This window comes from Suncus etruscus, chromosome 15 (genome assembly GCF_024139225.1).
Source record: "Suncus etruscus isolate mSunEtr1 chromosome 15, mSunEtr1.pri.cur, whole genome shotgun sequence".
NCBI lineage: Eukaryota > Metazoa > Chordata > Mammalia > Eulipotyphla > Soricidae > Suncus > Suncus etruscus.
This window is the reverse complement of record NC_064862.1, coordinates 62,399,590-62,543,768: the sequence shown is the minus strand read 5'-3', so window position 1 is coordinate 62,543,768 and position 144,179 is coordinate 62,399,590. Positions and strand designations below refer to the sequence as shown.

Here is a 144,179-nt window from a genome sequence, read left to right as displayed (position 1 = left end):
CTCTGGGGTGTGAGGTGGTATCTCATCGTTGTTTTGATTTGCATCTCCCTGATGATTAGTGATGTGGAACATTTTTTCATGTGTCTTTTGGCCATGTGTATTTCTTCTTTGTCAAAGTGTCTGTTCATTTCTTCTCCCCATTTTTTGATGGGGTTAGATGATTTTTTCTTGTAAAGTTCTGTCAGTGCCTGGTATATTTTGGAGATTAGCCCCTTATTTGATGGGTGTTGGGTGAATAGTTTCTCCCACTCAGTGGGTGGCTCTTGTATCCTGGGCACTATTTCCTTTGAGGTGCAGAAGCTTCTCAGCTTAATATTCCCATCTGTTAATCTCTGTTTTCACTTGCTTGGAGAGTGCAGTTTCCTCCTTGAAGATGCCTGTAATGTCCTGGAGTGTTTTGCCTATGTGCTGTTCTATATATCTTATGGTTTGGGGGCTGATATCGAGGTCTTTAATCCATTTGGATTTTACCTTCGTACATGATGTTAGCTGGGGGTCTAAGTTCAATTTTTTGCAAGTGGCTATCCAATTGTGCCAACACCACTTGTTGAAGAGGCTTTCCCTGCTCCATTTAGGATTTCCTGCTCCTTTATCAAAAATTAGGTGATTATATGTCTGGGGAACATTTTCTGAGTATTCAAGCCTATTCCACTGATCTGAGGACCTGTCCTTATTCCAATACCATGCTGTTTTGATAACTATTGCTTTGTAGTACAGTTTAAAGTTGGGGAAAGTAATTCCTCCCATATTTTTTTCCCAATGATTGCTTTAGCTATTCGAGGGTGTTTATTGTTACAAATGAATTTCAAAAGTGTCTGATCCACTTCTTTGAAGAATGTCATGGGTATCTTTAGAGGGATGGCATTAAATCTGTATAATGCCTTGGGGAGTATTGCCATTTTGATGATGTTAATCCTGCCAATCCATGAGCAGGGTATGTGCTTCCATTTCCGTGTGTCCTCTCTTATTTCTTGGAGCAGAGTTTTATAGTTTTCCTTGTATAGATCCTTCACATATTTAGTCAAGTTGATTCCAAGATATTTAAGTTTGTGTGGCACTATTGTGAATGGGGTTGTTTTCTTAATGTCCATTTCATCCTTATTACTATTGGTGTAGAGAAAGGCCATTGATTTTTGTGTGTTAATTTTGTAGCTTGCCACCTTGCTATATGAGTCTATTGTTTCTAGAAGCTTTTTGATAGAGTCTTTAGGGTTTTCTAAGTAGAGTATCATGTCATCTGCAAACAGTGAGAGCTTGACTTCTTCCTTTCCTATCTGGATTCCCTTGATATCCTTTTCTTGCCTAATCGCTATAGCAAGTATTTCCAGTGCTATGTTGAATAGGAGTGGTGAGAGAGGACAGCCTTGTCTTGTGCCAGAATTTAGAGCGAAGGCTTTTAGTTTTTCTCCATTGAGGATAATATTTGCCACTGGCTTGTGGTAGATGGCCTTCACTATATTGAGAAAGGTTCCCTCCATTCCCATCTTGCTGAGAGTTTTGATCAAGAATGGGTGTTGGACCTTATCAAATGCTTTCTCTGCATCTATTGGTATGATCATGTGGTTTTTATTTTTCTTGTTATTGATGTTGAGTATTATGTTGATAGATTTACGGATGTTAAACCAGCCCTGCATTCCTGGGATGAAACCTACTTGATCGTAGTGGATGATCTTCTTAACGAGGCATTGAATCCTATTTGCCAGGATTTTGTTGAGGATCTTTGCATCTGCATTCATCAGCGATATTGGTCTGTAATTTTCTTTTTTCGTAGCATCTCTGTCTGGTTTAGGTATCAAGGTGATGTTGGCTTCATAAAAGCTATTTGGAAGTGTTTCTGTTTGTTCAATTTCATGAAAGAGTCTTGCCAAGATTGGCAGTAGTTCCTCTTGGAAAGTTTGATAGAATTCATTAGTGAATCCATCTGGACCTGGGCTTTTGTTTTTCGGCAGACATTTGATTACTGTTTTAATTTCATCAATGGTGATGGGGGTGTTTAGATATGCTACATCCTCTTTCTTCAACCGTGGAAGATTATAAGAGTCCAAGAATTTATCCCTTTCTTCCAGGTTCTCATTTTTAGTGGCGTAGAGTTTTTCAAAGTAGTTTCTGATTACCCTTTGAATCTCTGTCATATCAGTAGTGATCTCTCCTTTTTCATTCCTGATACGAGTTATTAAGTTTCTCTCTCTCTTTCTTTGTTAGGTTTGCCAGTGGTCTATCAATCTTGTTTATTTTTTCAAAGAACCAACTTCTGCTTTCGTTGATCTTTCGGATTGTTTTTTGGGTTTCCACTTCATTGATTTCTGCTCTCAGCTTTGTTATTTCCTTCTGTCTTCCTATTTTTGGGTCCTTTTGTTGAGTATTTTCTAGTTCTATTAGCTGTGTCATTAAGCTACTCAGGTAAGCTCCTTCTTCCTTCCTGATGTGGGCTTGCAAAGCTATAAATTTTCCTCTTAGTACTGCTTTTGCTGTGTCCCATAAGTTCTGATAGTTTGTGTCTTTATTGTCGTTTGTTTCCAGGAACCTTTTGATTTCCTCCTTGATTTCATCTCGGACCCACTGGTTATTGAGCATGAGGCTGTTTAACTTCCAGGTGTTAAAGTGTTTCTTCTGAGTCCCTTTGGAGTTCACAAATAATTTCAGAGCCTTGTGGTCAGCGAAGGTAGTCTGCAAAATTTCTATCCTCTTGATCTTATGGAGGTATGTTTTATGTGCCAGCATGTAGTCTATCCTGGAGAATGTCCCATGTACATTGGAGAAGAATGTGTATCCAGGTTTCTGGGGATGGAGTGTCCTATATATATCCACTAGGCCTCTTTCTTCCATTTCTCTCCTCAGGTCTAGTATATTCTTGTTGGGTTTCAGTCTGGTTGACCTATCCAGTGTTGACAAAGCCGTGTTAAGGTCCCCCACAATTATTGTGTTGTTGTTGATATTATTTTTCAGATTTGTCAACAGTTGTATTAAATATTTTGCTGGCCCCTCATTCGGTGCATATATGTTTAGGAGAGTGAATTCTTCCTGCTCTATGTACCCCTTGATTAATATAAAATGTCCATCTTTGTCCCTTACAACCTTCCTGAGTATAAAGTTTGCATTATCTGATATTAGTATGGCCACTCCAGCTTTTTTATGGGTGTTGTTTGCTTGGATAATTTTTCTCCAGCCTTTTATTTTGAGTCTATGTTTGTTCTGACTATTCAGGTGCGTTTCTTGTAGGCAGCAGAAGGTTGGATTGAGTTTTTTGATCCATTTAGCCACTCTGTGTCTCTTAACTGGTGCATTTAGTCCATTGACGTTGAGAGAAAGAATTGTCCTGGGATTTAACGCCATCTTTATTTCAAAATTTGGTGTGTCTTTTGGGTAGTCTTGTCTTAGATTAGGTCTTTCAGTTTTTCTCTTAAGACTGGTTTTGTGTCTGTGAAGTTTCTGAGCTGTTTTTTGTCTGTGAAACCATGTATTCTTCCGTCAAACCGGAAAGTGAGTTTTGCTGGGTATAGTATTCTGGGTGAAGCATTCATTTCATTCAGTCTTGTCACAATATCCCACCAGTGCTTTCTGGCATTGAGTGTTTCTGGTGACAGGTCTGCTGTAAATCTCAGGGAAGCTTGCTTGAACGTGATTTCCCCTTTTGATCTTGCTGTTTTCAGACTTCTGTCTCTATCTGTGGGATTTGTCATTGTGACTAGGATGTGTCTTGGGGTGGTTTTTCTGGGGTCTCTTTTGGTTGGTACTCTTCGGGCATGCAGGATTTGATCACATATATTCTTTAGCTCTGGAAGTTTCTCTTTAATGATGTTCTTGACCGTTGATTCTTCATGGAATTTTTCTTCCTGGGTCTCTGGGACTCCAATGATTCTTAAGTTGTTTCTGTTGATCTTATCATAGACTTCTATTTTCATCTGTTCCCATTCTTTGACTAATTTTTCCATTGTCTGCTCATTTGCTTTAAGTTTTTTTTCCAATCTCTCCTGCTGTATGGAATTGTTATGTATCTCATCTTCCACAGCACCAAGTCTATTCTCAGCTTCTGATACCCTGTCCCAGAGCTTATCCATTTTGTCATTCACTTCGTTTACTGACTTTTTCAGTCCTGTTAGTTGACATGTTATTTCAGTTTGGAGTTTTGTGATTTCTGTCTTCATATTTTCTTGGTTCTTATTAGTGTTCTGTTCAACTCGATCCATGGTTTCTTGTAGTCTGTTGAGCATCTTCCATATTGCTAGTCGAAAGTCCTTATCTGAGAGGTTGATTAGTTGGTTGGTCATTATCTGGTCCTCAGAATTGTCATCTTCATTCTCTATGTCTGATGCTGGCCTGCGTTGTTTCCCCATTGTCACACTTGTATTGTGGGTTTTTCTACGTGTTGTGGTGGTATTCATTGTCTATATGATGCAGGCAGCACACGCCTCTGGCTCCTCCCTTTCTGGATGGGCTGACTTGCCTCTAAGGGAGGGGAGTCCTCCGTGGATGAAGCCTCACACTCGGTCAAATCTTAGGCCCGAGCATGCAACAGAGAAGACAGTCCGGAGAGAAATGTTTGCTTCTGTGATATAGCACTGTTCTTAGTGTAATTTTTCCTTCTTGTTGCAATGGTGTTCTTTCCTTAGAAAGAGTGCACAGCCGTGTAGCGAAGCGGAGCGGCCGTGCTCCCCTGGAGCCTCTCTTTGCCCCACTCGCAAGAGTTTCATGCAAGAGGACAGTAGACAGACATATACAAGTCAAACTCACAGTTTTTCACAGTTGGGCCCCACTGGGCCGGTGTACTTTTGTGGGTTTTCCCCGCCTGGTGTCACACACAGGGAGCCAGCTTTTGCAAAGTCTTGCCGGTTTTCATGCTCTGTAGTCCCTCCCTGAAAATGGCGTCTGGGCGAGCGAGGTTTCTGGAGCCTCTTTTTGCCCCACTCGCAAGAGTTTCACGCAAGAGGACAGTAGACAGACATATACAGGTCAAACTCACAGCTTTTCACAGTTGGGCCCCACTGGGCCGGTGTACTTTCGTGGGTTTTCCCCGCCTGGTGTCACACACAGGGAGCCAGCTTTTGCAAAGTCTTGCCGGTTTTCATGCTCTGTAGTCCCTCCCTAATCTATATATTTCTAAGTCTTATCTTCTCACCTAAATTATAGAAACAACATTTCACATTGCTTCACATCTTAATTTTGACTTTATTCTCAGCCTGTCATGTGCCATCTACTTTCCATCTGACAGAATGACTTGCAAGTTTCTTGTTACTTTATCATCTAAAATCCTTAATATAAAAACACATAATCACACACAAAACAAACAAAACAATGCTCAACAGTATCTACTGAGCTCTTAATAGTTCTGCTTAGTTGGAGACTTCCTTTTTCACCATGTGACCACGAAGCTCTAGGCACACAATTTATGTATGTTGGAAAAATCCAGATATTTTTGAGCTTAGAAATCTTTTTATATTTGATTTTTTGGTTTTTGGGTCACACTTGGTGATGCTCAGGGGTTGCTCTTGCCTATGCACTCAGAAATTGCTTCAGGCCTGGGGGACCATATGGGATGCTGGGGGATCGAACCACAGTCCGTCCTAGGCTAGAGCGAGCAAAACAGATAGATGCCTTACCACTTGTGCCACCACTCTGCCACAGAAACCTTTAAAAATATAAACTCATTTTATTTTTACTGCTGTTACCCCATAACCTTGAACACCTTTGGGTCATTATTTATATATATGTGTGACAGAGTGAACAAATGACAATGTGGATAAATCCCTATTTCTTTAGATCACCAGTATGGCTCATAGCTATATCTAATGCTGAATTTCTGAAGCAGATTATAATTTCATATTTCATATATTTTTCACTAGAATTGAAGCATCTTTCAGAGATGGGATACAGTCTGATTAATTTTCACTTTCTCAAAACTGAGAAAAAAAACCAGGCAAATAGTATAATGCTTCTTACTATAGCTCTAGAAGAGATGAAAAAATAAATAAAAGTTAAAAAAAACCTCTAGTTATGTGACCAATGACATTAAAGTATCATCTACAAAACAAGCTGTGTCATTGTTAAAGATGTTAACAAGCATCAAGGCAACTTGTGGAAATAACATGGAAATAAACTTTTAATTCTGAATGTATTTAATGCTAATATTGAGTTCACTTCATCTAACATGAATTCATTTGTTTCTTCTCCAGGATGACTTTCCGGCTTTCTGGCTTACTTGAAAGTATCAGATGTGTCTTCTTCAGTATGCTTGAAACTTTCCATATTTTCTCTCTGAAGTCATGGGACAGACAAAGAAATGACATTTTTGTTGCCAAGATCAATTTGTAGTGCTCAGCAGGAGCTCACATTAATCACTTTCTTAGGGAATCTCTCCCACCCCGCTCTGAAAGGCTATTGTCAAAGGCAAAGGGGCCATGAACTTCATTGATTCCCTGCCCACAAAATATGAATCTGTCCTCTTTATCTAACTAAAGAGGTATATTGTCAAATATCCCATATTCAACCCCTTCTACTTTAAACTGCATGTGACTTCTTGACCCAGGACAACAAAAGCATGCAAATCTAGTCTCCAAGCTCTTGGAGATACAACTAAGGTCAGTACTCAGACCCCCAGATGGGCCAATTAGTTTCTTTCTATTCAATGAACCAAAAAAGCCCCTGGGACTACTGAGTCTCTATGATGGGAAAAGCCTTGTGATAATAATAGAGAATGAAGAGATGAATGGCATGGGATTTTTTTCATGGAAAATGTAACAATATATTGGGTGGTAGAGAGAGGAATAAATTGCCATATTAAAAAGTGTAAAGGGTTTCCATGGAAAGAAGATACACAAATCGATTTGGAAGGAAAAAAAGAGCAAGATGAGTGGTGCCACATGGAGAAAGATGCCTCTGTGGGGAATGAGCCTTTGTGTTAGGTAGGTAGTTTTTAGAACTATAGAACTAGAATAAAAAAATTCTGCTGGGGAAGGGAACACTTTTGGTACTAAATGTAAGACTCGATAAGCCATAACTCATCACTGTTATAACAGAATCAATTGTCAATATCAATATTGTTCCACACTCCCAAGAGCAGTAGCTTAAGCTTGTTAGGGAGAAAAGAATCTTGAGGATAACCTTGTCTATCTATCTAGTGGCTGAGGATTTGATTCAGAGCCCTTACTAATAGGAGATAGTAGGACTGAACTCTCATTTGCATCCTCTAGCTAATTACAGATTTCTTAAAATTGGACTAATAGAACAGAGGTTGAGAGAGTGGCCAAATTTAGGGTTTGTTAGATTTGGCCTAAAATTTCCCATCCTCTCCAAGGTGCTCTTCAAACTTATCCTGATCTTAGGCCATCACTCAATGCAGACTCCAGAAACAGAAATAAATGAAAGTAAAGAAAGTTTACTTGAGCTCAGTGCTGAGGCTTTGTGAGTCTAAGAGACTCTGAGAGCCCCAAGCTTATTTCTCACACATATGTTTTCCTTACACAAGCCGGGGGAAAAAAAAGGCTAGGTCTTATTCTTGCAGGACTGTATGTCCACCCTGACTCAAGAATAGAAGACTGAAGTTTTAGAAATGATTTTCAATACTGAAGAATCTCTTTGAGAAAAGGAGAAGTTGACCTTTGGTTTTATATGTGATGTCAGATATATATATCTTTATATATAATAGCCTAGGGCTATAGGTTGTGTGTGTATATATATATATATATATATATATATATATATATATATATACACTTACATATACATATATATAGCTTACAGGCTATAGGTTGATCATAACCAAACAAGAATATTCTATCAATCTGAATGAACATATATGCTGTAAATATAAAATGAACATGAGCTTTAGAAGTTTCCTCAAGAAATATCAATGATTAGGGGCCCGAGAGATAGCATGGAGGTAAGACGTTTGCCTTTAATGCAAAAGGATGGTGGTTCGAATCCCAGCATCTCATATGGTCCCCTGTGCCTGCCAGGGTGATTTCTGAGCATAGAGCCAGGAGAAATCCCTGAGTGCTGCCGGGTGTGACCCAAAAACCAATAAATAAATAAATAAATAAATAAATAAATCTCAAAGATTGATATTTGGGGTACTAAAAATAACCAACTCAATGATTAATATATTGATTTCCTGTGGAAGTGACCAAGTTTGTTATAATTCAGTTGAATAAACAAAACATTAAAATTATTTTACCTATTTCTTCTTACTTTCATAAATCTGACTTTGAGAAAAATTTAAACTACCTATGTGGCTTGCATTATTTTTCAGTTTGGACAGCACAGGGTAGCAGATGAAATATGAGTTGCTTTAAGTCACTAAATTTGTGGTAATCTGTTATAGCAGCAAGAGAAATTAACACACAATTTCATGCATAATTGTTACAATATGACATTGACAAGTCACAATATGGGGTCTATGAGCAGACTTCTGGGAATGCCCTGACCAAGAGAATAATGCCAGAAGACTTGTGTGAGAAAAAGTTTGCTGTGTGGGGTACAAAGAAGATGAATTTTCAGCTATGTATATAAAGGATTATTACTTTTGGCTGTGAATAGTATTGTAGTTCCCTGTTCTCCATTTTAGTCCCTGGTAGGAAAGACCATAGCAATTATCAAGTCCAGGTTGAAACATACTTTTAAGGTTCGTGGTGTGTGTGTGTGTGTGTGTGTGTGTGTGTGTGTGTGTGTAGGGAGGGTTGAGGTTGGATCATATCCACAGCTGCTCATTTCTGGTTCTGTGCTAGTGCCAGGATCAAACTAAAGTTGACTTCGTGCTATATAATCAAGTTCCTAACCTCTTCGTATAATCTATCCAGTCCACAAATTCTTTACTTTCTTGTACTCCCCTCTACATAGAATGGTTGTTATCTTGAAGATTTCAATAACTTGAGTTCAAAATGTACAATTTTGGGCTGGAGAGATAGCACCGCGACGTTTGCCCTGCAAGCAGCCAACCCAGGACTTAAGGTGGTTGGTTCAAATCCTGACATCCCATATGGTCACCGTGCCTGCCAGGAGCTATTTCTGAGCAGATAGCTAGGAATACCCCCTGAGCACTGCCGGGTGTAGCCCAAAAACAAAACAAAACAAAACAACCCAAAACAACAACAAAACAAAATATATATTTCCTAGTTCAGGCAAGAAGTTAGGAATTACCATGTTCCTGTTGAAAACAAATGTCTTGTTATTTTAAGTGATTGCCTTATTGTCATATTTTCCCCCTTTTGAGAATGGTCTACATATGGGAATACAGATAATTTATGTCTTCACTGGGAACTGGGAGGGAAAGTAGCTAATCTGATCTCTTTCTCTGTTGGATTTTTCCTCTGGGCAGTCTTTAGCATGAATTCTGGAAAGTAACTTTTCCTTTTTCCATACAATGGTGATTATTTTATTTTGCAGTGTTGATTATTTTACTTGCTACCTCCCTCTCAAAAAGCCTGGGACCCATGTTGTGAGCAAGTCCTGGAGTGTAGAATCAACCTCCTGAAATGTAAGCAAATGACTAAATGGATGATTCTAGGTCCTGGCCATAAAGTTTTCTAGGTACAATGCTAGATCACATCACCCAAAGTTCAGCCATTCTCAGTGTAACCATCTTGAATCCCTCCATTTTGTTATCTTTCATATTGATTTATGAAGTGTTGTTTAATATCTGAGACCACTGGTACCTAAATACTTTAGTGGTAGAAAAAAATAATATAGGGCTGGAAGACAGATTGAATGGTAGAGCTCATGCTAAAAGTATTCATGTGATCCTGGGTTTGATACAGGTCATCATAACCTGCCTGCCATAGTCAAGATTCTAGTACAAGGTGAGCTGAGAATTAATAGCTTGTGGCTGTAGAGATATTACAATGAGTGTGGTACTAACCTAATATATGGCCAACTCCAGCACTGAATATGGTCTCTCTAGAAAGACTGGTAGTAGTCTCTGAAGATAGTTAGGAGAAAGTCCAAAGCCATCAAAAAAAAAAGGAAAATAGAAGCCAGAGGGATAGCATGGAGGTAAGGCATTTGCCTTGCATGTAGAAGGATGGTGGTTCGAGTCCTGGCATCCCATCTGGTCCCCCGAGCCTGCCAGGAGTGATTTCTGAGTGTAGAGCCAGGAGTAACCCCTGAGCACTTTCAGGTGTGACCCAAAAACCAAAAAAAAAGTAAAATTATAAAAAATAAATATAATCTCATCTTAAAATTTCTTTTATATAAATAAGGTTTCTCCTTTTCACATGTAAGTAAAAACTTATTTTTCTATCATATAGATTATTCTTGCATTTTTGTAAGTTGTATTTAAATAAGATTATACAGCAGTCTGTTGCAGAACAACCCTTAATGGGGTTGACTGCTGGAGGAATGGAGGATGAGGTTTTTCTCCTCCAACTCGGACCGTCTGTCAGTCTGTTCAGCCAGCAATTCTGAGGTGAATGCGGTGGGAATAAAGCTAACAGGCAGTCAGGCTTCAGAAGATATCAGCTTTATTCCATCGATAAGGCTGAAGCCAAAAATCCCAGAATCAGCCCCAGAGAAAAAGCTCTAGCCTTCCACAGACCCTTGCTTTTATACATCATAATCAGGTACCAACCTATGGTATGGTGGGAGCAGAATGCCAGGTCACACCCTAGGGTAGGGCACAATCGCCGATCAGGGTAGGATCAGTAACATAATAATCCCATGGAAATGTTCGCATACACAATCTATGGTTTGATATGTATAGAGGGAATGGAGAAGTAAGAGGGAGTTGGACTTCTCACTGGATGTGGTTTTCCTTTAAGAAACTCTGCTCAAGGGCCGGAGCAATAGTACAGCTGATAGTGTTTGCCTTGCAGGAGTCTGTCCAGGGTATATTTCAATGCCCAGCATCTGATATGGCACTCTGAGCAACACTAGGAATAAAGCCTGAGTGTAGAGCCAGGAGTAACCCTGAATATTTCTCAGTATAGCCCCAATCCTTCCTGCTTCTTGAAGAAAGAAAAAGAAACTGTTCCTCCCAGTGAGAATACCAGTAGACTCCGTTGTTTCTAAGAAGTTACCATGAGACCTATAATATCAAAACTAATAAGAATTATTCACTGGTATCTTTTTGAAGCGATGGGTAAAATGGGACTTTTTTCAATAATTCTTCAAGTAAGATAATATAAGATTGGGACTGATCAAAAACTATCAGATACCAATATACTAAGATATGTAATGCACTGGTAGAGCTTAACAATAGCAACAACAACAACAACAATCTAACCCCATTCAAAATGGAAAGAATGAATGGAAACTTCCTCAAAGAAGAAATAAAAATGGCCAAAATAAATATGAAAAATACTCCATATTTTGCATTTTCACAGCAAGATGCAAAGCAAAACAATGAGATATCATATCACACCACAGAGACTGGCACACAATACAAAGAATAAGAACCACCAGTGCTGGCATGGATATGGGGAGAAAGGTACTCTCATTCAATGCTGGTGGGAATGTAGACTGATGCAGCCTTTTTGGAAAACAATATGAATATTCCTAAAAAGGACTGGCTCACAATTTGAAGCTCACCACAAAGAGTGGTGAATGCTGTTAGGGAAATAACTATACTAACAACTAGCATGACAATGTAAAGAATGAGAGAAGTAGAATGCCTGTCTTGAATACAGGCAGGAGTGGAGGGCGGGGGCATTGGCGATGGGAATGTTGCACTAGTGAAGGAGGGTATTTTGTTTATAACTGAAACCCAACTACAAACATGCTTGTAATCATGGTGCTTAAAGATTTTATTTAAAAAAAATGAAAATACAAACTTGAAATTGAGCTTCCATATGACCTAGCAATACTATTCCTAAGAATATATCCTAAGGACCCAAACACACAATACAGAAAAGCCTTCTGCATCCCTACATTCATCATAGCACTATTTACAATAACCAGAATCTGAAAACAGCTCAAATGTTTAAGAACAGTTTAGTAGCTAAAGAAACTGGTAGATCTACACAATGGATTTCTATTAAGCTGTTAGGAAAAAATGAGGTCATAAAATTTGCTTATAAATGGATGGATATGAAGATTAATATGTTGAGCAAAATTAGTTGGAGAGAGGGGGACAAGCATAGAATAATTGCTTCATTTCTGGGATATAAAAAAGATACTAAGATATTAATATCTAGAGATAATAGAAATGAGGGCCAGGAGAACTAGTCTTTGGTAGGAAGTTTGTCACAAATAATGGGGGAGTGACGTTAGGGCAGAGAAAGGACCACCATGACAGTGATAGTTGGAAATGATCAGTCTGGACAAGATCTGGGTGCTGAAAGAAGGTAAAGTGATAAGCATGATACCTCTTCAGTAATGGTAATACAAAGCATAGTATCTAAAAGGAAAAAGGAAGAGAGAGAGGAAAAGAAAGAGAGAGAACAGAAAAAGTATCTGTTATAGAGGCAGACAAAGGAGAGAGAAGGGAGAAGGGCAGGAGGGAAAACAGGGACATTGGTGGCAGAAAATGTGCATTGGTGAAAGGTGTTATATATTGTATGACTGAAATTCAATCATGAACAACTTTGTAACTGTGTATCTGTGTATAAATAAATCAAGAAATTTATTTATATAAATAAAATAAAATTAAAAAAAAACAATTGGGGCTATAAAAACAATTGGGACTACTGAGATCTACCTTTCGCTTCTGGGAGAGAGCCTTCTGGAAGGGAAATTTAAAAATCAGAGCCTCTCTCTCTCATCTGCCATTGTGAAAATATATTCAATCAAGGAAAATACTCAAATATTCCTGACTAATTTTCCTTAGCATATTTGCTTTCATCTTAGAAAATAATATATGAACACAAAACACTTTTAGAGTAAGATTATTAAATTAAATTAAATTAAATGAATATAAGAAATAAGCCCTCCACACTTAAAATTTATTTTACCAAGAGAAACTCATGTAGCTAGATTTATAGAGAAATGGGATTATATAGCTTGTACTCCAACTCCTACTCATATCATAAACTCAAGTTTCCCTCCTTTCTTTGAATTATATTTCATTTCTATGAAAATAAGATAAAAAGTACTATTAAAAATCACATCAGGAATCAGTGACATAAGCCTCTGATTTTAGAGTGCAGAGATATTTTTGGTATTTATTTTAGGGTTTACAAATCATGGTAGTCAATATCTGATGATCGTTGGAGTAGCCATTAAAATATTAATAAAATCCCCCTAATGACAAGAATAGTACTATTTCTTGTTATAACTAAAATCCTGATTGAATCAGCTATTGATTGGCATCTAAGTCAGAACAGTTGATCCAATTGTAGACAATTTCTAGAAGGCTCAATAATTCTCTCACGTCAGACAACTCCCAAATCCTGCACTCTTGAAAACCCAGACGCAGAAGGCTGTCTGCAAAGCCTTTAGCTGAAAGACTAACATGGTATTTAAAAAGTAAAAGACTTTGGTCTCCTTTGTCCAACAAAGTTCAAATTTCCCCTACAGCAATAAACACCTTATCTGAGAAGTATGCAGTATAGGCTAAAGTCTTCAACCATGAAATTATATGACTCTATGTTGACCTCTGGTTTTCTCTCGTGAATCTTGCTCATAGAATACAAACAGCAGCTTTGGGCTGTTTCTCTGATCCAACCACTGAATTGTATAAATCTTGAGGAATTCAGACTTTCTATATGAAGTTATCCAGGTAACTGGATATAATCATCTGTAATCACACATTCTGAGCAGCACCAGGAAGAGACGTTCATAATACATGTATCTGACCAACTCTCTGACCATAAATATGACTCCAGCAAGCAGGTCAGAGATGGGTTTCTTAGGATGTGAGAGCCATGGCCTTATTGACAGTTACAAGTACTGAAGGGAGGAGATGCTTGGTTGAGGCATTCCCACCCCCACCCACATTTTCACTCACTTGGTCTGACTCTATAGTAATTAAAAGTGGTTCCCAGTCTCTACCTGCAAGATATGATATAATGATTCTGTACCCAAAGTGTATGAATGGCAACATCAGAATTATATGGAAGTTTATTATAGATGTAGAATTTCAAGCTCCATCACAGACCTAACGAATTCGAGTGTTCATTTGAACCCACAAGCAATTCTTGTGCACATTAATGTTTGAGAAGTATCAGTGCGATGGATCTTTGTTATTTCTTTCCAAATCTTCTCGCTCCCATTCTAAGAACAATGCCTTGAGTTTACTCGTTTTGAGGAGATGACAGACTGCAAAATCATGCCCCTGGTGAAAGAAGTTATGTGTCACTTCTGACCTTGGTGATAAATTCAAGAATGAGCAGGTGGTTAGGGGCAAAGATATCCATCCCTGTTACATTGGCTTGAACTGCTGGAGGTTATCTTTGCTTTTGTTCATGATCTTGGAAGAATGGGAACCTGAAGCAATGGCTGGCCTCCTCACAGAGGAGATTTATCCACAGTCATAAATAAGTTCTTGGAATGAAAACCAACCCCTTCACTATTATATGGAGTCTCTCTATTGTGGCATGGGCTGAAACATTTCTTTATATTGTTGCTTATAAAAACACCAGACAGTGAATTCCTCTAAGGAACTAGTTCACACAGTTGTAGGGCTGGCAGGTGTTAAATACTTTGGGTGAGTTTGTAGCCCATACTTGTAAATAAAAGTTTATCTCACAGTCTTGAATCTAGATTAAAAACAGGTTTTCAATTTGTGGGCACAATTTCCTTTGGGGGACCTCAGATTGAGCTCCTAAGATTTTTGGTGATTAGATGATGCTCATCTACACCAAGGAGACTGAGAGCTGCTTCACTCACAGTGAATAGAATATGAACATAAATCACATAAAAATAACTTTATAGTGATGTCTAGACTGGTGTATGCTTAACCAAACTTCCAGCGACTATCATCTAGAGATGCTGATGCACATAATTGGCTCAGAAGTTGGATTTTCTAAACAGAATGAAATGGTAGAAAAGGGTCTAAGAAATCCATAAAAGGATTCATGCACCAGAATGCATCTTCCTACCTACATCCTAGCTGTCTACTTTCTTGTAAAAAGTTTGCTTTGTTCAAAAAAAGTCAGCAGAGCAATTTAAACTCAATTTCCTTCTGTGGACTCTGAAGAGCTGAGAATGGGAAAGGACTTAAAGGTCTAACCAGAATTTTCTAAATGTCAATTATTTGCCTAGTACTATAATGATTATCCCTATAGGTATGGTTCACAACATACAACTTCCATGGCGTGATGGTTTTATTTAAGCTAATGTGTTTCTGTAATAACGTAATTTATTTACAGAAAGTGATTTCCATATTCTTGCGATAAATATAAATTCCACACCAGTTATCTTAAATATATAAACATAAACATTATAACTACAATGAAGGCAAAATATGTTCAAGGTCTTCCAAGATACTATTAAGCATAAAAGTTTTCCTCCTGGAATTTATTTCTCTTTCCAAAAAAGAGGATTCAAAGCAAATATTAGGTACTAAAGACAAATGAGATGTTCTCCTTGACAAAATTTGGATAATTGAAAGGAAATTGAAAAGGAATAACCTTTTTACAGCTTGATTTGATGTTATTTAATGGCATGGCTATGGGCCATCTACCATTACTAACTGTGGTATGTTGCCTGACCATTGGGAAATATTACTTTCACTGTAAAGCCCATTGTATGGTTTCTATATAATGTAACCTCAAAGCAATACTCTGTCTTTAGTTGGGATTTTCCTGGCCAGTTTCTGGCACTGCATGTAGAGAAAAATGAGAGAACTGTGTTTGCTGAGTCAGACAACTTCCTGTAGTTTCCAGCAATTGTGCTAACTTTCAGTAACACAAGGTTCTGACCCTGACTACATGCCACAGTGACCATTTCAATGTGAGAAAAGAACCATTCTTGGAATCTGGTCTATTCTCTGGGCTCTGCTTTAATTTCTTTTTCTTTTTATCTTCTATGTACTTGCTAAATCTGGAGGTATCAAGCCCTAAACCTGCCTTCAAGACTCATCAGAATGATGCCAGAAGGACTTCGTGGACAATGAATCCACATGCTCAGGATGGACATGGCCCTAATTTCTCTTCATTCACTTCATTCTACTCCTCTCAATTGTGCTTCAGTCACACTGAATGTTTCTCTATTTTTTTTAAAATATGCCAACTTGTTCCTGCTATCAATGTTTCTAATTTATGCTTCTACTAACTAAAAAAAAACAAACAAAACAAAACAAAAACCCCAAAAAAACCAACAACAACCAAAATAAAAATACCAAAAACACTTCCCAAGTATTTTGCATAGATTTCCTCTTATTAGTAAAGTCTCACTTCAAATGTCATTCATTTGGCGAGGAATAACCTTTGAATAACCTTCTGTTCCATAGAGTCTTTCCACACAATCAACTCTATTTATTTGCCTCATAACACGAACTCATCCCAATTATCTTTTTTGGTTTACTTCATTTTGTGTGAAATATAAGCTACAAGATGGCAGGAACTCATTGTTCTCTTTCTAATTATTAGAAAAATGTAGGGAAGCCAATGTCTATGAAGTATTTTCTCAATGTATGAATGAAGTCAAGACATATGTAGTATGGATGTGTTAAAAATAGTCTCTTAGTTCTTTACATGACTGTAATCATACAACTATAATCATGTTTGTAATCATGGTGTTTAAATAAAGATAATTATAAAAAAATTAAAAAAATAGTCTCTTAGGGGCCAGAGTGGTGGCACAAGTGGTAAGGTGTCTGCCTTGCCAGCACTAGCCTAAGATGGACTGTGGTTCAACCCCCCTACATCCCTATGGTCCTTCAAGCCAGGAGCGATTTCTGAGCGCATAGCTAGGAGTAATCCCTGAGCGTCACTGGGTGTCACTCAAAAACAAAAGCAAAAAACTAGACAAACAATAAAAAAACAGTCTTTTAGTCATATGTCTGCTCATTAATTCAAAGACATTTTTTAAATTAAATGCAGTGTGTCTTCTTGTGACACAGAACCTTCAACATGTTCTGCATTGACTCCAATTTATGTATTTTACTTTTCAGGTGGTTTAAGAAGCATTGAATATTCCCTATGTATTCTGACTCCATTAGACTCAGCTTATAGCCTTCTTCATTCTGGATGCTTTATTTCTATTAATAGTCTGCACTCACATCATATTTTGGCAGTCCCATCACTCTCACAATACTTGTAAGCTAAATGCAAGAAAGAAAGAGGCTATTTTAATATATATATTTCTTCTAAGTCATATGTCCTTGGGCAGCTGGCTTTTTAATAAAAAATCAGAACTTTGCATTTATCCTTGCTAAACTTCATCATATCTCTTGACAGGAATTGGTGTCATCTTTGTGTCTCCAAATCTGTTACTTTATTTGGGCTCCAGCAGACTATGTAAGAGGTGATTTGCAGAGTGGCTACACTGCAAGCAATGGTAGAGAGACAATTGAATACCCTAAGCTCATATCCATTTCTCCATTGAATCCAGTGGGAAAGAACATAGCAAGGAAAGGAAAAAAATCATGTATATTATATATGTATATGAATCTTGTATTTTCATCTGTGTTAAAGCACAGTCAAAATAAACACCTTTGGTTATATGTTTCTGTAGAATCTATTATAAAACAGAATTACATGAAACAAATTAAGTTTCCCTCAATTCCATAATGATGGATGGAAGGCTCCTCATAGCTGCTTGGCTTCCTCCAGGAAGGAGATTGGGCTCTATAGTCAGAGTTCCATAAGGTAAAGTTGGAAACTTCAACCCTCTTTAGTTCAACCTTGACAATAGTTATAAATGGTCAAAGGCCCCATTCATATATTGCAAATGAGAAAACTGAGTCAAATTAACATGAATTGGCACACCTGTTTCTTCAGAACTTTTGTCACAAAACTCTAAATTTTGAGAATCCAGAAAGCTTGACAAGTTCTATGTACATATAATACTAGGCAAGCACAAGAGTATATCAAAACACATAAAAATATATGATCAATTTGGGTTTATACAATGCCTCAATTCAGGAGCATGGGCCGGAGTAATAGAGCAGCAGGGCGTTTGATTGCACGCAAGCTGATCCAGGACAGACCTTGGTTCGATCCCTGGCGTCCCATATGGCCCCTTGAGCCAGGAGCAATTTCTGAGCACTTAGCCAGAAGTAACCCCTGAGCATCACAGGGGGTGGCCCAAAAAGCAAATAAATAAATAAATAAATAAATAAATAAATCAGGCGCAGGCCAGAATACAGTGAGTGGGAAGCTTGCCTTGCATGTCTCCAACCTGGGTTTGATCTGAGTGTTGGTTCCCTGGTATCTCATAGTCTCTTAAGCACCTATAGGAGTAATCACTGAGCACAGAATCATTAGTCATCCCTAAGCACTGCTAGATTAATCCTCCCAAAAAACAACATTTTATGAGCATCTGGCTAGAGAGTGATAGTACAGTGGGTAAGGTGCTTGCCTGAATATAGCCAAACCCTGTTTGATTCTCCCAGCATCACATATGGTCTCCTTACCCCTCCTAGAATAATTCCTAAGTCCAGAGCTCAGAGTAAGCACTTCTGAGTGTGACCCAAAAACAAAAACAAAACTAAGAGCATGATTTGCACTATTCTGTTAAATGTTCAACCTAGCATTAAATGTTCATCAGGATCATACTGGGAAAGGACAAGTTACATAGGGTCATTATCTTGGTCATTTGCTAGATACAAAACTCAGCTCAGGCAGTCAACTCTGTATTAGGTTGTATTAGAATTTAGGTTCTGCTGCTACTCAATCAATATATCTTTTCTCTCAAGGCTGCTAATATTTCCATCTCATTATGCATCAGGCTCAACCTTAAGGTACAGGATCCTGGCATCTAAATTTAAATCAAGATCTTTGGTGCTGTCTCTCAGACAGAGGGGCCCATGAGTCAAGGTAACTCCTCTGCTTCCATACTTTGAGTATAAAATAGAGCCAATAAAAAGAGGATTGGAGTGTGGGGCAGGGAAATAGTGATGGTTCAAGGTACTAGGGGGTAGTTTCCGGTCCACAGCAATTCTAAAATCCAGCCCATTAATTACTAAGTCTTATGAGAAGAATAAAAATACCAGTGAATGTCACGACGTAATGTCCCAACATATACCAATGCTGCATTGGCCTGCCATCCACCCCATGTGTCCCCACCTTAGTGTCTGGAGAGAAAGGGGGAAAGCCTGAGGACCACGATAGAGTCCACCTGGGCCGGCAACCAGGGAAGGCCTGGAATAGAGGGGGAAATAGGGGAACGGCTGGAGGCCTGCCAAGCCTCCCAGCACCCCCCTCCTCCCCAAACTAGGGAGAATGCCATCCGGCATGGGGTGTCCCCTAACCCCATACCTGGGAAGAGCTGGCCTCCAGGATCAAGGCACCGGAAGCCAGCTATCTGCCCGGCCCCTCCCTCTGCTCCTCCTCTCTAGAGTAGGGAAGGGCAGGAGCTCCAAATACTTTCTATTGAAGGGGATATTCACAGTGTATTGCTCAGGGATCAATTCCTTAGGAATTGATCTTAGGAAACCAAGAGATGCTGAGGATTAAACTTTGACCTTCTGCATGCAAAGGATATACACTAGCTAATTGAGATATCTCCCTGGTCCAAGATAGATAGTTTTTATTTTATATTGGCGAGCTAGCAAGAAATTCCTAAAGATCCAATATGTTTTAATTTTATACTTTGTCTACTTTGTCCTGAGGGAGATACCTGCTCACATTCATAATTCCCTGAAGGAAATGATGGGTTTTCCCTGGACATAGATTAAGGGTGTGAATCCTTGATTGCATTGTATATTACATGCCCTCCTCTTTACCCTTATATCATATCTGGTCTCTCCTTAGCAGAGAAGGAAAAGTAGAAGAATAGATTTAAGTAGTGGTTGGACACAGTGTAATGGTCCCAAAGAGGTGCTTGGTCTATTTAGAAATGAGCAGCCCAAGTAACACTCATTTACTTGAAATCAGGTAATTCTGGTTTAAATTCTTGTTGGTTACTTATTAGATATGTGAACTATCTGTGTTGTTTCATCTTAGAAGATAGTCCCTGAATGTGTCTGTTTCATCATCTTAATATTAAAGATTAAATTTAATGAGATGCCATGAATAAAAGCAATAGCACTATGCCCAGACCACAGCAGGCCTCAGGATTCTAGAATAACTTAAGAAAACACTATATTCACTTATGGTTTATTTTAGTGAAATAGCACACATTTAAGTGGGCAAATGTGTGGAGGAGCTTTCTTCTAGCTGTGTTTTTTCAATGGGGTTACAGAGAGGCCTTCATCTTCGACTAGGAATCTCACTCAATGTTGATGTGTGGCAGTTGGACTTGGACATGCCCCTTGGGTAATCCCACTGTAATGATCATTGAATCTGGACATGGCCTCTTGTCATGTCAGGTATAAAAGGAGAAACATGGACCTTTGTGGAGGGAAGGTTGGGTAGGATAGTGACCAGACCAGTGCCTGGTGGCTTGTGGAAGGGGATGGGAGGAGGCAGAGAAGCTGCCTACTTTGTTTCTATCCCTTTTTCTTTCTTTTTTGAACCCAGGCCTTCCCCAGCCATCTCTGGCTGGTGAATTTCCATCTATCTCCCTCTTTTTCAGAAACCCCTTGGCAATGGGAGCAGGCTGCAGACTTGAGGAGGAATAAAAAAAAGTATATTTGCTTTCCCTTTCTCTCTTTTCTCACTCTCAGTCCTGGGTAGGCAGTCACTACATGTTGGCATTCCTGGATGGGCATGAGGCCCCACCCAGCAGCCGAGCCACATGGACCCGTGCAAGCCTTATAGCATTAGGTCCTGGCAGGCTTGGGCCTCTGCAGCTGGCAGCCCTGCAGCCCTAGCAGCTTTGGGCTGTTTCAACCCACACCTACAGTCTATGGTCAGCTACAAAAGCACAGAACATGCTTCACCACAGTGCCAAATAGTGACAACATGTCACAATGCCCTAACAACTTAAAAACGGTCACTTGCCATTAATCATACTGCTAGCAGAAGTAAACTGTGTCAAATATGCAGACTTTCTTATCAGGCAGTATATCCCATTAATATCCATAGATCTTATCCTAGAAGTTAGTCAAGAGTCAGACTTGGGGGCTGGCGAGGTGGCGCTAGAGGTAAGGTGTCTGCCTTGCAAGCGCTAGCCAAGGAAAGATTGCGACTGCGGTTCAATCCTCCAGCGTCCCATATGCTCCCCACAAGCCAGGGGCAATTTCTGAGTGCTTATCCAGGAAGAACCCCTGAGCATCAAATGGGTGTGGCCTGAAAACCAAAAAAAAAAAAAAGAGTCAGACTTGAAGACCTTTGGAATGAGCAGGGTCAACCAGATTTGCTATGTTAACACTTTAGGTGCAATGTTTGTCAATTTTTACTTGTGCTTTCTTCACCCCAAATCTTCCCCTTCTCCTAATGTAAACAAGATCACTCACAATCTACAAAAACTACTTTCCATTGAACTTCGCCTTTGTGATATGCAATGTGTTCATGACATCCAATTTCATCTTTCCAGTGATTCTCAATTTTCAGAGGTGGCACACGTGTATTGCCTGGGTACTTGGTGCCTGAGTACATGTCACCTGCATCTCCCCTCTTAAAATGTGGACTTTTCTACTTTCATGCTGGGTTGTGTACTAGGGCTCTTTCTGCTTTTGGAAAAGCCCAAACTTTCTCTTGAGAGCATTACTTGTTACTCTCTCTTGTCTTTGTCTCTGTCTCTCTCTTTCTTACTTATCCTCTCCCTCCTCTTCCTCAGTACCTCCAATAAAATCTGTATTTTTAAGATTTAAAATGTATTTAAACACAATGGTTTACAAAGCTGTTCATAATATAGTTGTTTATTGCTTTCTCCACAGTTACAATATTGTTCAATCATACTATATATAATAAATACCCTTGACAAGTGCACTTTTCTATTACCAATGCCCACAGTTTCCCTCCCAGCCTCCCCTTTTCTTCTGCCCTGCCTGCCTCTGTGGCAGGCATTTTCTTCTCTCTCAATCTCTCTTTTAAGACAATATGGTTTGCAATATTTCTGAAGGAATATCATGCATATTACCTTATCTCCTTTCAGCACCCAGTTCTTGTCCAGAGTGATCATTCCACCTTTCATAATCATAGTGGTCCCTTCTTTGCCCTCTACTTGTGGCAAGCTTCCTACCATGAACTCATCTTCCCAGTCCTTGTCTCTATTGTCTCTGGATAGTATTACTATACTATCTTTTTTTTATATCCCACTTACTTAAAAAATAGTCAGACATTTCCTAATTTACAGAACATGAACTCAAGCCCAGAGTGCCTAGGGCAAAAATTAAAGTCATGTCTCCCTCACTATCATGACCTCTTTCTCTCATATTTACTAAAATGAGTATCAAAGAAAACTGGCATGATCCTTTTTGCATACATTTGCAGAAAATGGAATAAGTTTCTCATATTTTCCTTAAAAGTCACCTCCCTAAGGAAGACTTTTGTGGATCTTAAAACTGAATTCCATCTTCCTGTTAGTAGCGTCACAAATATTTATACAGAGAACAAGAAGAAATAAATGAAGATTTAAGTCATGAGAAGAAGTAGGTAAAGAGAGGGTGTCTTGAATGCTCTGAGGGGTCACTGCAGACCAATTTTTTTTTGGTCAAGAATATAGGCACTACAACCATCCATCTGTTGAGGAAACAGTGACTCCATATGCACTTTGTTGGTCTATGACTGGGGAATATAGTAGTTAAACATTTTCTGAGAGAGAAAGGGCAATAAATTGGTACCATCTTTTAAGTCATTATTTTAACTGTTAAATATTTAAATTCCTTGAACCCTGGGTCATATCTCAAATCACCCTATTTATTCAAAGTTCTCATAATACTGCATGCTTTATTGCTTTTTTAAAGTAAATAGGAAACTATAAAAGCAATTGTTTAACCAACTTTCATAATAATTATTTTCCCAATATATATTATAAGTAGCTTAAAAATAAAAATAACTTATGATGTATTTTCATATTTATTTAGCTAAGGTCTAAAGTAGTTTGGCTCTTAGTAGGCTTTCAACTAATACTTGATGAATAGGTAAATGAATAAATGAAAATAATGCTAGAAAAACGTTTGTTCTTTAGAGTCTTAAGATATTTTCTTACTGATCACCAGCATGGCATATTGTCCCCTGAGTACTGCCAGAAGTGTTCATGAGCCCAGAGCCAGAAGTCCCAGAAGTCCAGCCTGTGCACCACTGGGTATGGCCCCCAAATAGAAGTCAAACAAAGATCTTTTCTTATGCTTCCTGTGATGATTGACCTCTTAAGATTGGAAAGTCATTCTATCAGCACAGACAGAGGATACTATGACTTGTGTATACTCTGAATTGATAGGTTGATGTTCCTGTGTCCATCATGACTATATTTGGAGGCACGAAATTTACTGAGACACTGACATTTAAAGGAGGCCTTCAGGATGGGATCTGATACTGTGATATTACTACAGATGGGATTCGACACTGTGAGATTAGTAAGAAGAGAGCTCACGCTTCTTCATGAATCAAGTGAGAAAGCAGTTTTCTATGAGCCAGGAAGAGAATACTCTTTAAAAACCAAGATAGCAAGCAATATTCATTGCAGAGTTATGACTATACATTTCTGTTGTTTCAGCCATGGCTTCTCTGTTTTCCACTGTTTTCCACCTGCAGACCAGCTCTTGTTCTGCATAATTGTCCACTGACCAACAATTATAAGCAAGGGGTTAAATCAATGGTTTTCAAACCTTTCTATGAATGTGAACTGGACCACAGCGTGAAGCTCCTGAGTCAAAGGAATTTATTATGGAGGCACTGCTCTAGTAGATGCGCACAAAACCTTAGAAATGTAGTGGACAGCTTAAAACCCAAAATTTCCTGAGTTCTTTGTTCATCTCTGCAATTTACTATAAGTTTAATTAATTATCCTCTTCGTGCCTCTTTCTCCTCATCTGCCCAGTGAATGTAAACCTTATTCATTGATCTCACAGGGTTTGGGGGATTACCTGACTAACTGATGAAAAGTGCTTAGAATAAAGCTCGAGCAGAATATAAGCTCCATGAATGAGGCGGGGAGTTTCCAAAGGTTGCCAAATGCTGAGTTTTCTCAATTTCAATTCTCAGTTTCTCAGTCTTCATGCGTCATTACAGTGATCTCATAATCTTCTTTTCATACAAGAGGGTGCTATGTTCCCTTTCCTAAAATCTAAGATTTCTTGCACCTGCTCTTGTTACAGTGGAAATGAGGAAGGCAAGACACTCTCAACATACTGATTGGATACTGGAGACCTAACCTGATTGGTCACTATGTAGGAGATCTGACTGGCCATCATGTAGGAAGTCATTATGTAGACAATCTGATTGGTTTGGTTTTCTGATTGTTTTGATTTTTTTTACTATTCATTTACAAAGGGCAGAAAGGATGGATGAAATTAGACAACAGAAACAGCAAAAGAGTGGGAGTAGGTAAAGTATATACATACAGGTCAGAGTTTCTGTGGAGTTCTTGGGGTTGGTTAGGAGGCAGAGGTTACTATTGGATTCTTATGAACTGTAGTCAGGAGCTGGAACACTGAAAACAACTAGTAGTTAACATGCTCTTTTTATTTACCACCTACAAGAACCGTTGCCAGCCATTTCAGTAATTTGCACTGTATCACTGTTCAATAGAGTATGTAGGAGAATGCTGTCTGATTTCAAGAACTGACTTTAAAAGTGTAGCTTTTTTCCTTCCTTGCTTGGACCCTGCTTATTGGTGACCAGCTTCCATGCCATAAAGAAACCAAATCAGCATGTGGATCTCAAAAGGGGCAATCCAGGCACCACTCTACGTTTCCAGGTGAACTCCCAGCTGGCCCTGTGAGTGAGAATATCTTGGAGGTTTTGGCTTTCCCAGAACCTCACTGAATCTGCATGTAGCAGGCAAACCTAACCTTCACATCTAGAAAGACCTGAAAGAATACATTAGTGCTGTTTTAAGATGCAACATGTAGGTGGGTTTTATGCAACTGGAGATAAGAGAAACAGAAATCAGCGCTTTTAAGTTGTCACTGTCTAAGAAAAGCCCAGAACACCAGCCCTGCCCTTGGGCTGCTGAGAGATGTATAAACTGAAGGACAGCATAGACTCTTTCCCAGAGGCTGGAGAAGCAGTAAGAAACTGCAGAAAAAAACAGCCCCAGCTAAGTAATGGCACAGCATTTGGCAACATTTTATTATGGTTAGGGGGGAAATAAAAAGTATCACTAATAAATGAGTAGATCTGATTAATGCTGAAAGCTTCCATATGGCCATTTTAGCTACTAATGATACAGTGTATGTGTAGGGGGGGGGTGAACAAAGAAAATGTTCACTATTCAAGCAGAAATTAAAGAAAATATTCTCACCATTGGACTTGCTGGTTTAGAAAAATAAAATTTTCTCTATTTCTCAGCATTTATACAGAGTAAGAGCCATAAGTAAAATGATATAACCCAAGACCAAGAAGAAAAAAAAAGAAAACAAAAATTTTCGAGACAAAAGTCTAGACCAAACACTACCACTAACACATAGTTCAGATCAAGAACAATGAAAGAGTGTGGTGGTAATGTTCTTTGTTAAGGTCTCACAAAGATACAAAGAAGCACTAATCCCTATAGCAGATAAAGGACTTTACAGAATGTATAAATCCTATATTATGGGATCTTTTGTGCACCATAAAGTGGAGACATTTTCCCTTAAAAACCAGTGGGTGTGGCTTTTGTTTAGACAGGTGAATATCTGCAAGATCCCTAGAAACCAACAAGTTTGGAAGAGAATTCTACTAGTGGAAAAAGACACTTGCTTTAATGTAAGAGACTGAGACATTTCAAAAATTAAAAAAGACATCTGGCCTCCCACCTATTTCTATGAATAGAGTATAGGCACAGAGAGAGCTACTCGGCTGTAAAAACAATGTCAATTTTAATGAATTAGGGGGAAAAAAACCACAGAACAAACAAAAACACCTGCCCAATAAAATCCAGAGGGCAGTGAGCACTACGAATCTCAGAAGTAGAAATGAACTTTATCAATCTACATTTTCTGCCAATTTATATAAATGAGGAGTGACTCTCAGTTTGGGAAGAGACCAGTTCGGGTGGGGGTACCATATATTCTCAAAATAAAAATGAGAGGATGGACTCTCAGGCTGGGAAGGGGCTAGTACTCTTTACCTACTTGTTTACTCTCAGTGGCCTCTTGGCCTCTTCCTTCTTTCATTGTGTAACTGTGGTTGCTACCATACTAGGTTTCTGATTAGTTCCCATGAACGGTGACAATTGAACCCACTGTCTTAAGTTAGATTGTTTATTTTCCCCACTTTTTATCTTTTCTTTTCTTTGTGAACTGTTCAATAAGGTATTTTGGTGAAAGAGTCCCTCTCTATCTTTCCTTCCCTTTGTTATTTGTTAAATAAGGAAGTTTGTAGAAGTGTCCCTCCATTTAACGTTTATATAAAAACCAAGTCAATTGGATTGTTGGACTTGTTCTAGCATCCCCATAGGCACCAATCTTGCTGTGAACTGTTCAATAAGGAAATTTGGTGAAAGAGTCCCTCAGTTTAATGCTTATGTTTGAACCAGGTCACGGGGATTGTTGGACTTGTTCTTTCAGCCCCTTATGCGCTGATAACGTCAGGTGGCATTATTCCTTGTTTGCATGGGCACATTAAAATGGAAAATACTATACATACAAATAAGTTCTTACCTAATAGAGATAGGAACACACAAATCTTGTGGTGCAATGGAACCTTACAAGCCCTGAACATTGACATGATGACCTGGCACAAGCCTCAGAGATTTGGGCATTTTCCAGTTACCCCTGAACCAGGGAAGCCATCTATGAAACATCCAACGTTGTTTATGACATCACCTGGAAGCAATTCTCTACCAGGGAAGACCCTACTGCTGCTCTGACATCGATTTACTCAAAAGAGTCTTCCCTTAATAATGAGAAGATTTAAACAACAACAATGACCTGCATACTGGACAGGGCTTTCTGCATTGCCCATTAATTGCGAGTTGAAATTAGACACCACTCCGCACCATCCTGACTTCAATGTAGGATATACAGATTCCAGGACCTTCAATACAGAAACGTGAGATCAACAACAGAGACTGTGAAAAATATAACTTTATGGGCACTACAGACAATGACCGGGATTGGACAAACTAGTTTGCCTGGAGCCTAGAAATGGTCTTATGTCAGGAAATTTCAGGGGTAGGGTCTCCTTGTACTTAGGCCAAAGTTTTTTTTTTTCCATGACCTCCACACATTCTGGTGGGCCCATGCAAACGATAATTGCCACACTAACATTGTGCTTCTTTGACTCCAAACGTTTAAGAAACCACTAGTAAAAATATCTGGAACTGCAAAAAAAAAAAAAAAAAAAACCCACAAAAAACAAAGGTTTACATTAGTGTTAACATATATGCTTTTAGTTACACTAGCATTCTGGGGGATAAAGGAGGGAGATAAGGGATATATGCTTGGGAACAGGGATGAAGAGAGGACAACACTGGTGGTGGAAAGGTCCTCATTTATTGTCACTGTGTACCTTAAATATCACTGTGTAAGATTTGTAATTCACTTTGGCCACAATAAAAATAAAAAAGCAAAAACAAAAACAAAAAGAAAATATTTGGAGCAACAGAGCATATCTCTGTGCACTGATATGGAGAGTCTCAGAGATAAGACTGTTAAGGAGAATAAAGACAGCAAAAAAAATCAACATGGAAATGCATAGTTCATGAAACTTGGTAACTAAGGTAAATCTATATACAGACAAATATATACATATGCACACACCCTTAGTGCACTTGATGTTTATGCATGTGGCCTAAACATTCATTATGTTACCTGTATATGTTTCTATATCTTTAGCCAGATCTTCACCATCTACCTATAGACATATATTACCTTCAAAAGGAGATGGAAGAAGAGGATGAAGTAGCTGTGTCAGAAATAGAGGAACCCAAGAAGTCAAGTATTATATTGCCTATTGTTGCTTTAATGAAATTCCATTCACTTGAAGGTTTCCACCAGCACATAGAATCTGACAGTTCAGGGTGTTAAAATTTCTATAAATGGATCAGAAGAGCCCCATTCCTTTTGAAGGTCCAGGGAGAGATTGTTGCCTTGTATTTAGCCTTTGAAACCTGTCAGATTCCTTTGCTCACAGTGAGATTTCTCACCACTTCCATTTCCTTCCCCAACCCCCTGCTTCCCTCTTAAAGGGAACCTGTAGTACATTGAATCTATTGAAAATAATCTAGAATAAGTGTCCCACTGCTTAATCACTTCAGCCTTTTGTCAAAACTCCCTTTTGTCACCTCAGAAGACGTATTTAGAGGTTGTAGTGTTGGTTAGTAGATATCTCTTGGGACCATTATTCCAATGAGTTTGTTCAAATAAATGGGAAGTTCATTGTCTTTAGATATAGTTGTACTTTGCACATGTTTTTCTGTGTATGGCATTATGCTACTTATTTAACATTTAAAGCTCTACTTATATTAATAGCATGATCCCTGATAAAATTCTAAAAAAAAATTACTTGTAGATTTCCATCTCAGTGTGTCTTGGATCATCTTTGGAAAAGAAAATCTTTAATTAACTTTATGTCTATCATCCTGCATTGTTAAAAAAAAGTAGGGTAACCAAGAATAGTGAGTTTGGGGTGGGAATAATGGCCATTGGGGTACCACTGTCATTTCTATCTGTATTGAGATCTCTTTCTTCTTCCCCATGGCAGGAAGGTGGTCTAAATCTTTGACAACTCCAACAAATAGATATTTTCCTTGTGTGCCGTGCATTACACTTGATCTTGGAGTATAAAGTGAGCCATGCCTTCATTCCTTAACTATATGGGGTAGCCTTGGATCTGTGCAGGAAGAAGTCAGTTACATACATTTCACTTTTTCTAGTGCCGTGGACATGGGAACAGGGCTAGGGAGACAGAGAGCTGCTTGGCTGCCAGGCACAGTAAAACACAGTTCATCTTCAGCAGGGCATCTGCCTTTCTGCTGCGTATTGATGCTGAAGCTGGTGTTCCCAGCACATCCTCTGATCAACCAAAGCATGATTTCCCTGGGAGCCAGAGGGGCGTGAGGCTGTCAGCACAGCTGATATAGGGGGCTCCCTGGGCAGTTTTTGAAGCAACCCACAGCTACCAGGCAGGAAAACATAGATGATGCATGACTCTCGACTTCCTTTCCTTTTCTCCAGAGAACCTGGAGCCTGGCTGATTCATTTCTATGCCTCCCAACATGCCCCAGGACAAGGGTCCTCCAGGAAAGGAGGATTCCCTCAGGCTGTGAATGCTGGCTGTCAAGGGTGGGTACCTGGAGGCTGGTACCAGGCACTGGGGATTTTCAGAGGCTGATATTCTCCTTCTTTTATGAGCTGTAAATTCCAAATCTTTAAAAGCCGCAACTCTTTCAGACACCTACAAAAGCCATAAGCCACCAAGGTCAGTAAATTTCATATCTAAAAGGGGAAAAAAATCAGAGGCAGAAGAAAGCACAGAGAGGCAAGCTGAGATAATGACATTTTTCTCCTCCAAAAGCGCATGTACCTAGTGAGCAGCAAAGAGACTGTCCTTGAGATACAAAAGGGCAAAGGTTGGGGGCACAGAATTGTCCCTGAAACAACAGGACCTGAAGGATGACAGACAGTGCAGGCTTTAGCTGGGATTCACATTGCAGGACTTGTTCGCACTGCTTTACTCTGTAGAGTAAAAAGACCATCTGAGAAACACAATCCCTTTAAAATCCAATCCCACCAATCCCCTCTTACTAGCATGTGGGTAACTACTTTTAAGAAGAAGGTTACTAAGCATATTACCCTTTGGTTGTTTTGGTTTGGTTTGGTTTGGGGCCACACTCAGTGGCGCCCAAAGGTTACTCTTGGCTCTGCACTCAGAAGGTACTCTTGGCAGGCTCAGGGGACCGTATGGGATGCTGGGAATGGAACTCACAGTGGCCACATGCAAAGCAAACTAACTACCTTCAGTGTTATGGCTCCAGCCTCACATTCCTCTCCTCTTAGTAGCAGGAAAAACCTGTGTGGAATGGGCAGATCCCCACCAGCCAGGCTCCCCACTTGCAGACCCAAAAAGAGAGCAATTAACTGGTTCAAGCAGTTCAAAGACTGGATCCAAAAAAGATATAGTTACCTAGCTAACAGGAGAGGAAGTCTGGGCAGAGCCAATTTTCCTAGGAAATCGGCCCTTCCCCTAGTCACTTAACAAAGGAAAGAGTATCTAGAACTGTAATCAGAGAGGCGAGGCTAGAGCAGAGAAATCTTCATTTTCTCCCACCCCTCTGTTTTACAGCTGAGCCAAGTCCAGACTGATGATCATACAATTTCTCATCTCAGCACAGAGCTGAGGCTGGGGAACAAGGTGGTGGCATCAAGGGTCCTACAGTGAGGTCTCAGAACATGGGTTTTTGTTACTCCAGGGAAATGGCACCTCACTCTGTGGGGGGGCGGGGGGGATGGGAACATGGATATCTCGATCCCAGCTTTATTAAGCAAATTGGGAACTATAAATGGCACTTTTAAAGGTGATCATGATTACTCCCCTCCCTTTGACAGAACACAAAAGAGGGTTTTCCCATCTAACACTCCCACAAGATCTTGGCACAAAAAGGATGAATATAGTACAACTTTGGCTCCTTGCTGGCATTTAAAAACCCTCGTTTGGGAGTAGGATTTATTAAATATTGTAATCAGTTCAATGTCGCCTGTTGAAACATTTGCTTTAATGGGCTTGTTAAATTTAGATTATGTTCAAAAGAAAGAGAAAGAGAGAGAGAGAAAGAAAGACATTTCCCTGTCTCTGAACTCTGGGGCTGCCAAGAGATGATTGGGTATGTGTTAAAGAAATAGCTCCCAGCCATGATAATTACCCCGTTGTGGGAGGAAGAGGATGACATTTGGAGATGATTCAAGAGGGCATTTTGTTTCGTAAACAAGCTCTCCCCATTCAAGCCTGTACTTTGCTTTGCAAAGAGCAGCATACACTCTTCCTCCTTCTATTCTTTCTTTATTTACTGAATGATATTTTAAGTTAATTTTAATTATGAGTTGCAGAATATTAATAGCTAGAATTTATTAGATGGTGAGCTCTTATATGCTAGACAGTATACTGTGTACTGGTAGTCTATGCCTTTACTTACATTAAAATTGATGTTGCTTAGCAGGAATGCTTATCAGGAAGAGTTAAATGATGGATCCAAGGTCTCAAAGCAAAGAGATGACAGGGACAGGTTTCAAATGTGTGTGAGAAACTAGTGATTATGCCCAACTTAATCATTATATCATACTGTGCAATATTCATTCTCTCTCCAACTCAAATAATGCTTTCTCTTATACAACTAATATCTCCTTTGATAACCAACATGATCCATATCTCTTTTCCATAAGCCCAAGATTAGAATTTACCACCAACCTGAGAAGCATTCACCAAATTCTGCACAGAAATAGAATCTCTCTCAATGTGTCTTGAAGCAGTTATTATTAAAAAAAATTATCACTTAGCTATTTAATATTCCATTTGCTTTATTTAGCTACTCTTCTTTTGATAAGATATTTAGATTGTTTCTAACTGATCACACAAGTAAGTAATGGTGCATTACGTACACAGAAGGTCTTTAGGTTAGAAGTTAATAGTTAGAGGCCAACAAGTTAGAGGCCAACAAGAATTGCTTAATTCTCTTTGCTTTTAACAAACATTGTCAACTTACAGCCTTACCAAAAATACATGAAAGGTATTGTGACTTTAAAGCATGCCCACAATTTTTCATAATCAAAGTTAAAAAAATGTATGTTTCAAATAGATGCAAATATGTCTGCTTCACCCTTCCTTGTCCCCTGCCCCTTTTGGTTACCAGTCTTGTTTTATGTTTCAAATTATAGGATCTTCCTAGATGAGTCTTCCTATAGGCCAAGGTTGGGTTTCTTTTGATTCCAACTAAGATGTAGTAAAATGAGATGTGACATTTTAATTTGATTTCAAGGCCAGGGAATCGAAAACCTATGCGTTGTTAGGATTTCTAGGGTGTAGGACCCTTCCAAAATACAAGTTACATATTTTAGAACCTAAACCGAACACTCCTTCTCTTCTATATTTTGATTCTTTCTAATATCTTGTTCTTATTTCAACAAAGGCTGAGATCTCTATGTGAGCAGAGTACAAGGAAGCTGGGCATGCATGGATAAGTCACCAAGAGAATTCTTTATCTGTGATTGGCCATACTGTTTGTTTCTATTGTTTTATAATTTCTACAAATCTTTGTCCACCTATCTTCAAAACATTATCTGTATACTAATTATATATTTGGAACCTTGAAACTTTGCAAAATATCATTTCTACCATTAAGTGATGAATTCCCTATATTTATTATGGAAATTTCACAGATGCAAGAAGCATATTTTGGACTTACTCAAAATCCACATTCACTATCATTGTGCTGGGTCTCTTTATATAATAGTCAGTGTTTAGATTTGATAATTCAACAAAGACTATTTCTAGAATTGAAACAGCCATCTTTTTGTTAGAAAAAAATATTTTAAAAATGATTTCCTTAAGAAAATAGTATCTTTGTGACCATGGTACATGTCATGGTAAAATTAACCAGATATGCAAGGGCAAGTTCTACATGATACCACTTATTACTTACAGTAATTACTTACAGTAATTACTTACAGTAATCAAGTTCATGAAAGCAGAGAAGAGCAATGGTGCTAATCTACATTGGTAGTATAGTGGTAAGCATAGCTGCCTTCCAGAGTAGTGGTGATAGCCACTGAGAAGACAGAAGATGCAAACTCGCTGATCCCTTGTATTTCTGTTTGTCTTTGTTAAAGACTATCTTTTCAAGGTTGTTTGTAGAGTGACCAATCTGGGAGATAGAGTTTGAAGTAGGTTTGCTTTTCACTTTCAAGAAGATAGTTTCATCTCAGGGAAACAAGTTGGCATGTATGGTACTTGTTATAAGGTCTATGAGCTCAGGCTTCCTTCCTTGCAATGCTTTTAGCTGTATGAGCAAATGTCATCTTGTTTCCTTTGCATTTTGCTGGAGAAGTTGGGATTCAAAGGAAAACTAGACATGTTCCTTCTGCTATTGCTAGCACTGTAAGAAACATTTCTTGTTCAGGAATCTGGGAGAACATTTAGAAGAAGCATCTATGAATCCATAGAAAACTAGCTTATTTGTTTGTAAATAGGAAAATATCTCAGACATTTTACAGCTATGGATAGTTATTTATCTCCTCAATATTGTATTATTGAGTGTTTTATATGTGTCAAACATGAGGAATTGAGAGAAAAATGGATAGTCAGGTTCTTTTTTATTTAAATTTTTATTGAGACTATTGTGAATTACAAGTCTTTCACAGTTGTATTTCAGGCATATAGTAACAGTAAATTAGGTCACCACAAATGTTGACCTCCCTCCACCATAGTTTCCTACATGGATCCCATATCTCCACCCTTAGCCCCCTGGACTACTAGTGTAACAGACCCATTTTGTGTTTAGCTTGTTATACTTTGGGTCTCTTGATTGATTCTATCATCATTGACTTGGGCTTCGGTATTTAGGTCTGAGCTTTTTCCCCCCACACTCAATGTTCCTGAGACCACATGGCCCCTGGGTACCATCCACTTATTTTAATTTTCTCAGTTATAGGAAAACAGAAATATGAGGCAGAACACAATGATTCAAGTTCTAAGGTTCTATGAAAAAAGGTGAGAGTCCCTATCTAGAGGATATAAATAAAATTAAAAGAAGAGGAAAAAAAGCGAGCAGATATGGCAAGTTATGTTTCTTTGTTTTTTATTTTTTGCATAGGCACAGTAAACATAGGGGATATTAGAAAGGGAATTCCCTTGACCTAAGAGATACAGGGTATCTCCATTCATGAAGCATACTATCAAAAGACTGACTACAGGCTCTAGGCATGTTGGTTATTCAACCTTAAGGTCTCTCTCTATAGTCCCAGAAAAAGTTCTGCTCAGTCGTGATTGTCAAAATCAGTCTTCTGTAGTTAGAGACCTTGGTTTTGCACAGATCTTAGGATGAAGCCTAGGATAAAATTTTTCTTTATGGTCGCAGGAAAAGTTTTGCTCAGTCACAGTTGTTGTAGACATTCTTCTATAATTAGAGATCTTGCATAGATCCTAGGACAGATTGTCTTCTGATTTCATCTCACCATTAGGGGGTGAGGTAGGGTAACTTGCCCTTAGATCAAGTTGTTGCTGTTTTCTCATTGTCAGGGTGTTATATGAACCTATCCTGGAGCAGGCTGGTGCCAGGGCATCATACAGGTCTCCCTCAGGGAAAGTTTGATTCCTGGTGCTGATTCTGAAAACTATGCCAGTTCAAATGTTGGGGTCTGAGGCTCAGGGTTGGATAGTTGATGTCTGATCAATTGAGGCCTAACTCAAGTCCCCATGACAAATGTTCACAGTGAAAGGTGCCCTTGCACTATAAAATTTATGAGTTCCTATACCTATTAGATAAGAACTTCATACTATCCGTAAGATTTCTCCATTTTAGTGTGCCTATGCAAAAAAGAAACAATGCTACCTAATACTCCTGGTGCATATTGGAGTAAAAAATAACAAGCTAAAGAATCTCTATAATATGCTTTTAACTTGAGCTCATATCCCAACCAAAACTTGCCTACTAAAATTTCCTACTAAGCAGATCTGAAAGAGGGATGATGGAGAAAGCTATCTCTACATATGGAAATAGACATTAGAAATTGTAACTATTAAGGACATTTATCTACAAAAACATACAACAGAAATATAGATATCCCCTTTTGAGATAGTCGTGGGGTAAAGTGGTGGATCCAGAGCACAGTTTCATTCCCCTCCATGGTCTTGTGGAGTCTGAAAAATGGTTTGCAGACATTGGGAATCAGGTAGTGTCCTTGATCTGAGTGTCTCTTGGTCTGAATCCCATAGCAAGTAACAGTCCACAGCGGGGGAGGGCAAGAAAATGGGTCTGCAAAAGCTGTTCTTACTGTCATGGATCAAACATAATTCTTGAAAAGAAGGCAAGTAAAATGGAAGCGTTCACAGATGATCAGATGTGCAAGGCAGGGTGACCTAGTGTGCACTGCTAAGACTGAAAGGGATACTAGAATCTCTTAGGCCACGGGAATTCCCTTTCTTCCCCAATACTTACTGTGCCTAGGCAAAAAAAAAAATGGTGGCAGAATACCAAACCCTGCCACACCAGCACTCCATCTTTTTCATGTTTCGTTTTGTTTGTTTTTATCTCCAACAGAATCATGTAACTTGAATCATTAAACCTCATAAATTGAGGGGGGGGGGAAGGATGATACCAGGACCAGTCATATGAACATGTAGTGGAAATAAAAAATGATCAGACTTGAACACCAAACCCAAAGTCAATGACAACAGAATAGATACCCAATCTACAACAAGCTGTAAAGTGGAGACCAGTTACACTAGTATTCTGGGCGGTAAAGGAGGAAGATATGTGATGCATGCTGGGAACAGGGGTGGAGGGAGGACAACACTGGTGGTGGGAATGCCCCTCATTCATTGTCACTATGTACCATAAATATTACTGTGAAAGATTTGTAATGCAATTTGATCACAATAAACATTTATTTTAAAATAATAAAAAATAAATAAAAGGGTGACCTCATAGGAGAACATAAAGAGGGGAGATGCTAACTCTCTCTCAAATATTCCAGGAAACACTATGTAGAGGTACTATAATATAACAGTGCCTCCCATACACTGATAGGTGACCAGCTGATTGGAAGGGAGTAAGAAAAGAAGAGAGGCATAAGGTTATGTCAGAGAAATAAAGAAACAGATAATATGAATCTCTGAAATCACAGTGTGAGGGTAGCTTTTATTCAAAGTGAAAATGTACAACATAGAACAGTGGCAGCAGGTAGGAACTGGCAGGAGCTGATCTCCAGCTTGTGGCTGCCCCAGGGCAGGGAACCAAGAGCGGGGATATAGCTCAAAAGGCTGAAATGTGTTCTTTGCATGTGGGGAACCTATGTTGCATCTCTGGAACTGCATCATTCTCAATATCACACTTAAGTTCCATCTTCGGTACTGCATCATCCTCAGTATCACACTGGGAGAGTCCTTGAGCTCACTGGACGTGCAAACCCAAAACAAAACAAAACAAAACAAAGAAAGGACTAGGAGAGCAGCAAGCGAGCTTCTTCCAGAACCTTTTCTAGGTCAATTTTAATGCTCTTGGCTCCAAGATTTGATTTATTTTGTTGTTTGTTTTCTGGTCACATATGGCTCTGATCAGAGTGACTCCTGGCTCTCTTGCACTTAGCAATTACTCTTGTCAGTGTTTTAGATACCGTCTGGAATTCTGGGGATGCTGGGGATCAAACCCAGGTCAGCGTGTGCAAGACAAACTCCTTATCTGCACAACTAATTTTCTGGGCCCTTGTGAGTATATTTGTGACCAATTTCAGTTCTATGCCCTATTCCTCATTACTGTCCCATGTTGCTGAGCAACCCACAATCTCTTGTGGCTCAGTGCACAGAGACAATGCTTTTATGGCTCAGGATTTGAGAAGGGCAAAGAATGAATCCCAAACCTGAAATTTGGGCAAACTTTCAGAATGTGGTATTGTTCAATTGAGAACAGAAAAGGATTTACAACAGACAAAATTAGAAGACAGACCTTTTGTCAAAGAGGTAACACAAAATCATCCAAGAAAACATGAGTCCAGGGGGCCGGGAAGGTGGCGCTAGAGATAAGGTGTCTGCCTTGTAAGCGCTACCAAGGAACGGACCGCGGTTCGATCCCCCGGCGTCCCATATGGTCCCCCAAGCCAGGGGCAATTTCTGAGCACATAGCCAGGAGTAACCCCTGAGCGTCAAATGGGTGTGGCCCAAAAACCAAAAAAAAAAAAAAAAAAACATGAGTCCAGAGCATGAACACTGACATCAGAGTCATATTTGATGGAAAAAGAGAGTGGGACACACTGAAAAAAGAATGTGACAAATTGGATGTATATCAAAAAGAAATGGTTGAGTAAATAGTGGCATGCATATTTTTTGTGATGTTGCACAGTGAAAGTAAAACTTTGCAGAGTTTTGTGTTTCACATGATTCACTTAAAGCCAACATTGACTACTTCAATATTAAGTATGCTTAGGTGTTCATATATATAGGAGTCCCCTTTATCTATGACTTTTAGTTTTAAAGTTTAAAAATACTATAACCAAATAGGATATTTTGAGGTAAAGAACCAAATCATTTTATGTTTATTACTGTCTATTTTACAGTTCTGTTTTTAATGAGGAGCTAATGTTTTTATGCTATTAAAAGCTAAGTTGTATTTTCTTTCTATGACCAATTTATAAATTATATTTTCTTATAAATATGCATGTATAAGAAAGAAAACATAGAATCTACAGAATTTGTAACTCTCCACAGTTATTAAGCAGCCATAGGGGACTTGAAACTAACTCCTGAAGATTAAAAAATAGACACAATGTGCAAGTAATATTTATGGAGATGAGTAAGAAGATGACCTGAAATCTTATAGGGAAGATGCTACTCAACCATATATCAGCTGGGGAACCCAATCCCATAAATTTTAACATTTGGAAGTTACATATTTTCAATAAACTTTTAAGCTTTGAAATAATTTTAGGTTGTTACAGAAAGGTTCCTGGAAAAATTATTCTGCATAACTCACACAAATTTCCCTGTTATTAGTATCTTCCATAACCAGGATATATTTGTCAAAACTAAGAAACTAATGTTTGCTAACTCAGAATTTTTTGGTATTTCACTACTTTTTCCCTACTCATGCCCTGCTTTTGTTCAGTGATTCATTTGAGGCAATGGTGAGTTATCAAGTCGTTCCCTATCATCTCTGGTTTTTGTCAGTATCTCAGTCTTCCCTTGCTTTTCTTCACCTTGAATATTTTGAAGCTTACAAGTTAGTAATTTTAATGTTCCTTATTTGGGGTTGCAATTATTTTTCTAGTTTGAGTATGTGGTTTTCTGGAAACAATACTAGGTGTGATGTGCCTTTCTCATATCACATTATTAGAAATACCCATCTTCTTCCATGAGTGGAACTTACCTTGATTACTTGGTGAAGCATCTTTGCTATTTCCCCCTTTCTATTCGCTTTTATTTTTAGTGATTGTGAGTCAATAAGTCCAGCTCATATTCATGGGGAGAAGGTAGATTCCATATACTTTTTGGAATCCTCCAGTGAGGTAGATAGTCTTTTATTGCAGGTTATTTATGCAGAAGGTATAATATCTAAATACTCCCAATACACAATATTCTGTTATTCAGAATATCTATTATGGCCACAATATGTTAGTTCAGGTGTACCTGCCTTATTGCTACTGAACACTTCCTTACTTTTTGGAATTAAAAGATACTCCAAACTCATTTTGTCTATCTACAGCCTTAGAATCAATTCTTTAATATGAAAAAAAAAAAACAACTGATTGATATAGGGGCATCACAGATACAGGGATCTCTTAGAAGAGCCAATACTTATACATTTATAATGCATGAATACACATATATGCAATGATTTTTCTCTAGCTCTCTATGTCTCTCTCTATATAGTTTTTCTTTCTTTTTGAAAAATTAAACAAAGTTAATCCTAGTGTCTCTGATTAGAGTTCAATACCCTGGGATTCATTCTCTCCTTTCATTTTCACTTATTTGAATCTCTTCCACTTAGAAACACTTGGCTCTCATTACCTATCAGTTTTTCAACCCTAGTTAGAGGTAAAGTACTTTAAGATTTGTTTTTCTATCCTCATTAAAAATAACTTTACAGAATAGAGCTCCAAAATTTGGGAAAAAACCTTATATACTGAACAAAGCACTACTTCTAGTTCCTTTGGTCAGCATTTTTTCCAGTTCTTGGAGAATTTTAAATAAACCTTGATTCCTATTATACTATAAACCAATCAAGACCACTTCAGTCTTTTGGGGATTATTTCCTTGTATTCAATTTTAAAAAGAGTCCAAGGCTGAGAGAGAGTGAGAGAGAGAAAGAAAGAGAATAGAGAAAGAGAGGAAAGAGAGAGAGAAGAGAGAGAGGAGAGAGAGACAGAGACAAAGAATATAGGGATTTGGGCACTTGCCTTGCATGCAACTGAGGTTTAATCTATGGTACCACATATGGTTCCCTGAGTACCACTAGGAGTGACCTCTGAGAACTAGGAATAACCATGAGCATCATTAGGTGTGATTCAACAACCCCTCCAATAATTTAAATATATCACAAAATTTGAAAATTATACTTCATAAATCCATAGTAATAGGTGTTTCAATTGTTAATGTCTTGTGCTTTTATTGATTCATCAGTTAATAGAAGCATAAGCTCTTCTGTAATTTTTTTTTGTTGTTTTCGGGTCACACCCAGTGGTGTTTAGGGGTCACTACTGGCTCTGTGCTCAGAAATTACTCCTGGCAGACATGGGGGGACTATATGGGATGTGAGGATTCAAATCACCATTGGTCCTGATTTGGCTGTTTGCAGGGCAAACTCGGGAGAATCCCTACCGCTGTGCTATCTCTCCAGCCCCTCTTCTGTAATTTAAAACAAAATAAAACATACTTTAGAATAAATGAGGGCCGGAGAGATAGCATGGAGGTAAGGCATTTGCCTTTCATGCAGAAGGTCATTGGTTCGAATCCAGCATCCCATATGGTCCCCCGAGCCTGCCAGGAGCGATTTCTGAGCATGGAGTCAGGAGTAACCCCTGAGCTCTGCCGGGTGTGACCTAAAAAAAATAATAATAAATGAATAAAAGAATGGACATAGAAACCAGGCTCCATTCCTGATTCTCACGTTAATTACTTAGAGCATCAGCAAAGCAATTAAATATGAATCTTACTTTCCTAACATGGGCAAACTAAGCTCAGTGGAGCATTTGCCAGTGAATCCATTTCCATGACCTTAAAGAACTATTTAAATGGAAGGAATTATTACTACCAAGTTATGCAACTGAAGTTGTTTGAGGGAAAAGTAAGGACTAAAAGAGAATTTGGAACCAGTACCAACTGTGTGACTACTAGCCAAGACAACTGACTTGTTAAACATGGAGATAATTGATGAGTCATTCAGAGAATAGAAGAGAATTTATTAAGTAGAAAATAATAGGAGATCTCCTTAAAGATACCCAACATACCTGGGTTCTATCCTGGCATCTCCTATGGTCCCCCAAACCTGCCAAGAGTGATTCCTGAGCACTGAGCCAGGAGTAACCCCTGGCCAACTGCAGGTGTGACCCAAATACAAAACAAGATTAAAAAATATATACCAAATGAAAGAATTCAAAGAAGCTAGCTTATTGATCTTAGTATCTTAGGCAGGGTTGTTTCTATATTTATTTTACTTGTGATACATGTCCCATACATGACAAAACTCTACTAAATCTGTTTTATTATTTTTAGCACTCTTTAATAGCACCATGAGATTTTTCTAATTTTGTGGAGAGCAGTAACAAATGTTAGAGAACTATGATGAGTCAAGGAGAAAGATAGAAAATAAACCCAGACCTTCAGCAGAGGTTTCTGAATCTCAAATTTGTTGCTATTTGAGGCACAATAATTCTTTTTTATGTTTTTATGTATTTGATAGGATATTTACCAGCATTGTTGGCTATTCTGGACACTAGATACCCTTGGCCCATTATGAACAGAACCCTTGCTTCCAGGTGTGATAGAAAAAAATTGTATCTAGAGAGTGCTCCTGCACCAAATCTAATGAGGAAAAAAGTACTCCTGACTGAGAACCAAAACTATAGAAGGAACAGATGCTTTCACTTTTCTTAAAATTTTAGGTGACACTCATTTAATATAACAAGATAGTATACTATTAATATCCAGAGACTATAGAGATAAGGGCCATGGAGACCAAATCATGGTAGGAAACTTGTCACAAACAGCGGAGAAATGTAATTAGGGCAGCGATGGGACCACTTGGACAAGGATAGTTAGAAATGATTACTCTGGACTAGAACTGGGTTCTAAAAGGAGGTGAAGTGGTGTGCATGATAGCCCTTCAGTAACAACACGGAAAATCAGAATAAAAGGAAATAAAAAACAGATGGGAGGTGTGGGGAATGTGTCCCAGAGGTAGACAGTGGGGAGATAGGAGGAAACTGGGGACAATGGTGGCAGGAAATGTGTACTGGTGAAGGATGTAGTACATATGACTGAAATTCAATCTGAACAACTTCGTAACTGTAAAAAAATCTAACTGTATATTGAACAACCTTTTAACCACAGTGTATAAATAAAGCAATTTAAAAATATATGAAAAAATTTAGGTTCCAACTTATTCATTAAAGGAAGTGGCTAATATTATAAATTTCACTCAAATTTATAGTCCTTATAATTAGGAGATAATCAATAAAGTGCCTCATAATAATATGAGAATATACAGCTCTAAGAAGAGTTTTAGATTCTCACTTTAGTGATAGATTAAAAAATTAGTCTTTTGCCATTATGCAAGATAGTATTACAAGTCATATTTATTTTTATACCACTGTATTATTAAGTATATATCAACAGAGACTAGTGTTCAATCCCTGTCATCCCACAAGGTTATCTGTGCATTGCCAGGAATGATCCCTGAGTATAAAGCTAGTATTAAATCCTTTGCACTGCCAGACATGACCTAAAACAAACAAACAAACAACAAAATAAAAATACATGGGATAATTTTCTAATTACATGCTAAAATGTCGATAACATGTAGCATGTTCTTACTTGCATTTTTCCCATTTTCCCATATGTACCTGAGTCACCTTCAAAAGATTGATTTGTTGAAGTCACATTTGAATTCAATTAGAAGGATAGTCAATTCATACTGGCTTGTGCAAATCTGAAATGGCTTACATTATAGAAAATCCCTATGGGATGTATTCAGGCATAGCTGGATCTAGAAACTAAACCATGTCTGTATAGTTTGGTGTATATGTACCATCCAGTTCTACTCTTATGTCAGATTCACTTTCAGGTTCAGGCTTTTTTCTCTGAAATTTTAATGCACAGATAGAAGGTAAGAGGAAGACAGCAGTTATTCTTCTTGTGCTATTGGGTCCCAATGGGAAAAGAAGATTTGTTCATCTCCCAGGAGCCAAAGATTCAATTTATTTGCTTTTGTCAAACACTATTTGGTTTAAAGCCTATTCAGATACACATTATTGAGCCAATCGGTGAACTAGCAGTGTAGGATACATTTATTGACTAATTTATTTAAACTGGTTTAAGGTTTAGTTTGTGTGCCCTGCTGTGATTGCTAATTTTGACTGGCCATGAGGTATCCAGATTAGACTTTGTCTCTGAGTGCATTATTCTCTAGTAAGATTAGCATTTGAATTGTGAACTCTGTGGATTGCTCTCCTTAATGCAAATGGACACCATCCATTCCAGTGAAGTATGAATACATAAAAAGGTAGAGGAAGGAATAAATTACTTATTTTTTCCTACCTCACTGTTTTTTTTTGTTTGTTTGTTTGTTTTTGGTTTTTGGGCCACACCCGGCGGTGCTCAGGGGTAACTCCTGGCTGTCTGCTCAGAAATAGCTCCTGGCAAGCACAGGGGACCATATGGGACACCGGGATTCGAACCAACCACCTTTGGTCCTGGATCGGCTGCTTGCAAGGCAAACACCGCTGTGCTATCTCTCTGGGCCCTCCTACCTCACTGTTGATCTGGGGTATTTAGTTTCATCTTTCTCTGCTCTTGTACTGGAATTTACAGCATTGACTTCCCTGGTTCTAAGAATTTTGCCTAATACTAGACCTATACTGCCACCTTGCCCTCTTTGTAATTTCCAAGTAGCAAATCCTGGGAATTAATGCCTTTTGTAATTACATGACCAAATATGTCATAATTAATATCTCTGGCTTACTTTTCAAGCTCATGTTCCCCCATGAACATGCATCTTGCTAGATCATTTTTATCATTTTTTTTGTTGCCTGTGTTCTCTTTTGAACCCATTTCCACTCTTTCTCTACTCTCACATCTTTGTATATAAACTTCAATAAAAATCTAACTTGATTTACTAAATAAAAATATAAATATCTCTATCTTTAGTCTAATGAGAATGAGAGACATCATTCTATTTAACTGGAGAACTCTCATTCATGTGCAATTACTAATGTTCATTAGAGTAAAAAATATCTCAAATGAAAACAAGGACTGCTACTGCACAAACATAGAATAGTTTTAGGACAAACAAAAAACAGAAGTAGATTTCACCAATCTTCCTATTCATTTATTGAAAAGTTCTTGAAGATTAATAAATAGAATCATTCCTATTTTCTAAGTGATGGAAGCAAATCCCAAGAATATAAAACAAAGTAACAATTTGGAGTAGTGGCAAATATGAACCAAAGTCTAACTTGCAAGTTTTAGAAAGCAACTACAAATACCAAAGATTCAACCAAAATAAGGAGAGGGGATTTATTCCAGGCCCACAGAATAATTAGAACTTTTAATTTCTACATTTGTGAGGTTATTTTTTCTCATTCAGTGTATCTTTATTTTCAAACTTCATATTAACCAAAAATGACCCACCCCTAGTGCTTACTAAAATTATGGCCTCTTCGGGCAATCTGCCATTCATCAGAATGAATGCTGGTGATCTGGCCAAATAACTTGCTGTTCTTAGTTCTGAAGAATATTTTGCATACTAGAGTTTCTCAACCTGGATAAATTAAATGAGAATCTCCGAAGTGGAACATAGGATTAATATTTCTTTAAGTTCCAGGTTGATTTCAAAGTGCAATCAGTTTGAGAATCAAGGAATTCTATGATATAGACAAGGGTCTTAGTGTTCATATGGAAGAGCTTGTCCTATTCTGCATTAACCAGATGGTGTCTGTATATACTTTTTCATTATAGTTTTAGCTGATTCTTAGACCTATCCAAGTTTAAAAAATATTATCATAAAATCAGAGTGGGGTCTCCAGAGCAACTTCAATATCACCTGAGAACTTGTTGGAATGCAGCATCTCTGTTCCCACTCCAGACCTACCAAATCAGAACCTGTATTAGACAACAATCTCCAATGATTTCTAGGCACAAACGATTGAGTTCTCTACTATGGCCCCCCTCTTTTTGTACCCCTAATAACAGATAAAGCCCATCTGGGAGCTCTTATAAAATATTGACATTCAAACCCCATTTCAAAATATTCTGATGAATTAGGTGCGACTTTGGGTAAGAACTCTTTATCATTGGGGGGGATGTCATACCCGGCGTGCTCAGGGGTTAACTCCTGGCTCTGTGCTCAGAAATCGCTCCTGACAGGCTCAGGAGATCATATGGGATTCTGGGAATCGAAATAGCGTCAGTCCTGGGTTGGCCACGTGCAAGGCAAATGCCCTACCACTGTGCTATCTCTCCGGTTCCAATAGCATTGATTTTTTTTTTTTTTGGAGTCACCTGGCAGCACTCAGGAGTTACTCCCGAGTCTACACTCAGAAATTGCTCCTGGAAGGCTCAGGGGACCATATGGGATGCTGGGATTCGAACCATCATCCGTCTACATGCAAGGCAAGGCAAGCAATGCTCTACCTCCATCCTATCTCTCCGGTCCCACATTGATATTTTTTTTTTGGTTTTTGGGTCACATCCGGCAGTGCTCAGGGGTTACTCCTGGCTCTCTGCTCAGAAATCGCTCCTTGCAGACTTGAGGGACCATATGGAATGGCGAGATTCGAACCAATGACCTGCATGAAAGGCACACGCCTTACCTCCATTCTATCTCTCCGGTCCCCCACATTGATTTTTTTAAAGGCACCCCCAGTGATTGCAAAATGCAGTTAGAGTTGAAGATTACCATTATGGAATAAAGAACTTGCCCTCAGGTGGAACCAGGTTAAATTTTGGCTACAATATTTATTAGCTCTATGACTTTGGAGAAGTTATTTAAGTCCATAGTGTTCACCTCTTAAACTATAAGATAGACATAATATAAAATATGATTTCTAGACAATGGTACATATGGAGCTCTGGGTGAATTATTCACTTTAAGTCTCCATTTTGTGGGAAAAGCTATTGTGCAAGCTAATTTAACAAATACTACAGTAGACAATACCAAGGAAATCAGGATATAAAACTCATTCTATCCTGGTTCCTTTTTGTTACTGAGTTGAATAAGCCCAAATTTCAAAAGAAGAGTTTAGTTGGGTTTTTTCCTTGATTCTTGATTTCCTTCCTTGATTCTACAGTTATTTAAATCTTCACAATTCCTCCCCTACGTAAACCAGATGAGTCATTATGCAACAGCATGCTTGGTTACAACCTGAACCTTTCTCCCCATTAGGTGAGCACAGTGGAGAGTCCAAGTCGAACAACCTAATGAATGAATCTTTTGGCTTTCAAGCTAGATTGTCAATATTTGTCAATGTTTGATACAGCTGCATTTCTGTTGGTGATTTCTCCAATGAGTTCCCTTGAGGCATCAGAGCAAACTCTAATTTACAATCTAACAGCTTAAATCAGCTCCCATTTCTAGAAGTAGAGGCCAGAAAAGAAAAAAAAAATGTGAGAAGAAACCGTATGTGAAGAGAAGAACCTATCTGCTGATGTCAAATATATTTTAATATATGCTCATTATCTAAAACCAGATCGAAGCCTGTGTTGGCAATGCAGCAGTCATAGGAAGAGGTGCCTCTCAATGCAAATTTAATTCTCGGGTCACTAGGTATTAAAATATCTTACTAGAGAAATCCACTTAGAAAACTTTTTCCAGAGCACAGCAGGAAGTAGAATAATCTGTGTGAGTTTTGAAAATGCTTCAACTCTGGTTAAACTCCATAATCCATATTACTACACAGTAAAGAAGCTTTCAGATACAAATAACTAAAACTTGAACAAGCTGAATTAGACAGGCACTGTATAGATAGGCTCATTTTTTTAAAATTGAGAATCATTAAGTCTCAGGCATTGTTTGACCAGAACTCTTATTCAAGCTCTGTCATTTGAAAGGCTGTTGCATATTCTGTCTTCATTATAGCTGGAGCCAGTTTAGACTTCATATCCAAGCTTGGGAAAGCTGCTCTTTACTCAATCCTAAGAACTACTGTGCTTCACTCAGTTTATTTAAACTAAATTTGCCTGCCCAAGAGTAAGGCAAAAACATGCATGGGGGAAGACATGATGCTGTTAAGCTTGTAAAAGTCAATTCCACTGAAACGCATAGTAGCTACTTCTCAGTAAGCTAAGTGGATATTGGAGAGGAAGTCCAAATTTCCTAGCTAGCTACTTTTTCTCCATAGATTTTCTTCATAGATTTTTTAAATTAGAGAACGTTTTAAAATGTATAAACTATATTCCAAAACAAATTTGATATCAGCCTTGCCAATATTAGATTATTAATTTAGAATATCAATTCATAATATCAAATTATGAGCTTAGAATACCAACTCAAATTCAGGCATATGAAAATTCAAATGAGGGGCCAAAGTTATAGTACAGCAGGTAGAGCATTTGTTGCATGAAGCCAACTAAGTTTGATCTTCAGCATCCCCTAGAGTCCCCCTACTCTACCAGGAGTTATTTCTGAAGTAAGCACAAGCCAGAAGTAATCCCTGAATGCGTGGGATGCAGTCCAAAAGAACAATAAATAAATATATAAATAATAAATTAAAAAGAAATCTTAAAAAAATGGTTGGCAAAAGGCACAATGCTAATAGAAGGGTTGGAGGTTTGATCTTTCAGCTACTGAATTTGTAATCTTGATAAAGATAAGCTTTGAGAGAGTGTGCATATGTGTGTATGGACATGTATGAGGCAGAAATCTCTCCTGTTTCTTATTCTTTCATACATTAACTCCTAGCTCACAGTATCTGCAATTACTCCTAGTGACCCCCAAAGTTCATGTAATTGGATATTTGGCTTATTGACCCACTATTCTCCAACAATTTTTATTTTACACAACCTGTCACTCACTTGTATTTATACCCTAAAATTTGCTTCACTAGTAGTTTAACTTCTTCACATCAGAATGACACTTCAAACACCTTAGTCTTGGGCTATTATTCAATATTTTTGTTCACCTATACAAGAGAGAGACCTCAATGCATTTATTCTTCCTCTTTACACATCTCTGTTGATGGGTCACATTACCTCTCTAATACATAACTCTTGTCCTGTCTTTGCTTCCTTATCCAGTTGAGATTTCATGGTTCACTTTTTACTTATTCCCTTGAAAACACCATTTTCCTTTGTCACTTTCTCCTTTCATCTTGTACAGATGGATAGATTCCACTTAAGTATCTAAGCATTGATGAAAATAAATCAAACTGGAAGTCCAGGCAACTAGTTCAGGCAACTACTCCAGGAAACCAGGCAACTAAAAATTCATAACCACAGACTTAAAAATTCATAACCATGGTCACTCAATATTTCTTTTTTATTAATATATTTATTTAAACACCTTGATTACAAATATGATTGTAGTTGGGTTTCAGTCATGTAAAAAACACCCCCCTTCACCAGTGTAACATTCCCACCACCAATGTCCCAAATCTCCCTCCGCCCCACCCCACCCCTGCCTGTACTCTAGACAGACTTTCCACTTCTCTCATTCATTCATTGTTATGATGGTTCTCAGCTTAGTTATTTCTCTAACTGCACTCACCACTCTTTGTTGTGAGCTTCATGTTGTGAGTTGGACCTTCCAGCCCTTCTCTCTTTGTCTCTGAGGATTTTTGCAAAACTGTCTTTTATTTTTCTTAAAACCCACAGATGAGTGAGACTATTCTGTACATCCATTTATAGGAAAATTTCATGACTTCATCTCTCCTGACAGCTGCATAATATTCCATTGTGTATATATGTACTACAGTTTCTTCAGCCATTCATCTGTTGAAGAGCATCTTGGTTGTTTCCAGAGTCTGGCTATTGTAAATAGTGCTGCAATGAATATAGGTGTGATGAAGGGATTTTTGTATTGTATTTTTGTGTTCCTAGGGTTTATATACTCAATATTTCAATATATACTGTAAAATAGCTAAAGTTCAATTCTCTTATATTTGTGAGTATATTTACATATACTCAATAAAATATACAATGTTTATAAAATAAAATAGTTATTTAGGGGGCCAGGGAGATAGCATGAAGGTAGGGCATTTGCCTTGCATTCAGAAGGATGGTGGGTTTGAGTCCCAGGATCCCATATGGTCCCCCGAGCCTGCCAGGAACAATTTCTGAGCATAGAACCAGGATTAACAACTGGGTGCTGCAGAGTGTGACTCAAAACCAAAAAAAAGTTACTTATACTAGAAAAAAATGATAGAAATTACATAGCTCAAAGTAGAGAATATCCTGAACATGAAGACAAGTCATTTATAATCTAAATTTTATTGCTTTTTCTTTTGTTAGAATTTACCTCTTTAGTTGGTGATCTGTGTGCTACTGCCCAATATACAGTATCTTCTATAAAATGGGAGATTAATCTCTATGATATATATCATTTGAAATCTTTAGATTGTCAATTGGAGAAGATTTTGGTATTTGTGTTCTGATTTGCCTGTCCAAAGTACTGCTATTAATTTTCCTCTGCCCTCATTTAAATCTTTTGAACTTTTATTGTCTCTTTCTCTCCTGTTTCAAGTATATACTAAGTCCCATTTCTCTTTTTTCTATATTCCTCTGGATACTTTACCGTGTATTTCCTTATATTTACTTGTCTTGTATGTGTGCCAGGGACTCTGGATAATTCTTTATAGAATTTCACCTTTTTCTTAATTATCTTCAGTTCCATAGGAAAATTCCCAAGAGTACATAAACATGTCCTAATAATATCTATTAACAATAAAATCTTAAAACCTTCAAGATTCTATTTCTGGGATGAACTAATAACTGTACTAATGCAACTAAGAACAAAGAAAGAATGAATAAAACACAAAATCCAAACAAACATATATAGGCAAAATATTTACTTGTGAACAGAGATGAATTATCAAGACAACTGGATTTGGTTAGTCAAATTTTTGAGGAGATGGCATCTCTTTGATAGAGGGTTCATCTTTTGTGGTTTTAAGTTTCATAGATGCATAGGATAAGAGTTCAAGAACCATCTCCTACTCCAGCACCATAGGTTATAGCCCTGACAGGCCCCGTAGGGCCTAGGGCATCATGCCCTATGTTGTAGCATTGAGGCACTCAGCCTGCTTGGTTGAGTATCACTGGGAATGATCTGAAAATAAATCTAAAAACTAAAGATAATTCAAGATCCCAAGAAAAGGGTGACAAATAAACAAATGCTCTACCATCTTTGGTGACTAGGGAAATGAAAATTGGGTAACAAGTCCTTACAAAACAGTCATCATACCAGTGAGAAATAAGCCCAAAACTCTACCTTACTTCCCCCAAATAGTATCTGACATTTCATAAGAATAATAAGAACATCTTTAAAATTTAGCATACATTTTTATTAAAATGCTTACAATATAAAAAAATTCTTGGGGCCTGAGCAATTGTACAGCAGTAGGGCATTTGCCTTGCATGCAGCCAACCAGAGACTAACCCCGGATTCAATACACAACAACCCATATTGTTTCCTGAGTCTGCCAGAAGCAATTTCTGAGCACAGAACCAGAAGTAACCCCATGCATGCTGCCGGGAGTGGCCCTAAAACCCACCAAATTTTTGGCTTTAGGACTTTGAATATACTTGAGTTCTAACAGAGATATTTGAAGGACTTTATTCTAGAATTAAAGTAAACTAGATATAGAAGAATAGTGACTACATTAAATGTGACCCAATATTAAATTAGCCCAACATCTGACTCAACTAATAAATATTTTATAATCATCTATTCAATATAAAAGCTTTTCCATATCTAAAATGAATATTTTGGAAAGAAGTAATATCAATAGTGTTTGTTTAAGTGGAGCACCCAGCATTCAGAAAAAAATTACTAGATATATGAAAACGGTAACGAAAAATAACTACAGTTGGGCTGTGAGAGATATTACAAGAGTTTACCCCTTGTACTATCTTTGTTTTCCTTGTGCTTTATATATTTGCATGAAACTGACTCCAGTTTGAAATGGTGATACTGTTGGATAGTTCCCCTAGCACTGCTAAGGGTCACTCTTGAGCACAGAGCCAAGAATAGGCCCTGATTCCTAATAATGAGAATGTATGAGGGAAATAGAAAGCCTGTCTAGAGTACAGGCGGGGGTTGGATGGGAAGGAGGGAGATTTGTGACATTGGTGATGGGAATGTTGCTCTGGTGATGGGTAGTGTTCTTTACATGACTGAAACCCAAACACAATCATGTATGTAATCAAGGTGTTTAAATATATATATATGAATAGGCCCTGAACACTGCTAGTTGTGGCCTAATTCCTCACCTTCACTAAAAAGAACTATAATTGAGACACCCAGATGATTTATATATTGGAGTTGTGGGCACAGTCTATAAAAATAATTTAGATCAATGTATTTCATTGACTAAAAAGAAAATAGATCTGGTTTTAAAAACTCAACGCATAGTGAAATAAAAGATTAGAACCAATTGATGAGAAAGTCATTTAACTAGGAAGGAGGACTTTTGAAAAACAATACAGGAAGAAAGAAAAAGACTCAAAGAAAGGAGCTAAGTGACTCATTGGACAAAGTGATATGTTACATTTATAGATAAGAGTATCACAAGAAGAAGAGGTAGAGAAGCATTGAGGAAGGAAGATAGGACAAAAATGCTTGAATATCATGGACTTCAGAATCATAACAAAGTCCAAGCATCAAGAAATACAACAAGCACTCAAATGAATTGTTGAAAACTTCAAAGTGTATATTGTAAAAGTAGCTGCAGTACAGAGTAGAGCTAGGTTACATTAAAGAAAGCAATAATAAAATTGATGGTTCAATTTCCAGCCGAAATGCAAGGATTCAGAAAGCAATGTAATGCTTACTAGTAAACATTACCCACCTCCCCAAATTGAATCCTAGTAAAAGTATCCTGCAAAAAAAATGAAGTCAAATAGACAAACTGTGTTTGTCTCCAGAGTAGACCACACCAGGAACTGCAGAACTTACTCTGTTTCAGTTGCCAAAATCAAACAATTCAGGCTCGGTCGTTTAACCAAAAGAAATTTATTTCTCTCGTTTTTTCCAGAAGTTGAGAAGTTCAAGAGGGAGGTATTGGCACAACCAGATTCTGCTGAGGGCTTGCTTCCAGCTTTGGAGATCTGAGCATCAATTCACAGGCAATGGAGAGGGAGATTCTCCCTCTCTTTTCTCTTGGCACTAATCCTTTCACAGAATTCCTACTTTATGGCCAGGTGACACCAAAGGCCCTTTCTAAATGCCACATCAGTGACCTGGATTTTCAGGTTCATTTTGGGAGACTAAATCAGTCTCTAAAGAGAAACTATCTGCACTGTTTATGGTATTCTAGAATGAATAACAATTTCATAGGAATCTTCACCTTGTACAAATTATTATTTGTACAATAACACCTATTATTTAGCATCAGCTATACTATATCAAAACCAAGGAAAGCCAGAGTGATAACACAGCTGATGAAATGTTTATCATTCATGAGCAGGCTCTTGTTCAATCCTCAGTACCTATATGGTCCATTGAGTACCACCACGAATGAGACCTGAGTGCAGAGCCAGGAGTAAACCTGGAGCACTGCTGTGTGTGAACCCAAAGTAAAAAAAATAAAGGACGAGGAATTATAATCACATGGCTACATGGCTATGTGATCGTCTTATTAAAATAGCATAGTTCTTTACTACACATCAGAGACAAGCTCCTTGAAAACATTATTCATTTATGATGAACTAACTTCCTTATATCCTTTTGCATTGTATTCCAATCCAATTTATTTTTCTCAAATCGTTGGCATGATTTTAACTCATCAACACTCCTACAATAGTTCCAAATTTGGTAGACGAGTTGCATAGGGCCCTCTTACATTACAGTTTAGGAAAATTTTTTTGTTTTTGTTTTTTGGGTCACACCCGGTAACGCTCAGAGGTTACTCCTGGGTCTATGCTCAGAAATAGCTCCTGGCAGGCTCAGGGGATCATATGGGATGTCAGGATTCAAACCGCCTTACCTTCATGTGATCTCTCCGGCCTCTGTTTAGGAGAATTTGACATGGAATTTTCTGAGACATCTTACTAGCTAAGCTAGTATAATTCAATGACCCTCTAGTTTTCCTCTAATCTCACTTCCTGGCTTTTTATTTTCAAATTTATTTTTATAGTATTATTTCATTACTTAATCCATAAACACAAGAGACTTTCAGAATCCTGTCCATATACTTATGTCCTTGCTAATCCACATTCTCATACATTTCTGTCCCCTATTCAGTCTTGAAGGTTGAGTTCCAGACATATATGTTTAACTGTCCATATAAAGAGTCAGCACAATTTTTGTTAAAGGGCCAGATAGTAAATATTTTTTACCTTCCAGGTCATTTGATTTCTGGAACAAACACTCAACTCTGATGCTCTAGCATGAAAACATCCATGGACAGCACAATAAGGTATAGATGTGACTATATCCCAGTAAAAATTTATTTTCCAAAACAATGGGCAGACAAATTTGATCCAGGAGCTATAACTCACTGACTCCTGGTCTATGTGATAGTTACCCTGAAACCTCTCACAGGTATTTTTATATTAACAAGCTTGATCAATTTCACACTGTCATAATAAATTTTATGTGTCAAGCTGTCTAGGCTTCAGTACCCAGATATATTGACAAACATTCTGGATATTTTAAAAGGGGTATTTTAGAGTGTTTTCCAACTGGTGCTCCTTGAAACAGGGCAATCTTTTGGTAATTTTTGGCTGCTCAGGGCTGTAGTTCAATGAGATGACCTGAGAATTCATTGTCGCACCCATGCCACCCACACCACCCACCCCAACTATCCTCAGGATCCTGCTGGTTTGCAGCCAGAAATGTTCAGAAAATCATGTGGTGTCTGGGATCAAATCTGGTCAGCTGCATGCAAGGCAAGAGCCTTAACCACTTAATCTCTGAAGCCCTTTGGGAAGATATATTTCACATGAAATTAACATTTAAATAATAAATAAATAAATAAATAAATAAATAAATAAATAAATAAATAAATAAATAAATAAAATAGACCTTGAGTAAAACAAACAGCTTCTCCTAAGGTGAGTGGATATAATTCAACTAAAAACCATACTCACCACATGTGTGATCCTGTTTCCAAAGTCTCTTTCCAAACCGCCCTTTGCTCTCAATCTTCATCCTGGCACCTATGATGGTAATACAGTTCAGACTCACAGCACACTGCAAGCTCACATCTCCGTTCCTGCTTCTGCTCTTAGACTTTCCTGCTTCTGCCTTTTTCTGGGTGACCTGGGTGAGTTCTTAGTGAACATCACCAAACACCTTGGGCTTCTGCTTTCTGTGAGAGCAAGCCTTCTTAGGCTAGCTCTCCTTGGTCTCTTCAAAGAACCCTAGACTGACTGTCTAAGGAACGTGACAGACCTCTTTGATTCCCTTATCAAAGCAGAAGTGGCCATGAAAGTGATAGCTTTCCTTTTCCTGCATTTGGGCCTGTCCATGGTGCTGGCCTTTCCCCCCTGAGTTCACCCAGCCTTACTGACAAGGACTGGAAGGTCTGATCTTGTGTCCTCACTCTCAACGCAGAATGTTCAAATAGTGCTACATTCTCATTTAAATTTCTGAGTTATCACAGAATGGGAAAAACTGCGTGTTTGCTTCCCATTAGTACTCTGTTACTTACTAGTACCTCTGGGGTAAGTCACAGGAGATTTATTGCATTACTTAGCCCAGGCTCTGATCTATAGGGCTAGTTTTCATCAGACCACAGCCAGGAATCTGTTCCTCTGTTTCTGCGTAAGCCATGTGACAAGCTTTGAGCTTTTCTCTCCTTATTTGGTATATGACCCTGTTATCACTTCTGAGAATGTGCAATGAATAAGTCCCTTCATTCTTTTGCTGCTAAGTGAATTTATTTGAGTGGGGGAAAAAAGTCTAAGATCTAAGATTAAGCACTTAATTTATCAATAACTATATATACAAAGTTGAACAAGCTACTAATGCCTCTAAATTTTAGACTCTTCATCCACAAAATAGCGATAATAACACATGTCTATTAGGGTTATTAAGAAAATGGAATCTAATGAGTTTAAAAGCACCTAATGCATAAGCTATTATTTATTTTTTTAACATTAGTAAACAGTGCATAAAACAGCCTCACTCACTGTCTCTGTTTGAGCTCAGTGTACTTCTCCCCCTGTGGAACATTTCCCCAGATTCTAACTCTCTCCTGGCAGATGCTTCGTTGCTAATAAATCTTGCCTGTGATATCTCAGTTCATTGCAGCAGCTGGCTCAGAATCAAGACATCAACACATGAATCAGACTGGATGAGAGGAGGAAGAGGCTGAAGTCAAAGACTACAACTACCTTGGTGACAAGGAACACAAGAGAGAAATAACAGTAGATTATAATAAGATATGGGAGGTTTGCCTTACAGCCAAGAAAGGTTTGCCCTGTGTGCAACAGCCACTTGGGAGGGTAGGCAAATTAGCTTCATGGAGAGGTTGTTCATTGCAAATCTGGCAGCCAAAAAAAAGGAGAACTCACTAATGAGATCTATCATTTGATAGCCAGAGTGAAGAAGTAGCAAGAGGAAAATAAAAACAGGAAGGACAATAGCAAGGAAGTCGTATTAACCTTTCTTATGTGTTTGTTTTGGACACATTTCTGGCATGGCAGAAATAGGCATCCCATGACTCACACAATTTGGAATTAGTTCCATAAAATTTGATGTTTTTGAGAATACGTTCAATCCCACTGTGCAACAGTCAAGGTCATTCAAATCATGGTCCCTTATGAACTTTCTCTAGCTCATGTTGAATTTTCTTCTTATGTTCATAGAAAGATAATAAACAAAAAAGTTGGTCTGGGGAGGCAGCTCAGTTTCAAAATGCAAGCCTCACATTATATGTGTCTGGGCTTAATATATTCCCAGCACCAAACAAAAACAGTAACCAAAAAGATTTATAGACTGTTCATTAAATATGGGGTTCTATAACTATACCCTCAGTTTTTAAGAACACATCCTATTATTATTTTATTTTTTATTTTCTAGACAATAAAACTGAAAAAGCATTGAAATGACTTACTAGTTTCATAGCTTTCGCCTAAAATTGAGTGGTAACAGATACCACAGTGACAACTACTTGAGGATGCTTTATACAGTTTGAATACTTTGGGAGGTGGGGATTAGGGTCACATTCAACTGTGTTCAGGACTTATTCCTGGCTCTGTGCTCATGGTTCATTCCTGGCAATGTTCAGGGGGATCTAATGCTAAGATCAAACCTGGATCAGCCATACACAAAACAAGCATCTGACCTACTTACAAGCTTACCTGCCCTGATGTTTCTTTGTAATGTTGCTTTTTAATATTATATTTATATTTGAATGTATGTAGGATTCACCTAATATATTCCAGGCTTTTCCAGAGACACCAGGGCTACTTATGCAGAGTAGAAGCGTAGAGAGATTATACCATTTCTCAAGATCAAATAAGTAGTAAGTGGCAGAAGCAGAATCCTAGCCCTGATCTTCAACTCTCAAATTTATTTTTCTATTACACTCAGCTGCTTCCCAAATTCACATGCCTTTATATTCAAGAGGCTATTAACCTACCACATCACCACCACCTGGAGCCTGCAAAGCAAAGCAAATGGAGTTAGTGTTCTTGTAAATAAGGACTGCCTGAGTCAGATCTCATGGTACCCGGGAAATGCCATCACCTGTCTGTCAAAGACAAGACAAACAGCTGTCATGTTCTCCAAGAAGTAGCATGGAGTTAAGGTTGGTTTGGACTCTCTGCAATATGGACAAGATTTCTTTTTTCAGATCCCTCTCTACAACTTGATGGAATAGAAGCTTGCATTTTGAAACTGAACTACAACCCCACTCAATTCCAAGGCCTTCAGCCTGCATGGGGAGAATTCTATTTATACAATTTCCCCCCAAAAGATTCCAAAATTTTCTAAACATAGTTCAATGCAGGAGGCTAATTGTAGTACAATTTAAAAAATATGTCTTACCTTGCCAGTTGTTAGTTAATGTGCTAGATCTCACCCTCAAGTTTAAATGACTGCAAAATTCCTCTAATCGTTTTAAAATATAGAAACCCAACTTTATCCTCAGGTAACATCATGAATGATTATATGTGTGCAAGAGAGAAACCTACTAGGAAAGTGTCTTTGTTTTTTTTCTACAACCTGGGTATAGGAAGTGTAAGATAGTAGAGTTAAAAGAAAAACAACTCAAAAATCAGAAAAGAAATCCCATTCTTTACTATTCATACCCTGTTTATTACTTGGTAAGATGGGGATCATTATTTTCCTTTTCTTTTTGAGAATAACCAAACAAGTCCTTTGAAAGCTGAGATCCAAAGCTTACTGCCCTGCCAGTGAGAAAGAAATCAAGAAGGAAACCCACAGAGAGATGGGCTAAATTCTCAGGAATCTTTCACAGAAACCTTACTCATAACTGGAGTCATTCAACACTTTATACTAGATTTTTTTTCAACTGGAGAAACAGTGGGAAAGACAACAGGGGAGAGGGAGAGAAAGAGAACCAAAAGAAAGAGAAAGAAACAGAAAAGACAAGAGTTGGCGAAACAAGGTGGGGGTATAGAAGGGACAAAGTGGAGAGAATCAGAGAGTGGGGAGAGCAGGAGAGAGAAAAAAAAAGAACAGGAAGAGGGAGAGAGTGTGATTTTCTCAGGAATATTTGGTAATGGTTTCCTCCTTCCTCTCCTCCCTTTGACCCTCCACTTTGATGTGGAACCTGTGGTTTCTGAAAACAAACCTTGACCTCTTTGGAAAGTCCTGCTGTCTCCGGTAAGGGTGGCAGGGGAGCCTGCTGCTTAGGAATCTAGCAGTATATTGTTTTTCAGCTGCACCCCCAGCTTCCCCTCCAGTTTACAAGCTCAGATGTCTAGCAGAGATCTGAAACATGTGGGATCTGAGAGCAGAGCTCAGCAACAACCCTTATCACTTATTTATTACCCCCAACCATTGTTGAAGAGTATTTAGCAAGCATCTTTTCAGAAGGCCATCCTCCTTGTAAGAAACCCCATTGGTGATTTAATTAAGCCTACATAAACGCTAAATGGGATTCAACCAGAATGGGATTTGCTGATTTGTATGTGCTGAAATAAATTCCTTGTTCAGTTCTAATTGAATAGATTGAACACAGACTGTATTTGTTTTTATCCTGCAGCCACTTCCACAGGAGCAATAAATTGGAAATGTTATCTGACTTGATATGCCAGTTTTTCTGAGAAAATCCCTCTGCCAGTGGTGAGGGAAGGAAGAACAGAAAACATCTTTGTTTTCAAAGTCATCTGGCCCTAGCAAGGAGATTAAAAAGGGTGAATCCTGGCAAGGATATGGAAAAACAGGAACTTCATTATGACCAGAGATGTTGATAAGTATCAAAATTTAATTTTTTTAATTTTTGGAGATGTTAAAGAGACTTACAGAATGTATTATCATAATGTTTGCACTTCATACAGGAATTTTCCCCAAGGAAAGAATTAGCCATAGGAGCCAGCAACAAACTGAAGAGAAACTAGATGCTCAAGTTGTTCAAAATGGAGTTAGCTACAGTGGTAAAATTAAAACAAAACAAAACAAAACTGCAACAAACCTCGAATGAGACCCAGTGAAATTAGCACCCTCTCTCAGCTAAATATTGGACACCACTTAACATATCTTTGAGTATCTTAAAGGCTACTTGTTGTATTATACTAAGATCAAATATAAAAAAATCTAAAAAAATTTTATGCTATAATTAATTGAATTGAGCTTGCCTGTCTCCTGCCATTTGTTGTGATGAATGGGAGATGTCACACACTTGGTTACAGAGCTCTGGAAATCACACACCTTGTGCTGGAGCTTGTGCTCTGGTTCAGAGTAGAAGAATGAGACCACACAACTGGAATAAAGTTTAATACTTTTCTGTCAACAAGATCCCCACACTTGCCAGCAAGTGCCATCCCCTTCAAGGGTCTCAAACTTGCGGCCCTTGGGCCGCAAACGGCCCTTCGTACAACATTTTGTGGCACTGCCCTAGAGGAATTTTGTTTTGTTTTGTTTTGTTTTAGTTGTTTGGGTCACACCCCCCAATGTTCAAGGCTTACTACTGACTTTGCACTCAAGGATTACCCCGACATTGCCTCCTGTGGCCCGCAGGTAAATTGAGTTTGAGACTGCAGGGCCTAAGGAGATGAGCCCCACTCAAGGTCATGAGGAAGATTATATAGGGAAAGGATATACGGAGGTTTCAGCTTTCTGATGATCTTTAAAATGATTGGCTATTGTCTAGGGATACCTTCCTACTGCTCTCTTGTCCTTTCCTGATAGGCTACCTGGTATAGATGGCCAGGTAGCTTGGGACGGGGCCTATGGCAACAGGCTTGTGAAGACTTAGTACGTGGTTTATACCATGTGGCTTTTACAAAATGGTGTCCCTCCTGTTCAGAACTCAGGTCTCAACACTTGAAACCTAAACCAAAGAGCCTTTAGGACACAGTTGGCACAAAGAGCATTTCCCCCAAACTCTTGGCTCATGCTTGCAAGGCTGGCACCTACCCTTGAACTATCTCTGAACTGAGCTTTGTAAAATAGACCATATAAAGGGAAATGCACAGAATACACAAATTTATAGAAAGGAAGATGGGCATTGTAGTGTTTGAGGACTAGAGGAAACGGAGAGCATCAAGGGATAGCTGATTCATATAGAATTCACATTTTATCACTGTCTGGAACAAGATCTTGATGATAGTTGTGTGCCACTTAAAATGGACCCGATAGCAACTGAATATCATAATTTTCTTTAAAAAGATGTTATAAAGGAGACAGAGGCTACACCCAGAAGATTCCACATGCCAGTTCTTCTGTTTCTCTTCAGCTGGTATGTTGGGGGCTCTGGGCAGGACAACTAGCCATAGGCTCCCTGGGCTGACCACTTAGTCCAGGGGACTGAGATCTCCCCAACGCCCGAGTGGTCTTCAGGGCCACACTTGGTAAATCGGGCCCTGAGGGGAGGGTGGGGGAGAGAAATTCCTCCCCTATGCATACTGGACCCCATTAAGGAATTCTTTTCAAAATGAATGAACCATGTCATGGGGATTGTCATGGGGGATTGTATGCCTCCATATGCACTGATAACGCCATGTGGCATTGTTCCTTGTTTGCATAAGCATCTTAAAATGAGAAAATACTATACATACAAATAAGTTCTTATCTAATAGAGATTGGAACACATATATCTCGTAGTGCAATGGGACCTTAAACTCTGAACATTGATATAATGACCTGGCACAGGCCTCAGATGAATGGGCATCCTCCATTCACCCCTGAACCAGGGAAACTATCTACGAAATATCCAAGGTTTTTTATAACAACATCTGGAAGCAATCCTCTACCAGGGCAGACCCTACCACGGCTCTTACATCGACCTGCTCAAAAGAGACTTCCCTTAACACTAAGAAGACTTGACAACAACGACCTGCTTACAGGACAGGGTTTTCTGCATTGCCCTTTAATTGTGAGGTGAAACGAGAGGACACGCTGTACCATCCTGACTGCAATATAGGAGATGCAGATTCCAGGATCTTTAATACAGAAACATGATACCAACAACAGAGACTGTGAAAAAAAAAAAGTGTATTGACACCACAGACAATGACCTGGATTGGACAAACTAGTTTTTCTGGAGCCTAGAATTGGTCTTATGCCAGGAAACTTCAGGGGTAGGGTCTCCTTGTATTTAGGCCAAGGCTTTTCCTTTCCATGTCCCTCATATTTTGGTGGGCCTATGCAAACAATAATTGCCACTCTAACACTGTTTTTACTGTGCTCCTTTGACTCTAATCCTTAAGAAAAACAACCCACTTAAACTTTTGAGGTTAACTTAAACTAATATGCATGTGAATGGAAATGTAAAAAAGTACTTTGCCTTCAATGTTTAAGTAGTTACATAAGTTTTATATCTTTAGATTGCTTTGTGTGCTGCTAAGAAATATTATGTACTACAATCTGGGGACATGAGGGACAAAGTAATTGTCATGAGTTCTGTTTTATTTTTCTTAATGTTCTTTGGCTGAAAGTTCAAAGTTAAGATATCGGCAATGGGACTACTGAGAATTCTGTTTATGTGTGATTATCTTTCCACTGTAACTTTACCTTGTCTTCTTTCTTTGCATCTTTGTTCTCATAATTAAAAATAAATAATTAATATAAAAGATGTTATAATGGATAAAACATAAGAGAAAGTAGCCTTAAATCTAAATGACAGGGAATTTGAGGAGAGTAGGTATCTGACTGAAATTTTCTGCTATTGAAATTCTTTGAAATGTTAGTATTACAAAAGTTAGAATTGAGCAGTACCAATATCTGACCAAGAAGGCTGGAAATGAGAACTTTCATACTCTACCTCAGCCTCTATGTCCAATGTAGACATTGAATATATTTTTTTTAAAGAAAATATATACCAAAAGTATGTTTCTGTCTTGGAAGACTGAAGAAAAGCAATGTATAGACTTAAAACACACAGCAATAGATAATAATAATACTAATAATTAAAGGAGAAATTAATAAAATAAAATCAAAAATAGAGAAAAGCAATAAAACAAAAAGCTGGTTTTAGAAAATATCAGTGAAACTCATAGCTCTTTATTTAGGTTAACTGTTAAAAAATAGCTATGATATACCACCTATACCAGAATTGAAAGAAAGACTAGCATTACAGATTTTGTGGACATTAATTAATAATAAATATTATAGAGTCCTATGCTACCAAATTTGACTGATTAAATTATTCTAATCAGTACTAAGAGAATAATCTAAATACTGCTATGTCTAGCAGATGACTCTATTGTTAACAACACCCCTGAAAAGAAAGATCCAGGACAGATGGATTTATTGATGAGTTTCTACCAGCTCTTAAAGGAAGAACTGATATCTCTTTACATGAGTTCCAGAGAGTTGAAACAGAAAACATCCCATAACTCATTTCTTGAACTCACCCTCACCTCACTATCAAAACCAGATAAAGACACTATAAGAAAGGAAAAATTACACATCAATTTTTCTCAGATATTTTCAATATTACTCAGATTCAAAATCACATAATAGGATCAACAATGTATGCAATTAATTATATACCATAACTAGTCAGGTTTATTTGACTTATAATGCTGATTCAATACCACAACTCAAGTAATGTTGTATATCCTAGTAATAGGGTGATAAGAAAACACAACACATTTTAAAAAATCAAAGAAAATTTCAGAATTAAAGAAGTGGTACCTTATATTCTAGATGAATATTTTTTCTCTAGAACAGATATATAATCTTCAGAATAGGATGAATACCAGGTTCCTGAAGTCAAATGTGTATTGGAGGATTGACTATAGGGTATATGAAGGAACTTTGCTGATGCTGGTGATGGTGGTAGGGTAATGAAAATGTTCTGAATCTGTACTCATTTAATGGTTATACGGATTATAAATCTCCTTAAATGTACAATTTTCATTTAAATGTAAACTGAAATTAATGCATTTTACTCTGAGCAAAGGATTGCTTTTTTGTTGCTGTTGAACTTTGAACCACTCCCAGCAGAGCTCTGAGCTTACTCCTGTTGGGGCTCAGGGAACCTTATGTGGTGCACATGGTTTGAATCCTGGCATCCCATATGGCCCTCCAAGCCTGCCAGGACTAATTTTTGAGTGTAGAGCCAGGAGTAGCCTCTGAGCACCTCTGGGTGTGACCCCCCCCCAAAAAAAAAAACAAAAAAGAACTATAATATTAATTTAAATGAAGTTTAAATGTTAATTTCAAAATTACAAAATATCTAGATCTCAGTCAAATTGATATATTGACTTTGCTAACATTAAGACTTTTGTTTGTTTTTGGGCCACACCCAGTGACACTCAGGGGTTACTCCTGGATATGCACTCAGAAGTCGCTCCTGGCTTGGGGGACCATATGGGACACCGGGGGATCCATAGGTTAGCAAGTGCAAGGCAAATGCCCTACCGCTTGTGCCACCATTCCGGCCACAACATTAAGACCTTTTAGCTGAAAAAGTCAGTCCTTATTTTTGGATAACACCTTACATTGTTAAGGGTTTGCTCGTGGCTCTGTGCTCAGAAATTCTTCCTGGAAGGGCTCTGTATTGAAAGAACCATACAAGTTAGTTGCTAGAGATAAAAAAAAAAATGTAGATTGGGTACATGGAAGGAAAGAACTATGCTTGCTCTACTATATCTCTGGCCCCAAAAGTCATTCTTAAAATAAGAAAGAGATAATAAGCCACATATACAAACACATTACAAAGCACATACTTGATAGAGGACTCTACACCCAACTTATAAAAAGAGTCCTTAGAATGCAATATTATAAAATGTAGTTACTCAATTTAAATAATGAAAAAAATATCTAGCACTTGCTTCTTTTCAAAAGATATATAAATGGCAAGTAAATATGATAAAAATATGAAAAGACACAGAATGTGACAGGTCATTAGGGAATTCAAAGTGAAGGCAACAATTAGATACTATTACCCACCTGCTGAAATAATTAACATTTTTTCATTTGAAAACCTGATAATATAAAGTTTTGCAAAGAATGCAGAATAATAAAAAAAAGTATATTCACTGGAAAGGCAAGGTCATGGTGGAAGACAGATTGGCAGTTTCTTACTAATCTAAACACAAGCTTGAACATATGAGGCAATACTTATGCTTCTGGGTACTTGATCCAAAGAGTTGGAAACTCACCCAAAACCCCTGAATATAAATGTTTAAAGCAGCTTATAATAGCATGAATCTGGAAGGTGTTCTTTAATAAGTAAATGAGCAATCTATTATATCTCTGTACCATAAAATATTATTCTCTAATAAAAAGGAATGAGCAATCACATCATAAAAAGACATGGAGAGCCCTCGAGGCATTTTTCTTTGTGCAAGAAGCCAGTTTGAGAAACTAGCGTGCTCTATGATTTCAAGTATTTGACATTTTGGAAAAAAGTCTAAGTAATATAGTAAAAAAAGAAAAGAAAAAAAAAAGAACAGTGATTGCCAGAGGCTTTGAAGGGGGGAGGAAATGGATAGTTAATTTGAAATGGTGGGGGAAAGTGCTAATAAAACTGTATAATTCCATCATGGTGGGGAAAAACCAATATATTAATAAAAACTAACAAAAATACTATGAAAAGAAAGATTCTGGGGCCACAGAAAAAGTATAATGGGTAGGGCATTTGCCTTACATGTGACTGATTACATTTCTGAAATCCCATATAAGACATCAGCAGTTGTAGCCGAGCATGCCAGGAGTAAGTCCTGAACAACACTGGGTGTGCCTTCCCTATTTCAACCCCCAAATAAAAGAACCTTAATATGCACTAGGGGCTATGGTTCATAATTGGGACAAGTCTACTCCATAAGTACAGATTTCCTGACATGAGGAAGGTAGGCTGATATGAGGAAATATAAATGACTAGAGAACTCCTTATAGTCTGCCCCATTCTAGGGACTGGAGAGGTGGTACAGGAGCTAAGGCGCTGCCTTGCATGATGCTGACCCAGATTTGATCTCTGGTATCTTATGATTCCAAGACCACCAGAGTTCCTGAGAATCACTGGATGTATCCTCCCAGAAATAAAAGACTAAAATAACACTGCTCTAAAAATTGAATGCCTGTTGCAATACAGGCAGGGGCAGGGGAGGAAGGGAGCATTGGTGGTGGGAATATTGCACTGGTGAAGGAGTGGGGGTATTCTTTTTATGACTGAAACCCAATTACGAACATGCTTGTAATCATGGTGCTTAAGTAAAAAAATAAAAATAAAAATTTTTAATTTTATTTAAAAGTCTAAGAGTTTTAAGACATTTGTAACACTACATGTCTTACATGTAGTTATATGTAGGCAGGGGCATAATTGTGTTGGTACTATCTTATGTGAAGTTCCACTTGGTGACTGAGTCCTCTGCTCAAAGCTTTGGTTCCATGGTGACAAGAAATTACCATGATCATTCTGATCACCTTAGTAGTCACTATGCCTTTTCAATAGCCCTTCCTGGTCAGTGCCAATCAACCCAGCATCTCTGCAGTCCATACTCCTTGATTATCACCTAATATTTCTACTTGCCTTATTTGAATTAGTAAGGAAATATACTAGCCTCTATCTCAAAGTTTTTGGTTATGATTAAATAAATGAATCCCATGTTCCCAGTAATTGTTCAATATATCTGAATACTAGTTTTATTTATATAAAGAATACATGTTCATATGATGGAAGATTCTAGCTCAGCTTATATCTGGGGTACCAAAGGATAAAAGAGGAGGGAATATAGGTTTCTTGGAAGCTGTGGTAGTATTCATCGGATTGAGGAAAGGAAGAGAAATTCATGTAAATGTACTGGTACCCTCATCCTACCTCAGATACCTTCTGTGAAGATGACCCTGACCTCGTAGCTTCCTGGATGAAAAAAATGTCATGAGGCCTGAGACATTCCTTTATTCTTCTCAAGTAACCCTCCCTTACCATCACTTTCTCTTGAATTCAGACCAGGAGGATCAAGGTCCTCAATACAGCCTCTGTGTTTACTTTTGGTATTTCTATTTGCCTCCACATGCCCAGGGCTCCTGGCAGAGAGAAAGAACATGTTCATAAAATAAATAACATTGCTGGCTTGTGCTCTGCTTACAAGATCCTGTTCATATAACCTGGTTTTTTTTCCTTTAGAGAACTTAAAACACAGTAATTGCCTTTTCTTAGTCTTAATAGTATAGTACTTTTAAATGAGTCCTAGGTACCCCATATTTACATGAGACCATATTCTGTAGACACCTGCAGCTGATTTTTAGATGACTTCCTGCTTTCCCTTTCCTCCTCTCATTTTTTTAGTTGTGAAATCCCACCCAGGTATGGGTAGGGACCCACTTAGGTTTAATTAACATAAGTATCCTTAATTATGTCAGCCCCACCCCTCAGGTGAATTACCTTTGTTCTGTCTGGCTAATAAAAGATAGCAGGAGGGTAGAGGGAAGTGGCTCAGTACATCCAAGAGGCTGCTCAACCCCCAGCTCTATGCGCTTTCTCCTATGAATCTGTTTCTTGTGGGACACCTTGTTGCTGACCCATCCATTCCAGAGTCAGAACAAATATGGACTGCAACTGCTGACAGCCAACACCCCACAATGTCCCCACTACAGATATGTCGTCAAGTAGTTTCTTGCCCTCTGTGTATGAGATTGGTCTCTGCTCGAAAGATATCTGAAGCATATGTAGTGGCCACAGTGCACTGTCACTTGAGCTGAGCTTCCTGCTGATATGCTATACTTATTACCGGTGACTTCTCCTCCCTCCTCTGGTTGCTTCTGCCTCCAGACACATATCCTTTTCCTTATCTCCCCCAGTTAGGAAAAAAGCTGTTATGTCTTACACATTGCCCACAATTATTGCCTCAATAAATGATAAAAAATCCTTTTGTCACTCTCTTCTACTTTTCTTCATCTTCCACTGCTGAATTTAAAGCTTCTACATTAGGCATGTGCTTTATGATATTTGTGTTACCTCCTTAAATTGTAGTGCAAAAAGAGGGAAAAATAGGCATCTGTTCAAATTGACATTTTCATCTCAGCTCATTCATTTGAGAGTGACAGGCTATAATTTGCCAACAGGTTCACATCCAAATGCATAGGTTAGAGCTGACACCATGTGATTTTTCTAGCACTGCCATCTCCAACTCATTCGTGCGATAGAGGAAGCCATGTATAGGTCAACAGATATTGCCATGGAAAACAGGGATAAAAAACAACAAAAAGCCCTGGACTTCACTAAGTTTCTTAATGCATCAAACACAGTGATATCCTTAGGTCTATTCAAGGGGCAAGAGAACAGATCAGGCCAAGCATGTTCCAAAATGCTGCATTGGTTGAGGACTGAGGAAACATGGTTTTCTTTTCTATCTATTATCTATGGTGCAGTCATTTAAACTTTTCTTGTTTGGGGTTGGGGATGGAGGGAACCCTCCCAAGTAGTGTTCAAGGAACCAGAGGGCACTCCCAGTGTGGCACTTTGCCAATCTCATCAAAGGATGGGATTCTTAGTTTCAAAAATGTGATTCTGCTGAGATTCAATGGTACTGGGACCACTGAGGCCATACCAGTATACTTGTGGGCTTTCAGGGCTACACCTAGCAGAGCTGGGGTGAGGGCCTGTAGTGCTGGTGATCAAACTTCCACATATAAGTTATGGTATAAGACCCTTAACCTTTGATGCTGACCCTTAACCTTACAAGCCAGGAACAACAAAATCAGTCTTTGATACCTAAGACAGAGATAAGTAGCTATCACAGGTGAGAGACAAAGTGTAGCTGAAATGCAAGTGGTTTTGCTTTACTTCCTCTTTTACTAGTACACACATCCTTTGAAGAGCTTCTGTAGGAAAACCTTGCTGTTGACTTGCTAACTTTTCTGGTCAGGAAGAGAACATGCTGAGTATCCACTTTTCTTTATTTGTCATGAGTGGCTTCTGTGACTTCCCTCATCTACCTGCTTTCAATTTCCTCTTGGCTAATTTGTTTCCTTTGGAATGTCTCCCAGCAAATATCTCTGGTAGTAAATTCCTATATATAACATGGATTTTTTTTTTTTTACTTTTGGCCATGGGCTGGTTTTTGTATGTGTTGTGCAAGAAATGCCACGTTTAGCATTTTTGGAGGTAGGGTGTGGAGCCCACTCCTAGCAATACTTGGCTAACCTGACTGAGTGATAAAGCTGGATAATGTGGTATAGCCCAGGCCCTGAAGTGTCAGAGACCACTGGGAGCACATCTAGCAATGTCTGGAGGCCCTTAAAGGTTATCTGAAGATGCTCAGGGGGTCATATGATGCTGGAGATAAAGTTCTTTTACCTGGATCCCTTTACTATCACCCTACCCTGCCACAGCTTGTTTTTACCACTGCCTTTGCCAGAGGTTCTCAAATTTCTGTTCACTTTGGCATAAATTTTATGCTTCATACAGAGTGGATTGGAGACTCCTGTGTGAGAAGATAGAATTGGAGATCTTCATGCACATCCCATGCACATCTGGATTCTGATACTTTCTCTCAGCAGCTGTGGCTGCCACAGATTCTGGCCTCTGTTCTGTTTCTAGAATCAACTTTCCTTCTAGTGTGCAGAAGGGCATATCCCTCCTTTTGCCCTCCTTTAGTTTGGACCCCCATTATTCTACCCTCTACCTGCTTCATAGCCCAGAGGGTTCAGAGTTGTAATAAATGTTTCTCAGGGACCATCCAAATCCAGCCTCAGAGCTTCAGATGCTATTTCCTGTGAATGCTATGAAACTCTTAATTGTGTAGTTTCTTCAAGTAAGGGTTGCTTTCCTTGACATTTGATAGCATTTTATTTATTTGAAATCTATTTGTTCATTATGACTCATAATGGCAAATAATTATTTGTTATTTATGTTTCTTTGTTCTCTGGACCTGTAAGAATTTTCTGGTCCTAAATCCTGCAGTTTTTTTGTTAACACTTTTAAGTTTGCCACTTTCACCTATGCTGGTCAGTGGGTACTCTCTGCCTTTCAGGACTATAGCCCCGTGTGGACCTCAAACCCAACCTATGTGGATGCTATTTTGACACAAAGCTATTTTGAGTGGCACTTGCTTGAAGAACTATATTATGAGTACTCCCCATTGAACTTTGATCTTCACTTAGATTCAGCTCTGGCTCTTTAGGACGCTGAATAAAAGTGGGAGAAAATTCAATGGTATAAGGAAGCTGCCCCACGATGCAATATGCTGAATCTTGGTATTGAACATGACTGAGCTACATTCCTGTTAGCCAACACTGCAACCCACACATCAAATGTCATGCTTTTCTGAAGACAAGAAATGGAATTTTATCAGCATCTTTTTTTTTTTTTTTTTTTTTTTTTTTTTGGCAATCAAAAGAATGAGTCAGTCCTTCTTATCCAGGAAAGAGAGAAAACAACCAGATATCAGAACTATGGTTTAAGGCCTCAATATCAATCCTGGATTGATCAGCAATGCCTTGAATGGTCAGTGGGCACAAAATATTGCCATGGCAGATTATTTTGCTGGAGAATCATGTCATGGATGGTTCTTTGAAAGGAAGCACTGCTTTACCCGGCATTATTACACCTGTGACCCAGAGTCAGGATGAACAAGAAAGAATATAGAGATTGGCCAGGAGAATTTATTTCTCTTAAAATGGGGCATCTTGTCTAAAGCAGGGGTCAATGGGCCTGGACACAGCTAAACAGTTGAGCATACACTTTGCATGCAGGGCCCTGTATTATATCCCAAGGCACTTCTTGTTCTCCCTAAGAACTGCCCTCAGAAGAGTCCTTGACCACTATAGTGCATAGTGCCTCCCAGCTGTCAAAAAATGCTCAATGAAGCAAAAGACCAAACAAAGTCAACTGCATACTCCTTCTCCAAGGAGCCCGGAGCATTGTTTCTTAGTGGAGGAGTAAAGACGTAACGTGGTGTATGTATTTCTCTGAATGTCAGCTTCCTCATCTCTCTCCAGGACTCTTCTGTGTGCAAAGGAAACTTAGGCTTAGCAAGTTCTTAATCTCTTCCAGGCGAGAGTGTGATTCATTCTTGACACATCTGACAGCGTGATCTTTTAAAAGCAAAAATAGATCATTTTATTCTTCTTTAAAGACTATTTCCTTTACAATCAGAAAAATGCAACTTCTCCCCAGCTGTCTCATCAGACCTCTCTTTTCTCACCTAATTTGTATCGCAGCTTCTTTTGTTTTGTTTTGTTTTTACAGCCCACTTTCTATTTCTTTTTCTATTTGGGGGGTTGGGTGGGTTTGGGATGCTTTGCATCTGTGCTCAAGCTAAGTACTGCTCAGAGTTTAGGGGATCATGCAGAGCCCGAAACTGAACTCAGGACCTCACAGGGACAAGGCCCATGCCCTGATCTTTGGGTTGTCTCCTTGTCTCTCCCATTTGATTTGTTGTTGTTGTTGTTGTTGTTGAATTTATTGTGGTGATACACTTACTCTGAGATCTGTTGATGCTATTTAGTACATACAGCAGTCCTGTTGGTGTAGCACATGATGTACAGCACATCTTTAGAATGTGGTCATCTTCCTAAATGGAAACTGTGAGCAGAGAAAAGAACAACCTGCCTTCTGAATTGGACCCCAGCCTCTGCTTCTGGAAGTCACTATTCTGCTCTCTGCTCCTGAATGTCTACCAAGCAGCACTGATCATTCTGTGACTGGCCTATTTTGCTTAGTTAATGTCCTCAGGGTTCATGGAAGCTATTGGCCATCATAGGATTTCTATCCTATTAAAAGACAACTAATATTCCAGGATACATATACAGATATACATATGTATATGTATATATATTTATGAGATATATATAGATGGATATTTAAGTTGTTTCCATGTGTTGGCACCTTTGAGTAGTTGCTGCAATGAGCAGGCTAGTATCTCATCAAGATCCCACTTTTAATTATTTTGGATAAATTATTAGATATATTTCTATTTTTATTTTGTTTAGGAAGCTCCATGTGGTCTTCCATAGCAACTACCCCATTGTGCATTTCTATCTAATCATATAAAAACTATTTTCTCAAATTCTCATCAAGAGGACCCATTGGATATTTCTTGAGGGAAAACAGACAAATGGCCAACTTTTACCATTCATGAATGAAAATTACCGTTAAATTATTACAAAATCACAAGTACATTCATCAGAATAAACATTATTTTTGTTTGTTTCTTAATGTATTCCAACCTCTTGCCACCTTGAAGACTTTTTCTGGGATAGTGCCCCTCCCCAAGTTGTCCTGGTTGACCTTTTTCATTGCTGGAATCTTACTCCACTATATTTTATTCATTTGGAGAAGTTACCACTGATTATCCTTCCTATCCCCATCAAAGCCATTTGATCTCTTTTAATAATTTTTATTGAGACCCATGTAAATTACAAGTCTTTCACAGTTATACTATATTTTAGGTACACAGTGACAGTAAATTAGGGCAATTCCCCACAACCAATGTTGACCTCCCTTCACCCTTGTTCCCAGCATGCATCCCATACTTCCCCACTTTGCCCCCTGGGCTGCTAGTATAACCAGTCTTCTTTGTATATAACTTGTTGTAGATCTTGATTCTATTGTCCTTGACTTTGAGTTTCGTATTAAGGCATGATCATTATTTATTTTCACTCAATGTTCATGTGACTGTTTGCTCCTGGTACCATCCACTTTCTTTTTTTCTCCTTAATATATGAGGCAGAAAAATATGATTCAAGTTCTGTTGTTCTGTTGGAAAAAGCAAAACAGGGAATAATCTATATAGGAGTTATCAATATCAATTTAGAAGAAGAGAAAGGGGTGAAAAAGAGAAAAAATGATAAAAGAAGAAGAGACAACAAAATACACAACAGCCACCATAAACAATTATTAAACAACAACACAGAAAAGAAAGTAAAGGAAGGAGGGCAGGTGTGTCAAGGTTTGTGCCTTTTTTTTTTTTTTTTTTTGCATAGGCACATTAAGTATTGGGGAAATTTGAAAGGGAATTCTCTTGGCCTAAGAGACATAGGGTTTCTCCACCCTCGAAGCATACTGTCATGGGAACAACTATAGGCTCCAGCTATGTTTATTATTGAACCCCAAAGTCTTTTTATGGTGCCAAAAAATGTTCTGCTCAGTTGTGGAAGCTATTTGATTTTTTGATATATTTCTATTCTCTTTGTTTCTACAACTTCATTTTTTTGTTTACTCTCTTCCTGCCCTTTCATCATTTCAATATAAATAGGGTGAGAACCATGGTTTTGATAATTATATTCATTATGATAACTTCTGTGCGTAGAGTTCTTTCAATGCTCTTAGATCACAGCTGTGCAGAATTTGACCTGAACCATCTCCTTCATGAGCTCAAATCCTAGCTCATTCCCTGATTCCAATCCTACTCACATGTTTTGTGACATCAATCTGTTACTGAACCCCCTAAACCTGACTTTTCCCAATTTGTAAAATGATTTTGATAATACCTCTTACTTTGTGTTGCCCAAAGGATGTAAGGAAGAAACATATATGGAGTGTTTGAATAGCTCCTGTTACACAGTAAGCACTCCCCCAAACATGCTAATAATATACTAGTTGCTCTCATATCTATGCAATAAATGAAGAAATCTGATGTGAGCTTATACCAGCTACATTCACTTCATCGAGGACATCTACTGATATCTCTTTTTATGAGTGATTCTGGGTTTTTCACAGCACCTGTGACTTGGAGTACGGATTCCATCACTTGTCTTCCTGGCATCAAATCCCAGATTCTCTTCTATTTTCCCTCACTGGCTCTCCTGCTGTTGGTTGTCATCTGTCTCTATTGTGTCTGAATCTTACACTGCAGTAGATTGTCCTGAAGCTTCTTGTCTCCCCCTACCCCAGCTGCCTCACTGGTTAGTGTCATTCTCTGCCTTGATCTTGAATTAATCCCTCACTTAGTCCTGTGTGTGCTAGAGAACACTTACAGTGAAGGTTTGTTAGTCCCAGCAGCCCCAGTGACCCTCTGCAAGGATTGACAGATATGAATTGCTGAGAACACCACCTCCCTCATTCTCATTCTGCCTCTGACTATGTAAATAACAAATAGAAGCTTTTGTGGTGCTTCTCCTGTTCATTCATGCTTATTGGCTCCATTTTTATGCTGTTTTGTTCAGCTCAGTTAGGGGATAGAAGTGCCTTCCTATTTTTGTGCTACTATTGTGTGACTCCACTTGCCACTGACTTCTGCACTCGAGATAAAGGGGGAAATAAAAATAAATATTTTGAGGTCAGAGAGAGAGCACAGGGGATTAATCATGCTAGCATGATAGAATGCTGGTTTGATTCTCAGCACCACATATAGTCCCCCAAGCATTTCAATGAGTGATCCCTGGCCGTAGAGCCAGGAATAAACCTCGAGCACCTATAGGATGGCCCCAAGAACACCCCCTCCCCAATTTTTTCCGAAAAGTAAAAAGACTAAAATTTTCTTTGAGGACAGATAACAATAGTATAGCTTTTAATCTGATCTGGGTTCTATAATTCATGAACTTCTAATCAGGTTCATATTCCAGCATTTGGTCTTCTCTGCATTGTGAAAGAACATCTGAAATCCAGATTGCCCTAATCATTTCTGAAACAGCTTTGCAAATGGCCCACTGTCTTCTCATGCACAGCCTTTTTGTGCTCAGAAATTGGATCCACTCATCATGCCATTCAGCACCACTAAGATGACATTTAGTAGATATTGAACAGGTAAACTTCAGTTCAGAACTATGTTGATCATTCCCTGACAATTAAACTCTAACCATTTGCAGATTTTCAACCAAGAAGTCCATAACAGAATTCTTTTTAATGCATTACCTGGACATGAATTATAGATTACTTAATTTATCGTGAATTAAAATGAATGCTTCATTCATTATTCACTCAAAAAATACTAGCTGAGATTCTTCTGGACACTGGAGATGGACAGATAAGCCAGGTGCATACTTGTAGGGAACTGGGGTCTTATAAAGACACCAAGTGATCAAAGGCAGAAGCTACATCCTGGGTGGGAGGTGAGTGGGGAGGGGCTCCCAGAAGACCACTGGGATATCTTGGGGAACTTGGGGATCATCTTTGGAACAAAGACAAGAGGCCCACACAATCCTTGTTTTCAAATATTGGCATGTTTTACAGAATCTGCCCTAAGTGTTTTATTTCATGACTTGGTGGTACCCTCTATACTCTCCTCACTCCTCTTATTTTTTGGTTTCTGAACTACACCTGAAGGTGCTCAAGGGTTACTCCTGACTCTACACTCCAAAATCACTCCTGGCAGGTTCGGAGACCATCTGGGATGTCAGCAATCAAATCATGGTGAGCTGCATGCAAGGCAATCATCCTAACTGCTGTGCTATTGCTCCAGCCCCACTCTCACTCCTCTTTGGTTTATTCTTGCTCTAAGCCACTCCAAGTCCTCTGCAAGTAGAAAAAAGATTCACCAGCAAGACTGATGAGTAATGGGTACTTTGGGTTGATCTCTATTTTTTTTAGTTTTTTGGGTCTGGGGTTTGGGGCCACACATAGTGATGCTCAGAGGTCTCTCCTAGTGGTGCCTAGGGGACTCTATGCCCTCTGTGGATAGAACCCAGGTCAGCTGCATTACTTACTTCTCTGGACAATTTCCAGCCTGAGGATCAGGCCAGCAATAAGGTTCAGCTGTGTTTTCTGCTCTCTTTGGTGAATAATCTGTGCAAGCATTAAGCAGTTCCAGTAGGCTGGAACCTGGAGAAGGAAAAACAAGCCACAGCACTTGTATTGATTCTGGAGTATGTCTGAACAGGTTATGCAATGGGTGAGGGTGAACCCAATAGGCAGGACAAGGAGACGTGAAAAAAGTTTGTGTGAGGGACCCTGGGTCAAGGGTGTCTGGCAACCCAGGAAAGAAAGGGAATAAAAGTGAACATTGGGGAGGCTGCTTAGAGACCCAGAAAGAGGGGCCCTTGGTACTGCTGCTGGAGTTGGACAAGGACACCAAAGCGCTCGAGGTGGCAGACAGACAGCTGGAGGCAGATCTGAGAATAGAAGTAGCAGGAATGAAACATGGGATTAAGTTGTGCTCAGAAACAGGAGCAACCAACAGCTGTGGGGAAGAAACCCAGGACCATATTTGTGTCTCTTACCTTTTTACGTGACATCTAGAGGTGGAAGTTGCACTTGAATCAGCCCACGAAACCCTGTGTTCCTGTGATTTCATAAAGACAGTTTGTCATCCTGATCCCAGAGCTGGTCCACTGACCCTCCCTGCAGAGGCAGTCTGCCCTCAACATGCCCTGACACCTGTCACCTCTCTCCTATGTACCCCTGCCTCTTTGTCTCCTGTGAGATGCCTTGTCTCCTTAGATTCCCCTCCTCCACCTTGAACCCCACATATACCCCAAAGGTATCGTCGTCCATCAAACAGTCTGTGGATCAAGGGTCAGTGACTCTAAAATCCTTGCAGCTCTTGAAGCTGGAGAAATAGCACAGTGATAGGGCATTTGTCTTGCATACAGTGGACCCAGGAGGGACCCAGTTTAATTCCTGGCATTCCATATGGTCCCTCAACCTGCTGGGGCGATTTCTGAGTGCAGAGCCAGGAGTAATCTCTGAGCAACGCTGGGTGTGGCCCAACAACCAACCAATCAATAAAAAAAAATCCTTGAAGCCCTGGTGACACTGAGAACATAGCATTTCTACAGGGGGAGGATCTGTCATTTTTATAAGATTATCTTTCCATGGTTCCCTTCATCACTGACATTGACCTCCAGTTGGTTTCATCATGGACTTTGCCACCAGTGTCCCCACCCTCCACCTCATCTCCACTACCCAAAACAGCTACCTCTGGCTTTCCTGCCCAACAGCATTTCGCCCCCTGTGCTACTGCTGCTTCACTAGCTGTGAATTCCTAGATAATAGCTAGGATTCCTAGAGAATCCTTCTCTCTCTCTCTTTCTGTCTGTCACCTCCTGACCTGTCTTCCTTCTCCTCACTGCACTCATATAGTCAGCATCTTCAGTTTTCTGGACTTATTTATGTATTTCTTATAGATTTACAAATGCTCCTAAGAATGCAGGATACTTCCCAAGGTCCCACCAACTTGTAGGACCCAGGCATTTCAACAATCTGGTGACTGACCTTCACCCTAGATTTATCTCAGAAAATCCTGCCAGATTTAGCCACCACTTCTTAAATCCCATGAGTTGATCCTCTGCAAACCTTTTTCTTAAGGAATGACCTTTCCTCTTACAAGAAAAAGGCCTGGGGATGCGAGTGAATGTGGGAGACAGCTTGAAGGACAAGGGGACATGATTCGCATGTAAGAGACCAGTTTTTATTCCTGACACCACATGTTTCCCTGATCATCAGCAGGAAGCCCCCCAGGACTGAACTGAACCTGAACAAGGCTAGATGTAGCCTCCAAGCAGACAAACAAAAGAAAGAAGAAAGAAAGAAAGAAAGAAAGAAAGAAAGAAAGAAAGAAAGAAAGAAAGAAAGAAAGAAAGAAAGAAAGAAAGAAGGAAAGAAAGAAAGAAAGAAAGAAGAGAAGAAAGAAAAGAAAGAGAAAGAAAGAAAGAAAGAAAGAAAGAAGGGAGGGAGGGAGGAGGGAGGGAGGGAGGGAGGGAGGGAGGGAGGGAGGGAGAGAGAGAGAGAGAGAGAGAGAGAAAGAAGAAGAAAGAGAGAGAGAGAGAGAGAAAGAAAGAAAGAAAGAAGAAAGAAAGAAAGAAAGAAAAGAAAGAAAGAAAGAAAGAGAAGAAAGAAAAGAAAGAAAGAAGAAGAAAGAAAGAAAAGAAAGAAGAAAGAAAGAAAGAGAAAGAAAGAAAGAAGAAAGAAGAAAGAAAGAAAGAGAGAGAGAGAGAGAAGAAAGAAAGAAGGAAAGAAGGAAAAAAAGAAAAAAAGAAAGGAAGAAAGAAAGAAAGAAAGAAAGAAAGAAAGAAAGAAAGAAGAAAAGAAAAGAAAGAAAGAAAGAAAAGAAAAGAAAGAAAGAAAGAAAGAAAGAAAGAAAGAAAGAAAAGAAAGAAAGAAAAGAAAGAAAGAATAGAAAGAAAGAAAGAAAGAAGGAAGGAAGGAAGGAAGGAAGGAAGGAAGGAAGGAAGGAAGGAAGGAAGGAAGGAAGGAAGGAAGGAAGGAAGGAAGGAAGGAAGGAAGGAAGGAAGGAAGAAGAGGCTGACAGTCATCAGTTTTCAGGGGAAAGTGTTCCTCCAAGTGCCCATCACCAGCTCCAGGCTTTGCTGGAGCATTCTGTCCTTTAATCTTGCTTTTAAGGGGAGGCTTTATTTTGTTTATCATGCTGATTGTTATTAGGAGGAAGAAACAGCTTTTATTAGTTTTAACAATTATTTAATTACTTTATTTAAACACCGTGGTTACAAAATTGTTCATTATTGAGTTTCTGTCATACAATGTATGCCACCCTTCACCAGTGCACATTTGCTACCACCATTGTCTCCAATTTTCCTCTTGCCCTCCACCTTGCATGCCTCCTGGGCAAACATTTTATGTCTTTTTCTCTCCTCTCTTTTCTTCCTTTTAGACATTGTGGTTTGTACAATTGTTACTGAAGGGGTACCATACATATTATTTTATCTCCTTTCATCAACCACTTCTTGTGCAGAGTGATCAGTTCCAACTAACACTGTGATAATGGTCCCTTCTTTACTCTAATTACACTCCATGTTCTTTGTGGCAAACTTCCTACCCTGGATTGGTACTCCTGCGACTCTTTTGTCTCTGACTATTATTACCAGACCTTCTTTTATTTTCCTATATTCACAAGTGAGTGATTTTAGCTTTTATCATTTAAAATGGCTCAAATGATTGGAAAGCAAGCTCTGTATGAAAGAGTCCAGGGTTTAATTCCCAGCACCTCATGTTGTTGTTTTTTTTTTGTTTTGTTTTTTTTTATTTATTTTTGGTTTTTGGGCCACACCCGGTGACGCTCAGGGGTTACTCCTTGGCTATGCGCTCAGAAGTCGCTCCTGGCTTGGGGGACCATATGGGACGCCGGGGGATCGAACCTCGGTCCGTCTCCTAGGCTAGCGCAGGTAAGGCAGGCACCTTACCTACAGCGCCACCGCCCGGCCCCAGCACCTCATGTTTTTAAAACCTGTCACCAAGGTGTGACCCTGCCTTGGAAGGATATTTCCAGCCCACTGCCAGATCTGGCTTTCCCAAATAATAAATTTACTGAGTAACTACTGAGACAGACCTTACCAAGTGCTCTCAGGCTGGAGATGTTTTATTTATTATTTATTTAAGGAGGGGGTAGTTCTTATCTAGAGGTGCTCAGGGCCTGTTCCTGGCTCTCTGCTTGGAACCATGTGTGATGCCAAGAATCAAAGCTTGATTATCTATATGCAAGGCAAGCACTATAGCATGCTGTCCCCAAGCAGGAGAATGAACCTATCCTGTATGCTTGTCAATCCTCAAGCAATACTAGCTCACAGCAGCCTACATATGTCCCAACAGACACACACACACACACACACACACACACACACACAGCAGGTGGGCAGAGACCCAGGAATCTGTAAGGGTAGGTTTGCCACAGAAATGGGCTCATCTGTAATTTCCTATTTCTTTATTCTCATTTTTTAGATGGGGTTTAGCTCGGGGGCCATACCATACCTGACAGTGGGTGAACCCTGATTGACTGTATCCATCCCTGATTGATCTCTGGCCATCTCTGGCCTGCCTCATTCTGGTTTTATCTGTCATGCCAGGGTCACTCTTGCTCCTGAACAGCCGGAACATGCACAGTGAACTCTGATGCACAATGACCTGTGTGGAACAGCCTGTTAATTGGTCAGATGCTCACTTAAAGATGGTTACACCATATTAGAGCAAATGGCTCCTGGGCATTCAGAAAGGCTTGTATTTATTTTCTGAGAATCACTGTTAACACTGGCATGGGAGGGTGCCAGAGGCCGCATTAGTGGGCTTTCGGTCAGTGTTTCTGGCCTTGCAGTGGCAGAATTCATACAAGGGGTTATTTATGGGCCAGTTAGTCCTTAACAGGCTCCCAATTTGGCCATTGGGTAATAAGATAGGTCTTTAGGGATCATCTGTCTCCCCCACTGAGGAGCTGAGGGCGGCTCCAAGGAGCCTGGTCTCTTAAGTGGCTGGTGATGAAGTGCAGAATGGGCTGCGTCTAGCACACCCATTTATTTCCTTGGAAACTGAACAACTCAGCAGCAGGTCCTCATTCTCCTCCCCAAGATCTTCTTGGGCTGACACTCATGCATGTGGATCAAGGATTGGTTTCTGGAACAGGGGTTTGTTTCCAAGCTCTGCAAGTGAAGGAACTTTCTGAGCCCCATTTTCTCATTTGCAAATTGAATACACGTATTTGGCACCATCCTGACTCAAGGAGGATCTACTCTGGGCTCAGCATGGTGTTTGTTTCCAGTCAGAGTCGGTGAGTGTTAGCACTCAGGAACATAGATGGAAACACAGGGCAGCTTATTACTGGGTGCATGATCCAGGCTCATTAGGCAGCAGCAGGAGCCTTTTTCTAAGAGCCAGGTCCTTGTTCAGAGGCCTAGAGAGAGATACAGTGTGCTAAGCTAGGAGCCTGCATCTATCATTAAAGTGCAGGAGGAGAATGTCTAAAGTGATGGGAGGGAATAATTAGCTCCTTGGATGACAGACATTCGTGATAGAAATAGAGACCCAGAGAAAGCCAGGACTGGAACCCCAGGAACCACAATGGAAAGTGGGTAGAAGTTGAACCTGCCAAAAATTGGTACTAGGAAACCTTGTTTGGATTGGACTTCAATCTTAGACAAGGGAGGAAGGAAGGCATCTTGGAAAGACCATCCTGGCATCAGTACAGAGGAGAGCCAGAGAGGATCTGGAGAGCCTGGTTAAAAGGCAATTTGTGTCTTCTATAGAGGCAGGCTTGGGGTGTATGTGCAGGAGAAAAACTGGGAAAATTGCTGCTGGAAACTTAATACTGGTGAAGGGACAGGTGTTAGAACATTGTATGACTCATCTATCAACAATCTTTTAACCCTATCTCACAGAGATTTAATATCTTTACAAAGGCACAATTTATATGGACAGATGGAAGCCCACCTAGATACAAACAGGGAGCCCAGGGGAGATGAGATTATGGGATGCACTGAGCAGCATTGGCACAGGTAGAAAACACAAGCTACTGGGAAAGATTTCCTCACTTAAAGCCCAAACATCAAAATCTACTTCTGCAATTTGTGACCATGTTCAGGGCAAGTACCTGATATACCATAGGGACTCCCGAACTCCCAGTTCTCCCCCCACCCCCCCACCCACCCACCCCCATTTATCTGCTACCATTTCCAAGTTCTCTTGAACTCTTGTATGGCCCAAACTCTACTCACTTTTCCCTTCTCATAGAATGTTACAGCATATTAATTTACAAATATAGCACCAGAGTGCCTAGCCTCAGCCTGAAGTTATCATAGAAAGACTCAGCATCAGGTCCCCTTTCCTATGGAGGCTGGGCCAGTTGGAAGTGCTGGAAATTGTGCTGAGGGCTGTCTTGTCATTTTTTCCTCCTCTAAGACAGCATACTGAGTTCAATGGCTTCATTAAGGGGCCGAGTGGTGGAGCAGAGTGGTAAGGCATCTGCCTTGCTGGCACTAGCTTAGGATGAACTGCTGTTTGATGCCCCAGCATCCCATATGGCCTCTCAAACCAGGATCAATTTCTGAGTGCATAGTCAGGAGTGACTCTTGAGCTTCACTGGGTGTGGCCAAAAAGTAAAGCATGAGAAAAACTTTCTGGTTAGATGCTTGTCCATCTTGACTGACAGTTACAAGGAGATAGGACTCTGAACAACTGGAGAATCACTTCTAAGAATCACCCAGATTCACCTTGAGACAAATAAAAATAGAATCATCAGGAAGTAGTTCAATATACACATATTTATTTGATCTCCCCCTGCTTGTTGTGGTCCTTGCTGCTATTATGAAGGATCAGACACTAAGTTGTGGCACTCAGACACTTTTGTAGCAGTGCTCACCATGGGCTACATACTAATTTTTTAAATATAATTTTTATTTTGATCATAGTGGCTTACATATTGTTGACAATAATATTTTAGGTACATTTTAACATAATATCAGGGGGATTCCCATCACTGAATTATCTTCCCTTCACCTCCTTTCCTATCCTACCTCCCATATTCTCCTCCCTCACCCCTGGGGCTGCTAGAATACGTGGTCCCTTCTGAGCCTAGCTTACTACTTAGTGGTCCTACACCTGTTTTGGTCTTGTTTCCTCCTCTAACTGGGAGGCAGTACTAGGTAGTTCTAATTATGTGGTTTTGTTTGAAGAAGCAAAAAGTGATAAACTGGGGTAAAAATCAAATACGTTGAAAATGGGCAGAGTCGTTCTAGAGGCTCTCATCATCAGTTTGAGAGACGAAGGGGAAAAAGAAGGTGAAACACCTCAACAGTACAAAAAGAAGTATCAAATAAAATATCCAGTGAGCACTCCAACAATAAAGATAGGCACACATAAAAGCCATGGTCTTGAGATAAAAAACATGGCATAGCACCTAAAGAAAAAGAAAAGAAGAAAATAAATAAATATAAATGGAGACAATAAGTTGAGTAACCATACCAAAACGAAGAAATCGACAAAAGCTAGATAGATATAAAAAAATTGTTTTGTGCTTTTTTTTTTCCCTCCTGCACAGGCACAGTAAATATTGGGGTCATTCGAAAAGGAATTCCCTTGGCCTAAGAAATACAGGGTTTCTCCACCCTTGGAGTATATTGTCATGGGATTAACTATAGACTCTGTTCAGGTTCATTTACTCTCCCCTTGGTGCTTTCGTGGTATTTGGAAGACTTCTGCTTCGTCCTGGGTGATAAAATCAAATCTCTGTATCTAGAGATCTCAGTATCTGCACAGGTCAAGGGGTGGAATTTATAATGAAGCCTTTCTTTGTGGTTCTAGAAGTTCTGTTTCCTCAGTGTCATTTTAATCTGTCTTCTGTGTTTGGTGGTCTTGGTCTTTGCACTGTTCTTATGATGGAGCCTATGATAGCGTCTTTCGTTGTGTTTCCAGAAGATCCATTCCATTGCAATTGTCTCAGATGGACCTTTGGAACTGGAGATCATGGTTGTTGTGCAGGCTGTAGCTCAAACCCTAGACTAGGGCTTTTTTATTGGTCATAGGATACATACAGTCCGGTCATGGTTCTATCAGCCAGTCATCTATAAATCGCACTCTTGGCTTTTGGACTGACCAAAGGGTGACAAGTCTTCTGATTTTGTCTTATCATCAGCTGGAGGGGTAGGATAACCTGCTCTTAGGTCAAGTTGTTCCCATTTTCCTCGTTGTCAGGATATCATATTAGAGCTGGCACTTGTTGGTGTCCGAGCAGTATTGAGGATGTCCTGGATGGGATTTGTTTCCTGTAGCTGTCGTGAAGAACTGTGTCGTTTCTATGTCTGGGATCCAAGGTTCAAGGCTGGACGGATGGTGTCTAATCAGCTATATACTAATTTCTGTGGTGCTTGCACACCTATAGCTGTGATATACACTTTTTGTGATGAGGCCAGGGATCCTAAAGGGCATGTGCCACTGAGATTGTACCTGGCATGGGAGCTGGTTCTGGGAATCAAACTTGCAACCTCATACCTGGAAGGTAGATACTATAGCACTGAACTATCCCCTATGCTGCCCACAAGTAGTTTTGAAAATTGATTTTGAGGCATGTGGAAGGTTTTATAGTGCAGTATGTAAGACAAAAGTCAAAGGTATTCTTGGGGGTCAGAGTAATAGCACTGCAGAGAGGGCATTTGCCTTGCACATGGTCAACCCAGGTTCGATTCCCAACATCCCATATGGTCCCCCAAGCCTGCCAGGAATGATTTCTGAGCACAGAGCCATGAATAATCCTGGAGTACCACTAGATGTGGCCCTAAACCCCCCCCCCCACAAAGGAATCAAAGGTATTCAGCATTAGCCAGTAGCCAGCAGCACCTTGATGCTTTGTTGCAAGTCAGCCCCTGACTGATGGAGGGATGGAGGATGAGGCCTTTCTCTTCCAGCTCGGAGCACGCATCTGCCACCCTGTCTAGCCGTCAGTTCCGAGGTGAAACGGTGGGTAAACAGCTCGCAGACAGTCAGGCTTGTGGAAATATTAGCTTTATTCAGTGGACAAGACTGAAGTCCAAAGACTCAGCCTCAGTTCCAGCAAAAAAGCCTCGAGCCTTCCACAGACCCTTGTTTTATCCCCCAGAATCATGTACCACCCAATGGTGGGATCAGATACCAACCAATGGTGGAAGCAGAATCAGGTACTACCCTAGAGTGGGGACAGAATGCCAGGTCACACCCTAGGGTAGGGCACAATCACCAATCAGGTTAGGGTCAGCAACATACTAATCCCCTAAAATATTTACATACACAACAATGCTTGAGTATCCAGGTAGTGTCTTATGACAGGCCCTGGGCAAGTCGCCCTGGGCAGGGAGAGGAGCTTCTGAATCCTGAGCTCCTAACTCTGATTCTGTTAATGTGAGTCTTACTTTTGTTGCAAGAATATTAGAATATTACCTTCAAAAGAAGGCAGAGTGGAGGAAACTGATAGGACAAGATTTGTAGCTACTATCTTGCCAAGAAAAATGGGGTCTATTCAAAGGAGGTGGGGAGACACTGAGGTAATTCACACTGGTGGAGGGTTTGATGCTGGTTTTATAAAAATGAAACCTTATCACTAACAGTATGTCAAACCACAGTCCCTAAAATAAACTCTATTCATTTGAGTCTAAATATGAAGTTATATTTGAATATAAGTTTTCATCATCTATAACAGACACAATTCAAGACTGTACTTTGGGGGCATTTTACAGAGGAACTCGGACACAAAATAAGCACATTGGCCATAGAACAGGCATCTGCAGTACCTCAGATGCAGTCTTGGTCACCTGCCAATCTTAGCTGATCTTCAAGGGAAATCACTAAGCTGATTTCAAACACCACAGGGAATATTTGTCTTTTTTTGTTTTCTTTTTTTAACTTTATATAAGTGGGAATGCACAGCAGGTCCCTTTAGATCTTCTTTTTTTTTTTTTTTTTGGTTTTTTTTTGGGTCACACCCGGCGGTGCTCAGGGGTTACTCCTGGCTGTCTGCTCAGAAATAGTTCCTGGCAGGCTCGGGGGACCATATGGGACACCGGGATTCGAACCAACCACCTTTGGTCCTGGATCGGCTGCTTGCAAGGCAAACACCGCTGTGCTATCTCTCCGGGCCCCCTTTAGATCTTCTTTTGCTTCATCTACATAGTTGAGAATAAGCATTGCTTGTTTATTCTCATGATTACATTGTGTTTCACTCTGAAAGAATACCAGAATTTATGTATTTTATTGTTTATGGTTATTTCATTTTCTTTCAAGTTTTACAGAACAGAAAAGCTGTTATACATAGACATGAATGATATACACTTTTGATATATCCATATATCATCTCTATTGTAGATCTCATATCTATGAATACAGATCACAGATGCCTGATCCATGGATCTAAAAAACCCGAAATAATGTGTTGCTTCCATATGTATGAATTGGATGTATATGTGTTAGAATAACATAGGAGTGAAATGCCAGGGTCATAAAGATTTCCGCTCTATGGTCATGGAGAAAGGCTTCCCCAGAAGCCCCATATAGACTTTTCAAGGACAAATCCTGAGCCTATCTTGAAACAATCTACTTCCACTGACCATCTAGATTGGCTTAGAGGTATGATTGGATCTCTGGAGTTCAGGGCATTGCTGCTTGGTGAACATTAAATAGTAGATACTATGAATAAATAATAATAGTGTCCAGTGGGCACCTCGATACTCTGCCCCTCCTCCAGATTGCTCACTTAGGTTATTTTACAAAATGATACTATATCTGAAATTAAGCAGTGTCACTAACTTGCCTCTTTCTAACCTTGCTTAATTGGGAGTATGATCTCTTTCCTATGGCTACCTAGCACTCTATCTTCATTCTCTCTTTAGTGATATCATTTTCCCAGAGTTGTCTAAGCTCTCCTTGACAGCCAAGACCTGAAGGTGCTGACAGGGTTCCATAAAAAACATGGACTAACACTCTCCCTCATGTACCTGGTCTCCAGTCATCAATCTGCATTAGAATAGGATCTAGATATATAGCCCTCCCTTAGTAAATTTTTCTAAGATCTGCTATCTCAAGAGCCCAGTGAAACAAAAATTTGTTTAAGAGAGAGACACAATTCTTTCTAAGTGTCATAGACGAAAACTCTAATGTGGATTCTAGGACTGTTTTGAATAGGTTAGCATGGGATTTCCCCAGAGTTGGAATTTAGTGTAGTATTTTAGGAGACTCTTAATACAGCAATAAGGATGGATTGACATTGCGTCAATTCCTATTCTTATTACGATAAAAGAATCAGTACAGTACTAGACTTTTACTGCCTGCAATGTTTGGTGAATTACAGGGAGGTCTAATCTGATTTTCTGCACTATATTCTGTTTAGATTGGCAGGTTTCACTGGGAATTTCTCAATAGACTGGTGCAGCACTAGAGAAGGGATTAGCTCTCTTGGAAACCAGGAAAAGAGCCGATTTGGGTTGTTTATAGCTTGCAGGGATGGATTCTGATGGAAGAGCCCCAGAGGGAGGGAAACTTTCACAGCACAAGAATGCTAAGGACTCACAAAGCATATTATAGGGTATAGCTGCACCCTGTGCAGTATCTACCCCTGGGACCCAGGACAAAAACTACCAGAACAGAGAAACTAATGAGTCTTCTCTTGAGACAACATCCCAAGGAGAAGTAAATCAAACCAAATGTGTCTCAATGGAGATGTGCTTTTTTTTCCTTTCAGCTGAAAAAAAGACTCCAAATTCTGGCTTAACTTACACAAACTGTAGAGCAGACACTCTTAGCTCTCTCCATGCTCTCATCCTCTCACCCCTGATTTACAGAGCCTTTCCAGAAAAGCAGTGGTTGGTTCTGTTCACTACACTCAGTTTTGTTCTAGAAAAGTCTTCTTAGAAAGCCACTCTGAAATGAAATTTGCATGCAGATGACTTCCTCTGCATTGCTCTCTGGTGAAACCCTTGCAATGAATAGAAGAAAGGTTGTGGCACAGAAAGAAATCATCTTGCCCACACAAAGCTTCCAACGGAAGATTCAGAAGTTTCCAAAGAGAACTCAGAAGTAGAGGGGACTTCAACTTATACCAAAAGGACACCCACTTGGGCGATCTTTTTGTATTTGGACATTAATTGCTCACTTATTGGATCATCCCCTAAAGAACATATCTGGAGGTAATTCTGGGTCTGGTTATCCTGGGATAACACAACAATGAGCCCACAGACTAGCATCTGGGTAACAGTTGTCTTACTATTAAAGAGGAGGTGGAGGAAGAAAGCATAGTGACAACCGAATTATCCTCATTTAGCAAGAGACTCCCAAGAGTCAAGCCACTTTAACCAAAAAGTACAGAGCTGTGTGTCATTAGTACTTCTAGACCCTGGATCCAGGTGCTTTTCTCTTCCCTGCTCACAGCCTTGGCCTCTCTTCATTTCTCCCAGGGGAATACCTGTGAGCATTTCCCATGGACCAAGTTGTGTTCTTCAGGCTGTAATGGTGATGTTGGAAGGCAGAGAACTTCTGAACATCAGACGATGGTCATATAGATTTCTATTTCAGGCAACCTAGAAAACCATGATGGAGAATATGAGGAATCACTGGAATTGATTGAAAGGCCATTTATAAAATCAGAAAAGACTCTTTTGATCTGTATTAATTGAGACTATATTATACTTGGCTCTCAGGAAACAGATTGAGAACAGAAAGGCTATCAGTCTCTGGTTTCTTAAAATGTGGGTGTTTTGTTCCATGACTGAGCAGAATATTTTTCTGGGACAATAAAGAGAGACATTGGTATTGGACAACCAACATGCCAGGAGCATGTATTGATTTTTTGACAGTATGCTTCATGGGCAGAGACACCCTGTATCTCTTAGGCCAAAAAAATTTTCTTTCTAATTTCCCCAAAGTTTGATGTGTTATGCAAAAAAAATTATTTGAGATGAAAACCAGTCTCATGAGCATTGAGTGGAAATAAAAAAAATCAGTCTTAAATACCTATGCCCAAAATTTGGGTGTTTTATTGAGCAAAAGAGTATCTTGGTAAGACTATCAATATGGTAGAAGTGGCACAGAGGGTTCCACATTTTCATAAATGACATACCAATATCTTCTTCCACTTCACACAGGACTTTGATTCAGTTTAGGTTTGGTTGATTATTTGTCATAATATGCTGGAGTCTAGTTTCAAATAAGAGAGAAGGCCTTTGGAAAAAGGAAATCCTTGGTCAGTTAGTCTCATTTAGTTATTGTATAAGGCAAAGACTCTGCTCATTAGAACATACTAGCACTCATCCCTGGTACAAATGATTTTCAATGAATGAGAGTTCTGTCTTTATAAGTTTTTTCCTTTGTAAACACCCCCCACTTCAAATGAGGATTTCTTTCCCACTACTTCCTATAGATATATGCCCCTGGATACAAGACAGATCCTGACTATCAAAATATTTTGGCTTCCTGATTTATCATCTTTGATTCTCTTGAGCACATAGGAAACATTTTACTTCTATCTTTGAAAGAGAAATTTCCATCTAGTTCTTTGATTTTTTCATGTTCTAGAATTATATTTAGTGTCATAAAATATTTATGACATTTTATGAATGAAAGATGAAAGTAGAATATACATACTACAATTTTATGTTCTAAAACGTACCAAATAAATTGAAATACAAACAATTGTCTTCAGGCAATAAGATAAAGGGCATAGTTTTTTCCTATCATTTAACTCTACCTTCATTCCAATACTGAGAGGTTGAGTTGGATCTTTGTTTTACTACTTAATTAGCTGTGTCTCTTTTTTTGTTTTGGGGGGACCACATTCATCAGTGCTCAGGCTAAGTCTTGGCTTCATACTCAGGGATCACTTTTGCAGACTCAGCAGAACCAAACAGGATGCCTGAGATTAAACCCAGCTCAGCACATGCAAAGACCTACTGTCCTATTATTGGTCTCCAAGTTCTCTTTTTTCCCACATATAGTTCAGTTCTCTTATAATGTGCTATTGCCATAGTGAAGCATCTCATAACCAGTTGGAGAAGTTCTGTGCACCTTTCAGGCTCTCTAGCATACCCATTGCTATATTAGAAACGTATATCTGGACTGCTTAAGAAAGGATAGAGGAAAATTACACATACTCTGGGCTCAGCAGGTAGACGAGAAGGTCAGAGACTGGGAGACAAGTGTTAAACTTCTTGGAAAATGTTTGGTGTGTTTTCCTGACAATAAAGTAATATGCTTGCCTGATTTTCTCTGTTGCCCCATAATCCAGGACCATGAGCCCTCAGTGGCCAATTGAAGATTGTTTCAACTGCCCTGTGCCCAAGTTCACCTCAATTTTGCATAGGGCCTCTCCTTTCCTTCAAGACTCCTGACCTCTTTTTTAATAATTCAGACTGTTCTTAGATGTAGGTGTCACTGCTTTAGTTTCCATGTTGAAGTACCATAGACTGGAGAGCTTAAACAATAGAAATTGATTACCTCATGGTTTTGGATTCTAGACATCTCTGATCAAGATGACACTTTATTTGGTTCCTAGTAAGAGGTACTACAAATTCACTTGTTGCTGGGAAAGAAAGAATCTACATTATACTGGATTTTTATGGCTTTCCTTCAATGCTTTTTTTCCCAATACTTCGTCATAGTCTTTGCAATCATATCTAGGTTAAAATAGCAGAACAGATCCATTATGGCAGCCAGAAGAAGGCTGATGAAGGAGCATGAAGAAATCCACAAAAGTGCAAATGAAAAAACTCCCCTAACAACAAGGTTTATTAAGCTAATTTATTGACTTGGCAGGGGATTATTGCTCCTGACAGTCTTCTGTATGATAGGGGGGGCTTTCAGAATATCCATTCAAACCACCAAGGATCACAAAGATCTATCATCCAGACACTGATGAGAAGGGGAAGGTCTGTCTGCCAGTCATTAATGCTAAGAACTAGAAACCAATAAGCAAAACCAACCAAAGTAACTTAGTTCTTCATTGCACAGCTAAATGACCCTTTAGCCTGTGTCCACTTTGGGTTCATCTAGCTGTAGAATACTCCAAAGACTGTAAGAAAAATCTGCAAGGATGCAAAAGAGTTTATAAGAAATATGGGAGGTGGGGGAGAAGTGACCTGTAAATCATCATCAGTCATGATTGATTCCAGCAAGTGTGAGCTGAGACCTCAAGCAGTGCTCTCAAGCACTCAGCAAAGTAGGACTTTGGGAAATCAGCATATGCCATTGCCTGGCCTTTACGTTTATCAGTTACAAAATTGTTAATCTTTTCAATAAAAATGTTGTCTAGGTTATCTGTGAAGAAAAGATTAAAAATCAGAAGAGGATGACTCTATCTCTTGGTTATCTTTAGTGACTAAAAGATTGCAACTTTTAGAAAATGTGCTCAGTGAGACACATTTATTATTCACTTCCACTCAAAGTTATACTTTCACTCTAATCACATATTTCTTTCTCCCTTTCTATATAAACAGACTTTAGACCAAGGTTGAATTGCAGAGACATCTAAAGCAACATTATATATGAGATATGCCTGGTGTATGCTGGAATGAAACAAACACTAACTCTAGCCTCTGCCTATTGATCATCTTTTTACAATGAGAAGTGGCTTTCAATATTTACCCCATATAATGGAATCCTTTAGGATGTTTGTAAAAATCCCCATGCTATTGTTCCAGGTAGCATGGCAAGAGTTGAGTTTGAGACATTAGACAGTTTCTTAAAGATCCTAAGTTATTCCATATACAGAGGTCTGGGAGCCATTGTGTTATCAGAGGGAGTGTTCTAAGAACTTCAGCCATTTGATTATTTCTATTCCTCACAAAGAGTGTCAGTGGAAGGTGCCAATATTATCCACATTCACAGATTAATCAATTGAGGCTCATAGAGATCTAGCATTCAGCATGAGGTTAGATAGGTAATAGAGGGGCATGCAGAGCCCCAAAGTCCAGTTTTTCCTATTCTAGGAGCCACACTGTAATCCCATTTCAGTACATCGACAGGAAACAGGTTGTTATATCTGACAGCTGGGGTGAGGTTTGCAGCAGGTTTCGGCTGACAACACCCAAGATTGCTCCCAAATGGTGTTCCCCTGGCTTTGTCTGGGGAAACCTAATTGCTGCAATTGTGTTATAAAATTATCACTTTACCCACGCAAATGGGCCAGAGCAACCGGTTGTCTATTCCTGTGGTTGTCCCAGATTATTAAATGAGCAGCTGCCTCCAAATATGTTTGCAGCCGCCTAATTCAATGGCTGCGTGCACTTGCATATTCATATCTCCCAACCCACAGCCCAGGCATGCAGGACTCCTCCAAGGGGATTCTAAAAGTTCATTTATCTTGACAATTTAAATAAATACTCTTCCATTGGCTTTAGTGACTCCTCTAGATTTCAACAAGTATCTCCAATGCCAGAGAAGTCAGAGGTGGGTCAAGGTCTCTATTGATCTCACGGGAAAGATAGTCAAAGGAACCAACCATTGTAAGGGTGGAAAGGGAAGCCAGCATTGGACGGCCATTTGTGGCTCAAGCTTCACTTGCTCTCTCATGTTTTGAGGACAGGTGATTTAACCCTTGAAAAATGAAACAAATGATACGTAATGCTGGGTTGTGGAAAAAATTCAATGAAACAATGCAATTTTCTGAATTTCTTTCATTCTTGCTCGATCTTCCTATACTTGTACCTCCAGGACTGTGGGCCACTGGCTTTTTCCTTTTGAAAGGAACTTACTTCTATTTTTAACCTGAATATTATGTACCTTATTAATAGCAGCACACAATCTTCCATAACTGGAGCCATTTCCAACACCTGTCAAGACCGAGGGTAACTTTAAGGCAGGATGATTTCCCTCTTGTGCACCTCTGTGGGTCATGTAACACTTAGAGACAGTTTGTATGGAAGGGAAAAAATCCAGCAGATGCAGGACATGCTTAGAACTCACTTCTTCCTCTTCCTCTTTGCTTCAGTGCCAGGCTCCAAGGTGAAGAAGAGCTTACTGTGGGGAAATTGAGGGAAGATGCCCCCAAGTGTTAACCTGGAAATGGAGAGTTTGCCCTATTACCTCAGTGGGTGAAAATCCAGAATTCATTTCTGTATCAGTAAAGTTACCCATTCCCCACCCACAGGGACAGTTCAAAGTTAGTACCTCTGACTCAGCTTCTAGTGCTCTTGCTTGCTGTGCTTGCTGCCAGGGATGTCATCTCAATAGATATCTAATCTTCTGAGCATCCGTCCTCTACCTACAGGATGCAGAGGAGAAGACACGCACATGTTTCAGACAATGCAGGGACAGACAAAAGCAGCTAATAAAGGAGTTATTAAGTATTCTCTTCCTCTCTCATTCTTCCTCTTTTTATGTCTCCCTCCCCACATTACGTGTAGTGCTGGAGGACTACTGTCTGCCTATTGCTCAGGAAACCCTGTGGTGCCAGGGATCTTACCAGATCTCTTGCATCCTAAGCACATGCTCCAAACCTTTGAGACATTTAATCATTAGAGATACTTTTAAGTGTGCCCACATCCTTGGTTCATCTTTTTTTCCTTTCCCCTTCCTCTTTCTTCTCTCCACCTTTCAATTCTATTCTTCCTCCTACCTTTAGCCTATCTTCTTTCGTTTCTTCTTCTTCCTTTATCCTTCCTCCTTTGCATCTCCACTAGGTCTTTCCTTCCTGGATTTACTTTCTGGCTTCTCTCTCCTCTTCCTCCACTCTCTAGCATATGAAAAGGGCCTCTTTCATGTCTGCTTAGCTGCTTCTGCCATGAAAAGGTCTTGGTTTTCTATTCGCTGCTGCTGTTGAAGAGACTGCAGCATAAAAATGAGGGATGGGCTGAGATTCCCACAGTGAATATGATGGAGTCCTCTCTTTCTCTTGGACACAGGATTCCTAAGAGTGCATACAATTTCTCATGGAGAAACACTAGAACAGGACTTTTCTGAGAAAAAAATCACTGACTTTTGTCCAAGACCTTGGGCTGATAAATTAATGGTTATCATGAGAAGCATGGGCTCTGGAGCAGTTGGCCTGGGCTTAGCTTCTGGTTATAGCTGTGCAATGCCAGCATGCCTGCACCCTTCTCATTTTCGGTCTTTGTATCTTAAATATGGGAATCATGAGCCTCCCTCTGGAGGGAGTGAGACACGAACTAGACCACCCACAGAAGCACGAAGCCAGCTGCCTACCAAGTAGCAATAAATAGTGATTATGGTTATTAGTCTGAGCTTTTTGATAAGGACAAAGCCACAGTAAAATGAGAAATGATGTGATTGCAGCAGTGCCCGGATCCAGACACCCATCACCCCAATGTGGAGTCTGGCAGTGCAGATAATCTGTGGCCAAACCCATCCTATGCTTCCTAATCATAGACCATGTGACCTGGAATAAACTGGATCTCAGTTTTCTTCCCTGTGAATGGGGAATAAGCAGTCAAAGAGAATACTTAATGGGCTAGTGTGTGAAAGGGCCCAACTTTGATAACTAGCACCTCAGGGTTCCCTGAACACTGACTAGAGAGTCACTTTCTGAGCAAGCAGCCAGGAGTAAACCCTGACTACTACCAGGTGTGGCCCAACAAACTCCTTTCCTTAAAAATCAGAGAATAAGAGAAGAGTATCTCAAGGTAGGTGGGGGTGGGAGACGTGGAGAGGAAGGAAACTAGGGACATTGGTAATTGGAAATGTGCACTGGTGAAGGGTGTTGTTCATTTTATGACTGAAACTCAATCATGAAACTTTTGCAACTGTGAAAAAAATCTAAAATGAACGATCATATAACCACGGTGTTTAAATAAAGTAATTAAAAAAAAGAGGTAAGTGTCTCAGTGTGGCTCTGAGGACTAATGGTGTAACTCCAGAGAAGCACAGAAGGACAGGCCTGATGCCCAAAACAAGGTCAATAACAGGTTCTATTATTCCAAATGGAGGCCTGGAAGCTTTAGCAGCATAGATGCCAACTTTAAGGATAAAGATCACCTTTTTCTTTAGAACAGCCTACACTTAAGTCATGATCTCTCATTTAGGTCAGCCATAATCTTCTCTGATAGCTGGGGACATTTCAGGTGTTTGCAGCTGGCATATTTGGGACACCCAACAATAATATCCCAACAACACACCCACAGGTAAAGTCAGATAAAGTCAGGAAGGGCGGGGGGTGGGTCTGAGCAGGGCCAAAGAATCTCAGAAGGATCATAATTATCCTGCTTTCCTTGTTTACCACTATTCCCTGGAAACTCAATTCACATTCTGCATTTCAAATTCTGTATATATTGTTTGGCTTAAGCTGGGAATTTCCCCCAGTACTATTCCTACGAATTGAACATTTTTAAATGTCCGTATGAAGTTCCTGGCTTACCAAGTTATTCAGAGTTGAGAAGACCAGCTTTGTGCCTCCTTGACAGGCACATTTTTAAGTTTGGTGGTTGTGCTTTGAATCTCCTGCTTTCGGTGTTGGCATTTTAATAATATTCACAGCAAGCTCGAGAATTGGGAGACTATACACGGATTCTCCAGGTGTCTGACGCCCGCTGAGATGGACTGTTGTCAGCGCTCATTCCCGGACGGAGATGAGAAAATGCCTTGCTGGGATGCTCCAACGGGGGGCACCGATGTGGGGTGGATTGGAGGCGGGGATGCTGCATGGCTTCTCCAGGGAGACATGAGAACAGAAGAACCCATCTGCCCCTGCTTCTCCCTGAAGAGTCCAGTAGGGGGCGCCCTATCCTGTACAAGTCTGGCTCTCTTCTTTCTCCAACGTACTGGGTCTTGGGTTGGGCTCTGCTCAAAGATAAGAGGATGATGAAATGTCCCCAATTCATCAAGTGCCCGTTTATCCTAGCAATGTGCTGCTGGGATTCTTTTTATTTTTTTTTTTCCTTTCTTTCTTCTTTGTCTTGTGTGCCCTCTGATGTCTGCAGAGGCCTTTGGCATTAACATGCGCGGGTTGGCTCTGTGCTAGGTTCTGCGGGGTTGTGTAAGATGAATCAGACACACACAGCCTCTGCCCTTGAGGAACTGTGAGCTCCTAAAGTCAGACTGAGCCAGGCGAGCTCCAGCAGGGACAGTTGCAGAGGAAGGACCTCTACACCGTTTGTAGGCATCTGGGGTGCCCACTCTTTGGTCCTCATGGAGTTATGTCCATAACTCAGGTGCAGGGGACACGCCAAAAGCTTTTTGTTCTAGCTGCCTGGACACAGTGGTCCTGCGTTAGCTTCAGGGAGACTGCCCAACTATGCTGGAGCCTCTGAGGAAGGGAGTCAGGGCCATTTGGAGGCAAATAGAGGTGGGAAAGGTTTTGCGGAGAGTGCATCAGTCCTCTAGGTGTCTGGGCAAAGAAGTCTGCAGGCTGGGGGTGCAGCAGGTGAGAAGCCCCGAGACAGATTTGTGCTATGGAGGAACAGCAGCTGGAAGACCAGCGGTTGGGGTAGCAGAGAGGGGCGATGAGAATAGAGATGCTGGAGGGCAGACTTGGCATTTAGTTCTGAAAACAGCAGGCACTTTTTAGAGGGTTTCAAGGCAGAAGAGTTATGTCAAGATTTGAAGCAATGTCTGTGGCCAAAATGTGATAACTGGTCAACAGGAGAAGAGGAATAAGGGTGGTTAGAAGGTCCTGAGGGACAAGCAGAATGATGTTGATGCTTCATGTAGACAAGAGGCTCAGTGTGAAACTCATCCATGAGTTTAGCCAGGGGAAGTGAGAAACCAAATCTGAGTCCTGTAATTCACTATCTTTCTCCCTGACAACCAGAAGAGGCAGGCATGACCTCTCTCAGATAGGGTACAAGCTATCTCACCTGACATATTTAGAAGAAGGAGCAAAGCACTTCTGATGGATCAGGAAAGGTTTCCTGTTGGAGGTGACAGAAAGTCTGTCCTTGAAGAAATAGATGCATTGTTTGGACAGAGATAAGATACATCTATATATTAAAAACGTGATAAGGACAGTTCTGGCATTGGGCAAGTGAAGAACTATGTTATTTGGGGGAACTATAGAATGTTGGGACTCTCACAATGAGGTAGAAAGCTCAACAGGTCTCAGTAGCTATGAAATGCTGAGCTGGAAGATACTGACAGGGACTCATAGAATGCTCTATCCTGCACACTGTGACATAAAGAAGCATGTTAGAGGGAGCTAACATGAGGGTTAACAGCAGGGGCTTTCATAGTTTGTCTCTAAAAGCTCCACTAGGAGTACAAGAACTAGATATAGCCCAGAACAGGTTTTATGTTAACCCAGGAGGATGGGACAAAGTTGATGCTGCTGATAAAAGTAGAGAAGACAGGAAAAGAAACAGTAAAACATAATATAGCAGAAATCAGCCAATTGTTTTTAGACATGTTGAAATAAAACAGAGAGGAACTAATTCCACTAACATTCTAAAGCATTTCCAGTCAACCATGTCCAAAGTCTAAGTACTCTGGAATACTGATGCAACAAGAGCCCCAGAAGGGTTTTTTTTTTTTTTTTTCTGCTACCCTTGTTCTACAGGTGGGAGAACTCAAGCACACAAAGTTTATCCGCCTGTCTAATGCCACCTGACTACTGAACATCAGAATCTGGACAGGAACCAGGCAATTTCAGCTCCAGAGTTTAATCTTCAGAAAATTGAGCTATGACTCATCCTTGTGAATGTTAACCTCAGACTTATGATTCACAGATGCCAGTCTCCCATAGTTCTTGAATTTGACAAAAGAAAATTCTTGGTGATCATCAAGCTTCTAATATTAGGATAATGCCAAGACAGGTAGGTGGTTTAAGATCAATAACTGGCAAACTCAAAGTACTACTTCGTCATCCAGACATTAGCTTTGCCCCAATGGCCCTGGGCCCATCCTAATCTCCACCTCTTTCCTTGTGTCTACCCTGCACTAAGATCCTGCTTAAGAAACACTAGCAGTGTGTGTCAGCCTATAAAAACCACACTTCAATATCTTCTTTAGTTTCTGTTTTTTAAAATAGATATGTGCCCAGAAGTGCTCCCAAATCAGGGGTCACCATAATATTTGATTCAACAATGCAGGCCTCATTGTTCGGCACTCTGTCTCAGCAATTTAGTGTTGGAGCCAGTGGTAATGGGGGTGTCCTATTAGTATTGGGGGTGCTAGGTGGTGCTAACAGACTTGGTACATATGTATACAAGGCATGTGCATAAAGTAGAAATTATAGATTCTGAGTCCTGAATTAGACTCCCTGTGCTTGAAATCTGGCTTTGCCACTTACAAGCTGAGGGAACTTCAGCAAGCTGCATGACTTCTCTGTGCTTCAATTTACCAATTTACAGAAAAAGTGGTTAATATCTGTGATTATCTCACATCTCAAATTGTTACCTCACAGAGACAAATAGTTGATGTACATAAAATACTTCACTGTTAGCACAAGAATGATCTAAGCAAGTGTCCGCAATTATTACTGCTATGACTACATTCTATATCAGAATGCCTCACCTGGGGCCATAGAACCCACTAGAATATTTCAAATTGGCTACAAGTGAACAGATGGCAAGTGATATGAGACCAGGAGACCAACTGATGAAACTGAGACCATGAGAAGAAAAGAAGCTTGGAGAAAGATTGGGAACCAGTGGTGTAGATAAGATTCCACAGCAACTATCAACAATGCTTTCGCATGACCAGTCTTCTTTCCATTCTCATCTTCTCTCTAACTTCCTGTTTAATTCTCAGCCCATAAAAACACAAGTTTATAGAAGATTCCTCTTCGAATCTTGTGATGATAAAGTGTTCTCTGATGGAACCTGCACCCTCCAGTTGGCTAACATGTTTCTCGTCTCACACCAATGTTTCTATGGCTGCTGTATTGATAACTTTGACTTGGGAATAATCCAACCCATGAAGGCCCCCTGACTTGCCCTGAGCCCAATATTCAGTGCTGTCGCAACTATGACCTCAGCTTCCCAGTTCCCTGGATAGAAGAGAGAGAACTCAGCATCATGTCTGGGTGAACATGTCTGGGATTGTTTAAAAATGGCCTGAAGGCATGAAATATCCCTAGTGTTAGTTGTGATGACTAGCATCTTGTTGCTTTTAATTCGGGGGACCTCCCAAGAGGTGCTAAAGGGTTCATAGGTCACACCTGGTGATGTAGTCAGCCAAGTGGATCGATTCTCAGGCCCTAGGATTTGCAATTATTTGGGCAATGCAGTGCCTATAAACCTTAGAGAATTCACAGGTGCTACTCAGGGAACATGTGGTTTTGAGCCTACATGAGATCTAGTAACTGAGATCTGAGCTCTCTCCTTAGCTCCTATGAAGGCCAGTTTTATGTCTCAAGTTGGCCAACTGAGGTACAAATTTATTTTATCAGCACAGATAAGGGTCTTGTGAGATTATTCCACCAAAGTGCCTAACACTCACCTGTTGATATATTTAATGTAGTTTTGGGAGGTTATGGTGCCCTCTTGTAATAGTAATTGTTCCCAGTCACTATACCTACCAAGAATGAACTTTTAGGAAAGATGATGTACTCTTGGGCTTCATTTAATCAGTAAAGCTCTTGCGATTAAAATGCAAGGTTTCAACCTGGGAGAAGTTCTATCTCACAATGTCCACATTCCATCCTACCTGAATTTCCATGCCTCTGAGAGTCCACATAATAATGAGTGACAATTTTAAGAGCTACTACTAATGTATACATGCACACATATCTACATACACATATATACACATATGCGACACATGCACAGCTCAACTATTCCTTTCTTTGGAGAATATTAACAAGAGAGTAATACTATCCAACCTTAAAATGGTGCTGATGTGTCTAAGGGTTAAGACAAAAAGACTCACAGAAGACATGAGCTCATATCTGCTAGATAAAAGTAAGAGAAAAAAAAGGAAGGAGGAAGGAAGGCAATGTGGAATGGAGGATGGGAAAGGATATGTAAATGGAGAGGGGGGATAAAAGAAGTAAAAAAGTAAAATGCAGCATAAAGGAACAGAGAGAAGAATAAAATGGGAGGAAGGGAGACAATTAAGTATTAAAAAAAACTTAGATTCTAAATTCCTGCCCTGTTAACAAATTTTAAGGCTAATCCCTTAATTTGGGTTATAACAAAAGAGAGGGAAAGAGAGATAAAGAGAGAGGTCAATTATTCATCCATAAGGGTTAGATGATGGCCCCACCAAATTACTCATTCATGAGAAAAACACTAGTTCTAGATTTATAGAAACAAACATGCCAAGAGAGAACAAGAGAGAAAAAAGAAACACAAGAAATCTGGAGGTAACATAGGGGCAAGGGCCAGGTGCCTGGGTATAAAAACAAAGTATCTGGGCCACCAGATTTAACACTACTCTAAGCATGGGACCTACACTACAACAATTTAGAAATAGAATGAAGGAGTGGAGGATAAAGATATATGTGAAATAAAGGGGGTTAGGGTCATAGGTATATTGGTAGTGTTAAAGAATGATAGATCTAAATATTCAACCTGAAATCATGAGACCCAAACTTTAACAACTGAGCTTAAAAGGGTGCCTGTTGAGAAGACAGGCTGGGGTGGTTTTCGAGGGGGGTTATGGAGGGGAACCTGGGGATATTGGTGGAGAGAATTTGACATTGATTGTGGGATTGGTGCTTGAACCATTGTATGCCTAAAACTCAACTATGATATCTTTGTAAATCATGGTGGTTTAATGAAAAAGAAAAATTTTAATCAGAAAAATTAAAATAAATAAAAATCCTTAGCTATCAAGTAGACTGATTGGGGGGAGTTAGCACTGATGAGATTGGAGATGAGAACAATTACATGCCTAAAACTTCATTGACTACATAAATTGTAGCATTTACATGAATGAATAAAAGAAATGAAATAAAATAAAATGTGTAAAATAATAACCATCTATCTTCCCTTTTAACAAATAAGGAAACTGAGGCACTGAGACACAGACATCTTGGTTGATATGTGGAAATAGGGGGCAAAGCTGCAGGTGAGAGCCTGGATTCCTAATACCCAGGCAGTCTTTTTCTCTTATGACAGAATAATAGAAAGAACCTTTCACTTCTGCCTCCCTTGGCCACCCAGGACTTTTCTGCTGTCCTCACCCCCAAGAGTCAGAGTGCTTCCCAATTTTCAGCCAGAGAGCTTGGCATCAAGCTCTGCCAAGGGAAACCCTGGGTTGAGGCGGGGTGGGAAGTTGGGTACAGACAGCTGCTCAGGATTCAGAAACTGACATCAGCTCTGCTGCTTGCATGCTGTGCTGAATCCCAACGTGCAGAGACTGAAAATCATCCAGTTACTTTGCAAGAACAGCAGTTTAATAAGATTAGGAGGAGTTGAGAACACTTGTTACATCTGAAGCATTGATATAAAAATTTCAACATGTGGCTGAGAATTTTCAATGAAAGTCAGAAACCAGCCAGTGAGGGAATGTATTTTGAAGACATGGAGTCTAAATTTTTGGTTTTAGACACCTTAAGGCCAAATCTATGTATGATTCAGAGGAAATGCCAGTTGCCTTTCTATGTAAAACCTTCCTGTCCCTCTTGGAGACTAGTCAGAGAATCATATCATCATTTCTACTAGGAAGCCTAACCCAGTACCACATTCTACAGAGAGATCTGGTACACTGATTTCTGATCCCACACAGATTGAACATGGCTTGAATTGGAGTCATTGTCGTAATATAAATGATCTATTTGATATGGGAGCTCATATACAGGGTCAATGAACAATACAAGTTGAGAATGTTGTCCATCTGTGGCATGACTAGCTGTGATCAATTCTGGCTTCCTTAGGTACAGGTATATGTGAATTCCAACACTTCTAGGTTGATGGGAAATAGAAATCTAAGTGGTTTGGCTATGGGAAGAAAAGAGATAGTCTAATCATCTAGGCAATGTGGAATGGAGGGATTGTGGTCTAAGAAAATTCAGATAGAAAAAGAGATGACAACTTCAGAACTTTGAGACAAAAACTAGGATTGAATTGGATTTAATTATCAGAACAGTGAGAAGTCAAACAAGGAATTTCATAAATAAGCTTTTACTTTTCAAAAATCACTGAGTTACTGTGTAAAGAATAGATTCAAGAAGACTCTTTCACAACTGAAAGCATGGAGCTACTCAGAAATAAAGGTGCGATTTTCAGGGCACAGAACAGTTTGACAGTGACTTACATGAATTAAGTGGAAATAGAGAGAAGATGATGGGTGAAGATGAATGGATGAGTGGGTGAATGGATGGATATATGGATGGATATAAAGATGGATGGATGGATGGATGGATGTGTGGGTGGGTGGGTGGATGGATGGATGGATGGGTAGGTGGGTGGGTGGTGGGTGGATGGGTGGATAGAAGGAGATGAATGAATAGATATATGGATAGATAGATGAGGATGGATGGATGGATGGATAAAAAATGGATGGATAGAAGTTCCAGTAACAGGGCACAAAGTTTTCACCTTTTTACTTTATTTCTTACTGCTTAAACCTAGAGACTTAGTTTCTATACAAAGATCATTTTTTGTTTAAGACATTTCAGTCAATAGAAATTGTATTGACAATGATAAGCATAAGTCATTGATATATAGAAATAAATCCTGTAAACTTCAAGTTGTAGGTAAAGAGGTGAAAACCTTTAGAGGTTAGAGTCTGCCTGTGTTAGCAGAGAAAGGAAGGTTAAACTACTACTTCTCTCTGCTGAACTACAGTGCTCCCTGTCCTGCTCACAGCTGTTGCCATAATGTTGTAGACCAGGGGTCTCAAACTCGCGGCCCGCGGGCCATTTGTAGCCCTCCTTACAACATTTTGTGGCCCGTGGCCGACCTTCAAGTATCGCAGTATTTGCAATTATTCGCTTACCGAATTATCACAATAAAAATCGCATTAGTAAGAAAAAATCACATTAAACATTCGCATACCCCAAGCAGTTCCGTTTGGGGTATGCAAATGTTTAATGCGATTTTTTTCTTACTAATGCGATTTTTTATTGCAATTATTCGGTAAGTGAATAATCACGAATACTTTGCGCCTAGCACAGAAGTCATTTCCGCTGCTCCTGCCTGCTGTCCCTTGCATTATCGGAGGCCTAAGGCAGAGAAGTTTATTACAGAATTAGATTTTGTCATACCTTCATCATGACTTCATCAAAGCCTGCAGTGAAGAGAAAGATTGATGACAAGCACAGACAATTTCAGGAAAAGTGGGAGACACACTATTTCTTTGTTGAGCACAGGGGCATCCCCACATGTCTTATTTGCTCAGAGAAAGTTGCAGTGCACAAGGAATACAACTTGAAACGCCATTATTCAACTAAACATGCTGAGGAATATGCAAAATATCAAGGAAATGAGAGAGCCAAGCAGGTTGCCAGTCTTAAAGCATGTCTAATGAGGCAACAAGCTTTCTTCAAGAAAGCAACCAAAGAGAATGTTGCATCTGTTGAAGCTAGTTACATGGTTAGTGAGATGATTGCTAAGGCAGGGAAACCATTCACAGAAGGAAAGTTTGTTAAAAAATGCATGTGACAGGCTGTAAGTATTATCTGTCTGGAAAAGAAAGGTCAGTTAGCAAAATCAGCCTTTCTGCCAACACTGTGGCAGAGCGCATTTCTGACAGGTCAAGTGACATTTATCATCAACTGTGTGAGAAAGCCAAATGTTTTGATGTATACTCAGTTGCTCTTGACGAGGGCACAGATATAACAGACACTATGCAGCTCACAATTTATGTCTGTGGTGTTGATTGCAATTTTGAATTGACAGAGGAGCTGCTCACAATAATTCCAATGCATGGCCAGACCACCGCTAATGAGATATTTCGGCAACTGTGTGATGCCATTGAAAATGCAGGTTTGCCATGGAAGAGGTTTGTTGGAATAATAACCGATGGAGTGCCATCAATGAGAGGGAGGAAAAAAGGACTGGTGGCACTTGTTCAAAAAAACTTGAAGAGGAGGGTGTAGAGAAGGTCATTGCTCTTCAAAACATTGTCCATCAGCAGGCCCTTTGCAGTAAGTGCCTGCTGTGTGACAATGTGATGTCTGTTCTTGTGAAATGCATCAACCAAATCCTGTGCTTAAAGCACAGGAGGTTCCGTGCCTTTTTTTTTTTTTAAAGAGGAAATGGAGTCAGAATATGAAGATGTGCTCTATTTCACCGAGCTACGTTGGCTCAGCAGGGGAAATTTCCTGAAAATATTTTTTGAGTTGAGAGAGGACATGAAAGCCTTCATGGAGAAGGATGGGAATGCTGTTTCTGAGTTGAGTGATCACAAATGGCTCATGGACTTAGCTTATTTTGTTGACATCACACGTAAGCTGAATGTACTAAACAATATGTTACAAGGCCCGGAACAGCTTATCAGTGCTGCCTATGACAATATGAGAGCATTCTCCATAAAACTTGTGTTATGGAAATCCCAGCTCTCTCAGACAAACCTTTGCCATTTCCCAGCATGCAAGGAACTTGTGAATGCAGGCATACCATTCAGTGGTGAGAAATATGTTGTTGCTATTTTTAAGCTAGAGAAGGAATTTGATCACAGATTTGCAGACTTCAAAAAGCACAGAGCCACTTTCCAAATTTTTGTGAACCCCTTTTCCTTTGATGTGCAAGATGCCCCTCCTGTGCTTCAAATGGAGCTCATTGACCTGCAATGCAACTCTGATCTCAAAGCCAAGTTCAGGGAGATTAGTGGAAAAGCAGACATGCATGGGCAATTTTTGAGAGAATTTCCCCCCAGCTTCCCTGAGCTTTCCTGATTGTTCAAGTGCACCATGTGCCTTTTTGGGAGCATATATTTGGGTGAAAAGTTATTCTCCACATTGAACTTCAATAAGTCAAAGTACAGGTCTAGACTTAATGATGATCATCTTCAAGCCTTACTGAGGGTCTCAACTGCTTCCTCTCTAAAGCCAAATGTGGTTTAGATTTGTGAGAAGTGCTGTCAAGTCTCTGGCAGCAAAGAATAGACAAAAGATGCCATATTCAGAAGAACTGTTCATGATCTTCACTCAATGTTCTATTCGTGTTCAGAAGAAATAATTACAACTGTTAATAATGACGTTTGAGGACTTTTTTTGTGTGTGAAATCCCTTATGCGGCCCTGCCGCACCCCGACTTTGCCTCCTGCAGCCCCCAGGTAAATTGAGTTTGAGACCCCTGTTGTAGACCTTTCCACTGAGGAGCAAGAAAGCACCATCTGCCTTTACCATTGACCATGATGATACCTTGAAAAAAGGCTGATCTTATGGGGGAGCTGGAGAAACAGCACAGTGAAGAAGGCATTTTCCTTATACACAACCAACCTAGTTTTGGTTCCTGGCATCCCTCATGGTTCCCTGAGCACTAGCAGGAGTGATTAATGAGCAGAGTTAGAAGTAAGTCCTGACATCACTGTGGCCCCAAAGCAAAACTAAAGGGCTGACCTGATGAATATATCATGGAGCATTGTCCCCCAAGGACATGGCCACATGGAGGAAATAGTGCATTGAAATTTAACATAGGTTGCTAAATGGAGCAGAAAAGTGAGGCTGCCATTTTACAGTGTGTACAGAAGACTAGAGGAAAGAAGAAAGTAAAATACCTGCATGTATGTCCACATGGACAGACAGGAACAAAAACAATCATGTGAGGTCCTATTATGGATCATTCCAGAGAACTGGTGAGCATTAAGTAATGAGGGGAAGAAAACAGATGAATAGAAAGGGATGGAGTGCAGGGCAGCATTGGATTGAAGAGGTATATAAATGTATGGGGAAACATTTGTGTGCACCAGAGATCATGTGCCTTTGTGCAGAAGTGGGTAAAGGAGAGAAGTTTTTGAAAGGAGCTATCTGAGATATATTCTCATTTCAAGAGTGTCTATGCTTTGAAGTAAAGGAGTAATGAGAAAATTATTTTCTCTTACTTTAGAGATTGGGTCTTTGTGGGTTGGTGGTAACAGTAGCAGGGTTAAATTGGGAATAATTAAGAGAAAGAGAGTACGAGAGAGTCAGAGGGAAGGGGACATTATCTAATAGAGACTGTTATTTGCCCACCTGCACCTTCCTGGAGGAGCTGATGTCCCAGAATGGACTTAATATGCACACTGTGATTGCCCTGCTGAGCTGATAGCATGACAGCCTTTGCATTATTAGAAATTGTTTAGGAAGGGGTGGGAAAGAAAAAATAGTTTAGGAAAGTTCTTTTTAAATTTTTTTTCAAACCACCGAAAGCATATCTTCTCTTTCTGCTTTCTCTCCTGTGAAGGCATGGGGAGATAGATGAATCCTCCATTTCAGTCTCAGTTCTGTGGAGAGATAACAATGTCTTCAGGTTATCCTAGGCAGGAGGGGCTGGGCATAAGGGAAGAGAGATTCCATTAGATCATGCCCCAGGTTGTCCAAGTGAAAAATGGAGAAAATAATAGCAATCCCTTTCTTGCCCTCACAGGTGACTCTGGAAGCAGCGAGAATGTCTTCTCTCTCCAGGAGTTCCCAGGAAGGCAGGTTTTATAGAGGTTGGGAAGGAGGGGTCATGTTCAGGAATGGGGGACTATTTAGACCAAGATATCTAAATATTTAGTGAATGTTTCAAGAAGGCAGAGGTAAGAAGCCTTGAGTGAGACTAAGCTGTAAGTTGTAGATTTGGTCCTCCCTTGGGCTTAATCTTTTTGTGGGATTGAAGTCTTGTCAGATGGATATGGTCCTAATGTTGTTCACCTCATCATTAAGATGTTTAGTGTCACTTTTCACAACTTTGGGTGCCCTTGATTAATTCAATTGTGCTAACAGAAAAGAACTCAGAAGTCTTTGAGGCTTTAACAAGACCTTATTCTAAGTCAGAGGGCAGTACACTAATAAATAGACTTTCAAAGTGTCCAGAACTGAGTTAGGCTTTGAGGCATAACAGGCAATAACTGGTTCCTCAGGTCTCGCTCTCATGGAACTCAAAGGTAATTGGGGGAAGGTAGGTCAAAAGGGAATCAAGGAATGAGAAGATATGGTTAGTGATAATAGAAGCACAGCAAATACAGTAATATATTTGATAATATTTAATAGGAAATGGTCTTATGGTAGGCCATATTGAGATTGGTTGAACAGGAAACGATCAGGGAGAAGGCATGAATTGGACTGAAATTGGAAAACAGGGTGAGGTATATGAAATCTGGAAGGTTACTTTGCAAAGGTAGATTTATTTTTTATGCAAATCAGAGTTGTTATAAATCTTGGCTGTCACTAATAATTGCCAAGAAAATGGTGAATATGGAGACATAGGATAAAGGAAGCATTCACTTGCTTGAGAGATAGGTAGGTATGACATGGAAGTGATATCCATTTATATGCAAGGCAGGAACAGCTTATATAAGTAAGACTGGTAGGGACAGAACATCAGCCCCTAATCTGGCATTTGTAGAACAGACACACAATTCTTTGTAAGAAAACCAGGTAAGAAAACAGTGGGATCTTCATCTCACAAAAGACTTTTAGTGCAAGTGGTCATTAAACAAGAGATTGGGAAAAAGTTCTCTCTCAAAGACCAGGGCAAAGGAAGGGACACAAAAATACTTGTGACAGAGAATTTCTGGGTACTTAGAAAACCATATCTAGCCTTCATCTACAGACCGTGACCATTTCTCCTAGTCACCTTTGCTGCTAATGTGAGGCCACATGTGGATAAGTAACTTATATACCTTTTTCAGAACTGGTATTAATACAGTTGATCCTTGAATGTATCATAGTTATTCAAAGTGTAAGAATTCAATTTAGGGCAGTAAAACACTGTGTGGAATTCAGAGATAAGATGGAAAGAAACTGACTTACTTGAGCACAGCATGCAGGACTGTTGGCTCAATTACTGTTTTGATCGGGACAAATGAGAAATGTGCAAGTGCTCTAACTAAGCCCAGGAAAGAATAGTTATTGTACTAAAGTGAATTGGCCCAGTTTACCTATGTTCAAAATATAGGTTTAAAGGAGTCGGGCTACTAGAGATGTGTGAGATTCTTGGGTCCCATTAACCCTAAGGATTCTGGAATGGAATCAAATACTGAGGTAGAGACAGATATGAGCCCATATGATGGAAGTTCCAAACAGTGATTGAGCTTTAGAGCTCTCCTATTGGGAAAAGTGTCTACATGTTAGGCTGTAATTATCTGTGTGCATTAGGGCAGACATCTCTGGAGACACAGCAAAAGCAGTAGATGTGGAGAAACTCATGGATTCATCCAACCATACTGTGATTATAGTTAGGTAGTTGCAGCTGTTCCTGCCTTCTTTACTTAGAGCTCAAAGGGGAGTGAGATTGGGGACTGGGAGCTTACCTACTATCATTTCCTCAATCAGCTCTTCCTAGAAAGTAATAGATCCTTTGTACTTCCTTTACCCTCTGAGCACTAACCTTAGGGACTTTTGATACAACTCTCCCCAATTGCCTAGAGAGCTGGGGGAAAAAATGTTGATCTTCAGCAGCAGGCAGATGAGATAGTTGGAACAGCCCAGTCTGAGGGCAATGTAATAGCCTGAGGGATCTTTCCTACCTAGGTTTTCCCCAATTGCCTTTCATCTCAAATGACACCCCAGGGGACAGATAACATTGTATGGTGCATGTACAGAAGCTTTTTCTAAATGTCTTTGTAAAGTCTGAGACTGGGTCAAAGAAGGGGCAGGATCTCCATGGAGATGACTATCAGCTCACACAAAAAAGTGTGTGAACACCAGACAAGTGGAAGTGCCAAAGTCCCTGTGTTTTCTCTTAACTATTACTTTCTCCAAACATGGTACCTGATTTCACTGGTATTCCATTCTATTTGGAGATTCAGAGCCTTCTTTCAAGTTTGGAAAGAGCTTGTCCTCATTCCACTCTAAATAATAAAAGTAATGATAACTATACTTAGGAAATTGATACAAGCTAGCACTTTGTTATTTCCTTCAATCTTCTTAATAAGGACCATCCTGCGCTTTTGGCATCAGGGAAGGTCACACCTGACACATCTAATATCAATCCAATATGTTTAGCAATAGCAATCACACTCAATTTAACCCAATCTGTTTGGCAATACAAATTACATGATAATTAGGATTCATTGAGCACTTTCTATGTCAGGTGGTTCTAGCTTGGTTGGTTTTACAACATGCCTTTAACTTGGGTACTGTTAGTGTCTCCATTGTGCAATAAAAGAGGGGTCCAGAAAAATTCAGCAATGTGCCATAGGGTCATGCAGTCAAGGCCATGACAGAGAAGGTAGAGAGTCCAGCTCAGAGCCTAAGCAGTTAAATAAAGGTGATGGTGTCAGATAATTCTCATCTAGAACTTTCTTTAAGGGGGCTAAAGAGTCAGCATCATCACTCCAGCTCAGCTCTGAATTACACTGAGAAGAAAAAGTGAGAACTTTCTCTTTATAGAGAGAGCCCTCTTCAGGTGTATGTTCTCTAGTCTACCTTTCTGAAAGATGCCCAGGCATAATGCATATTAAATACACTTAGTGGTCTACATTGCCTCCCTGTCCTCTCCCATCTCTCAGGAAATGAAGCCAATTGACAACTGGGCAGAGCAGACTGGTTACTTCATAGGAGGGCTGCCCACGATAATAATGTGATACCCTAGAGAACATTAGTCCTGATGCATTTCCTTTAGAAAGGAGAGCTCCATATCTATTTGTATTTTGCAGCATGCAAAGCAAGTTCACATTCCTTGGCTCATTGAATCTGAAACTTGAAAAAAAAATCCTGGCAGGCAAGAAAAGCTAAAGCAATTAGCCTCAATTTTGGTGAGAAGTATTCTTTTATGCTCTAGATAAAGAACTTGAACTTCGGTTAGCTAAGGGCATGATCCCACAGCTACCTGAGTTAGACCCAATAGTCTCTCTAGTTAAAATATATGCTGTTAATTCTCAGACCTCCCCTGGCTCCCAGCAGCAAAAATCTTCACCTGGGGAGCCCCATATACTGCAATCATTTCCCACATGCCCCAGAGCTTGTCATCATTCCGGGCAGAAAGGGGGGATCCAGCAAGTGTCGAAAGAAAGAATGAATAAACGGTAGGTGTGTGGATTACACAGTTGATTTAGATATGCCAATAGAATAATGAAACCACTTCATGACCTAACTAGTATTCAGAATAAAACTTTCAGCTGTAGCCTCCAAATTTGTAATCATGGGTAGAAAGATCTAAATGTGCTCCGTTATGAAGTTGCATCTCATTCCATTAATAATAGTTCTTTCCCTCCCTTGAGAGCTACAAATGTAGCACCTAATAATGTGTGCAACTACCTAGATGATTCCCTGTTATAGTCACATGGCAGATACATGGATTAACTTTTATTTCATAGATAAGAACAAAGGCCAAGGATCAATGGTTTGATCCCTGATGTTACAAGCCTCACTCCACTAAAGCATCACTGGATTTGGTCCTGTAGGTCCACAAGGATGTCAGAGATGTTCTCCAGCATTTCAGAGCCTGAGTAACAGCAGAAAATCCTCAGACCCCCTTTTGAATTCTGGGTTTTGTCCCCTGAAATTCCGAGAGGAGATTAAAAGGAACCCCATATTAAAATTAGATCAAAGTAAGTAACTCACTCCAATCTACACTGTTACTCAGCAGCAGGGCTGAGATTCTCGCTCTGATATTTCTGTTGCAAAATCCCATCTCCCAGTCATCACTGATTTTTCTGGCAAGAACGAGCATAGGAAGACTGTTTAAAAAGGGCGGAGGGCTGCTATTTGGGGGAATCTGGCCCAAAGGAAAATCTCCCCTCTCCTAAATATACTCTTTTTTTTTTTTTTTTTTTTTTTTTTTTTTTTTTTTTTTTTTTATAATTTTTTATTATGAATTATGAGAACAAAAGATGCAAAGAAAGAGGATAAGGTAAAGTTACAGTGGAAGGACAATCACCCATAACATAATTATCAGAAGAAGTCCCCTTGCTGATATCTTAACTTTGAATTTTCACCAAAAAAAGTTAAGATAAATAAAACAGAATCCATGTGCAATTACTTTTTCCCTCAAGTCCCCAGATTGTAGCACATTATAATATTTCTTAACAGCACACAAGGCAATCTAAAGCCATCAAGCTTACGTAACTCCTTAAACATTAGAGGCATAGTGTTTTTTACATTTCCATGTACATGCATATTAGCTTAAGTTAACCTCAAATTTTAAGTGGGTGTGTTTTAAGGATTAGAGTCAAAGGAGCACAGTAAAAACGGTGTTAGAGTGGCAATTGTTGTTTGCATAGGCCCACCAAAATATGAGAGGCATGGAAAGGAATAGCCTTGGCCTAAATACAAAGAGATCCTACCCCTGAAGTTTCCTGGCATAAGACCAGCTCTAGGCCTCAGGAAAGTTATCGTTCGCTCCAAGACATTGTCCGTAGCGCCAACACACTTATCACAGAGTCTCTGTTGTTGGTCTCATGTTTCTGTATTAAAGATTCTGGAATCTGCATGTCCTACATTGAAGTCATGATGAGGAGTGCCTTCTCGTTTCACTTCACCATGAAAGGGGAATGCAGGAAGCCCTGTCCTATAAGCAGGTTGTTGTTGTTGTTAAGTCTTCTCAGTGTTAAAGGAAGTCTCTTTTGAGCAGGACGATGTCTGAGCAGTGGTAGGGTCTTCCGTGGTAGAGGATTGCTTCCAGGTGATGTTATAGACAAACCTCACCATAAATGGGCAATACAGCAAGCCCTGTCCAGTAAACAGGTCATTGTTCTTGTTGTCTTCTCAGTGCTAAGGGATGTCTCTTTTGAGTAGATCGATGTCAGAGCAGCTGTAGGGTCGTCCCTGGTACAGGAATGCCTCCGGGTGATGTTATATACAACCTTGGATGTTTTGTAAATGTCTTCTGTAGATCAAGGGGTAAATGGAGAATGTCCATTCTTCTGAGGCCTGTGCCAGGTCTTTATGTCAATGTTCAGGGTGTAAGGTCTCATTGTACTACAAGATTTGTGTGTTCCCCTTTCTATTAGATAAGAACTTATTGGTATGTATAGTATTTTCCCATGTCAGTGTGCCTACGCAAACAAGATATAAAGCCACGTGGTGCTATCAGATATATGGGGGCATAAGAACATTTCCAACAAGACCCATGACTTGGTTCAAACATAAGTATTAAACTGAGGGATTCTTTCACACCAAATTCCATATTGAGTAGTTCACAAAGAGAAGATAAAAAAAAATGGGGGGGGATCATCACTGTATAAGAAAGTATTTAGCAAAAGTTATAGCCGTCAAAGAAAACACGCATAAAATGTTGAAAAGATATGTGTCCTTTTTATGCCTTTTAAAATAGTTGTGTGGGTGTTAACTCTAGGGCACCACTTTGGTCTGTGAATTAGGACTCAAGAGTACTTAAGTTAGAAAGGGTAAAAAAGGAGTAATGATGATAGGAGTTAAAGAAGTTAAAGAGAAATATGAACTTATGAAGGGGTATGCAAAAGGGCAGAGTACAAAATGGACATTCTGCATACATAAAAACATAATTCAATGATAGTGAGTACTAGTAATGTTTCTTGTGAGAGTACTATTAATGTTTCTTGTGCGCGCGGGGGCAATAGCCCCCACGCGATTTTGAAAATGTAGACTGGACAGAGATTACCAGTGCCAGCCAAACCTCCTCCTGCCTGACTCCCGGCTCCCAGGAAGGAGAGATCCTTCAAGAAGCTGGGAGAACAGAAGTTCAGAGCCCCACCCAGACCCTCCCTAAGGAGCCGCATGGATAGTGGGGGAAGGCCTAGGGTCCTTCAAGCTCCACCAAGGGACCCAACTCACCGGCTTGCCCAGGGGTGTGGCCCGGGGAAGCCCTGGAGATCTGGAGCAAGGCGGCAGAGGGGTGCTGGGGTTACCCAAATCCCGCACCCCCCCTAGGCCTGGCCAAGCAGGCCTCCGGCATGGCGTGGGCCTGCCAAACCTCCTCCTGCCTGACTCCCGGCTCCCAGGAAGGAGAGATCCTTCAAGAAGCTGGGAGAACAGAAGTTCAGAGCCCCACCCAGACCCTCCCTAAGGAGCCGCATGGATAGTGGGGGAAGGCCTAGGGTCCTTCAAGCTCCACCAAGGGACCCAACTCACCGGCTTGCCCAGGGGTGTGGCCCGGGGAAGCCCTGGAGATCTGGAGCAAGGCGGCAGAGGGGTGCTGGGGTTACCCACATCCCGCACCCCCCCTAGGCCTGGCCAAGCAGGCCTCCGGCATGGCGTGGGCCTGCCATACCTCCTCCTGCCTGACTCCCGGCTCCCAGGAAGGAGAGATCCTTCAAGAAGCTGGGAGAACAGAAGTTCAGAGCCCCACCCAGACCCTCCCTAAGGAGCCGCATGGATAGTGGGGGAAGGCCTAGGGTCCTTCAAGCTCCACCAAGGGACCCAACTCACCGGCTTGCCCAGGGGTGTGGCCCGGGGAAGCCCTGGAGATCTGGAGCAAGGCGGCAGAGGGGTGCTGGGGTTACCCAAATCCCGCACCCCCCCTAGGCCTGGCCAAGCAGGCCTCCGGCATGGCGTGGGCCTGCCAAACCTCCTCCTGCCTGACTCCCGGCTCCCAGGAAGGAGAGATCCTTCAAGAAGCTGGGAGAACAGAAGTTCAGAGCCCCACCCAGACCCTCCCTAAGGAGCCGCATGGATAGTGGGGGAAGGCCTAGGGTCCTTCAAGCTCCACCAAGGGACCCAACTCACCGGCTTGCCCAGGGGTGTGGCCCGGGGAAGCCCTGGAGATCTGGAGCAAGGCGGCAGAGGGGTGCTGGGGTTACCCAAATCCCGCACCCCCCCTAGGCCTGGCCAAGCAGGCCTCCGGCATGGCGTGGGCCTGCCAAACCTCCTCCTGCCTGACTCCCGGCTCCCAGGAAGGAGAGATCCTTCAAGAAGCTGGGAGAACAGAAGTTCAGAGCCCCACCCAGACCCTCCCTAAGGAGCCGCATGGATAGTGGGGGAAGGCCTAGGGACTTCAAGCTCCACCAAGGGACCCAACTCACCGGCTTGCCCAGGGGTGTGGCCCGGGGAAGCCCTGGAGATCTGGAGCAAGGCGGCAGAGGGGTGCTGGGGTTACCCAAATCCCGCACCCCCCCTAGGCCTGGCCAAGCAGGCCACCGGCATGGCGTGGGCCTGCCAAACCTCCTCCTGCCTGACTCCCGGCTCCCAGGAAGGAGAGATCCTTCAAGAAGCTGGGAGAACAGAAGTTCAGAGCCCCACCCAGACCCTCCCTAAGGAGCCGCATGGATAGTGGGGGAAGGCCTAGGGTCCTTCAAGCTCCACCAAGGGACCCAACTCACCGGCTTGCCCAGGGGTGTGGCCCGGGGAAGCCCTGGAGATCTGGAGCAAGGCGGCAGAGGGGTGCTGGGGTTACCCAAATCCCGCACCCCCCCTAGGCCTGGCCAAGCAGGCCTCCGGCATGGCGTGGGCCTGCCAAACCTCCTCCTGCCTGACTCCCGGCTCCCAGGAAGGAGAGATCCTTCAAGAAGCTGGGAGAACAGAAGTTCAGAGCCCCACCCAGACCCTCCCTAAGGAGCCGCATGGATAGTGGGGGAAGGCCTAGGGTCCTTCAAGCTCCACCAAGGGACCCAACTCACCGGCTTGCCCAGGGGTGTGGCCCGGGGAAGCCCTGGAGATCTGGAGCAAGGCGGCAGAGGGGTGCTGGGGTTACCCAAATCCCGCACCCCCCCTAGGCCTGGCCAAGCAGGCCTCCGGCATGGCGTGGGCCTGCCAAACCTCCTCCTGCCTGACTCCCGGCTCCCAGGAAGGAGAGATCCTTCAAGAAGCTGGGAGAACAGAAGTTCAGAGCCCCACCCAGACCCTCCCTAAGGAGCCGCATGGATAGTGGGGGAAGGCCTAGGGTCCTTCAAACTCCACCAAGGGACCCAACTCACCGGCTTGCCCAGGGGTGTGGCCCGGGGAAGCCCTGGAGATCTGGAGCAAGGCGGCAGAGGGGTGCTGGGGTTACCCAAATCCCGCACCCCCCCTAGGCCTGGCCAAGCAGGCCTCCTGCATGGCGTGGGCCTGCCAAACCTCCTCCTGCCTGACTCCCGGCTCCCAGGAAGGAGAGATCCTTCAAGAAGCTGGGAGAACAGAAGTTCAGAGCCCCACCCAGACCCTCCCTAAGGAGCCGCATGGATAGTGGGGGAAGGCCTAGGGTCCTTCAAGCTCCACCAAGGGACCCAACTCACCGGCTTGCCCAGGGGTGTGGCCCGGGGAAGCCCTGGAGATCTGGAGCAAGGCGGCAGAGGGGTGCTGGGGTTACCCAAATCCCGCACCCCCCCTAGGCCTGGCCAAGCAGGCCTCCGGCATGGCGTGGGCCTGCCAAACCTCCTCCTGCCTGACTCCCGGCTCCCAGGAAGGAGAGATCCTTCAAGAAGCTGGGAGAACAGAAGTTCAGAGCCCCACCCAGACCCTCCCTAAGGAGCCGCATGGATAGTGGGGGAAGGCCTAGGGTCCTTCAAGCTCCACCAAGGGACCCAACTCACCGGCTTGCCCAGGGGTGTGGCCCGGGGAAGCCCTGGAGATCTGGAGCAAGGCGGCAGAGGGGTGCTGGGGTTACCCAAATCCCGCACCCCCCCTAGGCCTGGCCAAGCAGGCCTCCGGCATGGCGTGGGCCTGCCAAACCTCCTCCTGCCTGACTCCCGGCTCCCAGGAAGGAGAGATCCTTCAAGAAGCTGGGAGAACAGAAGTTCAGAGCCCCACCCAGACCCTCCCTAAGGAGCCGCATGGATAGTGGGGGAAGTCCTAGGGTCCTTCAAGCTCCACCAAGGGACCCAACTCACCGGCTTGCCCAGGGGTGTGGCCCGGGGAAGCCCTGGAGATCTGGAGCAAGGCGGCAGAGGGGTGCTGGGGTTACCCAAATCCCGCACCCCCCCTAGGCCTGGCCAAGCAGGCCACCGGCATGGCGTGGGCCTGCCAAACCTCCTCCTGCCTGACTCCCGGCTCCCAGGAAGGAGAGATCCTTCAAGAAGCTGGGAGAACAGAAGTTCAGAGCCCCACCCAGACCCTCCCTAAGGAGCCGCATGGATAGTGGGGGAAGGCCTAGGGTCCTTCAAGCTCCACCAAGGGACCCAACTCACCGGCTTGCCCAGGGGTGTGGCCCGGGGAAGCCCTGGAGATCTGGAGCAAGGCGGCAGAGGGGTGCTGGGGTTACCCAAATCCCGCACCCCCCCTAGGCCTGGCCAAGCAGGCCACCGGCATGGCGTGGGCCTGCCAAACCTCCTCCTGCCTGACTCCCGGCTCCCAGGAAGGAGAGATCCTTCAAGAAGCTGGGAGAACAGAAGTTCAGAGCCCCACCCAGACCCTCCCTAAGGAGCCGCATGGATAGTGGGGGAAGGCCTAGGGTCCTTCAAGCTCCACCAAGGGACCCAACTCACCGGCTTGCCCAGGGGTGTGGCCCGGGGAAGCCCTGGAGATCTGGAGCAAGGCGGCAGAGGGGTGCTGGGGTTACCCAAATCCCGCACCCCCCCTAGGCCTGGCCAAGCAGGCCTCCGGCATGGCGTGGGCCTGCCAAACCTCCTCCTGCCTGACCTCCTAAATATACTCTTACTACCTGTATTGAATTCTACTTTCTTCCTCTTCCAACAAAAGAAAAAAAAATCAGTAGCTAGATCTTGCTTTGCTCATCAAGAAGCTCCAGATCAGGAAGCTAGTTAACACTTCATCTAAGGGAAGCAGTGTATCCCATGCATAACCAAATTAATATTTATAGAGGGAATGCTTGCTCAGACCCAATTAATTTGAAGGCCTGGAATCTGGGCATAAGTGGTGCATAGAAGCAATTGCCAGGATACTGTTGGGTGCAGAGCATTGCGTGCTTATGGTCTAGGCATATTTGCACGTGGGTGAAACAGGTAATTCATCCCAGGTCCTTTTATTTCAGACAGGCACAAAACATAACTATGGCTCCCACTGTCTCTTTAGCACAGAATATGAGCAGAGCATATGTTTGCAAGGGCCTCCAGGGACTGAGCAGTGGGGTTAATTGGTGGAGGGGCCAAATGGGGTCTCAGGCAAATCGGAGATGGGACACTGCTACTTACCATTTCCAATTCATTCGTGCCAGAGTGGATGGGGTCCTGTCTGGCCATCCAGATATTTATATTAAAAAGTCAGATTTTTAATATGGAGTTTTCATAGCAACTAATGCATATTGTCAGAGAGCACGAGGGTCAAGTGAAGCATATCAGGAACATTTCTGGCCTGAATTATGCCTTGTCATAACCTTGGGACTGGAAGCTGGAGTCTGAGATTATTTTCAGTTATTTTCATTAAATAATTCTTCTTCTTCTTCTTCTTTTTTTTTTTTTTTTTTTTTTGGTTTTTGGGCCACACCCGGCGGTGCTCAGGGGTTACTCCTGGCTGTCTGCTCAGAAATAGCTCCTGGCAGGCACGGGGGACCATATGGGACACCGGGATTTGAACCAACCACCTTTGGTCCTGGATCGGCTGCTTGCAAGGCAAACGCCGCTGTGCTATCTCTCTGGGTCCTATTTTCATTAAATTCTGATGATTTTGCATCATCAAATTTTCCCAGATTTCAGCTTCAAAACAATCTGTGATGGCATTCTAGAATACTGTGGTCTTCTGCAGATTCTAGAAGATCCCATCATTGGCAGCTTGAATTGTAAAAATTCTATTAGAAACCCTCAAGTCCCATTGAGAGGAGCATGACCAGTCATTATGCTCAAGATCTCCATCAATGCATACTTTTCCAAGACGCCTATTCCTTGACATTTTTTTCTGAGTTTCTGATCTTGACACCTCTTCTTTCCTAATCATTTTTCACAAAGTAACAATGCCTTTGGAAAATGAAAATGTGTTGGTGTTATTCTTCTACTCTTCAAAGATGACCCATTGCTTTCTATTAAAGGCTAGCCTCTTTAAACTAATATTTAGGGCCAGAGAGATAGAACAGCAGGCAAGTCCAATTGCCTCAGACACAGCTGTTCTGGATTTTATTCCCATCACTATATATGATCCACTGAGCCCCTCCAGAAATGATCCCTGCATTGAAACTAGAAATAAATGCTGAGCATTGCCAGATATTAACAAAAAAACCCAAACTGTTCTTAAAATCACAGTTAAGACCCTAATTAATTGGATTATTGTCTCTATAACATGCCCTCATCTCCTACCACCTTAAGGCTTTATGTTTGGGTGCAGCAGAAAGTGAGTAACTGAAGCAGATTAGGGCAACAGAGATATTGTCAATAATTCCAAGCTCCCACTTTCACTTGATGATAAACTTTAGTTTCTCCATTTACCTCAGTTATCCTCCTTTCAAAGTACCATTTTAACCTTACATCAACCTGTAAGTTGCTGTGGCAGTGGGTGGTGTTTATACATATTCGGTATACATTAACTGTAAATATAATAAATGTGGTATTTACATTTACAAAGGTGAGTACACTTATTGTGGTTCTGGAAATCTCACCTGACTATATATGTGTGGGTGACAGGTCAGGTTTCACATGAGTGATCTTAAGCATAAAAGTAGATATTGTAACTTTGTGCCACATCCCTGGGCATGGCCCATGATTTTATCTTGCTTAAAATACTTTTACATATTTCCCACACCACTAAAAATTAAAATACATTCTACATCATGATTTGCAATACTATCTAACATTTACTGAGCAAGCATGTGCCAGGCACTTTTCTAAAATTATTGATGCGCATTAATATATTGCAATGATTTTGAGGCATGGTTAAATTTTATCACTATCCCCATTTAACAGATAAAAACACTGAGGCATGAAGAAGCTAAGAATTTTGACCAATGTCACATAGCTAGAGGCAGATAATTTGAAAAAGATAATGTGGGATGCAGAGTCCCTGATCTTATATACTGAATTGCATCAGCTGATGTCTATGGTTTGCTAACAAGGCTCTCCCTTCATGATCCTCTAGTCTACCATGTTGCTTCAATCTTACCACATCCATTCCAAGAAGCGGGACTTTTCTTCTACCTTCCTTCATGGCATGAGACATCCTATTATCAAAAGTTATATGACACCTTTTATCACTTCTACTTAGAGTTTGTCATTCTCTTTCAACAGTACCTCTCCTCTCATTCTATGTTATTCCCCTAAACCTCCAAAGCTCTGAATGAATAGGAAGGTAAGAGAAAAAGCTGGCAAAGGATAGGCACCAGAAATGTCAAGGTATTTCTTATATTAAGATAATAATCTTAATTTAGTGTATTGAACCTTAATACAAAGCATTGGCTCATTAAGGTATATCAACTCTTCCATTTTTCTATTCTTTTTTTTGTCCCCCAATTCACAATACAGACCAGGCAAAGGGCCTGTGTTGAGGTGTATATGGGGTGCATTTACTGTAATTCCTCTTTTTATACAGTTTGTGTAAAGAACACAGCCTGTGGTAAGAATTGGGAGGCCTTATTGTTTTATGATTTTTTAAATATATATATATGTATATACCTTCACCAGTGCAACATTCCCATGACCAATATCCCAAGTATCCTTCCTCCCCACCCCACACTGGCCTGTACTCTAGATAGACTTTCTACTACATTTTTTTTATTTTTCTACATCTTTCTATGCTTGATACAAATTCCAAGGAGTGTTATATTCCCATATCTTACTCATGATTAAGGAAAAGTGGAATAACTGCCTGATTATGTAGTTCAAATGGGGGGAAATGACTTCACTAGTGTTCTGGATTGCTAGAGTTTCTAATAGAAGTGGGTCTTGATTTTAACCCTAGCTCAGCATTGACCAGGAACTCTTGGTTTCTGTGGCTGATCTGTTTGACACCTTATGACTGTCATGTCTACTCACAAAGGAAATTCTCCAAAGTAAAAAAAAAATGTCGTCATGGAAGATGGTAGGACTGTTGAGTATCCAAAACTAATTAACTTAAACAAGCCTATTAGTATCTATCAACTCCTCTCAACTAATAATGCCTAGTGTGGGATGACTAGAGATTTTAAAGGTTGTGTTGATACTTTATCTTCTTCCAACTGAAGTCCATGTTTCTATTGATTTGAAAACTTTTTGTTACTTCCAAATGTATTTTTTTTTTTGCAGATTGGGGGGACTCATGATTGTGCTCCTGGACTCTACACTCAGGCATCATTTCTGGTAGGCTGAGGGAACTTACATGGCATTGAGAATCAAACCTGGATTGACTGAGTGTATTGTAAGCACGCTACCCACTATGCTATCACTTTGGCTTACTCCCAAATCTACCTGTGATGCCTGTATATTACCTGTTTATTGACTCTTCCATTCTTCTATCTGCAACCTATAAAATTAAGAAAGTCAGTATTGTCATACAATCTGAATCCAGAGGCTTGAGAAGCAAGGGAGATCTGGATCCAAGTCCAAATTCCCAAGATCCAGAATCATCAGTGCCCAGTGCCACAGGGCTGAAGATGTTGGTTTAGCAAATTTTCCTTTTCTCCCCCTTTTTTTCCTACTAGCCCTCCATCCCACCCCGATAGTTTTGTGTTTTTCTTTTACAGTAGGATGATCTTTACTCATTCTAATGAGTAATGCTAATCTCTTCAGAAATGTCTTCATAAATACAATCAGAATATTTCAGCAGCTATCTGAGAATCTCTTAGTCCTGTCATATCCTGGATAGTCTTGTTAGTCTCCACTGAATTGCCTTTGCCTGTTCATGTCTTTTACATGTTAGATATTGAAAAGTGATTTTTGTACCAGAAATTCTTTCTGACTACAATTAAGCCACCCACCCACCAAGCTGGTCTCAGGAAACTTCTGTGTCACCTCAAGACTCTTTGCTTCTCTAGTTTTTTCTAGATTTTTCCATAGCCAACCATATTTTTCTTTTTATATTTATTTATTTATTTATTGGTTTTGGGGCCACACCTGGTGACGCTCAGTGATTACTCCTTGCTATGTGTTCAGAAATTGCTCCTGGCTTGGGGGACCACGTGGGATGTTGGGTGATCAAACCTAGGTCAGTCCTAGGTTAGTGCATGCAAGGCAAACACCCTACCGCTTGCGCCACTGTTCTGGACCCATATATTTTCATTTTTAAAACTCAAAAACTTTAACTTTCTTGATATCTTTCATCCTCCTGAGTCTCGAAAAGTTCTGATAGTCAACATCCTTTGCAACCAATCACACTTGCCTTCCCTGAGAAAAGCAGCAAAGATCTAAATTAAAAGAATGATCCAGAGACAGAGTTTTGGCTGATCTGTGTAAGCATGTTTTCCTTGATCTGCTGAAGACAGATGAGGGTGGGAGTCCAAAAAGAGCTCACTTAGTGTCAGCAGCTGCTCCTAAGTCAACAGAGCATTGGTGTGTGTCTTGGTTGAAAAGAACAGAGGTTGCTTAAATTGTTTTCCAGCCCCTCTGAAACCAATAAGTGCTACTCCGTTGCTTGGTACAATTGAGTTCATGAATGGTGCCCCAATGGGGTGTCAAATCAAATTTTAATCCTGTCAAATGCTGACTCTGTGAGCTTTCAGGAACAGGCATAGGGCCAAGTGAAGAAAGATTTGGGAACCCTATTTCAACTAGTTTGTGCAGCGGGTCATGCATATTCTTTCTCCTCAGCACCATCTGAAATTTTAAAGATGCTTTCTGGTAGGTTTAATATATAACCACAAGCAATAGCAATGTCAGGTCTACCTTTGAGATCATTTTTGACAGGCAAACAGAGGTCAAAGTGGACATATTGATTTAATTATATACTAGGGGTAGATAAACTTATTTAAATAAAATATAATTTATAAAATGATTAATGACACAAAAAATGATATTAAGCTCTTAACAAGGCACTGTTTCAGAGTCTGGAGAGCTATCAGTGAATGAAATATAAATGATTCCAAAACTCAAAGGATATAGAGAGGGTTTCCCTCCAACTCAATCTGGTAAAAGTACAATCTCAAAAGAAAAAGACCAGGCGATAAAAATTCCAGTGCCTTAGTGGGTCAATACATCCAGCTTTTCTTTTGTACAGTAGGATTAGATCTAATAAACATTCCTGGGCTCAGAGAAGTTCCATAGGTAAGATGGCATCAGGCAAGATAAAATTTTCATCTCTATATCCTGTCTATTTGTTCTCACTAGTGGCAAAGCTGCTAAGATCTCGGGATCACTTCTTCCACCAGGAGGAAATGCTGAGCACCTTTGACTCAAATCCAGTAAGTTCCCTGGTATTAAGTCATAATAGGGGTCAGAGCGGTGGTGCAAGCCATGAGGTGTCTGCCCGGACTAGCCTAGGATAGACCGTGGTTCTATCCCCCAGCATCCCATATGGTCCCCCAACCCAGGAGTGATTTCTGAGCACATAACTAGGAGTAATCACTGAGAATCACCAGGTGTGGCCCAAAACCAAAAAAAAAAAAGAAGTCATAATAATGTTTTAGATAATAAAAGTCAGGTTTTAAAATACAGATTTGACTAGTATATGACCTTTTCTTTCTCAGGTAAAATAAAAGTATAATATTAAACCTACTTCTAGGATATTAGGATTTAAAAGGTAATTCAGAAATTAGCTTTTTACCTCCTATAGTATGTTTTTAGAACATATTAAAATTTCAATTCTTGTTTTTTTCTAAGTTACCTAAATTAATTTTGGATTAAGAAACTATAGAGGGCCCGGAGAGATAGCACAGCGGCGTTTGCCTTTCAAGCAGCCGATCCAGGACCAAAGGTGGTTGGTTCGAATCCCGGTGTCCCATATGGTCCCCCGTGCCTGCCAGGAGCTATTTCTGAGCAGACAGCCAGGAGTAACCCCTGAGCACCGCCGGGTGTGGCCCAAAAACCAAAAAAAAAAAAAAAAAGAAACTATAGAAACTATAATAATTGCCACAAGTGAATGTCAGTCAGTGCCAGACATCAATTTCCCAGAACCCTGCTTTGCTGCGTTTTCGAATGCACTGCTTGAGGTTTCAGCTCATACTTCTAGAATTGATCATGATCAATGTTAATTCACAGGTCATCCCCCCACCCCACAATTTCCTTATAAACTCTTCTGTATTCTTACAGATTTTTTTTTTCACAATTCTTAGAGTATTCTTCAGCTTGGTGAGTCCAAAGTGAATGATCAGTTCAACAGTGCAGTGAGGGACTAAATTACTTGGTTGGTTTGATTATTGGTTTCCAGTTCTCAATAATAATGACAGTATCTGGATGCTATGTTTCTGTTTTAAAGTATTCTGCAGGAATTTTGATTCTGAAAGCCCCTTATCATTTAGAGGACTGTCAGGAACAATAAGTCTTTGCCAAGTCAATAAATCAGCATCATCAACCTGGATGCTAGGAAAATTTTTGTTCATGTTTGTGGATTTCTTTGGGCTCCTTCATCAACATCCTGCTGGCTGACATTTTGAATCCAGTGCTCCTGTTTTCACCTAAATGGAATTATTAATACTATGATGAAAAACCATTGGAAAAGCAGTGTGTGCATAACAAAGAACAAGGACAATCAGTGCTGGCGAGGATGTGGGGAGAAAGGAGCTCTCATTCACTGCTGATGGGAATGCCATCTAGTCTAGTCTTTATGGAAAACAATATGAAGATTTCTCAAAAAACTGGAAATTGAGCTCCCATATGATCTAGCTATACTACTCCTAGGCATATATCTAGGGACACAAAAATTCAGTGCAAAAAATCCCTTCTTCACAACTATATTCGTTGCTGTGCTATTTACAATAGTCAGACGCTGGAAACAACCAAAATGCCCTTCAACAAATGAATGGCTAAAGAAACTGTGGTATATATACTCAATGAACAATTATGCAGCCATCAGGAGAGAAGAAGTCATGCAATTTTCTATGTGTAGATGGACATGTGGACATGGAAACTATTATGCTGAGTGAAATAAGTCAGAGGGAGAGAGACACACAGAATAGTCTCACTTATCTATGGGTTTTAAGAAAAATAAGACATTATTATAATGATGCCCAGAGATGAGGGCCGGAAGGACCAGATCACAATAGGAAGCTCATCACAAAGAATGGTGAGTGCAGTTAGAGAAATAACTACACTAACCACTACCATGACAATGTTAATGAGTGAGAGAAGTAAAATGCCTGTCTTGAATACAGAAGGGGTTGGGGGGGCATTGTTGGTGGGAATGTTGCACTGATGAAGGGAGTGTTTCTTTTTATAAATGAAACCCGACTACAATCATGTTGTAATTATGGTGTTTAAATAAAGATTTAAAAAAAAGCAGTGTGCAAGGAAAACCCTAAAAATCCAAGGAAGAATAGGATTGGAGTGATAATACAGTGAGTAGAGCATTTTCACTTAGGTGACCCAGCTTTGATCCCAGAACCACATAGACTCCCAAAAATTTCCAGAAATGATCACTGAACACAGAGCCAGGAGCAAGCCATGACTGCAGCCACATATGGGCAATTAAATTTACTGCCCCTGTTGACAGCTTGAAGTAGGAAAGGTTCTCTCACCAGAAACCAAATAAATTCTAATATCTGTTGTTAAACCTCCTTAGTCTAAGGTGGAAATTCCTTAGTCTAATATGGAAATTCAAGCAAAGACACCTACTTTTAAGAATTGCCTGGATTTATGGGGCCTGCTAGCCAAGGAAGGACCAAGGTTCGATCTCCCGGCGTCCCATATGGTCCCCCCAAGCCAGGGGCAATTTCTGAGTGCTTAGCCAGGAGTAACCTCTGATCATCAAACGGGTGTGGCCCAAAAAAAAAACAAAAAAAAAAAAAACAAAAAACAAAACAAAAATAAAAGAATTGCCTGAATTATTGAAAGAGAAGCTGGGGCAGGGGGTCTTAAAGTAAAGCCTTTGTAAATAGGCAAGTGCCCTGCTTTTACCATTTGAGCTATTACCATTGAGAGTCATTTGAGACTTTCTAGGTCATTTGTAGTACAGCCAGATAAATTCACAAGACTTTGGGACCTCAACCTGTCTTCTTTTGGGGAGGAATTAGAGGGGCATGATTAGTACAACTTTTTGAAAGTTGGTTTTTGTTCTACTTGAGTTTATGTTTAGAATTTGGTTTCTAACTTATTTTTATTCATTTTGTGTCTATATTTAAAATCTTGTCCTGTTCTTGTGTTTTGGCTGTGTTTCTTTTTAATGTTGTTCAGTTTGTTCTTGTGTTTAAAATTTGATTTTGTTATGTCTAATTTTGTGTGTGTATAAAATTTGTTTTTGTTCTTTGTTTTATTGAATTATGGGAAATCCAGCATTAATAACTTCTGCAGGTTTCTTGACTTTATCTTAGTAGACTGGACCATCTTCAGCTATGGGTCCATGGAATTAAAAAAAAAGTTTTTCTATAACACTGGAATTAAGGATGCAGAATTTAAGGACAAATGCTCTCTAAATGTGTCTTTGAATTACAGTACTATGTTACAATTAAAATTATTTTGGGGCTGGAGTGAGAGTTAGCACAGTGGTAAAGTGTTTGTCTTGTACATGGCCAACCCAGGATGACCCAGGTTTGATTCCCAGTATCCCATATGGTCCCCTGAGCCTGCCAGGAGTGATTTCTGAGTACAGAGCCAGGATTAAACCCTAAGTGCCACTGTGTGTGGCCCAACTTCTCCCTCCAAATTATTTTGTCAAAAGTTTCAGTAAATGGGATACGTATCATATATCTTGTCTTTGATGCAATATAAGAAACTCTCAGAAGGGTCTTGCTTAAAGGTACAGAGGAGAATATTTATTCCTTTTCCCATAGTAAAGCTTGGGGATAGTTGAAAGATGATAGAAACAGAGATCTGAAGAAAAGCTTAAATTTACTCTTTTTTTTATCTTTAGAAAATTTCCTTTAATTTAAAAAAGTCCTAGGACATGATTGATATCATCCTTTATCTATCCTCAATTAGGAAATAAAAAAATAAATAGCAGGCTAAATGTGCTACATATAAAAATGCAGAAATCCTTCCAGAGATTATATGTTCTGCCCTCATGTCTTTACCAAATCCACTGCCACCATTGCAGCAATCAGCACTATCTTTCCCAGCCTCTCCAGGTCTGTGATAGTCTCCACCCAAACTGAGTAATGGCTAACATTAGCTGCCTCCTCCTCAACACCAGGGAGAGATGAGAATGGTAGGGTAACTGTTTTACATTGCTTCTGGGTTTCTTGTTACTTTATTAATGTATTGTATTATTTAATATTTACTTATTTACATTTTTCATAATGCATTTATTTCTGCCATTCTATATTCTAACACTAATCTCACCACCAATGAAAAATTACCTCCACAATTGTCTCTGTATTCCCACCCCCACCCCCAAGCCTGCCCCATTGGCAGGCATGAAATAATGCATTTTATATTGTTTATTTATAGTTATGCAGTAAAGAAATTATAAAAAACTACAGCAAGCAAAACTTTGTGTAAGTTATTAGATCTAGCAATAGAATCATTAAGTCATTGTCTAAAATCTGAAAGCTATTTGCTGTCAGTTGATCATTCTTTTATTGGTTTTGTTTGTTAATCTTAGATGCCTTTAATGCTACCTTGACATCTCATTTGGTGTGTTCCTTCTAGGGTGATGTTATTGAAAAATTTGGAGATGTTACACAATTGAGTATGTGGTCTCATGGTCCAGGAATTTTAAGTTCTTTGGTTTAGTTATGGCTGCTGGGCCTCTGGAAGTACAAAAAGGTATGGGGAGGGTACCCACACTCACTCAACAAAATCCTAGTGATACCAGCCCCAGTACTAGCATATCTGAAATTTTGGCCCATTGGGTATCTCTGCAAAGACTAGTGGTAAAGTGGTGAAGCTGGGTCATTGGTGACGTGGCAACTGTTAATTGTGAGGGCAGCTGCTAGAGCTTCTACAGGGCCATTCCTCTTCCTAAGAGTGCTCCAGTTTTCAACTGCAAGGTCAGTGCACCCATGATTTTTCACAAATTGGTTTACATCTCTTCCAATAATAAAATGAGCCTATAAAGCTGCCCCTGAGCAGACATGGCAGCAGTTGTGGGATGTGTATTTGTTTATGGTATTAAAGTTAAAAATAGAGGCTTTACATATTTGAAAGTTCTAAGTGTTTATAAAATCAAAATTAATTAGCAAAATTTTTCAACTCACAATAAGAATAAGATATGTATTTATGGTAAAATGAGAGATGGAAATAAAGTCAGTTTTCTAGAAGAGTTCTGTCTCAAGGTAAGTTGTTTCTACAATTTGGGGAATAAGAAAAGGTAAAAAAAATGTTACAGGAGCATTTGACCTTCAAACAAAACCTAGAAAAACTAAGACTTCTATTCTTTTCTCTAAATTGTGTTTTCAAAATTGTTTTTAAACATACAAACTTTAAGTATTAAAAGTACATGACTTATTTCAACAATTTGAGCTGCATATATGACTGAAAATAGCAAAATCTCTAAAAAAGCACTTTCTAGGTTTGATAAAAAATATATTCTTACTACTTCTATTACAGTTGAAAAAATAAAACCTGACTGGTTTGGGTTTTAAGTGTCTAATTTTATTGACTATGAAACACAACTAGAAATGTAAAAAATATGAAGAGCAAGCTAAACTTAATTTTTCTTGACATTGTTTATTGGTAATGGGAAATTGTGTCAAAAATAAACAAAAATACATTGTATACAAGATGCATAAGAAAAAGCAGATTAATATTTTAAATAGTTTTGGATTTTTAATTTTTATAAGAACAAAAAATTGGCTTTCTAAATAAAAAATTGTAAATAAAATAATTATCAAAAATTAAACCAATAAGGTTAAAGAAACTTGATGAGTCATGAAGGTGTGTGTATGTTTGGGAAGGAAAAAATCTTTTTTTTTTTTTTTTAACACCACCCATCACCAGTGCAACATTCCCATCACCAATGTCCCAAGTCTCCCTCCTCCCCACACGACCCCTGCCTGTACTCTAAACACGTTCTCAATTTCCCTCATACATTCTCATTATTAGGACAGTTCAAAATGTAGTTATTTATCCAACTAAACTCATCACTCTTTGTGATGAGCTTCCTGAGGTGAGCTGGAACTTCCAGCTCTTTTCCCTTTTGTGTCTGAAAGTTATTATTGCAAGAATGTCTTTCATTTTTCTTAAAACCCATAAATGTGTGAGACCATTCTGCGTTTTTCTCTCTCTCTCTGACTTATTTCACTCAGCATAATAGATTCCATGTACATCCATGTATAGGAAAATTTCATGACTTCATCTCTCCTGACAGCTGCATAATATTCCATTGTGTATATGTACCACAGTTTCTTTAGCCATTCGTCTGTTGAAGGGCATCTTGGTTGTTTCCAGAGTCTTGCTATGGTAAATAGAGCTGCAATGAATATAGGTGTAAGGAAGGGGTTTTTGTATTGTATTTTTGTGTTCCTAGGGTATATTCCTAGGAGTGGTATAGCTGGATCGTATGGGAGCTCGATTTCCAGTTTTTGGAGGAATCTCCATATCGCTTTCCATAAAGGTTGAACTAGACGGCATTCCCACCAGCAGTGGATAAGAGTTCCTTTCTCCCCACATCCCCGCCAACACTGTTTATTCTCATTCTTTGAGATGTGTGCCATTCTCTGTGGTGTGAGGTGGTATCTCATCGTTGTTTTGATTTGCATCTCCCTGATGATTAGTGATGTGGAGCACTTTTTCATGTGTCTTTTGGCCATCTGTATTTCTTCTTTGTCAAAGTGTCTGTTCATTTCTTCTCCCCATTTTTTGATGGGATTAGATGTTTTTTTCTTGTAAAGTTCTGTCAGTGCCTTGTATATTTTGGAGATTAGCCCCTTATCTGATGGGTATTGGATGAATAGTTTCTCCCACTCAGTGGGTGGCTCTTGTATCTTGGGCACTATTTCCTTTGAGGTGCAGAAGCTTCTCAGCTTAATATATTCCCATCTGTTAATTTCTGCTTTCACTTGCTTGGAGAGTGCAGTTTCTTCCTTGAAGATGCCTTTAGCCTCAATGTCCTGGAGTGTTTTACCTACGTATTGTTCTATATATCTTATGGTTTTGGGGCTGATATCGAGGTCTTTAATCCATTTGGATTTTACCTTCGTACATGATGTTAGCTGGGGGTCTAAGTTCAATTTTTTGCAAGTGGCTACCCAGTTTTGCCAACACCACTTGTTGAAGAGGCTTTCTTTGTTCCATTTAGGATTTTTTGCTCCTTTATCAAAAATTAGATGATTGTATGTCTGGGGAACATTCTCTGAGTATTCAAGCTTATTCCACTGATCTGAGGGCCTGTCTTTATTCCAATACCATGCTGTTTTGATAACTATTGCTTTGTAGTAAAGTTTAAAGTTGGGGAAAGTAATTCCTCCCATATTCTTTTTCCCAATGATTGCTTTAGCTATTCGAGGGTGTTTATTGTTCCAAATAAATTTCAAAAGTGCCTGGTCCACTTCTTTGAAGAATGTCATGGGTATCTTTAGGGGGATCGCATTAAATCTGTACAGTGCTTTGGGGAGTATTGCCATTTTAATGATGTTAATCCTGCCAATCCATGAGCAGGGTATATGCTTCCATTTCCGCGTGTCCTCTCTTATTTCTTGGAGCAGAGTTTTATAGTTTTCCTTGTATAGGTCCTTCACATTTTTAGTCAAGTTGATTCCAAGATATTTGAGTTTGTGTGACACTATAGTGAATGGAGTTGTTTTCTTAATGTCCATTTCTTCCTTATTAGTATTGGTGTATAGGAAGGCCATTGATTTTTGTGTGTTAATTTTGTAGCCTGCCACCTTGCTATATGAGTCTATTGTTTCTAGAAGCTTTTTGATAGAGTCTTTGGGGTTTTCTAAGTAGAGTATCATGTCATCTGCAAACAGTGAGAGCTTGACTTCTTCCTTTCCTATCTGGATTCCCTTGATATCCTTTTCTTGCCTAATCGCTATATCGAGTACTTCCAGTGCTATGTTGAATAGGAGTGGTGAGAGAGGACAGCCTTGTCTTGTGCCAGAATTTAGAGGAAAGGCTTTCAGTTTTTCTCCATTGAGGACAATATTTGCCTCTGGCTTGTGGTAGATGGCCTTAACTATATTGAGAAAGGTTCCCTCCATTCCTATCTTGCTGAGAGTTTTGATCAAGAATGGGTGTTGGACCTTGTCAAATGCTTTCTCTGCGTCGATTGATATGATCATGTGATTTTTATTTTTCTTGCTGTTGATGTTGTGTATTATGTTGATAGATTTACGGATGTTAAACCAGCCTTGCATTCCTGGAATGAAACCTACTTGATCGTAGTGGATGATCTTCTTAATGAGGCATTGAATCCTATTTGCCAGGATTTTGTTGAAGATCTTTGCATCTGCATTCATCAGCGATATTGGTCTGTAATTTTCTTTTTTCGTAGCATCTCTGTCTGGTTTAGGTATCAAGGTAATGTTGGCTTCATAAAAGCTATTTGGAAGTTTTCCTGTTTTTTCAATTTCATGAAAGAGTCTTGCCAGGATTGGTAGTAGTTCCTCTTGAAAGGTTTGAAAGAATTCATTAGTAAATCCATCTGGGCCTGGGCTTTTGTTTTTGGGCAGACATTTGATTACTTTCTTAATTTCCTCAATAGTAATGGGTGTGTTTAGATATGCTACATCCTCTTCATTCAATCGTGGAAGATTATAAGATTCCAAAAATTTATCCATTTCTTCCAGGTTTTCATTTTTAGTGGCATAGAGTTTCTCAAAGTAGTTTCTGATTACCCTTTGAATCTCTACCATATCAGTAGTGATCTCTCCTTTTTCATTCCTAATATGAGTTATCAAGTTTCTCTCTCTTTCTTTCTTTGTTAGTTTTGCCAGTGGTCTATCAATCTTGTTTATTTTTTCAAAGAACCAACTTCTGCTTTCGTTGATCTTTTGGATGGTTTTTCTGGTTTCCACTTCATTGATTTCTGCTCTCAGCTTTGTTATTTCCTTCTGCCTCCCTATTTTTGGATCCTTTTGTTGAGCACTTTCTAATTCTATGAGCTGCGTCATTAAGCTATTCAGGTATGCCCCTTCTTCTTTCCTGATGTGTGCTTGCAAAGCTATAAATTTTCCTCTCAGTACTGCTTTTGCTGTGTCCCATAGGTTCTGATAAATTGTTTCTCCATTGTCATTTGTTTTCAGGAAGGTTTTGATTTCCTCTTTGATTTCATCTCGGACCCACTGATTATTCAGTATGAGGCTATTTAACTTCCAGGTGTTAAAATTTTTCTTCTGTGTCCCTTTGTAGTTTATATATAATTTCAGGGCTTTGTGGTCAGCAAAGGCAGCCTGCAAAATTTCTATCCTCTTGATATTATGGAGATATGTTTTGTGTGCTAACATGTAGTCTATCCTAGAGAATGTCCCATGTACATTAGAGAAAAATGTGTATCCAGGCTTCTGGGGGTGGAGTGTCCTGTATATATCTACTAGGCCTCTTACTTCCATTTCTCTCCTCAGGTCTAGTATATTCTTGTTGGGTTTCAGTCTGGTTGACCTGTCTAGTGTTGACAATGCCGTGTTGAGGTCTCCCACAATTATTGTGTTGTTATTGATATTATTTTTCTGATTTGTCAACAGTTGTATTAAATATTTTGCTGGCCCCTCATTCGGTGCATATATGTTTAGGAGGGTGATTTCTTCCTGCTGTACATATCCCTTGATTAATACAAAATGTCCATCTTCGTCTCTTACAACTTTCCTAAGTATAAAGTTTGCATCATCTGATATTAATATGGCCACTCCTGCTTTTTTTTGGGTGTTGTTTGCTTGGATGATTTTCCTCCAGCCTTTTATTTTGAGTCTATGTTTGTTCTGACTATTCAGGTGCGTTTCTTGTAGGCAGCAGAAGGTTGGATTGAGTTTTTTGATCCATTTATCCACTCTGTGTCTCTTAACTGGTGCATTTAGTCCATTGACATTGAGAGAAAGAATTGTCCTGGGAGTTAGTGCCATCTTTATATTAAAGTTTGGTGTGTCTGTTGGTAAGCCTTGTCTTAAAGTATGCCATTCAGTTTTTCTTTTAAGAATGGTTTTGAGTCTGTGAAGTTTTTGAGCTGTTGTTTGTCTGTGAAACTATGTATTGTTCCTTCAAACCTGAAAGTGAGTTTTGCTGGGTGCAGTATTCTAGGCGAAGCATTTATTTCATTGAGTTTTGTCACTATGTCCCACCACTGCCTTCTGGCCTTGAGTGTTACTGGTGACAGGTCTGCAGTAAATCTCAAGGATGTTCCCTTAAATGTAATTTCTCTTTTCGATCTTGCTGCTTTCAGAATTCTGTCTCTATCTATGGGATTCGTCATTGTGACTAGGATGTGTCTTGGGGTGTTTTTTCTGGGGTCTCTTTTAGTTGGCACTCTTCGGGCATGCAGGATTTGATCACATGTATTCATTATCTCTGGTAATTTCTCTTTAATGATGTTCTTGACTGTTGATTCTTCCTGGAGATTTTCTTCCTGAGTCTCTGGGACTCCAATGATTCTTAAGTTGTTTCTGTTGAGCTTATCATAGACTTCTATTTTCATCTGTTCCCATTCTTTGAGTAATTTTTCCATTGTTTGATCATTTGCTTTGAGGCTTTTTTCCAATTTCTTCTGCTGTATGTAATTGTTATGTATCTCATCTTCCAGTGTACTGATTCTATCCTCAGCTGCTGTTAACCTGTGGGAAATCTCAAACATGTTTTTCTTCAATTCATCTACTGAGTTTCTCAGACCTGTTATTTGATCTGAAATTTCCGTTTGGAGTTTTCTCATTTCTATCTTCATATTCTCCTGATTCTTTTTAGTTTTCTCTTCTATACTTTGTTTGAGTTCTTTGAACATGTTCCATATTGCAACTCTAAACTCCTTATCTGAGAGACTGACTAGGTGGTTGATCATGTTCAAGTCATCAGAGTTGCCATCTTCATTCTCTATGTCTGGCACTGGCCCATGTTGTTTTCCCATTGTCACACTAGTACTGCGTGTTTTTCTACGTGTTGTGATTGTATTCATTGGCTAAATGCTGTGCACCGTGGCGAAGGGGAGCAGAGCAACCGTGCTCCTCTGGCTTCTCCCTTTCTGGGCGTGTCGACTCACCTCCACGGAAGGCTCACAGGAAGGCAGGCTGGCAGATGGGCCGCAACCAGGATGAAATCAGGCCAAAAATGCAGGACAGCAGAGTAGAGAGGCAGAATGGTGCTGGCATCTGAGATCCAGCGAAGTTCAGTGGCTCCTCCCTTTCTGGGCGTGTCGACTCACCTCCACGGAAGGCTCACGGGAAGGCAGACTCCCCGGAAAGTTCACAGGAAGGCAGGCTGGCTGATGAGCCGCACCAAGGGTGAAATCGGGCCGAAAATGCAGGACAGCAGAGTAGAGAGGCAGAAGGGTGCTGGCATCTGAGATCCAGCAGAGTTCGGTGGCTCCTCCCTTTCTGGGCGTGTCGGCTCACCTCCACGGAAGGCTCACGGGAAGGCAGACTCCCCGGAAAGCTCACAGGAAAGCAGGCTGGCTGATGAGCCGCACCAAGGGTGAAATCAGACCGAAAATGCAGGACAGCAGAGTAGAGAGGCAGAACAGTGCTGGCATCTGAGATCCAGCGAAGTTCAGTGGCTCCTCCCTTTCTGGGCGTGTCGACTCACCTCCACGGAAGGCTCACGGGAAGGCAGACTCCCCGGAAAGTTCACAGGAAGGCAGGCTGGCTGATGAGCCGCACCAAGGGTGAAATCAGGCCGAAAATGCAGGACAACAGAGTAGAGAGGCAGAAGGGTGCTGGCATCTGAGATCCAGCAAAGTTCAGTGGCTCCTCCCTTTCTGGGCGTGTCGACTCACCTCCATGGAAGGCTCACGGGCGGAAGGAAAAAATCTTAAAGTACACAATACATTATACATACACACATAATAAAATTAATTTTATGTGATTAAAATAAATAAAATCAAGTGGACTTTAAATGAATATTAAAATTAACATTTGTTTCATTAAAATATGGAGTACACATATACACCACCATTAATATATTTAATATCAAAGGATATTAAAAAATATAGGACAAAAAAAAAGAGAAGTCGTTTTGTTTGCTTTGGGGGAGAAAGAGCACATCCATTAGTATTCAGGGTTTACTCTGGGCTCTGCACTCAGAAATTACTCTGATAGTGCACAGGGGACCATATGGAGTAACAAGTATCAAACCAGAATTGTCAGCAGTAAGGCAAGCACTCTACCCAGTGTACTATCTCCAAGAGAAAGTATTCTTGAAAAGTTTAGGATCAGTTTAAGTTATCTGCCTAGAAAACAAAACATTATGTGAATCAGAAAAACTCTAGGGACATACATTAACATAATAATGATTTTAAACAAGCTTAGTCATATTTACAAACATTAGGGTTTTTTGTTTTCTTAGAGTTTTGTGAGTGAGTGTGTGTGTGTGTGTGTGTGTGTGTGTGTGTGTGTGTGTGTGTGTGTGTGGTGTATTTTGATTTGGAGGCCACAACCATAGTTCTCCCAAGCTTACTCCTGGCTCTGCACTCAGGGATCACTCCTGGAGGCTCTGGAACCAAATGGGATGCCAGACATATGTAAGGCAAGTACCCTATCCCTTGTACTTACTATTGATCCAACTAGCAATCATAAGTTTATATTGCATTTGACACCTATGTTATATATTGATTGAATGAGTCATTAAGTATTGTTTCATAATGACTGTAATAGAAGTTTTACTCTTTTAAATATATAGAAAAAATGTCCTAATGATAAAAATTATGTGTATATATAGTATTAGAGTAACTCCTAAGGCATCCATATTAATTCCTTAAGTCACATGGGATAATGCTTCTTTTTTTTTTTTTTCGGGCCACACCCGTTTGATGCTCAGGGATTACTCCTGGCTAAGCGCTCAGAAATCGCCCCTGGCTTGTGGGGACCATATGGGACGCCGGGGGATCCAACCGCGGTCCTTCCTTGGCTAGCGCTTGCAAGGCAGACACCTTACCTCTAGCGCCACCTCGCCGGCCCCAGGGGATAATGCTTCTTGTTTGTTTGTTTGATAATCCTTTTTGTTTTTGTTTTGTTTTTGGGCCACACTCTGTGACGCTCAGGGGTTATTCCTGGCTTTGCGCTCAGAAATCGCTCCTGACTGGGGGACCATATGGGACACCAGGGATCAAACCACCATCTGTCCTAGGCTAGGGCGCAAGCGCAAGAATAATCCTTTTTCAATTGCCTTTTTATACTATATCTCTTGCCACAATGCCAATGCCGTTTTATTATTAAATAGTACTTCATTGTATGCATTGCTACAGGTAGTTTATCAACTTACAACACAATAGGTGTTTGGATTGTTTTTCATGTAGAATTTTTTTCATATAGAAATCTATAATGAATAATGCATAAATGTCCATGCAGAAGTCTTTAAAACGGTTTAACAAGTAGTTACACTTCATGAGTGTTTGCATTTTCACCACCAGTGTGTGAATATTCACTCACCACATTCTTGCAAGCATTTGGACAGTCTTGTTAATTTATGTCACTCTAATGGTCTGTAATTACATGTCTGCGATTATTAATCATGAAATATTTTATGTACTTCTTGCTATATCTACATCTTTGTTAGTAGTGTGTCAAATCCTTCGCTCATAATTATTTTGCTTCCTTGGTATTGATTTATAAATATCCCCTACATATTCTAGTTGCAATATTTGTCAATGTTTTAAAGATATTTCCTGCTAGTATGAAGTTTGTGTTTCCACTAAAGAACTACAATTTAATTTTTAATTAGAAGTAATTTATTGAGTTTTAATAATGATTTTTTTCACATTTTAGAAATATTTCTGAATGTATGGTTACTTTGTTTTATAGATTTCAGCTCATATTTTATACCAGAATACATTTAAGTTAAATTTATATGTCATATAAGTATTAAGATTATTTTTAACACATTAATAATTAACTATGATTAAAATATTATTTCTAGGGCTGGAGTGGTAGCACAGTGGTAGGGCGTTTTCCTTTCCTGTGACTAACACAGAACAGATGCCAGTTAGATACCTTGTACCCCATATGTTTCCCTGAGCCAGGAGTGATTTCTGAGTGCAGAGCCAGGAAGTTATTTGCTTAGAAATTTTGTGAAAAATCAGTGTGGAGCCATTTCTGTATTATAAACATATTCACACACATTGCTATGTATATATTTTAACATAAATGCCTTGATTTCTCTAGTTTATGCCACTAGTTTTATAAGACTTGGAGTCAGACTATATAAATTCTCCAACTCTGTTTCTCAAAGTTGTTTTTTTAGCAATTTCAATCCTCTCCTCTGAATTTCCATATAAATTTAGAATCAGTTTATCAATTACTACTAGAAAATAGCTTGCTGGGATTTTAATTGGAGTTTGAGTCAAATAGGCACAATGACAATATTGAGTTTTCTGGTCCATGAACACAGTATATCTCTATATTTTAGGGTTTGTCTTGTCAAATTTTAGAAGTCATTTTAGTGTACAGATATTATATATCACATAATGTGTTATAAGTGTACATATTATACATTAATAAAATTAAAATTAAGCATTTTTATTTTGCTAAATATTCCAATTGTTATCGACTAGTCTATAGAAATGCAATTAAATGTCTATCTTGAAAATTTTAATTGCATTTTAAATTCTTTGTTTTTTTATGTCCTCCATTGTCCTTTCTTTTTTGTTCTGCTCAATTATTCTGCTGATTGGTTTATTATTATTACTTGCCTCAATGTTTGGCCACTTACTAATCTCTTAAAATCTGTTCCATGTATCATGTCTTCATCATCCAAGCCCAGTTCTGTGATTTTCTTTATGAGAATTTGCTGGACCATTTAATTATATATTTATTTGTGCTATTCCTACCCAAGAGACATAATACCCAAGGTATTTCTCTCACTGACTTCAAAGAGGCATGAGCTCTGCTCTCACAGATATGTGGTCTTAGTTTAATTAATATCTCCTTAATATATTGTTCATTCATCTTTCTCTAGACACTCATAGCCTGCAAGTTTCTAAAACTGGTTGTCAGACTATTCCATAAAGAATACATAGTTTGTGAAGCTCTAGTCTAGAGATTTTTTTTCAAGTCAGAAACATTGAAAATATACATTCATCCACATTCTCTATGAAAATGATTTGGGAGAGGGTTTCCTACTGTGATGTCATAAGTAAAAAAAAGCAACAAATCAAAGACCATTCAATACTAAAAATATCCCGTAAGAAATAAAAGTGGGAGGAAGGAGACCCATGCACAATAGTCATAAAAACTATAAAATATCTATGAATAAATTTAGCAAGCATGATACTTATATAATAAAATGATAAAATTTTATTGGAGACCATAAAACATGATCTGAATTAATGGAGAGACATAGCATGCTCCTGAATTAAATGACTTCTTATCACAATTATAGACCCATTCAAAATTAATAGGAATATTTATCTGAATCTCCAAGTATTCTTTTTATTTACCTTCTCTTTTGATTTGACTTTTTAGAGAAATAGAACAAGATATATTCTTTAAAGAACAAATTTGGAATTGAAAAAAATATATCTGAGAATTATCCTACCACTGTTATAAAAACACACAGTGCCAATACTGTTTTGATGGCAGCATCTTTAAAGTATACTTTTATATAGGTGGTAAAATAATTATTTTTCCCACATCGTTCTTAGGGGCAGACATGAGTCCCTATTAATATCTATTATTTGCCATTCCAAATATTGCAAGAGTGGCTTCTTAGTTCCCTGAGCACTATTTGTGAAGACCTACCCCCATAAAATAAATTAAATTAAAATAAAATAAAATATAAATACAAGTCTATATGACAGACTGTAAAAATGTAAATTTGAATGATTGCAAATTAATAATTTATTTTGATATACAAGTGATTCAAAATGTTAAAATACTCAAACATCTCTTAAACCATGTTATCAATGAACTATAAATAGCTGTTATGACCTCCTAATCTGCATAGTTTAGAATAATATAAATTCCATAAAGATTAGAATGGGTAGTAGGCAGCTATTTATGTCATGGTTCACAGACCCAGGCTGCTTCTATGTCATAGCTCTTTTCTTCTCTAGGGCCTGAAATTCCCCTGATTAGGCTGACACATAGAGGAAAAGAATTAATAACACAAAGAAAAGAAGAAAACAGTTGAGTACTTAGGGACTCTAGCCTGGGAGTAAAGAATCAGAGTTTCTAGTCATATTCAATTAACCAGAACATGATGATACCAATCACATGATGATACCAGGCTGCAGAGAAGGCTGAGAAATGTACTCTAGTTGTTTGCACAAGAATAAGTAATAGAGCATTTGAGCATCAGCCAGAAGTCTCTGCCACAGTTTGGCAACTCATGAGAGCAGAAATCAGTGGTCAGTAAACATTAAGAGCCTCAAATTTACCATTATAAAAGTAAAGCAAATGAAAGCATCAATTTAATTCAATAGACAGAAAAGAAATAAAAATGTTAACACAGACTATGGCAGTCATATAAGGAAAATAATACATTGATGTGTTCCTTCTATAAATAAGAACTGCTACAGCCTATTTAGGAAACTGTCTGGCAATATCCATTACACTTTAAAAAAAAACACATATAATTTCCCACCCAGAAAACCTACTTCAAGATATCTGTTTCATAAAAATAAAAGTATAAGTAAATCTCAGAATAAATAAATGTTATTGAAGCATGAGTAAAATGACACTGAGTTGGGAGCTTCTTGAAAGTTGACTAATAAAGCAAATGTAAAAATCTCAGTATATTTACTTCATAAAATATAAAGCATATAAAAGTAACTGAGTTAGAATTCTATGTGTTATTTTGAAGGTATGTTAAATGAGAAAAGCAAGGTAAAATAATAGATATGATTTGCCTGATTTTTAAATAAACAATTTTTATAGATATATGTTTATATAAGATTAAATAAGGAGCATATTATTTTATTCCAATGGTTGCAGTAGTCAAGAAGAAATTTGAACACTCAGAATAATAGCACTATAAAATAATTATGACCTATTTTATAAGCACAAGTTGAATAATTTACTCACATATTTACTTGTTATAGATTGAACTGAATACTTTGACAGATATAACAGCAGATATAACACAGATATTTGTACTTTCAAAGAGCTAATATCCTAACGTGGTGTTGATTAAAAGTAAATCATCAAATACAGTGATGTGATAAGTGCTTAAACAGCAAAATTCAGAAGAATAGTACTTAACCCCACTTAGAAGAAAATGGAAAATGACTAAATATGTTAATATTTTTGTACAATAAGCACACAGACAGGTACATAGATCTCCTAGCCTCAGTTGTCCCATATTTTAATGTTTAGTACTAAAATGTCCCTTATGTAAGGATCGAACAATATAGACTATATAAATGCTCTTTCACACGAACTCAAAATACCTTTGACTTTATTCTTCCTTGTTCACTAATGGATGCCTTTCCCCAATATAAAGCAGGGTATAGAGTTGGAAAGAAATACTTTCCCAAACTCAAACTCAACTTAATCTTTAGTTTTAACCTTCTGAGTATAAATATTGTAACTAATCAATAGGAACAAATAGAATATCTTAAAAAGCCTCATGTCTGATCCCATTGAAAGTTCTGAATAGGTGCCTAAATATATTTAATCATGAATGACATTCTCACAAGCCACAAGTGAAGGTTTCCAAGATCAAACTTTTAAAAATTCATTAAAAGTCTCAGGGGCAGAGTGATAATGCATATAAGCTGGTAGCCTTGCAAGCTGCAGGTCCAGGTTTGATTCACATCTGTCCTGGCCTGACGTCCCATGGGCACTGGTTTCCTGAGCACTGCCAGGAATGATTTCTGAGCACAAAAGCTAAGAGTAATCCTAAACGCCTCTGGGTGTGGCCAAAAATCATTGAAAGTCTTAATAGAAGACTATAAATAATTGGCATGGATTCTTATGGCTATACCAGAAGGTACTTAGGATTTAGGACCTGGCCTGAACCAAGCATGAGCTCCACCACTTGAACTGTGTTTCAGCTCATTAAAATCTAATTTTGCAATATCTTTTCCTCCATTTATATTTTATTTTATTTTATTTTGAAATAAGGGTGGTTTTATTTTCAGGACCTATGTCTTCCCCACTTTACACATTCTGAGGTGTGAGTATCCATAGCTCCAGCTACAGACAACTGATGTGAGCATGTTGGGGTATTTAATCCAAAAGGAGGCACTGTGGTTGAGAACCACTAGCCATCATTTTGGACTTTAAGAGAAAGATTCTATTTACTAAAGTCTCAACCCCCCCTTCCGAAGATCACCAGGTGCAGAATTTATTTATATTTTCATGTGAAAATGTCCATTAGTTCACATTTTTTTCTTTACAAACATCTTCATAGTTGGATTTCAGCCATTCAATGCACAACACCCTTCACCAGTGTAACTTTCCTGCCATCAATGTCCCCCATTTCCCTCCTCTCCCATCTCCCACCTATCTTTGGGACAAGCATTGTATTTCTCTATCATTATCATGGTAATTGTTAGTGTAGTTATTTCTCTAACTGAACTTACCACTCTTTGTGGTAAGTTTCATATCATGGGCTGGTCCTTCCAGCCCTCTGAAAGGGCCCTTATTGTCTCTGGGTATTATTACTATACTGTTTTTTATTTTTCTTAAATCCCACAGATGAGTGAGACGATTCTGTGTTTATCTATCTCCCTCTAGTTTATTTCATTCAGCATAACAGTCTCCATATCCATCCATGTAAGGCAAATTTTGTGACTTTATTTTTATAACAGCTATGTAGTATTCCATTGTGTAGATGTAGCACAGTTTCTTTAGTCACTCATCTGCTGTTGAGCATCTTGGTTGTTTCCAGAGTTTTGCTATTGTAGATAGTGCTGCTATGAACAAAAGAGTGCTAAGAGCATTATTGTATTCTGTTTTTGTGGTCCTAGGTTATATCCGTAAAAGTGGTAATGATGAATTATATGGGAGCTCAATGTCCAGTTTTTAAAGGAATATACATATTGTTTTTCAGAAAGTCTGCACTGGATGGGATTCTGACCAGCAGTGGATAAAAGTTCTTTTCACCCCATATCCACTCTACTAGTGGTTGTTCTTATTATTTGTGATGTATGCCAGTCTCTGTGGGGTGAGATGGTATCTCATTTGCAACTGCCTGATTATCACTGACATAGAGTATTTTTTCATGTGCATTTTGGCCATCTGTACTCATTTGAGAAAATATCCGTTCATTTCTTCTCCTCATTTTTTGATGGGGTTAGATTTTAGTAGCTTGTGTATTTTAGATATTAGCCCCTTATCTGATGGGTACTGGCTGAAAAGTTTCTCCCATTCCATGGGTGACCTTTTTACCTGGTCCCTGTTTCCTTTGAAGTGCAGAAGCATCTCAGTTTGATGTAATCTCATTTGTTTATCTCTGCTTCCATATCTGTGGACAGTGGTGTTTCCTCCTTGAAGATGCCTTTAGTCACAATGTTATGGAGTGTTTTGCCAATGTTTTCTTCTATATGCCTTGTAGTTTTCGGTCTGATATAAAGGTTTTTAATCTATTTTGATCTGACCTTTGTAGGGCAATTGCAGCCAACGGGTGCTCCCTTTGTAAATGCTGTCATGAACATTCTAGCAAGCCATGTTCACAGTGCTCTGAGCAAAGCCAATAGAAAAAATGGCTGTATATTTTTATTCAGTTAGCTTTGAATAAAATGGGATAAATGAATAAGAATAATTTTGATAAAATAAGATGAATAAATACGTTTTCTCTTCAATAATAAAAGCTGCCTTTGTTTTTAAAAATTCAGTTTGTTAAACACACAGCTGAACTCCATTTCAGCTGCTTACTATCTCTGTGATGGCTTAAGTAACACTATCTTTCTCCTGTGGCTACTGGTTATTATGGCTGGATGAGATGATTGGTTGTCAGGCCTGATAGTCTCCTCCAAGAGAGACATTGACTACAGAAATAGATGTTCCTCAATCATTCAACCAGGCCATTGGTCTTTCCTCACATTAGCTTCCAAGTCTCTGCCTCTTCAGTGCTATCTTTTCCGTTCGTCTCTTCTGCTATTCTACTCTTCACAAATTGAACTTGAACAACCTATTCTCATGGAACTTCTCTTGGAAAAGAGAACGCAACCTGTCATATCTTAGGGTGACTCAATTTTAGATATAAATTGGTTTTATTTTTCTCTTGTATATAGCTGAAGATCACCCTTTTCTGTCTCTGCATCTCTCCATCTCTGTCTTTCTGTCTCTCTAACACCCCACCCACATACCCTCATCCATTTATGTTTGTTCTTTGTGCTTCTCTCTGTCTTCCACTACTCTCTGCACACTTTGCCTTACACCGTACTTCTTCTGCCTCTGATTTTCCTTTCTTCCATTTTCTCTATCCTTTTAGTAAAGAAAAAGCTAGTGTCACTTTATGGCTATTTTAATGTTTATAAAAACATATTTTAACTGTCAATCATGACCCAGATATAAAAGGCTCCCATAACTGAAAAGTATCCTTCTTTTTTCTGCATTCTTTATTACCAGTGGCCTCTTTTCTTGCTTAGATGGATCCTTGGCACCCACCCTCTCTCTTCTGCCCCCACCTCTTTGCTGTCAGGTTAATGTCATCAGCATCTTCTTCACCCCCACAGCGCAGTAAGGCAGCTGCCTTCATTCAAATCATTAACAGCCTTTTCTTGACTTTTTATTGTTCTTTCTTCACTTGAGATGCACAATGGTAACTTATTATATTGTTAGGATGATTGACTCTCTATCACAAGAGAAAAGAGTCACATTTCAAGAACTTCAGAATGTTCTCAATAATGGCATATTTGCTCTAGGTACATTTTAATTATCTTTGTCAAAGGATTATTTTAGATGTTAGAGGCAGAATTGCTTGGATGTCATTAGTAAAGCCAAGCTCACTCTTAAAGTTATCTCCAAGATGCTGAAACTTAAATCCACAGGGTGTCTTCAATTAATTCCCTTTGAGAGGGTGGACAGGGGAGGCTCACTCACAGACATGTTTGACAGACACCTCTACAATAGCATCTCGCTTTGAAGTTTTTGAATGATGTTACCTTGGATTCTTAGCACACTTGTCTAATGTTATTTCTTGGCTCAGAAATATTTAATGAACCTTTCCTAATGCACCCACCTTTTACAGCTCTGCCCTTGTGACAGCAGGAAGCTCTGACAAAGAATATGAACCAGCTAACCAACTGAAGTCAACTTCCTTGCCCCACTAACGAGCTGTTCAACTTTGTGAAAATTACTTAGTTTCCATGGTCTACTGTAAAATGAAAATAATGTGAATAATAACATATCTACTTCATGTTTTTTGTGAGGGTTAAGTAAACTAATGTGTATAAAAATAGTTAGGAAAAATGAATTTTGTATTTTCTAAGTGTTTTATGAGAGTCTGAAAAATTGAGCTTACCCTAGTGGAGGATGGGGGACCTGGGTGGGAGTAAGTTCGAGGGAGGGACACTCTGGTCGAGGATGTGGGGCTGAAACACTTTATTTATAAAACCCTATCATTTACAATATTATAAATCACAGTGCCTAAAATAAAAAGAATTGATTTTATTTATTTATAATCGAAGCGTTCATAAAATATTTTAAGACCAAATCATATAAAATAATTTAGTTAGTCTATTTGAAGAGATTTGCCCAAATGTTGTTCTTTTTATTTTGGTTTTTGGACCACACCTGGTGACACTCAGGCGTTACTCCTGACTATGCATTCAGAAATCACTCCTGGCTTGGGGGACCATATGGGACGCGTGGGAATTGAACCACGGTCCGTCCTAGGCTAGCACTGGCAAGGAAGACACCTTACCACTTGCACTACTGCTCCGGCCCCATGCCCAAATGTTTTAATGAAGGTTTTTAAGGACACTAGTCACTGTGTACTATATACATCATACTAGATATTATATATGTACTTGAGTAACCCTACTTGGAGAGCGTCTGTATCCTTCCTATGTTTCCAGGGAAGATCTAAAGCATGGAACCTAACAATATTACTTTCTTCATTCTAAAACTTTAGTAATAATACTGCTTTTAGCTGCCAGAGAGATGGTACAGCAGATAAAGTGTAGTCACCTTCTATGTGGTCAACCTGAACTTGATCCCAGGTATATTATCTCCGGGCATAGCCAGGAATGACTTCATTTCCCATCACTAGACGATGTTGCTTTTAGGTACATGTAAAAAAATATATTGTTAAAACTGTAAAAGAAATTGAGTATTTATTGCTCAAATAAATAAAAACCTCAAAGGAAGATTATCTCAATTCAGGCACAGTTTAATAAGTTAGTTAAATGACATTGTCTAGAATGTTTATTGTTCTCCTTTCATGAGGTAGCCATTAAAAAACTACCTCTCAACTCTTTTTATTTTGTTTTCCTCAACTCTTTTTAATCTTGTCATATCTAGTCTATTTTTCCTCTTCTTTGGTTATTTAAAGATTTTTTAATATAATTATTTTACCTGTAACTGGACATATTTTATTCTTGTGATTTCTGTTTAATTCATTAATCCTATAATAATATATTTTTGGTTCACCATTTATTTCATGAAGTATATAGTGCTCCTTTTGTCCAATACTGATTATTTCCTCAATTTTCAGCTTTTAATTATTGAAATCTTATTTATTATTTTCCTTTATAGCTTGAAATAATCCTCAGGCAATTTTCTGAGCTATGTTTTCTTCACAACAGGGTTTTTTTTTCTTTTGGGGAACTTATTTCATGTTTCTCTATTTCCTATCTTAATTACAGTTTTACTACTAAAATTTATTAATAGTCTCTTATTTAAACTAAGAACTACTTCTATATCTTAGTTGAAGTACAAGAAAATATGAGTATATATAAATATATATTATTTTGGGGGCCACATTCAACAATGTTTAGGGATTACTCATGGCTCTGTTCTCAGAAATTGCTCCTGGCAAGTTCAGGGGACCATATAGGATGCCAGGAATCGAATCCAAGTCTGCCCTGGGTCCACAGTGTACAAGGCAAATGCCCTACCACTGTACTGTCACTCCAGGCCATATATTTTAATTTTTGGTCCTTATCTTAAAATAACTTTTCTTTCTAATGAAAGGTACAAATGACTGTGCGTTACTTACATCCATTTACAAACACATACATAATACATACAATGACCATATCTGTATTCATATTCATATATGCATGCACATAAATACATATGCATATACACATGCATACATTACAAAAAGAAGATGAAGTATGTGTAATGTATGGCAGAAAAATTTTAGCTGAAGAAATTGTTAGATCACTAATGTTTTATTTCTAACCCCAACTCTTTATCTTTCTTTCTCTCCCCTCCCTTCGCTTTCCACCTTTTTCTCTCCCTTTCCCTCTTTCATTAAATGCCCAAGATAGATTTTTGCCTCTCAGTTAAAGGTGCATTTAAGTAACTTGAAAAAGTTAATTCACACTTTAGATAATATGTTTAATTAGGTCTAGAGGGATTAGAGAGAAAAAATGCAGAACTTTAATGCTCTGGCTATCTCAGCAAGAATAATTTTCTGTGGGAATGTAGACTAGTTAAAAGGCTAGACTCCTTTCTTTAAAACAAAAAAGAATATTCCTTAAAAATGCAGGATTTGAGCTTCCACTTGACCCAACAACTCCACTTCTTAGAATATATCCCAAGGATCCTAAAACAAAATGGAGAAAAGACATTTGCCCCCTTCTGTTCCTTGCAGCACTATTCACAATAGCCAAAATATAGAAACAATCCAAGTGTCCACAAATAGACAAGTGGATACATGAACTATGTATATATTGTTTGTAGTATTTATATAGAATGGAATATTACTTGGTCACAGAAAAAGATAAAGTCATGCGATTTGCTCCTGCTACATGCAAGGAGCAGAAGAGCATCAGGTGAAGTTAGTGCAAAAAAAAAACAGAACAACACAGCATGATCTCTTATGTGCAGGACATAATAAATGCCCAAAGATAATGGAAACAAAGAGCAGGAGAACTGATATTTAACAAAAATATAAGCAATTTAGATGTTGGAGGATAGAACTGGGGGTAAGGGTGAGGGTAAGATTCTTATGGTGGAGGAAAGCATTAATCAAGTGATGGAAGTAATGCTGAAAGTATTATGTATGAAATCCTATAAGCAACAGTACTGTAAACCACTGTGCAAAAATATGTGTGTGTAGGTCAAAGAGAGTTAAGAGGACATTGCTGGAATGAAGTGGATACTTCTGAAAGGATTAATCTGAAACCAAATCATAAATAACTTTGTAATTTCTCTGTGACTCTATATAAATAAAATTTTTAAACAAAGAATCATTTTCTGATAAAGGACCAAGATGGAAAAAGTGTTCCATAATTTCCAATGGGCCAGTTTTCAGGTCTTACTTCCTTAAACTAAGAAGAAAGTTTTAATATTTTTATTTAAAGCATTGTGTTTCACAAAGTTGCTCATAGTTGAGTTTTAGACAGTTGCAGTACCAATCCTGCCACTAGTATCAACCTCCTTCCACCAATATTCCCAAAGTTCACTCCATACAATCCCTGACCACCACCACAGCCAAACCTGCCATCAGACAGGCACCTTTTAAAATTTTGTCTTTTTTAATTTAAAGTCTGGGTCTCATGTGTTCAGTGTTGTTGACTCCTTCTTTTAGATATTTAGCTATGTCCTTCCTTAACACTACCATTATACCTAAATCCCTTGACTCCTGTTCCCTGTTATTTCACATCGAAGTTTCTCTTCTTCCATTCTATTTCCTTCCTTCTTTTCACTATAAGTGGGGCCAAAGGTAATCTAGACATGCCCTTTAAACTATTGCATTCCCTCATATACTTATTCTAAATAGCACACATAAGTGATATCACCCTGGCTCAATTCTTTCTTCTGGCTTGGTTCATTTACCACGATATATTCCAGTTCCATCAATGTTGCATCAAATTGCATGATAGCATTATTCCTTATAGCTAAGTAGTATTCCATTTTATATATGTGCCACATCTTCATGATCCACTTGTCTGTTGTTAGACATCTAAGATGATTCACAACTATTATAGTGAGTGCTGCAATGAATAATAGTGTGCATACATCCTTTTGAATGGGTATCTATCCTGGGGCTAGATAACCAAAAGTGAAATTGCAGGTCCTATGACAGTTCATTTTTCATCACATCACTGCCAACTGAGTGTTCCCAGTATTTTTGATATGTGCCATTTTCAGTGGTGAAAGAGCAGATCTTATTGTCATCTTAATTTGAATTTCCCTAATGATAAGTGTTGATGAGCATTTTTTCATATATCAGTTGGCCATCTGCTGGTCTTCCTTGGAGAGGTATCTGTTCAGTTCATACTTTGGTAGGATCTGGGGAGCTTAATCTTTGTGAAAATTTTATAGATCCTAGATATTAACCCTTTATCAGATGTGTTGAGTGAAAATATCTTCTCCTACTCAGTTATTTTAGTTTAAGCCTGTATGTCCTTTGCCATAGTGATGAAATAGTTTTGGGTACTTTTTTTGAAATTTTTGTCTTGGAGTGTTCTGCCTATGTTTTCCTTAATGTACTTTATAGATTCATGTCTGATCTCAAGGTCTTTGATGCACATTGAGTTGACTTTTGTGTAAGGTGTGAGATATTAATCCAACTCTAGTTTCTAACA

General features: G+C 39.6%; 1 non-coding gene across 1 annotated transcript; it reads right to left on the bottom strand.

The window, feature by feature from the left end:
- Positions 1-115,890: 115,890 nt before the first annotated feature.
- Positions 115,891-116,023, bottom strand: LOC126031970 (small nucleolar RNA SNORA51). The gene has a single exon (XR_007503773.1). It is a non-coding gene; the product is annotated as a small nucleolar RNA SNORA51 (small nucleolar RNA).
- Positions 116,024-144,179: the final 28,156 nt, after the last annotated feature.